Below are 104,165 nucleotides of genomic sequence, written 5' to 3'. Positions count from 1 at the left end.
TGTGCAATCACGCAGGATCAGGAAGCCAGAGAAAACCAAGGTCGGGAGAGGAAGGACATGGCCAAGGCTGTCGGGTCAGAGGGGCTCTTGCCTAAAACTCTCTGGACCATGCGTCTACATTTTTGCCAGAGTCTACATAAGAGTAATTTTTTTTCTTTGAATTCTCGTAAGTTTTGTCTCATTTTTTTTTTTGGAACCGTCAGAGGTTTTACATGTTTTACCACAAAAGCGGGAGCAACACCATCAAGTCCATGGTTAAACTGAGCTTTTTGTAAGACAGAGAAACAGGAAATAGATCGTTCTAAACACACGGAACTCTTCTGCAGATATCTTTTCTGGCATCTTGTTAACAAGAACAATTATGGTGAGCTGGGGATGTGGCTCAAGCGGTATCACGCTGGCCTGGCATGGATGCGGCCCAAGTTCGATCCTCAACACCGCATACAAACAAAGATGTTGTGTCTGTCGAAAACTAAAACATAAATATTTAAAAAATTCTCTCTCTGTCTCTCTCACTCTCTCTTAAAAAAAAAAGAACAATTATGGTGAGGGTCTTTGTAGAAGCTTAATTAAGATGCATTGGCGGAGAAGGGGGCGCCACTACAGGGCAGCAGTGAGGTCCCCCAAGAGGTGACTGGGTCCATAGGACTACAGGACATGACAGGAAGGCACATGGCTACCCATCTATGAAGAGGTGTCAGTGGTCACTCAAGGGAAGGGAGGTTGGGGTCCTTCTGCTGATGGATTGGACACAGCATGGATGTCCTGGTGATGGGTACTTCTATCTCCAGGTGATGCCTGGAGCCTGGTGTACCATGGGCCCTCCAGCTGCGTCTGATCAGGCTGCATGGGGACATGGACTCCTCCCTCGCCTGCATCACTTCATCTGTAAAATGAGGAGGTAAGGGCCAGCTCGTCATGCCCACCGAGGACCTAAGCTGCAGCTGTCCGTCACCTCTGGTTTCAACACTTGCCTGTGTGGTCAGGATGGACCGTGCTGTAACACCACCAGGCTTTGTTCCCTTTGGTTCCTGTGGTGTCACAACAGAGCACCACGTTAAGCAAGTCTGCAGTGTGCTCAGCTGGTGGCTGTGTGATAATGGATAATTCTGGGAGAAATGTCTTACCTTGGGGGATATTTATTCCATTTTCCAAATGAAGTGTGTCTCATGACCACCTTCAAGTCTTGGGATTTATTAGAAGGACTCACAAGACCAATTCACCATGATTTGCTAGAAGGACTCAAAGTCACTGTCCTGGCTAAGGTTCATGCCTGCAGGTGGACAGGAGGGACAGCAAGAGGTGTACCAAGCATGGAGGAGCGAGCTAAGACCTCCAGAGCCCTTCCTCAGGGAGTCACATGGGAAGTGGTTTTCTCATCTAGCCGTGACCTTCAGCAATCCATAAGAAACATTTTCACCCAGGGAAGCCACCCAGGTCTTTAAGCCTGAGACTTTCACCGGGGGCCATGACACAGGTTCCACATTGGCAGATGACCACAGTCCAGTTGGGCAGGTTTCCCACTTTACAACTCTGGGGGATGATCATTCATATTGATAGTCCATGCAACATTCAACATGTATCATGTGATTTTCTTGCAGATTACTGCTAAGTATCTTACCAAAGACGCAGATTTTTCTAATTTATAATTCAGTGTACCATTTGGAATAGTAATGGAGCTGGAAATAATGAGTCAAGTGGTACATATTTAATAATAAATATTAACAAAATGCTTATGTAATTTAAAATGTATATGCTCTAAGGACAAAATGTTTTTGGCTGATCAAGAGAAAATCTGTAGAATACTTTCTAAGTGATGATATTGGTTTCCCTTGGCAGTGGACTTTAGAGAGTTGGTCCTTGAGTAATTTTTATTTCATATATTTACTATGAAACATATATTTATAATAAAAGACTTAAGACCCATAAGCTTGAACCATACTGACTTGAGTGGTTTGCATTATGAGCATGCTACCAAACTTCCAACTAGTGAGGCACCTTGGAGCTTGACCTTGCAAGACCAGGTCATGGTTCCAAGGTGATTTCCAGGAGCTTCCGCACCTTGGCAATTCTCCAGGCCTGGAGCAGGCTTGCTCTGACTTGCCTGTGTAAATCCAAGTTCAGGATTCTCAATTTCATAATTGACTTAGAGGCTTCTTGTCCCTGGACGCCAAGGAGACGCCACTTCCCCCTTTCCTGTGTCCAGCAATGATGGCTGCAAGGCTGACTCTAGGTCTTTGTGGTTTTACCCAGGTTTTACTGAAGATTAACTGAAAGGGCTCTAATGATGAATGCCAACCATGCTTCACACTCATGACCTCCCAGGAATTGGCTTTTGTTAGCTGCAAAAAGAAAACCCCCAGTCTATCAAGCCCCTGCTCGGATCTGCCATTAGTATCTAACAAGTGAATTCAGTTAAATCGCATGTCACCAGGTTTCTTGCAAAGAAAACTTGAAGTTGAATTTTGCAATTGATTCCCCAGGCCCTACCAGAACCCACTGAGAAAGAAAGATAATGGAAATGGATTGTTTCAAGCCCACTTCAGAAGTGTAATTAGGGACGGCCTTGGGCAGCTATGGCTTCTTAGGCATTCGAACAGAGTTTGGAATTTCTTGCCAAATTTGTGAAGTCATTTAAATTTTTTTTGTAAAGAGCTCTTTTGTTCAGATTCTCTGCCTTTTAAGAAGGCAGGCTTAGCTCTCATCAGCCAGGGACTTGGGCTGTCGCTTTCTGACAGTCCTCCCTTGGTCTGTTCTGTTCTTCCACTTACAGCTCCTGGTCTCAGGGGCTCCCAAATAACAGGTGCCAAGAAGGAGCCCCCTCCACCAGGCAGCCAGGGGGGCTGGCGGCAGGTTCAATGAGGGGAGGAGCTGCTGTCTGAATCCATTTTTTTTCCCCAGGGAAAAACACAGAGAAGAAAAATATCTTCATTCAACATAGTGAATGTTCCCCAAGGTACCAATTGACCATCATCTCAGGTTCCACCTGCCAGGTGTGGCCACACCTGACAAAAGGCCATCTTGTCAAAGCCACCCCATGCTGCAAAGTGCAATTGACAACCTCCAGGAGAGGAGGGCAATGCACGTGCTACTCGGATGATAAACAGGTAACACATCAATCCCTGTTTTTACAGCCTTCCAGGGAATTCTGAAGCAGGTCTTGCTTAGGAACCAGAGTGTATGGGGCTGGGGGGGGGGCAGCCTGATACTTAGGCTTTAAAGAACAAAACGAGTTGTGTCATAGTAGATCAATGGGCCCTCCTGAGGGATTCCTGAAGGTGGGGCTGGACCTCAGGAAGGGGGAGGGGCGAGACTCGCCAGCTCTGAAGATCAGACCCCACAAGCGTGGGCACTCAAGGGCCCACCCAGGGGCAACAGCAGCACAACCACTGGAAGGATCAGCCAGTGGCATGGATATTGGGAACATGGGACATCTGATGGTCTGTCAGGCTTGGGTCATGGGAACAAGAGACCTTCCAGAACATTCTCACAGAAGGCTCAGGCCCCACTCTCTCCATTCCGTGCTGCTCCTCTCAAGGGCTTGGGCCTTACAGGCTTTGTCTCCATTCCCAGTGCTTTCTGTTCCCCAGTAAATCTTGTGTGTCTTCAACGGCCACCAAACCTATCTTCCTCCTAAACGGCCCTGGCCTCTGCACGTGCCTCTGTGCATGGCTTCTGGCTACAGAGGAGAGGATGCCTGAGCTCCAGCCCAGCATCTACCTCCCCAGCGCCTCCTCGCCCTGCTCCCCCTTCCAGCCCCTGGGACTGGGAACCTCTGGGGAGAACCCATCCTTCTCAGACATCGGTTTTCATATTTAGCAGTAGCATGCCTCGTACTAAAAATCCTAAACTTGTTACCCCCGCGTCGCTCTCCTCTAAGCTGGATTATTTTTTCCAGTTACATTAACCTGCCTGTTTTGTTCTTTTATGAATCAGCATCAGGGCCAAACAGGGGTTGAAAGGACGACTATCCTAGGAAGAATCCTTGCAGGAGGACAGGAAAGCCCCATCACGAAGGGACTTCGCCACAGAGACAAGGACTTGAATTGGGTCTGCAAACCCCTGTCCCTGTGCCCTGTTGACAAGGTGACCTACAGTCCCCTCTGACAGGACTCAGGGCTTCCCTGGGATAAAAATGTTTGAGTGGTAAAGCCAGAAATGTCCCAGACAATCTGGGACCAGGTGACCATCCCTCTGCATTCAAAGCTGTGGGGACAGCAGGACAGTGGGGTAGAGGAGGGTGGATTCTGCGTGAACCTAAAAGCTGTGTTTAAAGTCCAGTTTTCCTACCACTTAGCAAGTGACTTTGCTTCTCTAAGACTAAAACTGCTGCATCTTCAACATGATATGCCTGCGCTCTTCCTGCTAGGTACCATGGTGAGGAGTAAATGGACCTTGAATAGGCCTGGCCCAGCATCAGCCCTGGGCAGCTTCTCCCTGAGCCTCATGATCAGTGCATCTCATCAGCAGCAGCTGGGGAACAGCAGATGCTGGGATTGGCAAGAAAACTTGGGCTTTCCTTGAGACACAGTAGTGAAGGGGTGTCACAGACACTAGCAATCAAGCTCCAGGTCATTATAATAAATGCAGGAAAAAAATCCATGATGGACAAAATGTCAAAATGTCAAATAAGGACAAGGTGAGGTTCCCTGTGGGTCGTACTGAAGCCCGAGACCGAAGGCACTGTATATGCCTCTGCATGTGTGCTCCATGGATGTCTCAGTGACCAAAGCTTTAACAAAATTGATTTTGATGATTCAAGAGGTCAAGAAAGCAGTTATAATAACATCTGTGTGGGGTATAAGTGAAGTATTTGAATTTAAAAATATTATTACGACTTTTAAGACACCTACTTTTTAATTTTTTTGATTTTTTTTTCAATTAATAGAATGTTCTGTGGAAAACTAACTGTGAAAAAAATCATGGAAATATCTACCCTTCGGATCTGGCTTCTTAAGCTAGCTGGGTGTTCCCAGGTTTGCCCATTCCATAGCACGGGTCTGAATTTCCTTCCTTTCCAGGGCTGGGGGACACCCCGGAATGTGGACGACTACCCTTTCCTTAGCCATTCTTTGGCTGAGGGACCTTGGGAAGGTTTAGTCCATGGTGACCATCACTGCCTTGTGAGCCCCTATTTCTGACTCTGCCTGTGTGAAATGTCCAGCATATGTGAATCCAGAGGGGAAGAAAGCAGACTAGTGAGGGTCAGGAGCTGGGAAAGAGGGAAGGGTGCAGAGGTACTGGCTTCCTGCTGAATGATGATGGGTCCATCATTTGGACTTGAATCCTGATTTGGTTTCATTGGGCTGATTTTTCTTTTCTGAGGCCTCAGGCACCTGCAGGATGAGCTGTTCCCATTGCTGAGTCCTTTGGAAAAACACCTAAGCCGCCCTCTGAACAAGGGCAGCATGTGTGTGGCTGAGGGCAGCATCTTACATCTCCAGATGGTGTTGGTCACTGGTCATCATGTGGCTGTGCTAGGTATGAGCACAGTATGAGCCTTTCTGACCACAGTGATGACCTAGTCATTTAGCACGAGCAGGGTCCACTCATGGGCGAGGCTCGATGTCTGTTCAACTTCAGGGCCAGTGGTACAGGAGGAGGTGGAGATTTCCTCTGCTCCCTGGAGTTGGTTGCCATGGCAACCAATAGACCATCGCTGCAGAGTCCTGGAAGAACTGGGACAGGGGAATCAGTAGGTCTCAGAACACCCCAACTTTCACCGCGCTTCAAGGTCTGACAAGCCTGTTTGCCTCCCTTTGTTTTGCTGTCCTGGGAAAGGAGCCGGGGGCCTGTGCAGGCCTCCCTTCCCTCTGACAGATGAGGAAACTGGGGCTCTGGGGGGCAGGCAGCAGGCGGGGAGCCACTCAGCTGCAATCAGGCAGGTGGACATGCTGGGGACCATCAGAGCCCTCAGGGAGCTTGGGAATGCAGCCCCAGAACACTGCTTGGCTTCCGTGGAGATGGAGAAGAACAGGGAGGCAGGCCAGTCATTGCTACTCCAGTGTGCGAGTGCGCTGGAGAGCAGAGAGAATTCCTGGGGAGGTGTGGGCATGTGCTTTGCTTCTCAATTCACATTGTTTTCTTGTGAACATGAAATAAGAACTTAAGTAACAGCAGGGTGAATGTGCTTATGGCCCTCGCCGAGTTTCTACAACTGAGAACACCTTGTTGTATTCTCTTCCAAGCCTCCTTTTTAATTGCTTGCCATATTCTAATTGTAGGTTGAGGCGGAAGTATAATTAGCACATCAAATGCATCCTTTCATGGGACAAACCATGAGTAAATATTTAAGTCAAGAAAACAAGTCAACTAAATTAAATGTATGAAACTGCAGATGGCTGTGTACCAAGGAGCGCAGGGCCACCTGCTGAGAGCCATAGCTGAGTTGGAATGATGCATGGCATTTTTGCCAGAATGGAGTGGTTGAGAGGTGAAGCCAGGGATGGTTATGTTAAGCTGTGTATACAATTGTATATTAGACCCCTGCTGTCCGCCTCAGGTGCTGGCTACTTGGGAGTTCTCGTGGGGATTCCTGGGGAGTTCTCATTGGTTGGAGAAGTGCCGGATGAGGGATTTCCAGTTGGTATGTGGTGTGTCCCGGGAGAAGGCCATGTGCGTGGCATTCGAGGGAGAACAGAAATAAATTTTGTTCCTTCTTGAGTGGCTCGTGATTTGTGCCCAGCCAGACTGTGGCAGCCACCAAGGCATCCTGACTGAATCTGCAGGACACCTGGGGTCACTAGGGCCATAGGCCAAAGGCTTTAGCTCTTGCTGTGGGTGTTCTCCAAAGTCTGTGGGAAACTGTGGTCCGAGGTGCCCAGCCCTACAGTGTATTTTATAAAACATGAAAATCATTCCTTCCAAAGGAACAACATACGATGTAATGAGCCAGCTGTTCTGCTCCGGGGTCAGGATGTGAGGGTGGTCTGCTGTCATCACTAGGCAGCTCTGCACTGGTCCTGGTCTCTGCCTCTTCTCCCCTGCCTGTTCTCTGTCATACTCACCTGAGCAAGTGAATATCAGCAGCAGGAAATTTATGTTGCTCTACCCTAGAGGCAGGGCTCAAGCAGACTCTGTGTCCTTGCCACCTGTGTCCTTGAGTCCCCTGGGGCCAGAGATTTGGGTGCCTGTTCCCTTGCTAACAAGGGATCTAGAGCGTGGGTGGAACAAGCCTGGTCCTTGAAGAAGCTGGCCGTGCTGCAGCTCAGGATGACCTGCAATTTGTTCCCAAGGCCCCACAGTGACACCCTGAGACAGACATGGGCTGTCAGAGGCTCTGCAGCCTCCACCTGTGCCTACAGGGGCAAGAATCTGGGTGCTTCCAACCGCCTGAGTGACCATAGAAGCACACACAGAAAACTCAGCCCACATCAGCAAGGTCCAGAGCAAACCTGAAGGACCTTTCCAGAGTCCCCTCCCAGCAGGGTCCTACAGGATGAGCCTCGTTCCTCCAGCAAGGAGCTGTAACCACTCGTGTTCAAGTTGCGTGTCAGGCTGCGCTTCAGAGGCTCAAGGTCCAGGACTGTCCTGGACGTGGGTCACTCGGGCACCTCTGGAAGCAGGTGCTCAGCATGAACCACATTGTCAGTGACAGCAGTAGGGTGTACTACACCATCCTGCACAGAAGGGGTGCCACACTCTAGAGAACCAAGTCCCACGTGTCATGGAAGCCTCTTTCTGAGGGTGGCAGCCCCAGGCCTGCTCTATTAACTCCTGCACAGGATCCAGCACGGGTAAGTGAGCCATCAGGTCCAGAGAAACCTCAAGGACAAGGTGTCCTGGGAGTGGAGCCACAGCAGGCCTCAAAGTCACCCTGGGGTGGGGAGCATTGTGAGGCTGGGTGGTTCATGGGGAAGACATGTGCTGTAGTGAGCCAGCGGTTCTACTGCGGGGCCAGGACAACAAGGGCAGCAACCCCAGCACCTGCTGGGCAGCCCTGCTGGGCCCCCATGGCAGTCTGCTATGGTCCTGGTGTGTGAACAGCTCAGGACCCTTTGATTCAGGGCTGACCATGGCTCCTCTCAGCTCTTCTCCCCCTCCAGCCTCCTCCAAGGAGGAAGCCACACCTCACAGCAGGCCAGGGACGCTCAGTGGGTACACCTTGCCCCCGAGGCTGAGGGCAGCAACCCCAGCCTGCCTTGCCCTGGGCAGCACTCTCCTCCTTAATTCTGGGATTCCTGCCAGGAAGGTCTGACAACACCCACCTCCATTCTCAGATGGCACCACTGGACTGAAGTCAGGGGGGTCTTGTAAGGGGGCCATTAAGAGATGACTGTAATTTAAGATCTCCTTGATCAAGTGTGTCAATCATTTGGAAGGTTCTAGGCCAGGGAATGTTTTGGATTGTAAGGGTCTGGCGGAGCGTCGGAGAAAGAGACCACAAGTGACTGGCTTCATGAAAAACACACAAGGGAATTTTTTAATTTAGGATCCAATTCAGCGCGCTGAGACTCTAGGCCCACTCAAGAAGCAAGAGCAGCCCAAAGCCCAGAGCAGGAGTTGAACAATGCTTAAGTACACCTTTTGGGGAGGACTGGGGGGGGGGGCTTTGCATACATCACAGTCTCCTTTAACAAATCACCTTACACCTCGGGAAAATCAAACAATAATTCTTAGACTTGATTAGTACATTTATTGGCGGAAACAGGGCTGGCTGGAGTGATAGGTCTTTCCTAAGGAGGGGGTTACATTTAAACTGATTGGTTTGGACCCTGAATATCTACGTGAGGAATTGCACAGGACTCCAGGCCATAATTCAACTAAATGGCCAGTGGAGCCTTGTCCTAACTGCCTCAGGAATTAACCCATGCTTTGCAGTTTAGAAACTTTACCCTTTCAGGATTAGCTATCAAAATCTAAAGTTGGGGGCTGGGGCTGAGGCTCAGTGGTAGAGCACTCACCTGGCAAATGGGAGGCACTGGGTTGGATCCTCAGCACCACATAAAATTAAATAAATAAAATAAAGGTATTGTTTCTGTCTACTACTTAAAAAAAATTAAAAAATCTAAAATTCAGGAATCCTCATAGACCAAATTTTCAGATCCTCCTAATTCAGGCAGAACTGTGCCCTGTGGCCATGCCCCCCAGCTGCCATCCCCGGATAGTAGCAGAATCACCCCAGGGGCACCTGTCTGGCCTGTTCTCCACCAGCCCCTGCTTCCCTGGCTCTGAGGCCCCCTCGAGAGGGAAATGTGGGAAGTGCATTGCTGATCCCTGGTCTTTGGGCCCTCCAGTCCCAGCCTGGGCTGCTGACCCAGCCCTGTGCCACCAGGCTCTCCTTGAGTTTCACAAGCCTGCCCCACACCTGCCTTGGCATAAGGGAGCCAGCAGATGATGCCTGCTGAGACCTCTCCTGTCTACTCACACCCATTTCCTTATTACAGGAGTCGGGCTAATGTGATTTCCTGAACATCTATCACATTAATCCACTGGCTGTCACCTTGTTTTTTGAGCCAAATGAAAAACATAAACTAATCTTTAATTTATAACAAACTAGTGACACCTGAATTTCATTAAACCACGTGAGACTGAGGACACCTTTGCCTTCATTCCAAATGCATGGGGGCAGGCCCACGGGGCACCATGTTTTCTCAGCAGGTGGGATGCTGGCCAAGCAGCTGTCACCAAGGGAGGAAAGTTGGTCATGCCCTCTAAAATCTCTCATCTACTCCAGCTTTTATTTGAGAAAACTTTTCTCATTTTGGAAAGAAATACCCCAGTAACCTTGGCTCTGGAAATACTGTGACAGCCCTCTGGGAACACCTTCCATCACCAAGTCATCTCTGCCCCTTCTCCTTCCACAAATTATTTCATCCGACTCCGGTAGGTACTAGGAACCATAGTAACACTGCTCACCCACCTGGAGCACAGGTTGTGCATAGCCACTGCCACAGCTGGTCCACCTGCTGGCAGGTTCTGCCTCCTCACACTCAATCCTTGGCAGAGACAAAACAAAACCAAAATGCACTTTTGACTTTCTTTTTTGACTTTTTTTTGACTTTTTGACTTTCCCTAAACAACGATTTATGTAGCACATGCATCGTAGTGAGTATTATAACTAATCTGATGGTTTGAAGTCCACGGGAGGATTTACACAGGTCCTGTGCAAATACATGGCCACTTTACATAAGGAACTTGAGCAGCCACACATTTGGCTTTCTGAGGGATCCAGAACGTGTCTCCTACAGACACCAAGGTGGCGGGGAGGAATGAAGCCTGAGCTCATGTACCCCTGCGTCTGTCATTGTGCATCACACACACTGGCCTGCATGGCCACAGCTGGGAGGAGCATGTCTCTGAAAAACTCTAAGCTACTAGAGCCCCATGTCCCCCCAGGTGCAGGTAGATAGAGGGCCTAGAGGGGACATCACCTTGAAAAGGGGAGAAGCTCATCAGTTCAGCTGTGACAACCACTCCAAGCCCATCTGCCAGGGGATGGGGACTAGAATGTCCCAGGCAGGCACTAAGAGCAGGTGACCAGTGGGGCAGCCGAAGGAAGATGGGGACAAGAACACTGGGCCATTAAGCAGCTGCGGTTGCATGGCCTCCAGCTAGATCCCCAGGGGCATGGCCTGTGTTCCCGCCTGCTGCAGTCACTCAGTGGATCATAGCGTGATGCTGAAGCCAGATTTAAAGTTAGGTAGTCAGTGTAGTTAGGTAAATTGGGTCTAATATCGAGTGAAATCCAAAATGGAGGCCATGCTGGGAATGACTCAGGGAAAACACAGGACAATTCATGGAATGTTAATGAAGTCCCAAAAAGGCCCTATGCCAAAGTCCATCCCAAAGAAGTGATAATGAAGTCCTTCCTGATCAGATTACTTCTTTGGCCCACCTGTGTCCCACCCCTTGGGCCCTCCAACCTACATTCCATCACCAAAACTATAAAAAGGGGAGACAACCGCACTTCCACAGATTCCACCTCTTCGGTCCCCTTCTTCCTCCGGGAGAAGTCTTTTCTGCTGTCCTTTAATAAACTTCTAATTTCTACTCTGACCTTGCCTCGGCGTGCTTCTTTGGTGTTATTCTTCAACATCGGGGAAGCAAGGACTCGTCACCGGCCAACAGTCACCGGTCAACAACACAGGACCTGTATACATATGCACAGGACCACGTGTATACATATGCACAGGACCACCCCTCTGTGTCTGCAGGGCCCCTGAGATGTCAGTGACTGTGAGCTAATCTTATTCTGGGTTCTGAGCACCTTCTCCAGCCATCGCACCTACCATTGTAGTTTCCAATCTGGTGAAGGGAAAAGAAAGACTCCTGTGGGGGTGTGGGTAGCAGAGGGCTCTTGTCATCAAAGACCCTTTGAAACAGCCAGTTATTAAGGCTATGGCAGTCCAGAGGGGGACAGAAGTGTGACTTCAATGCCCCTGCCCAGAGGACCCCTCAAGCCCCTCCTCAGACCTGGGTTCTGTATCATTAATTAGTTGCATAGCTTTGAGACATTTCTCTATGGATTTTAAAAAAATGCATTTGTAAATTAAGGAGCTTGTCACGCTATTTATTTATTTGTTTATTTTATTTTTGGTGGTGCAGGGGATGAACCCAGGGCTTGCTTGCTGCCACTGAACCACATCCCCAGCCCCAGTATCAGACTTCAAGAAAAAGTAGAGCTTTTTTGATTGAAGTCCAGGGTAGGAGCAGGGGCAGTGTCCTTTCTCCACTTTTACATAGTAGCCCTGCCCTTCACAAGATCCTGAGGATTCCTGTAGAGCAGGGTTTGAAAACTTTCTTATTTATCTTTTTTTTTTTTTTGTGGGGGAGATGGTACCAGGGATTGAACTCAGGGGCACTCAACCACTAAGCCACATCCCCATCCTTTTTTATATTTTATTTAGAGATAGGGTCTCACTGAGTTGCTTAGCACCTTGCTTTTGCTGAGGCTGACTTTGAACTCATGATCCTCCTGATTCAGCCTCCCAAGCTACTGGGATTACAGGTGTATACCACCAGGCCCAGCTTTATTGTTTATCTTAAGGTACCTATTTATCCACATTCTATCTCTGCAAATAGCCAATTTTTTTCAAGCCTGGATCCTGTCCTAACTCTGAATTTACTTCATTTGTGTTCATTTAGCTAATTCAGCATTTCATTATACATAGCCTTATTTTCTTCTCTGGTTAATTATATAAGTAAATCTTGTCTCAAGAACCTTTAGAGCAGAAACCTGCTTCTAGAGACAGAATAGGCATTTAGGGTTAGGGTTAGGTTGGGTTAGGGTTAGGGTTAGGGTTAGGGTAGTTAGGGTTAGGGTTGTTAGGGTTAGGGTTAGGGTTGTTAGGGTGAGGGTTGTTAGGGTTAGGGTTGTTAGGGTTAGGGTTGTTAGGGTTAGGGTTAGAGTTGGGGTTGGGGTTGGGGTGGTTAGGGTTAGGGGGTTAGGGTTAGGGGGTTAAAGTTTAGGGTTGGGGTTGGGGTTAGGGTTTGGGGTTTAGGGTTAGGATTAGGGTGAGGGTAGGGTTTAGAGTTTAGGGTTAGGGGTTGGGGTTAGGGTTAGGGTTGGGTTAGGGTTAGGGTTTAGGGTTTTGGGTTAGTGTTGGGGGTTAGGGTTAGGGTTAGGGTTAGCATATATTATGATTTTATTCCTTTTTATTGGTGAATTTACAGTATTACATTGTATGGCTGTCTCATGTTTTATGTGCCTATTCACTCATTAGTTGGTTGACATTTGAATTTTGGTTATTATCAATAAAACTGCATTGAACATTCATGTCAATATTTTATGTGGACACATTCTTCATTTCTCTTGAATAAATACCTATAAGTAGAATTGCTGAGTCATATGTTCAGTTTGTAACTTTTTACAGTAGCTGTCAAATTTTCCAAATTGGGTGTACCATTTTATATCTCTACCAGCAGTATGAAGGGGTTTTCTGTTTCTCTGTATAGCAGCATTTATTATTATTTTTTTTGATTGTAGCTATTATCAGTATACTTAACTATAGGTTTAATTTACATTTTTCTAATGTCTAATAATGTTGAATGTCTTTTCATATGCTTATTTTTCCCTCTGTAAATCTTGTTTGTGAAATGTCTGTTCAAATCTTTTACCTATTTTTTAAATTGAATTATCTCTTACCTATTGAGTTGTAGGTGTTCTTTACATTTATGTGGTGCTGAGGATCGAACCCAGTGCCTTGTGCATGCTAGGCGAGCACTCTACCACTGAGCCACAACCCCAGCCCTGATTATTAGTATTTAAACAGGAGTTGAAAACTATACTTTTTTTTTTCCTGACAAGAATCCTGCTTAGGGGCTGGGGCTGGATCTTCGGCTTATTGGTAGAGTACTTGCCTAGCATGTGCAAGGCACTGGGTTCCATCCTCAGCACTACATAAAATAAATACATAAAATAAAAGGTATTGGCTCCAACTACAACTAAAAAAATAACAAAACAAAACTATTTAAAGAAAAAAAAGAATCCTGCTTAGGTTGATAGCAACACTAAGCAAATTATATGTAGAAATATTCAAATAAAGAAACTATTACACTATAACTTCCCTGAACTCAGGGATGTATAGTTGACATTGCTAAGGGTGTATAGACCATGAATTCCTTTAAGAGTCCACATAGGTCAGCAAGAGTTTAAAAAAAAGAAAGCAAATCCAGAAAAAGGACAATGGGCCATATTTATTTGTACCTTCTCCTGCATAAGAATTCATAAAACTGTGAGACTGTGAGTAAGTGAATGACATTTTAGGAAAATATATTGTGTGGTTTCCAGCTTTGGAAGCAAGTAAGTAAATGGATGAAAATTTGACTAAGTAACATGGTGGAGCTATCTTAGCAAATGTTAAGATTTCTTGTAAGAATTTATTGCTTAATGATAAAGGATGCAGACTTTTCATAAAGAGGATAGAGACCATTGAGAATACTACTAGATCTTTAAGGATATGATTGCATAGAGTAGAACTCTTATCTAGTACTTGTTTTTTGAAACTGTGATGAACTCTCTTTTTTAATTGCCTTTTTCTAGCTAGCACTTGCTGCCATTCCTACTCCTATACCTCAACCAAAATAGCAATCTTATTTTCAAAATCTTTTGCTAGCTTTTTTCTTGCATTTTTTTAGCATATACCATAAAACTCACTATTTTAATGTGTACAGTGAAGTGGTCTTTAATGTATTCACAGTGTGTTATAACCATCACTATTGTAATTCCTAAAAATTTCTCCTACTCCCAGAAGAAACTTCATACCTGGTGTCAATCATTCTAAATTTCTCCATATCCTGGCAACCACTCATCTGCTTTCTTTCTCTATGAATTTACCTTTCCTGGACATTTCATGTAAATGGAATCATATAACATGACCATTTACATCTGACTTCTTTTATATAGCATAATCTTTTTGAAGTTCATTCATACTGTAGCTAGCATATTATCTGAGTTTCATTCCTCTTTATGAGTGAATAATATTCTACTGAATATATGTACCACGTTTTGTTCATCCATTAATTGATGGACAATTGGTTGTATGACTTTTTGATCATTACAAATAATGCTGCTATAAACATTTGTGTACATGTGCTTTGTGCGAACATTTATTTTTAGTTTTTTGGATATATCCATCTAGGAGTTGATGGAGCATACAGTTTCTCTGTATTTAACTATATTAAACTTTTCCACAACGGCTGGCACCAATTTACATTCCCATCAGCAATGCATGAGGGTTCCAGTTTTTTCCGTACTCTCTCTACGCCTATTATTTTCTTCATCTCTTTTTTTTAAAATTATATCCATCTGCATGGGTGCTAAGTAATTATTTTATGATTCTGATATGCATTTCCCTGATGTCTAATGATACTAAATATCTTTTCATGTGTTTATTGGCCATTTTTATATCTTGTTTAGAAACATGTCTAATCAAATACTGTGTCTAAAATTGGTCTTTTTTTCCCCTCTTTCTTCATAAGAGTAAATTTTTGCCTTTTACTGTCTCAGAAATAGCTTTGGATCTTCACTGTTGAGCTTGGACTAGCATCATAAATTCATCCTGGAAAACTCACTCAAGGCCTACCTGCCATTTTTAGATATGATGATAACTGGGCAAGCAGTATTTTCTGTTTTTGATTGGTGGACAGCTTTTCTTTATTTTCCATTAAAAAATGTTTCAAAAGCATATTTTGATGGAGTTATTGTCATGGTTGTAATTTGGATTTGGGAAAATCTTATTGGGAAATTAATTATGATAGAATGATAACGTATCTATGGTTGATACTCTTATTGGTGCTCACTGGAAGTGTTAAAGTAGAATCTAGAAAACTATTTATTGGTTGTTTATAGAAGAAATTAGTGCATAATAAAGAAAGTTAAATTATGTGCTTTTTGAGATTCTTTTCAGCTTTAAGATTCTGAAATTTGTCCCAGTGAATGGTATGAAAAGTATCTTATTGCATCATTATTTTGTACAAACTTTTTTTTGTAAAAAGTTTGATTCTCAGGGTAATGTAGATTTGCCTTGAAAATGTGGAATTACTTCAAAAACAGAACGAAGTATTATGTACTTTATTGTTTTTAAGAGATTTAATTTGTTTTACTTTGTTGCAGTTGAGATAATTTGCTTTCAGTCCTTAAAAAAATGTTTTCTTACAGATTAGCAAGACATCTACAAAAAGAGGCCCAAGCTCAACACAACAATTCTGAATTCACAGAAGAGCAAAAGGTACCATCAAATAATATCTAGATATATTCAATTCCAAATGAAATTGCTCTTGAGTCCATTAAGCAGAAAAATAAACAAAAAACTGTTATATTTAAGTAAAAAAAATCAGATTGATCATGCTTTGCCTAACATTAAGTGAACATTTATACAGATATATAACTTATCACTTAATGAATTTCTTTTCTTAACTATTTAGGCCTTATTTAACTCTAATGGAAGTCATCCACACTTTAGTTGAAAAGCATGGGTAACCCAAAGACTGGAGTTTGTTCCGAGTCACTTGGAAAAACAGAAGGATTGGGAATAAGTTCATTCCACCTCAATGCTTAACTCTGAATTTTCATAACTCTTTATGTATCACCTCTAAAAGCAAAAAAGAAAACACACACAAACCCCCCCAAACCAAAAAACAAATGGAAAAAAAATTAGGTCAAGTCAAAAACTTGGCATACAAACCTGTCAGCTAATAAACATATAAGATTGCAAAATGTTTCACTACTGTTCTTTCTTCCTTGAATTAAAATTTTTGTATGTCAAGTTGATTCCCTGATAGAGATTATGTAAAAGGAGATACTTTAAAGTAACTTATTCTAAAAGAAGAGAAGAAATGGGAGGAAACAACACCCATTTTCTCCTGGCACAGAGTAAGTAGTGTTAAGTCAATTTTTAATCTTGTAGATAGTGAAAAATATGTGTTAGTCTTTTCTTCATTTCTTTTTTTTTGAATAAATTTTATTTTATTTTTATTTATTTATTTATTTATTTATTTATTATTGGTTGTTCAAAACATTACAAAGCTCTTGACATTTCATATTTCATACATTAGATTCAAGTGGGTTATGAACTCCCATTTTTACCCCAAATACAGATTGCAGAATCACATTGGTTACACAGCCACAATTTTACATAATGCCCTATTAGTAACTGTTGTATTCTGCTACCTTTCCTATCCTCTACTATCCCCCTTTTCCTCATCTCTAAAGAAAAGGCAGTGTGAAAACCCTGGTGACCTAATTCAGTCTTATTAATACTTTTCTTTTTTTTGCACAAGGGGAAATGGGAGTAATTTTTTGCATAACTTTTTAATTAAACTTAAGCAAGTTTTTAATCCATAGGCCTGTGTTTATTGATTCTTAGTTACAGGAGTTTGGGGAGAAAAAGCCCCCAGAGGGTTAGCCATATTTCTTGCCCAAATATATTTGTATTTTTAAAATATTTAAAATCTACTTAAAAAATTATGTTACTACAATTTGAAAGGGTGTTTTTCATTTTTCCTTAGTAAGTGCTAATATCCACAATAGATTTAAGAGACTTAGGATGTTAGTCCTGGAAAATAATTATCACAAAGGAAATAGCTGATATGCTTAAGGAAAGGAACAAAGACTATACACTATCCCACTTCTGTAAGATTTGTGAAATCTATCTAGGAACTGATTAGGAAGTGATCAGCTGGCATCATTGAATTAAGACTTAAAATATCTAAATCTTGATGAATAGAATCTTAGATATCCAGGTACATAAATTAATAGTTAATGAAGTATGTTATGAATATGAAGACAATAAAAAATGTAAAAAAGTTTTAATGATCCCATATTTTAGTCACCTATTTGCCTTCAATTAGTTAGATTTCTCCAGCATTTGTTGCTCAGGAGTAGAACCTGTGAGCCACATGGCCTGAGATTAAAGTCTTTTGACCTCCTAAAACATTTTAAAATTACAAAACAAACAGGTTAATATCAAAAAATGAACCTTGTTAAGTGATGAGGAAAAAATTAACTTTTTCTTCATTTTCTTTATTATTCTGAGACTAGAGTTATTGTTGATAATGCTATTGATTCTTTAATTTATAGCTGTCCAGCTTGTCTTTGGTTATAAAGACCCCCAGATCTTGTACTCCAAAAGATCCAGGAGGCTGCAGGACCTAGGGGAGAGAGCTGAGACCTAGAGTCAGAAGACTTAAGTCTTGCATCCTGGCTTTGGCTCTGGGCCTGGTTTTCCTTATATAAGAAATGAGAGATTAGAGAACTCTTAAGTGACTTTAAAAGGTTTTTCCTTCCTAAAACTCCAGTGACCTCTACCTGTGAAGTGGTCTGTACCTCCTCCTTTGCTGGAAGCCTGATTTCTGAGGAACATATTATTTATAATATCTGCCCAGGAGGCATTTCTGGCTGCCAGGTGTAACTGCAGACCATATCTAATTAAATTATATATAATTAAATTATATATAATTAAAATAATATATAATTAAATTATATATAATTAAATCATATCTAGACCTATCACCAAACCAAACTTGATTTAGAATTGGTTGTGGCATATTAGTTTAGAAGAGAATATATACTCATCTCTCTCCCACTTCTCAGCCCTTTGTCTTCTGATTCTCTTCTCTAAAATCTGCAAGGTGCTAGAAAAGGAATAATAATTTATTTAAAGAAGTATAGATCTCTTTTGTAAATTTTTAAAATTGTAGATGGACACTATATCTTTGTTTTATTTATTTTTTTTATGTGGTACTGAGGATCGAGCCCAGTGCCTCACACATGTGAGGCAAGTGTTCAACCACTGAGCTAAAATCCCAGTCCCTATAGATCTCTTATAAATAAAAATTCTTGATTTTAGTAACTGACAGTTAAAATTATCTTGGGATTTATAGCATGTTTTTTCCTACAGAAAACCATAGGCAAAATTGCAACATGCTTGGAATTGCGAAGTGCAGCTTTACAGATAAATGGATTTTTTTAAATGAATTATTCTAAATTGTTCTGATAAGATATTAGACATTCATGCCCAAAGCAATATTATCTCAGAAGGGTTTTATAACAATTGGAATTGATCAGTTGAACTCACACTTAAATGATTTAGTTCATACTTTGTAAACGGTAGAAATAAAAGATATGATTCTAATTTTTTCTGTTTCTATTAGCTTGAATATTCCAAAAATCAGTTTGGAACTTTTCATTTTCTACCTTTAAAACAAGAAATATATTTATTTTAAATATTTTATTCTTGCCATTTAAAAGACATAGGGTGCAGTGAAATCTTTGTAATGAAAAGATATAATATGCATATTTTAAATTTAGTCCACACAGTCCCAGGAAGAATTTAAACTGGAGGACCTGAAGAAGCTAGAACCAAGTAAGTTTTGTTTTATATTTTTTAGTGATATTCCTTTAGGAAGAGAGTTTTATCTGTTGTGAATATTAAGATTGTTTAGCACAGAAAGTGATTGGATTTATTTCTCTTATTTTTTGGTGCTTTTAAAATTCCTACAATATTTGTATTTTTAATTACCATTTGGATTTAATCTTTATTATAGAATATATATGTTGTACTTCATCTAAATATCCAAATTAACCTTTAATTTGTCTTAATGGCTTTAATAAGATTATAATTATTTTGATAAACATTTTCAGTAGAGTCCAGTAGAGAATATAAGGTTACAGTCATTAATGCCCATTCACATTACATGTTATTGAAAACTACAGTCTGAATATTGGGAATGCATTACAAAGTGTATTTTTGTTGTCTCCATTTTTTTCCCTTCTTCAAAATTTTAAAAAGTAAACAATTCCTTCAGTTATCTTGTTGGTTAGGATATTCCCAAATAAAGCCTTTCTGCTATTTCAAATGATTGCTCTCTTAGAACTGTCTGCAGTATGGGCAAAGGCACAGTGTGAATAACTGAATGAATGTAAGTTAATGTAGCCTTTTTTAAAAAACTTTTTTAGTTGTAGACAGATACAATACCTTTATTTTATTTATTTGTTTTTATGTGGTGTTGAGGATCGAATCCAGTACCTCACACATGCAAGGCAAATGCTCTGCCAACTGAACTATAACCCAGCTCCTGTACTCTTTTTTTATTGAGATAAGATTGCACATCTCAGTGCATTTATGTGACTAGGGAATAGTAGATTTTATTTATCCAACTAAGTAAGATTTTTAAGTAGGGAATCATAAAATCAAAGCATTTTCAAACAGAAAGGAGTCTCAGACTTGTGATCACATTCTCTATTGAGGAAAGAAATGAAATTATTTGTTTGTCCTGTTTCACTTCAATCTCCAGTAACTGAGCAGGGCCTAAATCTCAGAACATTTGTCAGTGTATCTCAGTTCACACTAGTGCAATCCTTTTAATGTAAACATGCTTTGAGTAAGAGATAAAATATTAATTTAAGAACTAAAGAGAGCCTTGCACAGTGGCGCATGCCTGTAATCACAGCCGCTCGGGAGGCTGAGGCAGAAGGATATCAAATTCAAAGCCAACCCTAGCAAAGCAAGGCACTAAGCAACTTAGTGAGACCCTGTCTCTAAATAAAATACAAAATAGGGCTGGGATGTGGCTCAGTGGTTAAGTGCCCCTGAGTTTAATCCCAGTACCCCCTGCCAAAAAAGAACTAAATAGAATGTTCCAATAAATTCCACAAACTGCCAATATCTAATTCATTATAGCAATTCTAACAAAGACATATATTATTGAGATAGCTGAAATGTGATTGTATTGCAGATCCAGGATAGAAAAAGGATTCTCAGAGTATACTGAAGGGGATCTGATTTTCTGTTGTTTGGGTTGGAAAAGAGAAGTTAACAACAACAACAGACAACAACAAAGGAATGCATAGCAGATTTGTTGTGATTCTGGTGGCTTTTCCACAGTTTTAGATGATCATATTTCATTTCTTCAGAACACCATTCTTCTGAATATGGCAAGAATTCTGTCATTTTAATAGTTTTGGTTTCTTTATGTAATCCAGATCATAAAGTTTTGTTTTATTTGTGGTTCTGGGGATCAAACCCATGACCTCACACATGCTAGGCAAGTATTTCACCACTGAGCTACATCTCCAGCCCTAGATCATAAGAGTTGGAGATGTTATAAGAGACACAACTTATATTCAGAAATAGTTCTTATGCCTATATCCAATGTATATAAGGATACTAATCAATGTAATATTTCTCACAAATTTTGGGTTTTTTTTGTACCTAAAACTTTATTTCTCAAAAGCATTAATAAATACTTTGTATAAGATTGAGATATAATTTATATAAAGCACAATTCACCAATTTAACGTATCATTCAATTTTTTTAGTAAATTGGAAGAGTTATGCAGACATCACCACAATCAATTTTAGGACATTTTCATCACCACAAGAAGAAACCCTATTCCCATGAGCAGTCATTCACTTCTTGCCATCCCCCTAAAATCCCTTCCAATTCCCAGCCCTATGAAACCATTAGTTTGATTTCTGTCTATAAATTGTCCTATTGTAGACATTTTATTTAAATGGACTCATATGATATATGATCTTTTATGACTGACTACATATAAGATTATTTTGAGAAAAACACATTGATGGCTTTAAATAAAAGATTGCAACAGTTGTTTATATGGTGGTTCTACTGAAAATTATGTTTGTGTGTGAGTGTGTGTGTGTGTGTGTGTGTGTGTGTGTGTGTGTGTGAGAGAGAGAGAGAGAGAGAGAGAGAGAGAGAGAGAGAGAGAGAGAGAGAGATGATGCAGGGGATTGAACTAAGGGCTTTGGGCATGTTAGACAAGTGCTTTACCATAAACTATGTCACCAGCCCTCAGTTTTTTATGATAAAAATTATTAGGATTTTGGCTTCTTATTCAGTCACTATTTCCTATTAGTTGTTTGTTTCCAAACAAAATTTAAGAATCTTATAGATACACAGAGTGGCCGTAAAGACTGTGGATGTTTATTTCATATATGTATTATCTCTTCTCTTCCTCTGAGCATACTCAAGTACTTCTATTGCCTCACAAGATCTTTCATTAATTGCCTTTTTTTTTTTAGAATAGCATCTATATGCTAAGCACTCGAATCCTCTCAGTAACATTCTGCTAAGGACAACACCGACACTAGCTTGTAAATCCCAGCAATGAGTTTTAGGGTCACCTGGATTGGTTCTTTCACTATGCTCTTAGTAATACCTGTAGTGGTGCTGTACTACATCATTCCTAAGTACAGCTCTCCAGTTCAAATTCCTAAGAAATTATTGACCCATGTATTAGTCGAAGATCAGGTTAAAATCTATTACTTTTTTGGCTTTTTAAAAAAGATTTGGAATAGAAATGGAAAGAGCATTTTGGAGATTCACTTTATTATACTTTATATAATGTTTTTCATTTGTACTTTTCCCTTCTTGATAGTTATCTTTTTAGATGATTTTAATTTGCTGTTGCTTCTCAAAGAAACATAAGTGAGTATTCTGTATTTCAGTAGGGTAGACTCTGTAATTTGGAATTTATCCAAGCAGGGCACTTGTTGTGAGTTAATTATTGAGTTGGAATTAAATATTTTCTACAAATTGGTATTTAGTAATATTTCAGATTAAGTATACTTATTCAAGCTTTCTTTTTAAAACGTTAAGCCTCTTCTAAGGAAAATAGTGAATTCTAACTTTTAATATGTTGAACTTAACTGGTTTCCTTTCTTTTAAAAAAAAGTTTTTTTTTTTTTAAATTTAATGCGTGTGTGTGGTGCTGGGGATCGAACCCAGGGCATTTCCCATATAAGGCAAATCCTCTACCACTGAGCTACATCACTAGCTCTTGGCTGGTTTATTAGGCTGATGTATTCTTTACTTGAACATTTTGAAATCTTTTAAATTCTGCTGAAAATACTAAAACTATGATTGTGAAAGTCTGAGACATTTTTTTCTTATGTTAATTGCAGTAATGTACTGCTGCTTACTCAAGCATATCTCCCCACCACCACCCTGCAAAATTCCCTTCTGTTAAGCCACCCTTCAAGGCTTCACAGAAATCCCACCTCTCCCTGAAAGCTTTCTCTGCTTTCTCTATAGAGGCATAATTAAACTCTGCCTCCTCTCCTGTATAGAATCATTTTAACTATCCATTGTCAGATTCTCACATGTGTTATTTTCACTTGTATTTGTTTTAGTCCTCAAAGAGATTATGAATGGACTCTTCCCCCACCCCAGAGCCTATTGAATGCTTTAAGTGTAGTATGAACTTGGTAAGATTGTGTTGAGTTAAATAGATTTGAATGTTTTGAAGGAATCTTTTCCTATAATTTAAAAAATAACCTTTCAAAATTGAGGCAGCTGCCCATTTTCCTACCACAAAAATGAAACACGTCAGTCACCAAAAGCAAAATGCATTTTGATATTTGCCTGTGTGTCATCTTTTGAGGGTTAGCTTCAGGAGGTTGGTAGGTCTGTGCTCCAAGAGAAAAGCTGGGAGTGCTGAATTTTCCATGGTGGAGTAGCATCAGATGTCTGCCATGTAGTGATCCAAAGTGTGTAAGTCCTACCAAATCAGCCAATGAATCTCCAACCCATGACATGCTTCATACTTACGATAATGTCTTGTAAAATTCAAGCTCCTCTTCAATTCCTCCTAAGACATCATTGCTAGTATTGGTAGAAAGAAAACTCTATGTAAAGTTTAAGCTATTTTAAAAGAACAATAGAATCTGTTATTCCATAGTTGTTGAAAATGTAAACCTATAATACAGTTATAGAAAGTAAAACAGAATTTGTTTTAAAGCTATTTAAATTTTTTCTAAAGCTATTCACATAAATTAAATGTTTCATAGTACTTTAACTTGTAAAAATAATATAACAAAGCTATTATTCTAAAGCAAATACATCCTCTTCAGAGCTTTGATACTAAAGAAATGAAAATACTATTTAATTATTCTGTTACAATACAAATGCAAGATAACCACTGAGCCACATCCCCAGCCCTATTTTGTATTTTATTTAGAGACAGAGTCTCACTGAGTTGCTTATGCCTCACTTTTGCTGAGGCTGGCTTTGAATTCTTAATCCTCCTAAGCCTCTGGGATTACAGGTGTGCACTACCACACTCAGCCAAGATATTCTTAATAACCAAGATATTTTTCAACTTTTTTGTTTGTTTTTGACGTACTGGGCATTGAACCCAGGGGTGCTCTACCACTGAGCTATATTTCCAGTCCTTTGTATTTTTATTTTTTAAAACATTTTTAGTTGTAGATGGACACAATACCTTTATTTTATTTATTCATTTCATGTAGTGCTAAGGATTGAACCCATTGCCACATGTGCAAGGCAAGCACTCTACCACTGAACTACAACCCCAGCCCTTTTATTGTTTTATTTTTATTTTGAGACAGGGTCTCCATACATTGCTTAGGAAGATGAACTTCTAGTCCTCCTGACTCAGGCTTTTGGTACCTGGGATTACAGACACATGCCACCATAACAGGATCAGCTTTTAAAAATTATTGTTATATACATTTTTAATGGTTGATTTTTTTGCTCATTTCATTAAACTCTTATTACAATATGATCATTTCTGTGTGTTTGTTTCTGGTATGAGTGAGACATGATCTTTTTGTTACCTGCTCCCCATTCTTGGTATCTATTCCATTGTTGTGTAAGTGATCAATATTTATTAATATTACTTATTAATATTGAGTTGATTTAATAGTTTAGTAACAATGATCATGCAGAAGTATAGAAAAGATGTTCCTGTATTAAAAATAAACAGTACTTCTTAGTGAGATAAGAAATATTAGGATTCTAGTCAACTAGATCAAAAAGGTCATGGAGAGAGTGAATGTCCATTTTATATTTTCCCTTGCCATTTTGTATACATTTATTTAGGCTGTAATTCTCTCAATAGCCTGTAAAGGAAGTAGCATTCTCATTTAAGAACTGGGGAGATTAGAGTATTTATGTAAATGTTCAAGTTATTGTTGTAATTGTAGGGCTAGGTTTTGGTTTAAACCTTCTACTTTGATCTCCTGCTGCTTCCCCTTTGCTTGTCAGACTTAAGTTCCCACAGTCCTTTCTGTGCCTTGAATAAGGCAAACTGTTTCCTACTTGGAACCTTTGTTGTTGCTCCAGCCTGTTCTTTAATACCTGGGAAGCCTTATGCTAGAGCCACTTATGGATGATTCCTCTCATCTCAGGTCTTGGCTCAAATGTCTTCTTACAGTTTAGTTTTGAAAGGCACCCTGTCTACCTTAGCTACTCTACCAGGTTCTCTCTGCTTTTACACAGCATCCTGCTTGTATCCTTCATACCACTAATCACATCTTACATTATCTTGTTTATTTGTTGGCATATTTATTGTCTACTTTTCCTTAGTAAGGTCTAAGGTCCAAATATGAGTTCTTGATTACTGTGTATCTTTAGCACCTAAAACAGTGATTGGAACATTGTGAGTACTCCGTATGCATTTGTTGAGAAGAAGAAAGAGATAAAGGATGAAGAAGAGCTAAAGGGAGAGAGAATAAGAGTGAGTAATGAGAATCTGGGTACAAGTTTCCAACTTCTTTCTCACTGTATGATTGACTCCTATTGGAATAAGTTATGTAATTACAACCTGTTCTTTTTGAATTTCCTTATTTAGGAACCCAATATGCCATACTCCTTTTAACTGAAATCTGCAAGACTCCAAAATTAAAGTCTGAGTAATTAGAGTAAAAACCATGGGTTGCCCAATTAATAATGCTAAATATTCACCTTGAAATAATTGCAGGTAGTCACTAGGAACCCATAAATTGGGAAATGAAACAATAAATTTCATAAAATACTTTTCCAGATACAGATAGAATTGTAGAACATCTGTCTGTAGGCTTACATGCCAGAAAGTAATCAACCAGGACACAAGAGGTGATAGCATTATGTTGTTTGATGACTTCCCTGAGGAGAAAGTCTGCTGTGTGTGTGTGTGTGTGTGTACACATGTGTAAATATATATATATATATATATATATATATATATACACAAACATATATATATATATATATGCATGTATATATGTGTGCACACATATACAATAAATTTCATCATAAAAGGAATATTGGAATTATAACCTTGCTGCTACAAACCTTACCAGTGTCATAAGTATTGAGGGAAATCTATTTAGGATAAAGAATAAGATGTGATTATCTATTTCTCTTTAATTAGTCATCTTCAGTATCAATCTTTTAATTAAAATACTTCAGGAGAAGAGGTATTCTCTTTCACTGGTACCCCATATCACCTAGGACCTTGTACATTGGAGAACTAATTTATGGTTCATTTTCTATGAGGGCTCTGAGACTTTCCTTGGAGATCTTACAGTACTCTGAAAATACTGGTACCTGCAGTCCACTATGGACATTTTTATTTTGCTAAGACACTCAGTAGTCAATTGCAGAGTCTTAAAATGATAGTGAAGCTCGGAATTTAAAATACATATATTAATGTGTGCTTAATACACTATAAAATATGATTAAAAGTATCAATTTAAGATATAACATATAAGACTAACTAATATATAAGACTTACATAACATGTAAGACTAAGATATAAGACTAATGTTTGTCTATGTCTTTATTCTAGTCCTAAAAAATATTCTCACATATAATAAAGAATTTCCATTTGATGTTCAGCCTAGCCCATTAAGGTAAATAAATAAGCATCCATATTTTGTCTTCTGATTTTATTATCTATTTTATGCCTGTTTTTCAAATATTTCTGTATTTTTTTCCCTATCAAATTTGGTATTGGTGATATGACTGGTAGCAATGAGATGATTGACATTGACATTTATATCAACATCAACCTAATAATCAGCATCTTATCTGGGAAGTTAGTGGCTATGAGGGTTAGCTGGTGTATTAAGTGGAGTAGCTCACTAATTTTTCTGTCCTTTTTTATATAGGAGAATTTTAGCCCCTGGTGAGGAAGAGCATTTGGAATTTGAAGAAGATGAAGAAGAAGGTGGTGCTGGAGCAGGGTCTCCTAATTCTTTTCCTGCTAGAGTGCCTGGTGGGTACAAAAAATGTACATTATATAATTCAAGGTCAGGTGTTTGGAACTTACTTTTGTACTTGTTAGTGGCGGGTAAAACATCTCCAGGTTTGCCAATCTTAAGCAAATTATCATGGCCATTCTGTTAGCAGTAGCTATCGGTTTATTGTGAAAGTATCTTACTATTTGTGTCAGGGATCCTCAAAACATCCCATGTTTAGTGATTGGCTAGGAATACCCACAGGATTCAGCATATAGCTGTACTCACAGTTGTATTCTGAGTCATTACAACAAGAAAACACAAGAACAAAATCAGCAAAGGGTAAAGGCACACAGGCAAATTCCAGAGGAAACCAAACTTCTAAGAGTCCTCTCCCAGCAGAGTCAAATATGTATTTGATTCTCTCAACATTCTTTCACACCTGTGAAATGAAAAAATATTGTCTATTGGGGAAGCACTGTAGAGATTCAGTGCACAAGACACTTATTGGGGTTAGCGTGAACCAAAACTACAGACTCCAGGAAGAAAGCAAGTGTTCAGCACAAACCATATTGTTTGCATGGACGGTTTAGGCACAGTGATCTTCTTAACAGGGCATGATGGGAATCCTGCTGAAATCCAGGTTCCCAGATGCTAGCCATAGACCAACATTGTAAGTAGGCTTTCTAGAGTAACTGTTTGCTATGTTAATTCTTTTCTTTATATATCTAGCTGTTCTTTAAATAATCATATATGATTGTGAAACCTGGACCTGGAGGAATAGATACTAAACAGTTGCCCTTAACAGGGAAATAAAGAATACATAGCAAGTCCTTTTTATTTTTGGAAGATCTTGACAAGGTTGTAAAATACCCTAGTCAAGCACCCTGATTAAATTATTTGCCTCTTCTACTTCTATACTTTCTTCTGTTCTTATAAAGTGCACAGTTTTTACTTCTGATGAATTAGTTCATTTTTGGAAGTGTAGAAATAGCACTGTACTATTGTGATGCATTTTTTTAAAAGACTCTATGCTTTATGGTATAATTAAATATAATATACATATCATCCAGAAAACTTCATAATTAAAGTCATATTCCAGTAATTTAAATACTCTTTGGTAGAAGACGTTTGAAATATAAACAGTATAGGCTTAGACCAATAAGATACCTGCGCTTTTGAGTCTAACATCTGCCAATCAGTAGTTAAGTGACTGTACTTAATTCTTTATAAAAGGAGATGTTGACAATGTCTAATTCATAGGGTTACAATGAAAATTAGGCACCACATACAAATCATTTGGCATTATACTTTTCATTTGCTGGGGTAGTGGTGGCTACTGTATTTTCATTATCACCTATAAATGATGCTAACAGTCCTACACCATAGGATTTTTAGAAAAATTACAATCACTATAAAATGTTATTGTTAGTGTTTCTTTGGTACAAGGTAATTATTTCCAATCTGCTTGTCTTTATGAATAAAGAGCTATATTTTACTTGTTATATTTGTAGGAAATTCAAGATTGCTGAGATGATGAGGTAAATAAATTTGCTAAAATTTTTCTGCATTTTTTATTTCCTTTTCAAACCACATGCTGTAATTGAAATAGATTCCAGTTCTATAAATTTCTGGGTTTGGTTATTTGTTCACTAGTTATACTTCTGTAGCAAACAAGATCCTTAAAGCAGATGATGTAAGTCATGAAATGGACAGGTCTTTATGGGGTTCAGGTTGCTGAGTTGAAAAGAAACTCTGTAAATTAAGTCTATTTGCTATGAAAGATTAAGCCCAAAGTAATTAGATTTTTTTATTCTGATATAGCATTTTGGTATTTTATTTCAGAGATACAGAAAGCTCACTAAACCTTTCTATTCCATGAATTATTTTCCTCAAAGTAAGAAAGAGTACATATAGTTCAATTGGCTATATTTGATTTTTGATCATATTTTCCAGGGCCTGTGTCATTATAAAATTGAAAATGTCATTGAAGGACAATTTTACCTTTAACTTAATTGTAGAATGGGAAAAAAATTGTTATACTGTGGACATCCAAGATTTTATTTGTGATAAGGCTGTTGTGTCTACATTATCATGGCAGGGTGCTTCTAAGAATTATAACATTTTTATTACCTTTATTTTATGTAATTTATATAATTGTAAGTTTGTTGTACTTTTTTTTTTTTTTGGTACTGAGGATTTAACACAGGGGTACTTTACCAGTGAGCCACATCCTCAGCCCTTTTTATTTTTTATTTTGAGACAGGATTTCACTTAGTTGCTTAGGGCCTCACTTAGTTGCTGAGATTAGTCTTAAACTTGGGATCCTCCTGCCTCAGCCTCCCAAGTCACCTGAATTCCAGGCTTGTGCTATAGCATCTAGCTTATTGTGATCTTTTTAAAAAAAGATTTATTAAGGTGTCCCTTACATATACAAAAGGCATCTTTTTTAATGTACAGCTTTATAAGTTTTGACAAACACACATGGTAAACACTACTACTCTTAAGCTAATGAGATAAAGTATAATATATGAATATGGTATGATCAAGAGTAGTTAATTCCCATTTAAAATCAAAAATGGATTTTTATCCAACCTTTCTTGAAAAGAATAAAAAATTGTTGAACCTTTCTTTGACATTATTATCATTTTCAAAGCCTTCAATTCTCATAAGACAGTAACTTTTTTGTACTGCTTTAAACACTAACTGGCTTAAGTCCAAATAGTAGTTTAATTTTCTTAAGGTAATCTCAGTAGATTTCATTTAAATAGAGGATAAAAATTTATAACCTATTATTTATTACCTGAAAATTTATTTATCATGTTGAATATTAAAGCTTCTAAATGATAAACCAAAGTAATACAAATTTAAAAAAAAATAGCTCGCCAGGATTATATGCTTATAATCCTAGCTACTTGAGAAATTGAGGCAGGAGGATTGCAAGTTTGAGGCCAGTGGGGGCAACTTAGAGAGACTTTGTCTCAAAATAGAAAGAACTAGGGATGTAGCTAAGTGGTAGAGTGCTTGCCTCACCTGTGTGAAGCCCTACATTCATTTCCTAGTACCACATGCACAAATAGCCATGTCACAATTTTAGACAAAATTTAAAAAAACGTTTCTGAGTGACCTAAACATAAGCCTAGCAATCTCAACATTATTCTAGATTTGTATTGGTTATTCATCTTTTATATAATCTTAGATATGTACAAAAAATGTTTTTTTGAAACTCAAAATGAAGAGTGAATCTTACTTCTTTAATATCAAACCTGTACTTGTTTCTTTCCTGCATAAATATTCAATTCTGAGTTGAACTTGAGAGTTAAGCAAATATGTATTTCATTTTCAGCTAAAGTGCAGTTTTTTTCTTACCCATGCATATAGGAAGTTGAAAACTGCAACAAAATATTCATTGCTGTTCCATGAATATTAGGGCATCCTTATTTCACAGAATTTCAGAATATATTTAGGGTTAAACAGTAAATACCACCAAAGTGTGCAGATAGACTCTGGCTCTCCAAGCACATCCTTTCTCTCAAAGTCTCAAATTCTCAGACTGAGCCAAACAGTCAGAGCCAGAGTCCCTCATCCAGTCATGTACTTATATTGAAAGGAAAGGAAAATACCATTCAATGTTATCTGGTAGTTCTCCTAGCTGTTTTTCAATAGTTTTAAGGCTTGTTAATATTCTATTACTCTCAAGCAGTTTTGAAAGATTTCTTTTTTATAATTTGTTTCTACATGTTTGTTTGTAGTACTGGGGATTGAAGTCAGGGATGCTCTACCACCTAGCTACTTCCCCAGCTCTTTGATTTTTTTTTTTTTATTTTGAAACAGGGTTTTGCTAAGTTGCCCACGCTGGCCTCTCTTGCCTTAACTTGCCAAGTTGTTGGGATTACAGGCATGCAGCACTATGTCTGGCTCAGTTTGTTTTGTTTTGTTTGTTTTGTTTTTTAATCCATGAATCTTGTCACTTGAAGTCAAAAGGTTTTCTCCAGAGCTTTGCAGAAATTGGTTCAGAGGAAATGTCTATTGAGTAGGCTCTTCATCAAGGCTCTAAGCAACATCTGGCCTGCTTTTTCTTTCTTTTTTTTTAAAGAGAGAGTGAGAGAGGAGAGAGAGAGAAGTTTAATATTTATTTTTCAGTTATTGGCGGACACAACATCTTTGTTTGTATGTGGTGCTGAGGATCAAACCCGGGCTGCAGGCATGCCAGGCGAGCGCGCTACCGCTTGAGCCACATCCCCAGCCCCAGGCCTGCTTTTTCTTGAAAGTCCTCTGGCCACTCAAATTTTTAACCCAACACCTGTAGTAACTCTTCCTTGCATGCTAAATGGCATCTGTGTATGAAGCATATACCCACTGATTCATCTTAGGTTTTGTGAGAGTATTTATTATTTTTTTCCAGATATGATGGTGACACTTAAGAATTCAGCCATTATCCAAATCACATATTTCTGAACACAGAAAAATACATATTTCTAGTACCAGTCAATAAAGAAAATAAAAACAAGAATATACTCATATAACCTATATACAAACAACTTTAATAAAGTATAATTTTTGACAGACCTAGAAATATTATTGTTTGAATGCTAATGACCCCTAAGATTTTTATCAAACTTTTAATATAATTTCAAAGTGAATAAACTTCTTATGATTTTACTCTTTATCTTGAAAGGTTGGAGCAGTTCCTCAACTACTAATCAGTTACCAACCAAAAGAAATTGTGCATGTGTTTTCATATTTTCACACAATTTGTATGTGTGTACAAATTGCAGATGTGCAGTACAAATTGCAAAATTTTTCTCTTGCTAGATTTTTAAGACCCATTTCATGTTTTGTGCCATTTACAAAATGTTATGACCAAATAATGATTTGACAATACCATTATTTTAAATTATGTTAAAATTATCCCAAAATAATAGAAAATATTATTTTTTATATATCCTTTTTATTGGATTTTAAAATTACAAAGAAATGTGCACTTAAAAAATGTGTGTGACAGACTTTGAATTGGTAGTATCAAACATCTGAATTTAATTGCAAGTATGATAAATCTAAAACAAAGAAGACATAAATATATAATCACACACATATGATAATGCTTAGTTTACATTTTAGATATCAGGTCCATCTCTGTCCTAAAAGTATGGACAACAAATTTTGTACTCCTTATTCATGACATTTAATTCACCAAACACCAAGGCAAAATGAAGACTGACTCACCTCTTATTGAAGTAAATGCCTGTGACAAACATTTGTACAATATCATGTAAAAAGCAAATTCAAATCAGTGTTTTAAAAAAAATATAATCTTTGGCAATTTTCCTCTTTTAATGTTCTTACCTAGACAATAATGTACTATTTTGGAACAAAGACTGTCATGCCATTTCCAATTTTGGACTAGAAATTGTCCTTATGGTATGATATGAGATATAAACAATAGAAATTTTTAAAAAGCAAAAATAAAAAGTTGAAAGAAAAGAATGACTTCCTCTTCTGCATGTGAGGACAGGGCCTTAAGGATCCCACTGACCTTCATATCCATGTCACTCCAGACTCATCCTCGGGTTGGTGGTCCTTTTATTGTCTGATTCTCCATGATCTCTATGGCTACACAGAGACTATTGAATGTGAGGCCATCCTACTTGATACTTAGACCTTCATTTTTCTCAGCACCCTCTTGGAACAAAGAAGTTATGGGCGGGGGGGGGGTGAGGGGCTTCAGATGTTCTCCCATTGTTTTTCTGTACCTGTTGCAGGTACAGTGGTGTTTCATTGCTCGGTCTGTGTCAGTGCTGTTGGGTGCCCAGCAGAGGCAGAGGCCTTACTTGCACAATTCCCTTTCCTCTCCACAGTGGCAGTTGCTGTAACATTCTTGGCTAGGTCAGATGCTTTTACACAGTTTTTAAAACATTCTTAAGCAAACTTGTCTATGTTTAATAAACAGCCATTTGGGGGATCCATAGCTACCTTCATAAATTGTTTTCCACAGATGAAGCACAATGAAATAGAGCAACTTAAGTTTTTACCCAAGTACCACCTGTTAATAAACAGTTTCCATCAACAAGATGGACTTTTTGGTATCCCCTATTACAGTAGTGTGGTAAAATGGTTCCAAACCTTCCAATTCGTTGTCATTATTTTATCAGAGTTGTCTTTAGGTTTAGGCTTAGAATCTTCCTCTCACAGAAAATCACACTGAATTCAGTAATTCCTTCCAACTCTTTTTGACACCAGTGAGAGCATGCTTGCTCTGGTTGGTGCATAAGAGGTGGTTGGGGGCAGATAAGTCAGAAAAAGACGTGCTTTCTGTGTTCAGTACAACTTGGGGCTCACCAGCTACCAATGGCTTCCTTTGTCTTGCAGTAAAAACTGAAAATGGAATTAACCAAATGAACACAGTCCTGCTGCTCACTGCTATATGAGTGTTAAAGACCTATCATATTGCTATCTGGGCTACTCAGTCTCTGTCCATTCCTGTGAATGTGCACTGCTCAGTGTACAAAGTTCAAATGTTACTATTTTTTAATCAATCCCTTATTTGGGAGTTCTTAGTGACAGCTCAATAACATCCCTGAGATGTTATTGAAAACTTGGTTTGGACAGCTGTAGCCATTTAGAGTTTTCCATATTTAAAAGTATGAGGCACAAATAGTGGCCTCACAAAAATGTCTATATTCTATTCCTGGGAACCTGTGACTGTTATGTTTACATGGCAAAAGGAACTTTGCAGAAGCTTGAGATAGGGAGGTTCTCCTGCAGTTCCTTTTAAGGCTTTAGGGACAATTAAAATAAAAATGTTAAAATGAGACATGATGGTTAAAAGCATGGAATCTGTAGCCAAACTGCTGTGTGATTATGGATAATTTGTTTTTCTATGCCTCACTTTTCACCTCTGAAAAATAGAACTAAACTATTGTTGTGAGGATTAGATGAGAGGAGTAGGATAGTATGTGGCACAACACAAATACTCACAAGTGTTAGCTATTTCTTATTTACATAGCAGTTCCATGTGGAAGAACATTTCTTCTGATCTTTGCTCTAGATATGAGAGCAGATGATCTAGCTGGAATAGCACAGTTTACACTGGATTGTGTGTAGTGATTTCTTTCTTATCCTTGTTAGTCTTCGAATTTTATGAATGTAGTTGACTTGTTCTCATATTACACTATGTAATTGGATATGTTAATTCTTCACTTAGAAATCTTCCTTTTAATGCATTGGCTCAATTTACAACTATCATGGTTCTATCTTTGATGCAAAAACATGCACCCTTTTCCATCTACCTGGGAGCTATAGATGGTATGGTATTATTCTAGTATTTGATCTTCTTTTATGTTTATTATTTCTTCACTCATTGATATAGATTCTCTAGCCATTTGTTTACTAGAGCATGATAACCTCTAGAACTGGAAATTCATTCATTCATTCAATAAAATATTTCTTCAACAAAGATCTGTTTATTCCTTGTGCATACCACAAAAGGAACAGTTCCCACACCTTTCAGGATGCTTATTGTGTAGTCAGCAAGACAGAGCCAAAAGCACATGATTATGATTAGAGATGTGCACCAATGTCGTAGGTTGGCAAAAAAGAAGGGCTGAGGGAGTTCAATAAATCTGGCCAGATTTACGACTCACTGAGTATGTAGGAGTTGACCATGTAGAGAGAGCACATCATAGAGCATTCTGAAACACCTTAAATAGGCACCTTTCTATGTAATCTATGATCTTAATTACAGTCAGCTTCCTTCATTATGGAACACAATGTTTGACATTCTACCTTGAATTAAACAAGAAATTCAGACTTGAAATCACTGCCTCCATATTAAATTATCTGAAGCATAATGATTACATTAAACCTTACTGTGTAGTCTCAGGCAAAAAGATTGTTGGTAAGGAATGTAGCATCAGCCCTACCATTTCAACTAAAAGATCTAGATAATGACAGCTTATAAAATTGACTCACCCCAAAGTAACAACAAGTTTAATATCAACTTGGCAAAAAATAATCTTAACATCAAAAAGACTTTTTGAAAGTTGTAAAGCAATCATCTTTTGAATGTCAAAACAGGTAGTAAAGAGGTAATACATAAAAGAGGTAACATTCTTGGGGGTTTTGGGGGGTGGGGTGGGGTGGGTTCTTTTTTGTCTTTTTTAGAACTGGGGTTCGATTCCAGGATTTTGCAAATGCAAGGCAGACACTTTGCCACTGAGCTACATCCCAACCCAACATTCTTAATGTATAAAGAAAAATTTTAATTGTAATAACCAAAGCAGAATACATGAGAGGAACAGACAATATGAGCAAGCGCGTGAGCGTGCACACACACACACACACACACACACATTTTAAAAATACCCGTTAAACATATAAAAAGATACTCAACTTTATTTTTAATAAAAACATAAATTAAAGCTACTGTTGGAGAGTCTTAGGGGAAATAGATACTTATTAATCACTGGTGGGAATAGAAAAATGGTACAGTTCCTTTGGAGGGGAATTGAGCATTCTCTAACAACATATAAGTACATATTTTTTCCTTAGCAATCCCATTCCTGAGAATTTATTCTGAAGATGCACCCCCAAAATACAGGAAAAAGAGGGGAAAACATATGCATATACACAAGATTCTCTGTTTAGGTGTTTTTTATAATGATAAAAAAATAGAAATAATGTAACTGCCAAATGAAGATTGACTGAATAAACATAGGATGCTGTGGAAAATAATTCAGAAAATCTCCCTGAACTAATGAGTGATTTTTCAAATTATTGTTAGCAGAATTTATCAAGGTAGTTCACATTAGCAGATTAAGGGGAAAGATTTCATAAAGTTGTCAACAATGCAGAAAAAGTTTTCAGTTAAATTTGAAATACAGCCTTGATTTTAAACAATTCTTTGCAAAGAACAGAAAAACATCCTTAACTTGATAAAACATGGCTACATGACATTTACAGCCCAAATCATTTAATGATGAATTTGAACAAAACAAGATTATCTATTACTTCTTTTCATCAGCATTGTTTTGGAAGCCCTAGCTACTGCACTAGGACAAGAAAATGAAATATAAAAGGGGGGATGTTCTTTATTTGCATATTTATGAATATATAGAGAATATATGCAAAAACCTATTCATAACTCATTAATAAGATAATGCAGTTCCTGGATATAAAATCTGTACAGACAAATCAATTCTATCTCAAACAAGTAATAGTTGCTTAGAAAATGAACTATTATAATATTTATAGTAGTATTAAATAATATCAAGGACCTTATTATAAATTCAACAAAAGAAATATAAGAATTTTATGTAGAAAATAAACCTTTGTTGAAAAAATAAAAGAATATCAAAAGAAAATGAAACTGGAGCCATCTTGAAATTAGAGAAAAAGATGGAAGAGTGACTTAATAATTGTTATGGTTTGTGAGATGTTGAATTATACATTCTCTTTTACTTTTTTCATTTCTCTCAATTGAATTGTTTATGAGAATGCATTTTATAAAAACAGTGAAGTCATTATTCTTTTTTTCATTTGTTCATAATAGTTATTCTTGACATTAGATTTATTTGGACTAATTATAAATGCATGGAATATAATTTGCTCCAGTTCAGTCCCTTCACCCTCCTCATCCTCCCTCCCACTGTTCCCTTTCATCCACTTTACTGATCTATTTATTTACATTTTTTAAAATTAGTATCTTATAGATATTCAAAATGATGAGTTTCATTATAGTGTATTCACATATGTGCATTGGAAAGTTAGTTTGGGTTCATTCCACAGTTTTTCCCTACCCACTCCCCATTCCCTTCTTTTTCTTTTATTGATTTTATTTTTTTTAATACACGACAATGGACAATTCTTATTACACATATAGAGCACAATTTTTTTATCTTTGTATGAAGTATGTTCACGCCAATTCACGTTATTCATGTACTTGTTTTTTTTTGCATTACAATTCTTATTACACATATATACCACAATTTTTCGTATCTCTCTATATAAAGTAGGTTGACACCCAATTTGTGTCTTCAGACATGTTCTTTGGATAATGATGTCCATCACATTTATTAGGAGGCTAATCCCCTGCCTCCTTCCTTTCCCTCACTCCCCTCTTCCCTATCTAGAATCCATCTATTCATCCCATGCTCCTCCTCCCTACCCTATTATGAGTCAGCCTTCTTATATCAGAGAAAACATTTGGCATTTGTTTTGGGGGGATTGACTAACTTCACTTAGCATTATCTTCTCCAATGCCATCCATTTACCTGCAAATGCCATGATTTTATTCTCTTTTAAAAACGTTCATAGTGTATATATGCCACATTTTTTAAAATCCATTCATCCACTTAAGGGCATGTAGGTTGGCTCCACAGTTTAGCTATTGTGAATTGTGCTGCTATAAACATTGATGTGGCTATGTCCCTGTAGTATGTTGTTTTTAAGTCCTTTGGGTATAGTCCAAGGAGAGGAATAGCTTGGTCAAATGGTGGTTCCATTCCCAGATTTTCAAAGAATCTCCATACTGCTTTCCAGATTGGCTGCACCAATTTGCAGTCCCACCAGCAATGTATGAGTGTGCCTTTTTCCCCACATCCTCTCCAAAACTTATTGTTGTTTGTCTTCATAATAGCTGCCATTCTGACTGGAGTTGTATCTTAGTTTTGATTTGCATTTCTCTGATTGCTAGAGATGTTGAAAATTTTTTCATATATTTGTTGATTGATTGTATATCCTCTTCTGAGAAGTGTTTGTTCAAGTCCTTGGCCCATTTTTTGATTGGGTTACTTGTTTTTTCAGTGCTTAGCTTTTGAGTTCTTTATATACCCTAGAGATTAGTGCTCTATCTGATGTGTGAGGGGTAAAAATTTTCTCCCAGGATGTAGGCTCTCTGTTCACCTCACGGATTGTTTTCTTTTGCTGACAAAAAAACTCTTTTAGTTTGAATCCATCCCATTTATTGATTCCTGGTTTTAATTCTTGTGCCATAGGGGTCTTATTAAGGAAGTTGTGGTCTAACCCACATGATGAAGTTTAGGGCCTACTTTTTTCTTCTATTAGACGAAGAGTCTCTGGCTTAATTCCTAGGTCCTTGATCCATTTTGAGTTAAGTTTTGTGTATGGTGAGAGTTATGAGTTTAATTTCATTTTGTTGCATATGGATTTCCAGTTTTCCCAGCACCATTTGTTGAAAATGCTATCTTTTCTCCAGTGCATGTTTTTGGCACCTTTGTCTAAAATAAGATGATTGTAATTTTGTGGGTTAGTCTCTGTGTCCTCTATTCTGTACCATTGGCCTACCAGTCTGTTTTAGTGCTGAAACCATGCTGTTTTTGTTACTATTTCTGTGTAGTATAGTTTAAGGTCTCATATAGCAATACTCCCTGCTTCACTCTTCCTGCTAAGGATTTCTTTAGCTATTCTTGGTCTCTTATTTTTCCAGATGAATTTCATGATTGCTTTTTCTATTTCTATGAGGAATGCCATTGAGATTTTGATTGGAATTGCATTAAATCTATATAGCACTTTTGGTAGTATGGTCATTTTGATAATATTAATTCTGCCTATCCAAGAGCAAGGTCGATCTTTCCAGAAATAGTAAATAAATTCAGCAAAGGAGCAGGATATAAATCAATACCCATAAATCAAAGGCATTTCTGTATATCAGTGACAAAGCCTCTGAGAAGGAAATGAGGAAACTACTCCATTCACAATAACCTCAAAAAAATGATACTTGAGAATCAATGAAAGAAGTCAAAGATCTATACAATGAAAACTACAGAACCCTAAAGAGAGAAATCAAAGAAGATCTTAGAAGATGGAAAGATCTACACATTCCCTTCTTAAAAGGAGAAAGGGAGGAGGAGGGAGAGAGAGAGGGGGAAGGTGGGCAGGGTCAGATCAGAATATGATAGCCCAAAGGGTGAGGTTTTGGCCTGCTGAGAACTTCTAACTAAAGGAGATTGGAATCCCAAAAGCAACCTCAGCAGCAAAGCCTCTGCTCTCCTCCTGCCCTCCTGTCCATTCACCCTTCTCTCCCAAAGCCAGTCATAAAACCTAGAAAGCGCTCTCTCTTTTTCTTTCTCTTTCATTCCCTCCCTGCTATTCCCTTACTGTCCCCCTACCCTCCCTTACCCCTCCCTTACAAACCCTCATTCCAGACAGGACCTGCCTTAGGTCCAGAAGGAAAGAAAGCTATACAGAGAGGCCAAGAAGAATCTGACCAGACAGGGCTTGCTGGGACCCTGGCAGCCTTTTACCATTACCCCCTTTTCCAGTCATTTCTACATGGCCATACATTCTTCATGGAACATAAACAAAAAAACAGGAGTTTTCCCTGGATCTGTAGGTCTTTATTTCTGAAGGCTTTTAGGTCAAATAAAATTCTATTAAATAATTGTTATGATTTTTAAAATGTAAAGATATATACTAGTTCATAAATTAGAAGAAGCAGTTTATAAAGATAGACTCTTTCTGAAACTCATCTGAATTTTTATTGCAGTTCCTGGACCTTTTATACAGCTGTAGAATTAAGATACTGTATTAGTGGTAAGAGGATAAACAGTCCGGTAAGACAGAATAGAAAACTCAGAAAGTGATTGCCACATGATTTATGATTGAGGTGGGACTGCAGATCAGTGGTGGAAAATGTCAGTCTTTTTAATGAGTAGTGCTGAGACAATTGAGTATTTATGTGAAATTGAATAAAATTAAAGCTCCTACTATACACCGTAGTCAATAATTCTATGTGACATATAGAATTAAGTGTGAATGGCAAAACTATGCTTTCAAGATAATACCTTTATGATTTTGGAGTGGGGTAAGTTTTCTTAAATATGACATAAAAAGCACTGATTGTAAAGGAAGATATTAAGAAATTTGAATATTACTAGCAGTAAGTATTTATCATAATCAGAAGACACCATGGCAGAGAAAAGTCATTCTTAACATTCAAAACTAACACTTGGTGTTAGAAGTTAGCAATGGTTGCTATCTTTTGGAAGAGTGAATTGGATAGGGTGGGGGGAAGGACACTCCCAGGAGGCTGATCATATCTTTCCTAGATCTGATACTAGTTATACAGGTGTATTCACTTTGTGGAAGTTCAGCAAACTGTACTAACAATTTGTGCATTTTAAAATGTATATGCTCTACTTCAACAAAAAGTCTTTATAAAGGAAAACTACTAAGAAGCTATTTGTAAAACATTTGTCCAGCAAAATAATAGAGACCTCCTACAGCTCAATAAGATAGACATCTCAATAGAAAATCGAGCAAAATAATTGAACACACTTCAGAAAAGAGGAAATCATACAATTGATTTATTCTAAAAGGTGCTCAACCTTATTAATCTTCAGAGGAATGCAAATTAAAATGATTGATCTCTTTATACCAAAATTGGCTAACATGAAGAATCTGAGAAAACAGTACCTAGTGAGGATGTGGAGCAATGGGAACACTACTGCACTTGGGCTAGGAATAAAAGTTGGCACAACCACCTTGGGAAATGGATTGTCATTACATAGTAGGTATGGAGGTAACATGCCAGGTGACTTAGTGATTCCCCTGTTTCAGAAATGGGTGCTTATGGGCACTAGAAGATGTTAGAAGAGTATTTATAATAGCCTGTTAACTATATCCAAACACTTGAAGTAATTCAAATGTCTATCAACACAAGAATGTGTACATAAACTGTAGCATATTTATACAGCCATGTACTACATAATAGAATGAACTTTTCTGCAGAAAAATTCATATATGATATACATACATATGAATATGTATGTATATATATAAATATAAATGTATACATATTCACATTTTTCATAAAATTTCAGAAGTGTTTCTTAACTTTCTGAAGTTCATCCCAGATGTCCAGGTACAAGCCCCTCTTCTAAAAGTACCCTCATTTGTCAATCAAAGAAGATGCATAAAAGGTATTATGTATATATTTAATGATATCAGCCTGAGCCCATTTAGGTTTGTTAATGCAACAGTGGAATGCAGCCTCCAGGCCTTCCTATTATTGCATTTGTCTGTATTGTCTTCATATTTGTTTAAATTAGAAAGTAATACATTTTTAACAGCACTGTTGAGGTACAATTTGCATTTCATAACATTTCCCTTCTGTAAGTATAAAATTCATCGATTTTTGACACCTCTATAGAGTTTTGCATCTGCCATCACTATACAAGTTCAGAACATTCCCATCATCTCCCAAAATTTCCTCAAGCCACATTTGCCATCAATCAAATGTGTATTTTCAAATGTAGTGTGTTGATTACTTCATGTATTTCAAATAACTCATCATTAAAAGTAGCATAACACATTGTTGAATAGAAACTTGAAAAACATCAACCAAAATCTTTTGTTAAGTGTATTTTGAGGTTCTGTATACATACTTGATTAAAATCAGCTTATTTGCATCTGTTCTCTATTGGTAGTTTCAAAAAAGGGAACATACTGAACAGTTGATTTCTTCCTTCATATGTTCTTGGTGGGTGAATGTTGTCATGTTGTTCTGGGTGGGTTTTAGTTTTAAAAATTTTAGTTGGTTTTGGAAAAAATGTTCAGTTATACAAATGGCCATTTTATATGTCAGTCTGTATAGTACTAATTTCTGAGGGAATAAATCATACAAAATAGAATGAAGAATAGAAGTTAGACTATATAGTTAAATTAAAACATAAATATCAAATTGTAAATTATTTTCTTTATTAGGAGTAACTAAAGAGAAGAATGTATTGATCAACTGTGATATTAAATGTCTCAGACTTTAGAACAGTATAACAAGTATTTTAAAAGCTTTTCTTGTCTTTGTTCTACCACTTCATATTAAGATGCTGAATATAATATAGAAGTACATATTGAATATAAATATTATGTGAGCATATTATACTATTAGGTATCATTGGGCTTCCTCAAGTGATGTTTTTAACATACTTTTATTATACATACTATATACTATTATTATAGAAATTATTATTTCTGCTTAAAGGTGATTGTATGGTTGGGAAATGCAGATATATTATGTGTAAATTTAAATATTTTTCTAAAAATGTATAACATCAGATGTTCATGAATTTTGGAAATAAAAATACATAATGCCTAGCTAGTTCCTAAGAGGTAGGCTATATCTTCTGTTTGTGAAAGTATTTACTCTGCATTATTGGTGGAGCTAACTTTTATTGAGGTTTCTCTGTTGCCAGGTACTTTATTACCAAGGTTGCCATCAGAACCGGGAATGACATTACTCACTATCAGGATTGAGAAAATTGGTCTGAAAGACGCTGGACAGTGCATCGATCCCTATATTACAGTTAGTGTAAAGGGTAAATAACTGGCAAATTGCATTATGTTTTTTCTCATATGGGACAAAGTTTTTGACAGGGGATGATCTTGTATATGTGACAACTTACTTTAATGCATTCTATAATGAGGCAAAATCCTAGAAGAGATCATAACAGAACATAGTTCGAAAGACTTACAAAAAATATTTCCTACTTATACACTCACTTTTGCTTTTGAGTTTGTATAGATTTTTGCTCTTCAGATTCCATCTAACGTGCAGACTAAACATACACATTGTCCTTAAAAGCAGCTACAGCCTTCAGGATGTAGATTAACAATAGCACCCCTCACCTTCTCCTACCCAGTCTATATTCATTTCTCTCCACAAAGCCCAATGTCCTGTTTTCCCATCTCTCCTGCTTCAACCCCTTCTTCTTCCTGTGCTACTGAGGTATCTACTTAGGTGAGTCCTACAGAGGCAGATGAAAATCAGGGGACAGGGAAGTAGGGTGCGTCCATAACATCCATGCCCTGAAAGCAATCCCGTGGGATGATGATGTGATTAAGGAATAAATTATACCATTTTACAGAAATAACTATAGTTAGTACAAACGGCTTATTTTAATCTATAGTTTTGCACCAAAGGAACAGATTGGTGCTGAAATTAAATGGAGGAACTTTTATCAATTGACCACAAAGAAAAACATTTATTTAAAGAACAGAATCCACAGCACTAATACTGGTACACTTTTAAATTCCGATGTTACCAGTTATCAAATATATAGTATACTGGAAAATATTTACATTGTTTGATAGGCCATTTGTAAAACTGCATACTCATTCAGAAAGTATACTTAAAACACAAAAATATTTAATGATGTTGTAAATGTTAAATTACCTTTGCATATGTTAAACTGAAATATTTTTATGTAAATATTTTTTAATTATTAAATGTACTAAATTGTTTTTGAGCTTTTTGAGACACATAAATGAATAACACATAAACACTGAGGAGTTATTAAATGAGTCCATGTTGCATTTGACTAAACTGAGATTTTAAAAACCAGAAAATTAAAACTATATATAACGTACCATCTGGTTGTTGTAAATTCAGGGTATGTTGTAAACAGTATAACCAGAATTTAGATAATATATATGAAAAATTATTCATTAACAAAAGGGTTTTTGTTGGCTGTTCTCATCCATTTTTGGTTCTTAACAGGGAAATTATGATAAGGTTAGGTTTAAAGGCTTTTCTAAATAAGTCATACTTGATCAAAGTTAGAAATTGGTGGCAGAGCTCCATTGTGGCAAATTAAATACTCCAGATTTTTTTTTGCATAGAAAAATATAGTGGGCTATTCCCTAAGAAAAACATGTTTGTTCTTTTTACCACTTCACTATGAAGATCAAGTTTTGTCCACTTGGCCATGTAAAGGCTTCCTTGTCCCCTTCATGAGGTCTCCTATCCAGTCTATATTCATTTCTCTCCACATACCCCATGAACTTCAACAACTGTCACATACTTGCTCACACCAAATAGGAATCTCTTAACCTGAGAATCTCCTCTCAGCTCTTTCCATGCCTCTTTAGGAACTGTAACCTTTGCAGTTTCTATATTTTCCGTCTGTATATGTGAATGCTCATAAGCAGAAACTTTTCTCCAGATCTGAATGGCATAGATTTAACTCCTGTGCAAGATACTCCTGTGGCTTCAAGAAAAGAAGATACATATGTTCATTTTAATGTGGACATTGAGCTCCAGAAGCATATTGAAAAATTAACCAAAGGTTTGTAATTATCAGTTACTGACTTCTTAAGGACACAGTACTTATCTGGGTTTGTGTTCATAGTGTACTTAACACAAGATCTTATGTCACATAGTTATGAATATTGACTTAAAGTCAAATCAATTTTTTTAAAATATGAGAATTAGCAGTTGCATTATCTAGTTGTGTAATAATGTGGTAAAATATTATTTGATAGGGAAGTTTTTCTCATAATACAGAGTTAAGGAAGCAGGTTCTCTAATAATTACCTTAAGTCCTTTTAGGAACCTAATGATTACTTTCTAACAGTTAAATTATTTTTTTTCTTTCAATAAGATGCATTGGGTAAAAAGATAGTATAACTGGCAGTTAGTTTGTAAGAATATGGAAAGGACAATCTGGGCGTGGTTGTTTCAGGAGGGAGAGAAATGATATAAGGTAGAATTTTTTTTAAAGGAACTCTTAAATTTCTATTCTATCTAATATAGGTGCTTATTGAAACAATTTTTATAGGTACTGCTGATACTTAAGTAACTTCTGTTTTTTTGTGGTATTTAATATTTTATATTCTTTGGTAGTTTATGATTCTACCTGTGTACATAACTTACATTCTTGCTATACAATTTTGTTGTACTTTGTAGAATTAAATGATATGGAGAAATGTCACTCAGACATGCTAGTACCAGAGCTTGGAGTGACAGCCACAGTGAGTTATCAACAGTTGTGTCATCAGACTGTTTGACACGTTACTTTGTAAAATCATAGGCTTCTGGTGACACATAAGAAATGTGTGGTCTCTGGCTTATGTTGTTTGTTTTAATTCCTTAGGTGCAGCTATCTTCTTTGAATTCAAACACTACAAGCTTACAAAAAGGTTTACCAGCACCAAATGTTTTGCTTTCATGGAGATGGATGAGATTAAACCTGGGCCAACTGTAATAGAACTGTAAGTGATATACATATAGGATTCATACTGTTCTAATGGTTACTAGTTCATGTTTCTTCTTAGTCCCTCTTATCGAGAATGTAACATTGGAGTAGATCAATCATCAAAGTATTTTAAATCTATTGTGGTTACAGATACAAGAAACCCACTGACTTTAAAAGAAATTGCAGTTATTGACCAAGAAACCACTTTATCTTCATCTACATCAAACTTTGCACAAGGAATGATTCTGACATGAGTAATGTCTAATTTCTGTGAATTTTACCACTCAGTAGAAACCATCAAAGCTCTGTGTAGCATATTCATCCTTCAGGAGGCAGGAAGTGAGCCGTACCTATAGGCCAGTGAGTCCATTGCAAAGCTGTACCACAGAACTAAAGTCCAGCACCTCATTGTTATGACTCCTTTGGATACAGGTTTATTGTAGATTTTGAAACTTGTTTTTACTTTCCTATTAATTGTGCAATTAATAGTCTATTTCCTAATTTACCACTGTTCCTACCCTGCTTCCTGGAACAATACTGCTGTGGTAGGTATGCTCATCTTCAAACTTAATACAGCAATAAGAATGTGCTAGGATTTACACATTTGCTCACTTTTGCTCCAATATGGTCTTTTGATTTGAATTAACTTCAAACTTTTGAATTGAAGTGGGTAGGATAGTACCAGATTGCTTTGAAAGGAAATTGGATTAGTTATGGTCTGTCTTATAGGCTGTTCCTTAGAGCTGGCCTAAATTCACCCTCATCTGATAGTTCTACTTAGAAATAGTGTGCCTTGATCAGATCAATATCCTATATGGGAGTGTTCCCCAGATTGTAGCTGTGATTTTTTTTTCCAGATGACCAGATTGTTTTTCTGAAAGTGAGCACATTTTTAGTCATGTTGATTAGTTGTTCTACATCACATTGCTATTGTTTCTAGGGTTAACATTAATGATTCTAGGGTTAACATTAAAACCATCTCTCTCAGAATAATTACAAATTTTGGGGTGGGTTTACGTCTTCTAAATCATGTCATCTAAGAAATTGAGTCAGATGCTAATGAGATACTTTAGGAACAACTGCTGTTTTTCTGACAACTGATTGTGAAACCTTAAAACCTGCATACCTTGTCTTTATAAAGTGATGAGTATGTGTTGAGAGCCACAGCCAAAGGGGCCCCAGCAAACTTCCAGCTGCCAGCAAGCTTCAGACTGCCAGCTGATGATTGGCTCACAGTGGCCCCAGCAACATCTAGCTGATTGGCTCCTCTGCGGTGATGTTCATTGGGCTGTTTCCCTGCCCTTCAGACTGCCAGCTGATGATTGGCTCACAGCGGCCCCAGCAACATCTAGCTGATTGGCTCCTCCAGGGAGCTGCTCATTGGGTGACTTCTTTGGCTCTTCCCACGCAACCCAGCCAATCGGCCTCAAGAGCAGGAGGATTGTGGGAGGCTGAGAGGCTGGTGTGGGGGTGAGAGGCTTGTGGAAGCCGGTGGTGGCAGTTGGGCTCTGAGGGTTTTTTCCCTGAGGAGCTGTTTTGTTTGGCGTTTGTAGTTGTAAAAATAAAGTTAGTTTCTTTTTGACAAGTGGCTCCTGATTTGTGCCAAGCCAGACTTTGGCAAGTATGAAAAATCTGGAAAGATATTTTATTTTTTTTAATATAGGTAGATATGACTGCCATTTATTTCCTATTTAGATATATTGACATTCATATAAAAATATGCAGGTCATTAGCCTATTATAATTTCACTATTTACATTACTTTTAACTTGATGAGACATAAATAAAACTTTCATAGTACACAAGGTGCATATTTGATACACAGAACATAAAGATTTGTGAGGAGCTTTTTTGTGGGTTACATGTAGAACCCACGTATTTTAATATTCACTATTTTAAATGAACAATGCATGAAGGGAATGCAATACTTGGCCTATTTTTAAACTAGTGTAAACCCTAATCATACCATCCATTTGCTTTTTAAAACAAATAACAGTTGTTTTAGCCCTTGCACTTCAAGAGATCTATTCTTTAATTTTTCAGTTGTCTGTTAGGTCAGTTTTGTTTACTAGACTCATAAAACTATATGAGCCTGAAAGAATTATCAACCAAATTTAATCTTTTCTTTAATCTGGATTGGGTTAATTTCACAAGTGCAAAAATAGTTCAGTCTACAGTAGTTCTAGGAAATGAAGAATTTGCCTTAATAAAATGTTCACTCAACTGAAACTCTGAGTAGTCAAAATTTCCAGACTGTAAACTTCTCAAGAGAAGGGCCTCATCTTCTCCATGTCATGTAAACTTTCCAAGGTGCTTGGCAGCAGTCTGTACCCTGTGGAGTACTCAGTACCTTTTTGTTTGATGTTACTGATGTTTGATGTTGCTCCCTTAAAATCTGCTATTAAAATGTAGCAAAACGGATACATTGTTCTTTCTGTTCTCTCATACTATAAAACATGTATATCAAAGTGATAATTTTAAAAAAAAAACAAACCTTTTTTTTTTTTTTTGGTTGTAGATGGACACAGTACCTTTATATTTATATGTGGTGCTGAGGATCAAACCCAGTGCCTCACATGCAACCCCAGCCCCTCAAAGTGATGATTTATATGAAGAAACATTTAGTATCCTTCACATAAGAATGCTTTTTTTAACCTCTATTTATTTATGTGGTGCTGAGGATTAAACCCAGGGCCTTGCCTGTGCTAGGCAAGTACTCTACCACTGAGCCACAACCCCAGCTTCCACCAAAGAATGGGGTTATATGAAAAAAAAAAGAGGATGCTTTGTATGAATGTCTTTCATCAGCATTAAACAAACTTAAATTGAACATTGTCATCAGCTTAGCTTTAATTCAGACCTGAATGATCAAACCTCCCCCCCCCAAAAAAAAGGTGATTTTATCTTGAAGCAGTTAACACAAAGCAATCTGTATCTCACAAATTAGTTGTTTAAATTTACTTTCTAGTGTGGGAGGAGATGAGTTACTGGACAATAATTACAACTATAGCAATAATACTTTCAGGTTGAAACACTACTGCTTCACAAATGAAATGATTTTAGTAACTAAATTCAAACACAACTTGCTGGAGAGGACTTCTAAAACTTTTGAGATACAAAAGTATACTTGAATCAAGGGACAGTATTCTCTACACAACCTGTATATGGGCAGCTACCTTGGGCTTTGCTACAGAAGTGGTACAATCAATCAGATGGATGTAAGGAGAGGCAACTATGGGTGGGTTCAGAACTGCTCAGATAAACTACGTAGAATGCATTATAACTTACTAATAGAATAAATACAAAAAAGGCTTTAGAGGGAAAACTACTGTTGCTTTGAATAAAATAATAAATCTGCCTTTTCTTGAAAATCTATCTTCCTAGCTGACATCACCTTTATTTAAATGCTATTTTAAAATTAGAAGTTAAGTAACTTCAGCATTGCCTTGTGTCCTGTAGAGGTTGAAAGATACATTCAAAATGTGTTTGTGACTTAAATTTTATTTTACATGGTTAAAAATGGCATAAGCTATTATATGGTTTTCCTCTTACACACAGCTGCTGCTTCTAATATTAAATGGAGGTTATGTAGATAGAATTTGAGTCCTTTAGGAAGAATTCATTTTTATTCTGAGTTATCTTCAGTAGTTTAGAGATTTTGTTTCACAGAGATTTTGTTTCACACTGAAGCTTTTGCCCCTATTTTGAGAATACTTAGGGGACATAAAAAAACAATGATATGTTATGTTCTAGGTTTCAACAATCCTATTACTTTCTAGAATTTAAAAGAATGGAAGAATATGGTCTAGCAGTAAACAAAAGTATCAGGCTTTTATAATTTTATTTAAATCTTAAACCTCTTAAAATGTACTGTTAAAATTGCTGTAATTAAAATTACAGTTCTGGAGAGCTAGTTCTTAGAAACATTGTTTTAAAGACAGTAGTTACAGATCCAGGACTTGCTTTAATTGTTTTTTAAATAAAATATGTTTGAGTATCTATCAAAAAAAAAGAATTTAATTCAGCCCGTAGTTGCTGAGTAAAGACATTATAAGCCTTAGAGTTTCATTCATTCTTAGAGGATTATACTTTTCTAATTTTTTTATCATATTCCTTGAAAATCAGTGGGAAGGTATGGGAAAGAGAAGAGTGTGTTGTGTACATTTTTAAAAAGAAATTTCCTTATTTTTTATAGACACAACATACCACCTTATATTTTACTGTTACAATGCAATAATGGCAAAAGCAGTAGCTCTTGCTACTAATGTAAACTCATTCTCAGAAAAGCATTCTCACATGGACAGTGGTTAGAAAAAAGTACATGAATGTGCTGCAAAAATAGAGCCACAAGACTTCTCACAAGTAAAAGAAATCCTCTGTAGAAGTCCACAGTTGACCAAGGTCCAGCCTCCTTAACAGTGAGCAACAGGGAATATGCTGCCAAGTCACTATCTTCAGTTCTGAGAGTGCGTTTACATGCTTCCCCAATGGCACAAAATCTCATGACGATCCAATGAATCAACAGACACTTGGGAAATATTAATAAACAATTTTTATGAACTATTACAACAAAGAACTTCAGCAAGAAGGAAAATGATGTTTATGATCTTTGAGTAAACATTTTTAGCCCAACAGTCTCTGCGACCAGATATTGAAAGAGAAAAAATATCAAGCTTATAAAACACCATTTCTCTGTTATCAACTGGAATACACTAATAATAGGATAATGGAAATACATGTTCTTAAAGCATTTCCACAGGAAATGTCCATAATTATGACATTCTAAATCATTTAGCAATTGTATATGCTACATTAACTAAAACAAAGGTATTCCTTATTGCACATTTTTAAATTGGAAGGATACTCTAGCTTAAGTGGGGGATATTTAGGGGGAAAATATTTTGGCTCAAAATGTATACTGCACCAAGGCAGCTTCATTCTGAAAACATAAACCATTTAAAATAAACTTTTATATTTTGAAGCCAATAATCCTTTAACTCTGACTAAGTGTCAGAGGTTAATTTTATGGGCCCTGTTTTTAAGGCCTGTGAACAGCCCTCACTACTCTTGAGAATTAGGTGGAGTTTCATCTTTAAAGCCTGAAGGCATTAAGTCTTTTGCAGCAGGTGGTGGCCCATAGTCTTGGGGACCATGAGTTGGAGGTGGTAATGGGGCACCAGGAATGAAGTACTCTCTTGGGCCAAATGAGCCTAAAGGTCTAAATGGTGCTGGTGCAGGTCCTGGAAAAAAATCACGAGGGTCAAAAGGCAAATCCCATTTTCCAGGTGTAACACCTGGTGCATATTCTCTGAAGCCTATTGGTGGACGCATACCAGGACCTGGAAAATAAAAAGGAAGTTATGTAAATACCAGAAATTTCTGAACTAGGGTGATTTCAAGTATGTTAATATAGTCTTTAATTTCTCCCAAGCCTAGAACATCAGCTGGTGAACATCCTGACTTGCCAGATGAGGCAAACTGAGATGGAACAAGTTTAGGTTATAGCCTTTGACCAACCAGCCATGAAGCAACATATTAAGGATTTAACATGGCTCTACCTAGCTCCAGGCTTGTCTTTTTTCTTTCCCTACTATATAATTGCAGAATTATTTCTATCTCACAAGAGCTCCATTTATATTTGGAAGTATTACCATGACAAGATGATAGATTATGAAATAAGAACTTTACTACATCAAAGAAATTTTGATAAAAGGAAATCTCACTATCTATTACTGTATCCATTAAAAATTCATGAAGTATTTCAGCATGGACTTTACACATGCCATCAGAATCAAGGTGCACGCATGCCCTCCTGGAAAAGGCCTTCCACAGCCACCTAATTAAACCAGGAACATTTATTAGGTAATTGTTAAATCCTCTTTAACACTTCCCTCTGACTTTTTTCAAGGTAAGGAGGGTTTGACTTTTCCTTTTCTATATTCTATAACCTACTGCTTATGCTTCCATTATGGGTGATTACAAACTTTATGTTATAGGATTTTCATATCTGTGACAAAATTTTAAGTTATGGCATGCGTCTCATCCACCTTTCCATCTATTGCAGTGCATATCAACAGATTTTCAACAAACATCTGCAGAAGTAATATTTCTGGCTTTTCTGTATATAGCCCCTTATCCTTGTCTATGAGAGATAGCTATTGTCTATCTCAGTATAAGATTATGTAGTGTCCCATATGTCCCAGAAAACTGGAGGAAAAGTTAAAATGTACTCAGCTTTATCCTTTCATTGTTAAGACCTGAGATAGCAACCAACTGTTTTAGCAAGCAATAGAAGTGGAAGATGAATGTGATTTATAAGTCAATCACTACTGTTCAGATCATCATACCAAATGGTGGAGGAATTGGCCGAGGCCCAAAAGGCCCACCGAGCTGAAGTGGCGGTCCATACCAAATGGGAGGTGGTGGAGGCCGTCCCATCGGGGGTCCCATGAAGGGTACCCCTGAGAAAGGAAGGGGCCCTTTCATAGCCATATGAACCTGTAATTTAAGATTTGAAAGCAGTTAAAAGTTTTAAAATTCCTATGTATTAAGACAAAGTACCAATACCTATAAAAGCTAAAACCCAAAACCTGTCCAGAGAACACCATCAGTGCAACAAAACTCTACCCACCCCTCCTGTGTATTCCCACTGACAGCTTACAGAAGTTGGAAGGATGCCACAAGAGGGAGCAGTTTGTTACTGATTATATCTGCACAGGAAAGGGAAAGGCAAGAGGACTGGCAGGGGTTATTAACAGAGGTGATTTCTGACCAGTATGTCATGCTGTATTCACTACAATCTATTTCAAAGGGTGTCCCCCCATCCCCATCACTTCCCTTTCATCACAATAGCTCATTACTTCCATATTAAGAATGAACAGAATAAAATGAAAAATCCATTCTCTACTCATGTAATAATAGCTACTATTCTACTATATCTTCAGTAAGTCTTTCATATATTATTCAACCTCTGAGATCTTTAAGTAGACTGTCTTGTTTTAAATAAGAGGGAACAAAAGCAAATGGGATATCATAATTTGTTGAAGGCCACACTGCATATTAAAGAACTCAATCCCAGGTTTGCCTCCAAGCCATGCTTTTCCCACCTCTATTCCTCTCTAACAATGGGTCTTTGCTCTCTTTTAAATCTTCTACTACAAAGGGGTTTGGGGTCTTATCTAAGCTGCCCTTAGACTTCTCCAGAGATGTATATTCCTGGAATATATGTACACTGGAACTTGAGAAGTATTTTCCATCACAGTGCTATATACACAAATTAGGAAGACAAGCCTTTAATATTTACTTTCATTTACTGTACACCATTTGAGATATTGATTTATCATTTCCTATGAGTAGTGGGTTTGAAACTAAACAATTAAAAATTTATTTTATTATAGAGCTGCAGAAGACCTACTAGATATAATAGCAACACAGTTACAAGAGAATACACTTATGTGAACAAATGAGACCATTTCTTGGGACTGGCTCAAGAGGTCATTTCAGATGATCATTGTTTCACAGAAAATCTGATACCAATCTAATTCAAATCACTCAAAATAGGGTTTGCACAAATGGAGGAATTCTTAAATAACATTCTTCCAAACAAAAATAAAAATGATGAATTATATAATTTATAATGAATTTACTTTGCCTTAGAACATTCAACACAAAACACCATATAAAGTTAGAGTGATAACTTTTCACATTCTGTAGTTCATTATAGTTGTACACACTTAAGCAACATTCCCAAGTTAAAGAGAAAAGTAAGCTCAATATTGCATGCAGTTTAAAGCAAACAAGATCAGTGTCATGTTCTGAATATCCTTCCCATAAATGCACAGAATAAAACCCAATTCAGTTCTCAACCTCTAAGTACTTACTCCAACTGGATGCTCAGTCAAAGAAGTAAGGGTGGAGACTGAGGGGGTCTCAGGTTCTTGGGGAACAGTTTGCTTTTTAAAAAACAAATGGGATAGTACAAATAGAACACAAAGAAGGATAAAGCAAAGAGCAAGTACTGTAGGAAAGCTACATGTTCCTGCATGACCACATGATTCACAGTAACTACAGAACTTACCTTGCCCTCATTCGTCACCTTAGCTGGAGAAGAACTTTTGGAGCTGCTGTTCATGTGAGCTGGACCACATCCTGAGTCTGTTAGAGATCAAAGAATGGATTCAGACTATTCTAACATGAAAAGAATAAAAATCCTCCATCCACAATTACAGATTCTTTGAAATTACTTGGTCCCTTTACCAGAGGCAACGGGTTTCCCAGATGCCTCAGAAGACCAGTACGAGGTAAAGGTCCATCCATTGACCTTGGGAAAGAAAGATCAGAGCCTTTGTATGTATTTTTCAGAAGAAATAAACCACTGGTGGACAGGTCAGGGTTCAACAATAACTAGAAAGCAACATGAAAAATGGGTTGCCCAGGGGTTGGTGTCATAGCTCAGTTGTAGAGTGTTTGCCTAGCATGTGTGAGGCACTGGGTTTGATTCTCAGCACACATTTAAAAAATAAATAAAGATATCATGTCCATCTACAATTAAAAATATTTTTTAAATGGGTTGCCCAATACATAAATCACAATTTATGAAGAGACTTAAGTAAAATAAAGAACTGCCTTGGGTTGATAGAACAGGAGATTAATAAGTACTGGTCCTAAACTTTAAGCTATAGACTTAAAGTATGTGTAGGCTGGCTTTTCTTTAGTCTGTATAACCTGACTTCCAATCTTACCAAGACTACAGTCCTATTTAGAATTTGAAATAAGATTCAGTATTTCATGTTGGAAATATGTATGCTACATAAAGTTTAAGGCTACTTTTATAATATTTGGGAAAGGAACACCATAGAGATTTAATTTAAAGATAAAGGTTTACACTTCGCAGTGTAAAATTTAAAAGAAAAAAACAATACAGGGACCTCCAGGAAAAAAAAAATGTTTTCTATTCTAGAACAGATTTTCCAGAAAACATTCACTAAGATAAAGTAAGAAATTATGTTCTATATATTGTACAGGCCCAAATTCAATGTTTTCATTAGAATATTCAAAAGGGGAAAAAAAAACCTTGAAGCAGTTTACTATAAAGCAACATGTGAATGCTCACCAAATCCGTTTCTAGGCATATCTTTTTGATTAAGAGTAGCAGAAGGAGGTCTCCCAGCTGGCTCTGCTGTCAGTGGAGGGGAACATTCTCCACCACTCATGGGGGATGGACCAAAAGAGCCATTATGGCTCAGTGGACCTAAAGACCTTACTACTTTAAGGCAGCCTTCTCCCTGACACCAACCCTCACCTCCTGCTTTAGCAAATCATTCAGATTATTTCATAACCATTACACACAGAAATAAAAAGTAATTTACATACATTCTGCACCAAGAAATAAAATAGCTCCTTTTACAAAGTGCCCCCTACCTCTCTGAGGAGGATTTTGTAAATCTGGTCTTCCCAGCATAGGTTTTACAATCCCGGGTTCATCTTGACGCACTGCGATCTTTTGGGTCATTTCCAATAGTCTTGAATATTGAGAAAGAATGGACTGAATTATGAAACAGCAATCTATTCCTTCATAGATAATATCTAGCATAACCTTAAAACACTATAAAACATATAGGAAGATACCAAAATCACATACTTCTGTCTCAAATTAGCAACTTCCCTTTTCTCTTCAGCTATAGCTCTTTCTGCAGAACGAGCTTTGAGCTATTAAAGAGAAAATATTCAAATTCAGTATCAGTAGGCTATGCACAAAATAAAGAAAAGGGGGAAAAAATCTTACCCAATTATCATGAGCTTTCTTCTCATGCATAGCAATCTGAAAAAGACAATACATTAAAAAATATGTTTTTAGGGACTCATTATAATAGCCTATAGTTGTCTGTATTAGATATCAAGAAATTCTGCAACTACAGGACAGTATTAATTACTACCTGGTTTTTAAACGAGTGCTTGGTTTTCTGTAATGCTTCTTCCATCTCTTCAATTCTCCGCCTAAGAATTACAACAATTGAATAACATTTGAAACATTTCTGACCATTTTCCCTTTATTCCATCAGCTATACTTTTAAAGACTTTATCATACATAAGAAAAACATTTCTATAGTTATATGAATCCAGTGTGATCAAAACTAATACTACAGGCCAGGTGCAATGCCACATGCCAGTAATCCCAATGATTGGGAAGCTGAGGCAGGAGGATCACAAGTTCGAGGTCAGTCTCAGCAATTAAGTGGGAACCTATGCAACTGAGACCCTGTCTCAAAGTAAAAAAAAAAAAAAAGGTCTAAGGATGTAGCTTAGTAGTAAAGCACCAAAAATAAATAAATAAATAAATAAAATAAAATAAAGACCCAATACTAATAACTTCTTTATCATTTAATTGCTAGAGATTCTGAATGATAAATTATAATTTCCTTAACTGTTCATCAGTGTGTTCTCAAGTAATTCTGCTAGAAATATCTTCCTCCTTAAAACTTTTTTTCTTTTTTTCAAATTTTATCCATAAAAGATTTCCAAGGTCTATCAAATGCCACACTTTTGTGGGTCTTGATACATCACACAGCAAACTGATTTCTTAAAGAATTACTACAACATACAAAACCCCCAGAACTGTTTGCATTGACCAAGTTCCCTATGGTCTTGCCCATTGGGTATAAGTAAATTTTTGTTAACATTTTTCATTTGTAAAGTTAAAATTTATTTTTTCTCCTGTGTGAATTGAATGTATTCATATCCTCTCGTTATTTATACTTCCATGCTATTTTCTTCTATCTACATAATGTAAAAAAAGATTAAAAAAGAAAGCCACCACTAGTTTATTAGACATTGACACCCTCCTTTAGAAACTGAACTCACTTGTAATTTTTAACTTCCTGTACAGCGGAAACCACCTTTTCATCTGCAGCTGACAGCTGCTGCTCTTTTTCTAGTCTCTCATATTCTTCTTGGCTCACTTTCCTAAAATAAAGCCAGTTATCAAATCAAAAGTTTCTCTCTGTGAATATCACTTCCCACAATTCTATAAAATGCTTAGGCACATAAAATAGGAATTCAAACCTGCAATTTCGTAAATCAAACTCTGGCAAATCACTTACATTTTCTAATTTTTCCTCTTAATTCTCTATTTACCAGTAAATAAAATAAATGTGAAAACAACATGTGCCCCAAGGGCAAGTCTCCTGTGTGTAAGATAATAAAAACTCACTTTACTTCAATGTGGAAGATCAGGACTGATAAACCAAACATAATTAAACATATTAGGATAAAGCAAGGGATAATTCTTTTCTCGTTTCTGCCATGGGTAGGACACTAAGTATATCTTTGTCATGGAGGAACTCTTTTCTCAATCCAAGACTGGTACCATAATAAAGATATAGTCAATCAAAGAAAAAATCTTCTAGAATATGTCTTTTAGCTATGCAATTAGCCACAGAACATTTTTCACACTTTAGATATATATTTCAAAAGAATTGCAATTAAGCAAAAAGACAAATCTGAGTTTTGATAATGTCTGTCAACCAGAAAAAGAAGCCAAACTGACCCACGATCAGAGTATTATCTACTGACAAGTTTTAACTCTGATCATGAAACTCAAGATGTTCATCTACTGAGACAAAGGTAGCCACATTTAATGATTTTAAAAATACTATTTTCTGCTATCCTTGTACTACTTTAGCCATAGTTCCAATTCAAAAGATAATTAACTTGAAACTTAATTTTCCATAAATCAGAAGAACTATAGTAAAAAAGAATTATTGATACCAAATAGAAAAAGGGGATTATATATTCTTATATAGCTTCTCATTTAATTCTTCAGCAAGTATTTTATGAGTGGCTATAATATACTAGTTACCTTGTAAGATGCTAAAGAATAAAAGAGCTCACTGTTTCAGGTATAAATGACGCCTAAAGGAATATAATAATTTTCCCCACTGGCTTAAGAAGGAATATGGAGAAAACTGAATCTTGAAGGACAGAGAGAATTTTGTTTCCAATTACCAAAGAGTTAGTCTGAGAGCACTAAGAACAATCAAAACATCTTTATAAGAATATAAAATTGTGTTTGAAAGGATACAAGCTAAAAAGGCAGTGAAGATATATGTATGTGGCCAAGATCCATTAGAAAAAGGAATCTCAGAATTACAAGTAAAGCTGGCACTTTAAGGTACTTTTCTCCTAGGTTTACCCACATATTGAAGATAACACAAAGATATAATGAGTCTGAACTAAGCCTTCATCAAATTCCTGGGCTTAGAGGAAAAAAGAAGTGTTTGGGGCTACAAATAAAGGGACCCTTAATAAAAGCCCTAGCCTTTGAGTTTAGATTAGAAAGTACTGCACACTTAAGTGATGAACAGGCAAAAAATCCAAAAGGAACAATACTGAAACATTGAAAAGACAAGTCATTTTTGAATTATCTTAATTGCTGACTAAGTTTGAAGTGACAATCTTACTCAAGTAACCTCAACACTTTTCTATAAGAAGATAACTTCATCTTAGTCCTCAAATTTCATGTATAATTATCACAACAATGTTAGCCAATCAAAACTGACCAGGCACTCCATAAGACAAAATTCTGTGAGAAAAAATCCCACAGAAAAGGAAACCACCTAATGGGGTTAACCGCACATGTTTTAAAATCACTGTGCTTTATATAGTCAAAAAAGTAAAGTCAAGATTATGAATTTCAGGTCTGGGAATATAGTTTAGTTGGTAGAGTGCTGTCTTGCATGCACAAGGCTCTGAGTTCAAACCCCAGCACCACAAAAGAGGAAAAAAAAGATTATGAATTTTGTCAAAGGATTAGAAACTATAAAACCAAGAAATAGTTGGGTGTGGTGACCTACATACAGTTGAAGATACTTGGAGGCAGAGGCAGAATGATGAGATTAAAGATAGCTTGGAAAGCAGTAAGACACTAGTCCCTTATGAGAAAGAGCAAGGAGTCTGGGGAGGTAGCTCAATAGTAGAGCACATGGCTCAAGGTCCTGGGTTTGAGCTGTAGTACTGAAATAGGACTGGGGTTGTGGCTCAGTGGTGAAGCACGTGCCCCACATGTGTGGGGCACTGGGATCAGTCCTCAACACCACATAAAATAAATAAAATATTGTGTCGGGCTGGGGATGTGGCTCAAGCAGTAAGGTGCTCGTCTGGCATGTGTGCAGCCCGGGTTCAATCCTCAGCACCACATACAAACAAAGATGTTGTGTCCGCCAAAAACTAAAAAATAAATATTAAAATTATCTTTCTCTCTCTCTTAAAAAAATCCTATAAAAAATAAAATAAAATATTATGTCCATCTACAACTAAAATAATATTTTAAACCCTGAACTTTTTAAAATCCTAAACTCAATGAATGATTTTAACATCAGATTTGGGAAGTAAAATAAATCCTACCGCTTTTAAGACAGGTCAGAAGAAAATATCCAGAAGAAGTAAATCCAGAATGTAGGAGGCAGGGGAAATCAAATTCTAATATGCATTATTATAATCAGAAGAGAGAATGAGGTAAAATCAACATTTAGAAAAAGACTCGAAAATTCAAGAAATGTTTAATGGTCCCAAGCAACATAACTGCAAGAGGAAAAAGTGGGTGGGGTGGGGAAAACTACACCTAGGCACTTCCCAATACAACTGTTAAAAAAAGAGAGAAATGACTACAGGAACTAGGGGAGGGAGATAAGACCAAACAACAATGATAATGGACTCCTTAAATTAAAACAGATGGTAATTAATTGGATATTTTCAAATTGCTAAAACTAAGTAACAGTCAAAATTCAGTAGCCAAAAGAAAGATCCTTTAAAAATGGAAACTGGTTTTAACTCTAATCATGAAGTTCATGTCAACCTAATACAGATTATAAAGGTAGCAATATTTAGTGGATAAAATACTATTCTCTGTTTATCCTTGTACTACTTTGATACACTAATCAAATCTATCATTAAAGGACAATGTTCAAATAGAATGAAAATAATTTCAAATAAGAAACCAACAGTGTAGAATGCAGAACTACAGAAACTTTAAATATGTGTATAAATTGAATGAATGTCTTGTGGAGTTCACAGTATATGAAGTACTAACATATGATGCCACAACAGTTATCTGATTCAGGAGCTACTTAAAGCCCATAAAAACAAGTAATAAACCTATTAATCTCTATCAGGTTTTTATTAAATCCAGAATATATACCAAGGCCTTTAAATTATGAGAAGATGAATAAAATTATAATTATAATTCCATTATAATTTATGATTACATCAAGCTTATACAGGTGATGAGGAAAATAATTAAAAATATTTAAACTATTAAAAAGATACAAGGAAGAAAAAAAGAACAGGTCATCAAATAGAAAGCAAATTCTTCATAAACCACAGGCACATATTGACATGGACAGACTTATATTTTAGAAAGTCCACTCAAGTGGCTATAGAGAAAATTACTAAGAATTTGAAATAAATTATATAAAAATATAAATAATGGAGAATGAAGACAGATGACCTAGGTTAGAAACAGAAAAGATGACACAGGCATGAACTAACATAGTACCTGGGAATGAGAAAAAAAGAGTACAAACCACAGATGATGACTGAATGAATTTTGGAGGAGTTGAGGAAAATAGTGCTACAATTTAACTGCATTACAAAGAAAATTAATTGCCATTTAGGTCATTCATATTACTTGTAGGGACAGAGAAAACAAGTGTTCTTTTGAAAAAAAAAGTGATAAAATGAGAAATGTTTCTTTGAAACAGGCCAGGCATTTAGAACTGGCCTGAACAAAAATTTGAGATTCTAAAAAGGTCGCTTGGAGATCACAGAATTTTAGAAAAGTTAATGGAAAGGTTTCAATATTTAATGCATTAATTAGGCAACAGAAGTCAAAATACCTAAAAATAGTTAAGTCTATAAGAAGGTCTGTATATATATATATATATATATATATATATATATATATATATATATATACATATATATCTTGTTAATAAATCAGGTGCAAACAAATAAAATCTGACACACAAAAAAACTATTTTTAGAGAATTCAAGTATTTTTGTGGATTAAAAATTTCAAATGAACTTCCAAAAAATAACTAGCTCCACACTGAGAAGATTAATATATAAATATATACTACAAACAAGTACTTCTGTAATCGTAACTCCTAAAATCCTTTCCACAGTTCAATTTTTAGTGTGAACATCTGAGATACTCAAGTCCAAAACTTGTACCATCAATAAGTAAATATTATTCCTTTTTGAAGTTTTTATTCTACTAAAACATGTCATTCCAAAACACTCAGTATTTTTAAAGGTCCAGAGTTAGAGATACAAGTTCAAAATATTAGAATTACATAACTAATCACAATGAAAGGAAATTAAAATAAATAGTGGGATCATAGAAAGGGTCTAGATCTTTGAGAGGTATTTCCACATCAGTGACTGTTAATACCAGTTTACCACTTCTTGCCTTCATATGAATTTGACAATTGATTACGATGTCCTCACAGCCTTAGTTTATGGTTCCAACTACCTCAGGACTCTTAAGACTGATGATGGAAAGAAAAATGCAACTTATAGGAAACAAAACACAAAGGAAAAAAGACAAATCTCTACTAGATAAAATTATCTGTTAGTTCACACAATGATAACAATAACAAACAATGGAAATCTTACTTTTTTAGTGCCATCTCATTTTGCTGGTAGAGTTCATTTAAAATCTCCACTTTCTGCCTAAGAGTTTTGCATTCCTCTTCCAGTCCAACTTTAGAAGACCGTAGTGAATTGCAGTCACTTTCTAATTTCTTTATTTGGTCTGTAAAGAATAAAACAGCTTATCTCTATATGTGTACAAGGACTTAAGAACTTGTTTGAGGGAGTAGTGCCAAGAAAAGTAAAAAGCATGAAAGCAAGAAGCCATTCTTTATCTTTCCAATAAATTTTTAAGTCTTTCCAACATGGCAATTTCTTCTCAAGAAGAACCCACCTTCTAGATTACATTTTGTGGACATCGAGGCTCTTAGCTTAAGTTGTAAAAGTTTTAGATCCTCTTCAACTACTGATATTGTAGTTTTTGTCTAAAAATTGCAGAAAAGAGAGGTATTCTTAAAAGTGAGGCACAGGAAGAATTCACAGGTACTATGGGACTCTTACAAAGAACTATACCTGAGAGACATCCATCATCTGCTTAATTTGATCTTTGATCTTCTCGTTCCGATCACCTAAAAAACAAAAGACTTTAGCTTTTTCTTTCCTTACTTTTAACTCTATATTCTCCTAACTTCCCTAAACTAAAGAATGATTGTGTTCAAACACTGGAAGAAAAAAATCAATTAAATAATTATACTGATTAGACTAATGACTTTTAAGAGAATTGCAAGCTTAGATTTAAAAAAAAAAGAGAGAGAGGTGAATTTCAGACTGGGGTTGTGGCTCAGTGGTAGAGTGCTCACCTAGCATGTGTGAGGCACTGAGTTTGATCCTCAGCATAAAAATAAATAAAAGTACTGTGTCTGTCTTAAAAAAAAGGTGAATTTCTAGTTTGCACAACTAAAATGTTATCTATGCTATTCTTGTAAGATAAAAGCTTTTCTTCTCTCTCAGATCTATCTTCACCTGGGCAATAAGTGTCTTGTTTAGAAAGATTCAATCCTCTATTTTCTCCCTGAATCTACTACCAGGTGTGGTTTGAAATACTTGCTATGTAAGCAATATCCAACTTGGGAGAAAACATCTGGAAATATTTTCCTCATCAGTAAACACTGTTACACTCCCTCTCTAGCTTTCTGATAGTCTCTAGCCTCTGTTCTCACAGCCTTAGTTTATGGTTCCAACTGCCTCCGGACTGACTGTGGACCTTAAAACCACAGAGCCATAGAGATGATGAGTATCAAAATCAAGTATCATCTGCATAAGTTAAGAAATAAATTTCTCTTACTGTACAATGTTCAATACTTAGAGGTATAGGATATGACTATTGTAGCTGCAGTGTACTTACTAGTTTTCAATAGGATAGAAAAAGTCAGTGTTCTTCACATGCCTATTGCTACATTATACCCCAACAACCCACCTCTGCCAATGCAACAGACATATCTATAGATCCAGTGATATGTGTCTACAACCCTGAAGCTTAAGAAAAAATTAAGCCAGCTGAAAAGTGGCATCTGTATACTTAATTAAAGACAGGAAAGCAAAAAAGGATTCAACCTCCCTGAGACTGATCTTACCTGCTAACTCTCCATTGGTTAATTCATCTGACTCATCTCGACTTTGATCCTCAGATTCAGATTCACATTGAAACCGATTCAACTGTGTAATGTGATTAGTCAAAGCCTAGAAAAGAAGCAAAAGGTTGGAAGACTCTGGATTTTAATTCAGAAGATTTCAGGAGAATTCATGAGATGAAACATGTATTTGGAGTATAAACTTACATTAATAGTATCATCTTTTTGACTAAGAACTACTTGTAAATCTTTCTGGGTCTTCTCAAATGATTTCATTTGTTCACTGAGCTCAGCGTGTGATGTACTCCAGTCTTTTACTTCCTGCTGCAACTGAAAAGTCAAAACACATGAATTCCCATGGGTTAGGGAGGGGTTTCTGCACTGGATATATCAGGACTACAAGACTTAGACAAAGAAATAGAGAGCCATACTCCTCGGTGGCCTGCCTCAATCGAGGGGGTTGAGACCTTGGTTAAGGAAGAGGGCAGAGTGGCCCCAACTCTCACAGCTGCAGTAAGAACATCAGAGCTATCAGGAAGTTGAGCCTGTTTATTGCATTCCCCAGAAAATTGCTGCCAATTCAAATAATTTATCTCCAGCAGGAATGGCTGGGCACATATGACTGTCTCCTAAATTTAGATTCCTTATCATGTAATCTTCCCTTGGCCGGTGAATCAGTAACTATTCAAAAGAGGATCATAAAATACTTAATTTTCTGGTTTAAAAAGTTTCTTTGAGGCTATGCAAGTTAATAACTGATTGACATTTGATAAGAAAAGCAATAATCCAAAAATCCAAAACAGATGGAGACCATATATATGCACTCAATTTGGGGAGCATTGTTTAAACTTTGCATATCTAGAAAAGGTCCTACATGAAAATTCCTTACCTCAGAAACAGATCCAAGAAAGATACAAGATAATGATATTCACTTCTCTAGTTTACATTATGTATGACATCAAATTTTCTTTACCTGCTCTTTCTCCTTCTTAAGCATGGTATTTTCTTTCTGAAGCTGACAGCATTTCAACTTCACCTTCTCTTCACGAAGCTTAGCTTCAGTAAGGAGAATTTGAAGCTAATGAAAAACACTACAGTTAGTGAATTAATTCCAAAGAAGAAACAAAGTTATACTTTCCCAAACAAGACATCATATAGTTCTCATTTTTTGCACATTTTAGCACACCTCAAATTTTTGGTCCGCAACAAAACTAAGATGTAGTACTAATATCCGTTAGCAATAGTTGGCAGCTTTACCTCTGAAAGTTCAGAAGTATTTACTGAAATGACATCTTTAAGCTTCTCTATAGATTTCTTATTTTCCATTATCTGCCAGGTGAAAACAGAACACAAAATATGCATTAGGATTTCAGTAGAAATACTGATATATATGTGTGTGTGTGTGTGTGTGTGTGTGTGTGTGTGTGTGTGTGTACGTACACATACATATATATACTAAAAAAGATAAACACAACAAAATTTTTGTCAAGCCATCCCATTACATTTCAGGTAAATGCAGGGGATCCAGCTTTGGACTAAGCAAAAAATCAAAAACTGAAAGAGATGAGGGAAAAATGAAGTCATAAATATTTCATGGCATCCACAACCTTACTGTTTATGAGATAACCAGAAAAAAAGTTCAAAGTATAGAAAATCATAATGCAATAAGTAAATAAAATGTTTTAAAGCATAGAAAATTAACTAATTAATTACTGTTTCAAGTAAACCAGTTAAAATTAGTAATTTTTTTTCTAGTGATAGAGAAAAAAATTTCCCAAGATCATTTTTAAAATTTTCTTATCATAAGTAAAAAATGATAAAATTTAAGGAAGAATAGACTAATCTCACATACAGAAGAATTCCAAAAAAATTATAAAGATACTTGCTCCTTAAGGAAGTGGACATAAATCTGCAATCTTTGTTTGCAATGCCTGGGATTGAATCCTGGGCCTCATGCATGCTAGGCAAGTGCTCTACCATGAGCTGCATCCTGAGCTTGTAACTCTTCATACTTTAACTGTGGGCTGTGCATGGTAACTTCCAAAGAATACAATATGAAAAGGATTGGAAAGAATTTTTACAGTGGAGAAATCTGATAAATACTACCTCAGCTAGGTGATCAAGCTTACTTGGGGGTAGGATATTTCAGAACACACTCTCTACCATCTTTTGCAACTTTTATGTAATTACAGAAACTTATAGAAATTGAAAATGAAATATGTAAGTAAAAATTTTTTAAGTTGTTGTATCAGTACTTAAAAGTTCCACAAAATGGGCAGAAGTGGGTTCAACTTCCTTGACTCCTAATCTTACTTTAGTTAACAGCTGGACTAAGTTCAACTTAACCAATTTTACAAAATATTTCAAAAGCCAAATTGCAGTAATACTTAGCAGCAAAACTCTTACCAAGTCCTGATTCTTAGCTTTCTGTTCTCTCTCAGATTCTAACATAACATGAAGACTTTTAGCTCCCTCATCCAGAAGTTCTTTAGCTTTTTCAAGAAGCTTCATTTTATCCTGGAAAAAAAAGGTGTCAAGATTACTCACTCATTACATTTACTTTTGAGTTTAGAATGTAATTCCCCCCAAAGAAGGGATTTTTACCTTATAATTAGTTGCTTCATCAGAAAGAATCATATTTTGTTTCATGGTCTCTTGGACCTGTTTCTTTGATTCCTTCATCTATGTAAATAAAGCATTCAGAATTAAGATACACAAATTATAGTGCTACCATACAAGTTACTTCCAGACAAGTGACCCTTTCTCCAGAAGAAAGCAGTACTTAATACATATGACTGTTTAGAATTTGGATGATTTGTAGGAAATAATGAAACAAAAATTTTAAAATATGATTTTTAAATTAAAACAGGTAGGAATGATTCAAGCTAGAACCAAGGGAGAAAGAAAGAAAAAAATAATTATACCTTCTGTTCATAATTTGACAATTTCTGCATTAGTTCTTCATTTTCTTTCATGAAATTGTTCACCTTTTTGGAAATTTGCTGTTCATTGACTAAAAGGGGGAAATACACAAGATTATTACAATCACTAAATGAAATTCAATTACTCAATCTACTAAAAGCAAAGACATGTTATGTGGTACTATGAGGAAATACTTCTTAGCATAACTATTATGCTTTTAAAAAGCAATCTATGCTTATTAGCAATAAGAGTATAAAAATTATTAGAATTTAAGAAAAATATAAGAACAATGATATTTTGCTGGGTGCAGTGGTGCACACCTGTAATCCCAGTGGCTCAGGAGGCTGAGCTAGAAGGATTCCAAGTTCAAAGCCAGCCTCAGCAAGAGCGAGATACTAAGCAACTAAGTGAGACTTGGTCTCTAAATATAGGGGGTTGGCGATGTGGCTCAGTAGAGTGCCCCAGAGTTCAATCCCAGGAACCCCTCTCATCCAAAATGATATTTCAATTTAAGCTTATTTCACAGATGGGAAATACAGTAAAGTGTTGTAGCTTGATATTCCCCCTTCTCAAAACACTTTCTTTTCCAAAAATGGAATCATTTAATTCTTTGCAAAGAAAAACAGAAATGAAAACATACTGATTCACATTACCATTCTTCAAATTATCTACTCAATTACTTAATGCATGATTAAATCATTAGCATAGAAATACTCTTCAAATGTAATACATCTGCATTACATCAATATTCAAAGTTAATCTTCCCCAAATTAAAACTTATCATTATCTCCCTATCCACAATTTGTTCCTCCTCTTTATCTCCTATCTCAGAGTTGGAACCATCATCATCTACTCTATTATCCATGCTAGCAACCTAGGAATAGTAAAATTTTCAGGAGGTAAAAAAGATAATAGACATTAAAAGTCACTGAATCTACTTCTAACATACATAAAACACACATCAAACACCAATACAAAGGGTTATTACAAGTTTAAGAAACCTAAAAATTTACCTTGATATACTCTATCTTTTACCTAGAAGAGAGAAAAAAGATTAAATTTGATGTCAAACATCTGCTCAATAGAAACAGCATTCCTAAAACAACAGTCAGAATCATAACCAAGTGAGAATTTAATAACATTCTGGTTCAGGATAATAATTTATAGGATTAAAAATAAGTAAAGGTTAACAAGCCTTTTAAATTTAATTGGTAGTGATATTTCATAAATAGCCTCTGACATAAAAACACTAAGATATGTACCTTATTTCACAGCAAAGATGTGTGTATGTGTGTGTGTGTGTGTGTGTGTGTGTGTGTGTGTGTGTATACTCAAAATCATTTACTTGACAATTCTAAATAACCAGGATAAAGCCTAGAAACAATGACTATTCAAAAGAAATCTGAGGAAACAATATTAAATGCATAATCTTTGTACTAAGATATGCCACTTTCACTCACCAGAAAACATCTTAGAACTCCAATTTAAATTTGGCTATTGGCTGAATTTAGAAACTAAGAGGCTACATCATCTTATTTCTGCAAACCACTAAATATATAGCAAGAAATCTGAAAGGAAAGACTGCTTGAAGAAAATGCACAAGCAATAAGAAAAATGACAATTAACATATTCTGGAAAGGACAAAAACAATCGTTTCCAAAAAACAGCAATAAACTACCTGATAATAAAACCTAAGCAGAAATTTTTTTAAAACATCACTAAATTTCTTTGTAACTTAGCATATTACTTGTCCTTTCAAATGTTATAAATGGTGATGGGATATTCAGATGTGTCCACGGATCATCCAGGGGATCTTCGTAACAGGAAATTGCATTCAGAAAACTCCAACACAGAAAAAATGAACATTTCTTTAATGTCATAGCCTTGCTAACCTTTTACTCAAAATGACAACAGAGGAAAATGGGAAGTAGCATAAAAGCAGTCATCTAAGGTAGGGAGACTAAAGTTTTAAAGTCAAATGCTGAAACTGAGGAGCAACAAGCTAGGAACCACATCCCACATAACCTAGTGAAAAGAGAAACAGGTACCAGGGTTCTTGAAATGAAAGAAACAAGAGAGAGAAATATAAAATGTTTTCATGTTTTTCCCTTCTCTTTATCCTTCTATTTCCTTTTTACTTTTAGCTGAGAAAAAGTTCAATGAGATTAGAAAATTCCTCACAGGAATCCAGGCAAACAATTCTTCTATTTAAGAAGAGAATACTTTTTAAGAGATTTTACACTCAATTGTACAAGGAGAGGAAACTTATCTTAACAATGATATGTCTGAAATAATTAAGAAATCAGAAAAAGAACACTCAGATTTGAAAAGATTTGTATCCAATGTTTTTGGCCTCTTTAACTGTTAGGCTTTTCATATGCAAAGTCCATTTACCTAAAATAATTTTCTTCCAATTATGTTAAATAACTATGAAACAGAATGACCTACAGTACAAACATAAGTATGTATAAGCGCATATATATATATGTGTGTGTGTGTATATATATATATATATATATACACACACACACACACACACACACTTATACATATATGTACACACATACACAGAGATAGACTAATTCTGCTCAGGAAAAAAAAAACCTTAATGAACAAAACATTTAATGGATTTTTGGACAACACATAATCTATACTTCCAAATAAAAAGGTATTTTCTGTACATATGATCAAATCATAAAATCTGGGAAAAATTTATATAAAAGACTGGAAAAATTATATCATCTCCTTTTTCTCATTTTACTGTATTTCTTTGCAGCATTTCCCCCTGTTTGTATGTTTATATTAACATACAGTTCATCAACATTTAAATCTTAGTTTCTGCTTTTTTTCCCACTTCACATTTAATTGTGAGCATTTTCTGTAGCTCAAAGCTTTGAAATAAATAAATCTGCCTACTATTCCACTAATCGAACATACAATAACCCCTAAATGAATTATGTTGTGCTAAGTCTTCAATCTAATACACTGTTCCATTGAAAAACATTACCAAAATCTTCAAAGCATAGTTATTTCTTTAAGATAGATTACTAGACATATATGCTACATAAAAGGATATTTATCTAACCTATCCCATCTTTTATCCCACTTTTAAGACTTCTGATACATATGAAACTACTGGTCAGGATGGCTGTAAGAATTACCAGTTCTATCAACTGCACCCACACTAAATTATTTTATAATGTTAGTTTGACTTAAACCACTATTTTGTGTTTTAGCAATTGAAAAAGAAAAAAAGGGGGGGCAGTGACTATATAAAATAATCTTTGTGCTTATGTGCTAAGGTATAAGTAAGTTAATTTACTCACAAGAGCAGTTCTCCTCCAAGAGAAAATGACAAAGGATACAATCCCAAAGAAAACAGTGAATACTACAGGCTTCCATGGTAGTCCATAAAAATCAGGCCCAGGTTGAGTATCAGGCAATGTAGTAAACAGCTTAAACAGACAAATTAGAAGAAATGGGAAACCTTAAATTCATAACAAAACAGTCACAAAGAATCATGGCAATTCTAAACCAACTTCCTCATCAGAAATCCACCTCCTCAATATTTTCCAATAGCTTCTTCAAGAGAGAGGATACTGGCAGTCTCATATTTTTTGTTTGCTTCCAGTGTTTTCAAGTATAATGAATCTAAATACTTTTTAAAAATATTTATTTATGTATCTTTAGTTTTAGGGTGGACACATTGTTTTGTTTTTATATGGTGCTGAGGATCGAACCCAGTGCCTCATGTATGCTAGGCAAGCGCTCTACTGAACCACAACCCCAGCCCGAATCTAAATACTTTAAATTGAGCATACATTTCCAGTTTGTAACAGGCCCTATATCATCACATTGTCTAACACCTGGCTAGAATCCCTCTGGATCATTCTTTTCTCTTAGATAACCTGGTTTTTATAATTTAAAATATTCATTTAAGACAAAACTTAAATATATGAAAGAACTAATTAATTTTATGGCAACAAATAAAAACAATGACGATATATGTATAAGATTTTAAATCTTACTTCCATTCCACTCTTATATACAGATACGTGACATGTAATTTCAGACAACTCTTGAAAACTGGCTTAGATAAACTTCTCTGAATTTAACATCCTTCTATAAAATTCAGAGCCTAATTTTAAATGGTTGCTCAAAGGCAGTGCAGTAAACACCTGCCTACTCTTCCCTGTTTTCACCGCCCTCTACACGTAATAGGAGATAACTGCCACTTGGGCCCAATTCCCCAGCAGTCTCCTTAGGGAAAAGACCTGTAGTAACATTAGCTGTTTGGATTGTTGGCTGCATTTCAGAACATACCATGAGGTTGTCACCTCTATTCCGTCAAAAAAAAAGTGCAAGTGGGGAAAGCTCAAGTACACTCTCACCGGCCTCGCTTAACCATACAGTCACGTCCTGCCTGCCTTGGGCCTGACACACTCCATTTCTCCGTCGCCACGACAGTCAGTGCACCCACTCTGCCAGAACTCAGCCACCCGACAGGGGTCCCAGGAGCTCTGGGTCCCCCAGGGAAACAGTGACAGAAGGCACAGTGGCAGGTACTGAGTCCATGGTGTAGGGACAGCTGAGTGGAAGCGACGCTTCCCTGCAGAACAGCACAGGACCCTCTCTTTCACCGTTTCCTACTTCAGTAGGACCCAGCGCAGGGGGCAGGTACTGGGAGTGAACTTTGCCTTCCTCCACCACAGGCGCTTTCCGCCCAAGGCACGTGAAACCCGTCATCAGAGAAAGCCCCTGGGTGGACTGCAGTGAGCAGACAGAGGATGCTGAGGGGCGTGGCGGGGAGCGGGAAGAACCAACTGCGGAGCCCGGCGGGGGACAGCGCCAGTAGAGCCAAGCGGAAGAGTCCAAATGAAAGGACTCCAGAAGGAAAGAGGCTCACCTGTCCCCGGAACTAGGAGAGGACCGGCGATTTAGAAGGCCCTGGAGGAAGCCAGGGAACTAGCAGAAGGGGATTATAGGCAGAGACTAGGAAAAAGGAGAAAGTCAGGCCTCCCAGCCCCTCCCAGAGCAAAACCCTTTTGTCAACGTGTTGAGACACCAGGTACCTACCTGGCCCAAAAGTGCAGACAGAAGAGGAGAAGCTTCTCCTGCTCCCTTCTAAAAGACTACTGCTGGGCTTTCCTTCCCTGCTCACTCTAGTCCTGTTACTTTCTCCAATTGTGGATGACACTCTTTTTAAAAAAGCCTAACCCTAAGGAATCATGTCATTATCACCCCACGCCGGTGGCTTCATTTCTGGATGCCACATTTTAGGGTTGCATGACTTGTGGAAAAGAACAGAATCATGAATAGCCCGAAAAGCACGTGCTAAAAATTGAAGAAACTGGGGACATTTAACTTGGGGAGGAAATGAACATCTGTGGATCTTTAAAAATCTGTCGTCAAGTTGAATATAGTCAATTCAAAAGAACAAGAATAAGCAGGAAAGCACTGAAAAAGAAGAGCAATGAAGGGTACAGGGAGGGCAGACTATATAATTAATTCATGTACCCTCGTCCAAGCCCAGGAATACATAGAGATTGTGGGACAGAATAGAGAATCCAGAAACAGAACCAACTGGACATTTGGGGTACAATAAAAGTTAGTTTGGGGAAAGTAGACTTTCTAATAAGTAGCGTTACCACATGGAATATTATAAAATTGGATTTTTCTCTACTTATTCAAAAGATAAACTACAAATGGATAAGAAACATGAATGTAAAAATAGAAAATAAACAAGTACTAGAAAATATTAAGTGAAATTTTCTATGTATTATGAGTGGGCAAAACCTGCCTCATTGAAAAAATCTTTCCTGGCTGTATCTAAACCTGCTACACACACACACACACACACACACACACACACACACACACACACACGCAGTTTGACAATGACAAACTGAGAAAAAATATTTGCAACATATTATTGTCCAAAGAATCATGTTCCTGAAATATAAAGAACATTATAAATAAAATGGCCAGCAAACCTATACAAAAATGGGCTGAAGAAATAAACAGATCTCAGGAAAAGAAATGCAAATAGCTATAACATATGGAAACATGCTCTGCTTAGCTCATAATGAACAAAATACAAATTAAACCACACCAAGACACCATTTCTCACTTGCATTGGCAAGATCCAAACGTTTGACAACATACTCAGTAGGTGAGAGAATGTGGGGGAATACAAATTCTCAGACACTGCTAATAAGTATACAAAATGATACAACCCTTATGAATGAGATTTGGCAACATCTCCCAAAACTGCTTATATATTTACCTATTAACTCAACAATCCCACTTTTTTTTTAACTTTTTCAGTGCTGGGGAAGGGTATCTTGGGCAAGTGCTCTACGGCTGAGCTATAGTCCACCAGCCCTAATTTCTAAAGATACTGGGAATACAACAACAAATGTTTAAAACTTGTATGTACAAAACTATGTTATTCAAGCATTAATTATAACAATACAAGATGGTCACAAAAGGCTGAAACAACCGTCATCAATGAAAGTTGTTGAATAAACCAAAGAAGAAAATAATTTTAAATACTGCTAAGAGCTGGTTTCCGGAATACATTTTTTAAAAATGAAGTAGAGAAAAATATTTATAGAATACTATTTGTATCTTAGAAAATGAAAAAAGATGAATATATTATTTCTTATAGCTTTGAGGTAAAACTGACATGCAATAAATTACATGTATTTAAAGTGTGCAATTTGATGAATTTTAACATGAAATTATAAAATCACCATTATAATCAAGATAATATACACATCCTTTACTTCCAAAAATATTCTCATTCTCTAGGTAATTTTGCCCTTTGTCACCCCTCTTTCTTGCCCCCCACGTTCCCATTCCTCCAGCAAAATGTCTTATCTTAATAGATTGCTTTGTATTCCTCAAGTTTTATGTGTATGGGATAATATATTGCATTTTCTATGGCTTCTCTTATTCAGCATAATTTGAGATTCATCTACATCAGTTTATCTATCATCTATTTTTATTGCTGAGTAGCATTTCATTACATGTACATACCACAATTTGTCTATCATCTATTGATAGACATTTGGATTTTTTTCCAGTTTGGGGCTTTTACAAATAAAATAGCCAAGAACACTGATATAAAATTCCTCCTATTGCTATATAACTTATCTTTTCTTTGGAAAAGAATGGTTGGATATGACTGGTGTATGTTTACCTTTTTAAGAAGGTGATTCTAGCACTTTATATCCCCACCAGATGTGTACCCATCCAGTTCCTCCATCTCTTCTCCAACCACTCAGCACAATTGTCTTTAATATTAGATATTTAATAAGTGTGTAGTGGTAACTCTTATGCTTCAAAATTGCATTTCCCTGATAATTATGTCAAGCATTTTTAATGTATTTACTATCTGTTTATCTTCTTTGATGAAGTGTTATTTTACAGGACTATATTTTTTTCTAATGCGTTCTAAGAGTTCTTCATATATCCTTGATGCAAGTCTTGATAAATGCTTTACAGTAATTTCCTCCCAGCTTGTGTTTTGTCTATTTCATTGACTTCAAAGTGTATTTTGAATTACAGAGGTTTTAGTTTGATGAATCCCACATTGTCAAATCCTTTTTAATGCTTTTGTTGTCAAATTTAAGAAATCTTTGCCAAACCTAAGTTCAACAAAAATTTTTCTCTTATTTTTTTTCCTAGAGGTTTTGTAGTTTTGAGTTTAATATTTAAGTCTGTGAGTTAATTCAGGTGTCTAATGCAAGGCATGGATCAATATTTTGCATATAAATATGCAGTAATTTCAGTACCATTTGCTGAAAAAACTTTCCATTCTCTACTTGTCTTTCCATCTTTGTCAATGACTGTTGCCATATATATTGTGTATCTATCTCTGAATTCTTGGCTCTGTTTCAATATGTTTTGTCTGCAATCCTGATTACTGTAGCTTTAGAATATTTTTTTTCCTCTTTGTATGGTACTAGGGATTGAACACAGGACCTTGCATATGCTAGGCAAGTCCTCTACCACTGAGCTACATCCCCAGCCCTAGATTAAGTCTTGAAGCCACGTTGCAATCAGCTTGTCATTTTCTACAAAACTCTGCAGGGATTTTGATTGGAATAATGTTGACTCTGGTGATTAAACTGGGATGAATGGACACCTTAGTCTTCTGACTCATAAATTAGGTATATCTCTCCATTTAGGTTCTCTTTAAATTCTATCAGCAATATTTTATAGTTTTTAATATATACATTTTAGTTTTTGCCACGTTTATGTTTAAATACTTCATATTTTTATTCTATTGTACATGGAAATCTTTAAAATTTCAATTTCTAATTATTCATTGTTAATATATAGAAAATATAATTGCTTTTAGATGTAAATTTTATCTGTCAACCTTACAATAGCTTTTTTCTAGATCATACCAGATTGTATCTATATATATTCATGTTATCTGAAAAGAAAGAGAATTTTATTTCTTCCTTTCCAATCTGAGTGCATTTTATTTCTTTTTCTTGCCTTAGTATACTAGCTATTTCCTTACTGCACCCCAGTACAATGCTGAATAGATGTAATGAGAGTAGACATCTCTGTTTGGTTTCTGATCTTGGGGAAAAGTATTCAATCATCAACCATTAAGTATGAGGTTAGCTGCATTTTTTCAGAGGATGTTTTAAGCTCCCTTCTATTCCTAGTTTTTTGTTTGTTTTTCTACATCAATAATCAATGCTGAGGGGCTGGGGTTGATACTCAGTGGTAGAGCACTTGCCTAGCATGGGTTCAAATCTCAGCACCGCATAGAAATAAGTGAATAAAATAAAAGTTAATCAACATCTAAAAATTTTTTTTAAATAATAATCAGGGCTGATTTTTTTTTTTACATGTCGATGCGATTTATTGTCACCTACTTGTACATGCACACAAAATAACAATATAATTTGGCCAATATTACTCCCCAACATTTCCCCCCTCTGCTATATTTTTTAAATGCTTGTTTTGTATCTCTCGAGCTAAACACAAAGATTGTGCTTTTAGGTACATCAATGTGGTAAATTTCATTGATTTTCAAATGTTAAATAAATTTTGGATTCTTGATATAAATCCCCATCATCCGTCTAGTTTTTGTCTATGATGTATTTTCCTTTTACATATTGTTGTATTTGACTTAAATTTTTGTTTAGAATTTCTGTACAGATTCATTGGAGATCCCATGAGAGGTATGTGGTTTTCTTTTCTTATTATATCTTTGTCTTGGTTTGGTGTAGTGATAACACTGGATTCATAGGAGAACTATTTCCTTGCTTTAATATTCTACAAGGGTTTAGTATTATTACTACTATTAGGAATTAGTATCATTTCTTCCTTACAGGTTTAATTGGATCACCAATAAAGCTATCTTGGTCTTATATTTTTTTCTTTGAAGAAAGGTTTTTACCTATACCTTCAATTTCTTTAATAGTCAACAAGGTTTATTAAATTGTCTGTTTTTCTTGAGTGAACTTTTGCAATTTGTGGCTTAAATAAAATTTCTTCATTTCATCTAAATTGTCAAGTTAATTAACATAAACTGTTCATAATATCCCCATTATCAGTCTAGTATCTGTGAAATCTGTAGTGATATCCCTTCTCTGATTGCGAATATTGGTAACCCGTGTCTCCTCTTTTATTTCCCTCACTAGATGTTGATCAATTTTATTCATCTTAAAGAACTAGCTTTGGGTTTCATTGATTTTCTTTTATTTTCCTTTTTTTAAAATTTTACTGACTTATGGTCTTTATTATATCTTTTTTTCTTGCTTACTTGGAGATTAACTTATTTTTCCTTTTCTAGTTTCTCATAGTAGGAACTAAGTCAATGACTGGAGACTTATTTTTTAATAAAGCTATCTTGGGCCTGGTAGTGCTATAAGTTTTCCAATAACACTTTAGTGACATTGCACAAATGGATATGTTGTTTTCAGTTTTATTCAACTCAAAATATGAATTTCTTCTCTGATTTATTTGACTAAAAAATTATTTAGCAGTGGGGGCTAAGGTTGTAGCTCAGTGGTAAAGTGCTTGCCTCAACACCACATAAAAATAAATGTACTGTGTTGTTCATTTATACCAAATATATATATATATATATATATATATATATATATATATATGATAGATAGATACAGATATACATATAGGTATAGATAGATAGCAGATAGCAGCCTGGCACTTAAGTTTTCAAATATTTGAGAATTTTCCAGATTTTTCCATTATTGATTTCTCATTATTGTGTTCAGAGAATAAGCTTTGCCTGACTTTGAATACTTTTATATTTACTGATAATTTTTTTAAGATCCAGAATATAGTTTATCTTGGTAAATGTTCCATGTGTACTAAGCTCCTTGGGGGTTTTCTATAAATGTCAATTAATTTCAAATGGATGGATTGATTATGTCATTCACACTTTCTACAACCTTACTTTTATTTTTCGTTTTCTGCCAATTGCTGAGGAGAGGATATTGAAATCTCTAAATGTAATCTATAGGATTCATCATTTTCCTCATAATTCTATCAATTTTGATACTTCATGTATTTTGAAGGTCTAATATTAAAAGTACAAGCATTTAGGTTTATTATATAATCTTGACTGATTCGTTTATCATTAGGAAATAACTTTCTTTAGTCCTGATGATATATTTTGCCCCACAACCTCTTTTGGTTTAATGTAGCTACTCCAGATTTCCTTTGACTAGTGTTTAACATGAGATACCTTTTTCAATCATTTTAATTTTGACTTCTTTGTGTCTTTCTATTTACAGTGTTATTCCCTTAGACATCTATTTGGGTCTTGCTTCTTTAGGCAATATGACAATCTCTGTTTTTAACTGATGTATTTAGATACTTTCCACTTAATAGGATTACTGCCGTGCATAGGTGTAAGCTTAATATAATCTTCTATTTGTTCCTTCTGTTCTTTGTTCTTTTTCTTTTCTTTCTGTCTTCTTTTGCAGAAATACCACTATCGGTATTTTTAGTGATTCCTCTATTGGCTTATTAAGCTATAACTCTGTTTTCTAATCTTAGTGCTTCAGGGTTTAGAATATACATCTCTAATTTGTCACAATCTACCTTCAGATGATACTATATTACTTCACATATTCAATAAGAACATTACAATAGTTACTACCCTTCTGAGATTTATACTGTTGTCATGTATTTTACTTTACATGTTTTCTAAGTCCCATACTACACTGATATTTGTCTTTAAACAGTCAATGACTTTTTAAAATGTTCAAATAAGAAAAATTATTTTAAATATTTATGCACACAGTCACCATTTTCAGTGTTCTTTACTCCTTTATTCCATTATTTCCATCTGCTGTCTTGGTGCAAGTGTAGGTGAATTCTTTCAGCTTGTATGTCAGTACAAGTCTTCATTTTAGAAAGATATTTCACTGGGCATGATATTATCGGCCAACATTATTACTCTTCAAATATATTAAAGGTATCACTCCACTATATTCTCTTATGCCTAATTTCTGACAAGAAATCTGATGTCATCCTTAGTTCTTCTCTACATAAATGTCTTCTCTAACTACTAAGATTGCTCTTTATCACTGGTTTTGAGCAATTTATTTATGATATAATATACCTTGATATAGCTTTATTCATGCTTTTTGTACTGTAGTCCCATTTAATATCTTGGATCTGCAGATGTACAGTTTTCACAAATTTTTGGCCATCATTTCTTAAAATATTTTTCTGAATACCTCTCATAGCTCAACTTGAAACTGTCCCACAGCTCACTGATGCTCTGGTTCACTTTTCTTTAACAGAAGAAATTTTCCCTGTTTCATTTGGGGTACTTCTCCTGCTATGTCCTCAAGTTCACTAACAATTTCATCACAATGCTTATTCTGGCATTAATCCCATCCACTGTGTTTATCATATATTTTCAACTCTAGAAGTCTGATTTTCTTAAAATATATCTTCTATATCTCTTTTTACCTTTTTAACACACGAAATATAGTAGTAATGACTTTTTTAAAAATGCCATTACCTCATTCTAACATCTCCGATAGTTCTCAGTTGGCTTTGATTGGATGATTCTTCTCCTCATCATTGTGGATTGTATTTTTCTTGCTTCTTTGCATGCCTGGTAAGCTTTGATTCAATGCCATACATTACGAATTACTATTCTTAATATTTCGTATACAATTAAATTACTGGAAACAATTTGATTCTCTTGGGTCTGAATATTTGTTAGGTATGACATAAATTGTAATAGTCAGTCCGAGGTAACACCCTTCTGATTATTCTACCCAACTTCCTTAGATAGTTTTTTCCAGGTGCTATTCTGTTCCCTGTGTTAAGACCTGTTCCTTCTAATCACTTAAGATGGTTTCTCTGACTTGCTAAGCAGTTTCATCACACTTATGTGCAGATCAATACCCTGCTGAACACTCAGAGAGCCTTTCACAGATTTCCAGAATTGTCTCTCAATGTAGCAACCTTCTTTTGGTACTCCACCCTGTGAATTCTAGTCACTTTGGTTTTCCTGGAATCTCAGCACCATCTCTCAATACATGGTATCCTCTGGTTCTGCCTGACTTCCCCTTCTTTGTCATGGCTTGGGAATCTCTTAACATAGTAAAAGCTGGGGCAACTAAAGAGCTCATAACATTTGTTCTTTATGTTTCCAGAATCATTCTTTGTTGCTTGATCTTCAATGTTACTGGATCTTAAAATTTTATATGTTTGTGGGTTTTTTTTCATATTTATTTTAGTTGTTTCAGTTGGGAAGGTGAAGCCAGTACCTATATAAAGCTATCATAGCTAGATGTAAAAATCATTTGCTTTTCTTTTTCTTTTTATGGTGCTGGGGATTGAACACATGGCCTCCTGTGTGGTAGGCAAGTGCTCTACCACTGAGCTGCATATCCCTTTTCTCATTTGCTTATTTTTTTAATAGCAGAATGCATAATGAAATAAATTTTAAAAGTTAACTATAAAAGAGAGTAATATCAGGGTAGACAGAACTGGGACAAAAGCTAGAGTTCTTTCAAAATCAGGCAGGAGAATCACAAGTTCAAAGCTAGCCTCAGCAACTTAGCAAGTCCCTACGCAACTTAGTGAGAACTATCTCTAAATAAAAAATAAAGAGCCTAGGTATGTGGCTCAGTGGATAGGAGCCCTGGGTTCAATCACCAGTACCAGAAAACAGAAACAACTTATTTTCACAAATTAACTTTGGCTCTTCTAAATATTTAAATAATTGTAAAATAAATAAAAAAATCTTTAAAAATTAACACCTAAATATTGAAAGCAAAAATGAAACAACCTGTGATATCATGTTGGTGACAAACCACAGAAATGAATTATTTCAAACATACCTTAGTGGGATATAGCTTAAAGACAAGAGAATTTCATTTCATTTCAGGAATACATTTCTGAAAGTATTTTAAACAACATAAATATAGTCGTGTGTTGCTTAATAATGGGAATAAATTCTGAAAAACACATCTTAGGCAATTTCAGTGTGTAAACATCATTGAGTATACTTATACAAACCTAGAAAATATAGCCATTTCCACACGTAGGTATTCATATATGGTATATCATCGCTTTGGGGATAAAAACCTATAAGATATTATTATACTGAATTCTGTAGACAATTGTAACATTGTAAATGTTTATATATCTAAACATATCAAAACACAAAAAAGATTAAAAATACTAGGTGTCAAGAATTTTCTAGCTCCATTATTATGCACTAATGACCAAAATGTCATTAAGTGGCACAAGACTGTAAACAATTATATTTATGTCATTGAAAACTGGAACTCCAACCTCAGAGAAAGAAAACACAAATCTAAGATAGATGAAGTGAAGTAAAATCTCTCTAACATCCTGAATTTTCATGGGAATTATCTAAATGACATGATCAAAAATCCCCACATATTTCTGAGCTTTGTTCACTAAAATGGCTTACAAATGACAGTCAATTTGAGCAATAAGCAATCCTAGTACTTGGAATGTAGCCTCTAAATATCATTTCCTATTGAAAGAAACCAAAGTTCTTTTAGAGAAATAGTTCCTTCAAGGTCTGGATAGGAAATGTTTAAGATGAACTTGGAACATCTCATAGTTCAAAAGCAAGGGAAACAGGTAACAATGACCACTAGGTGGTGGCAAAGGGTCCCAGGAGCCAAGATAAAGAGGCTTCTACAAGGCAAAAGGGGGAGAAATTGAGCATCAGATAAGAACAATTACTATTCCTAACTGGATTAAACACACCAAATATTTTTAAATGCATGACATCATATTGACTCTTAAATAAAAGTTAAAAAGATTTCAAAAGCCCCTTTGGCTATCATTTGATAATGCTAGAATAATACCTTACTATTCTGAAAAGTGTTTAAATGAAGAAAAGGAATCAAATGTTTATCTCCTGCCTTAACTATACAAACCGAATATCTGTGTAAAGAATAATCAATCATAGCCAGGTGCTGTGGCACACACTTGCAATCCCAGTAGCTTGGGAGGCTGAGGAGGGAAGATAGCAAGTTCAAAGTCAGCCTCAGCAAAAGTGAATTGCTAAAGCAACTCAGTGAGACCCTGTATATAAATAAAATACAAAATAGGGCTGAGGATATGGCTCACTAGCCAAGTGCCCCTGAGTTTAATCCCCAGTACCAAAAAAAAGAAAGAATAATCAATCATAAATTTTTATTTGTATAGGCATCCCAGCCTTTAAATGAAGAAAGAAAAATCCCAGCAATTCAGACCATTGCTATTTTGCAACCTGTAATATATTAGCAAATCTCACCAAGGTCACTGTTGACTAGTAGTCAACATCAAAGGAGAGGACATGCAGATGTCAATGCAATATTTCCTATTAAATTTTCATAAGAAACAGAATTGAACCTAAACATGACTACCAATTTCCAAGAAATATAAAGCAACAGAGAGAGACTGAGGTTGTTAGCTCAGCACTTGCCTAGAATGCATGGAGCCCGAGGTTCAATCCCCAGCACCACCAAAAAAAAAAAAAGGCAATAGAGAAAACAGGTTAAATTGTTGTACCAGGGGGATGTCATTTATTCACCAAAACTACAATATATCCTAGAAGTCCCACAAACATATTTTTTTCAATTATTGCAAAAAGTTACAACAAAAGGAGAAATCAATAGAGAGTAACTTATATGAGACTTGTTCTCCCACTGAAAGCAACCAGAAAGTTGGAATATATATATTGGTACCAGGGATTGAACTCAGGAGCACTTGATCACTGAGCCACATCCCCAGTCTCAGCCCCATTTTGTATTTTATTTAGAGACAGGGTCTCACTGAGTTACTTAGCACCTCACTTGTGGCTTTGAACTTGTGATCCTCCTGTCTCAGCCTCCCGAGCCACTAGGATTAAGGCATGTGCCATCATGCCCAGTCAAAAAAGATTTTTAAAGAGCTATTTTTCAGATAGAAAGCCACAAGGAACATGCAACTGTCACCCCTAAGAGCAGGAGAACAAATAGGTGAGCATTCTACCTGGAGGCACCCTCTAGACCTCAGTTTGAAAAGGGGAACACAAATGGGGCACAACAGTCTCACTGAGGAGAGAGAGACCAGAGTTCCAGGAGATTAAGCAGCCAAAAATATGTAGAGAAAACTACCAGAAACATGGGAGCCACAAAGAAAACGAGTTCTAGAAATCTGCATGGAGGCGGTCTTCAGTTTGGGGCTACATTCTAAGCAGTACCTGTGAGGGCCAAGAACAACTATAAGCTAACCAATCCCACAGTTGGCACTGAGCTGGGAGAAGTCTGGATTCCAGCTAGCCAGAGAGAGTTGACGTACAAAAACAGTATGGTCAACAAGCTCATGAAGAAGTATTTGATCCTGGCATCATGGCACATATCTGTAATCCCAGCAATCAATCCCAGGTTGAGGCAGGAAGATCCCAAGTGTGAGGCTGGCAACTTATCAAGGGCCTAAGGAAGTTAGTGAGACCCTATCTCAAAAGAAAAAAAAAGTTCACTCAATATCATTAATTATCAGGAAATAAACTCACAAAAAAATACCCACTAGAATGGCCCAAGTGCTAGTGAAGATGAAGTCAAGTGGAAGTCTCCTAAATTGCTGGTGGAAGGATAAAATGATTGTGGTCATTTTTTAGCATGGCTTGACAGTATCACATAAGACAAAAACATACATTAAACGTAGGAGGCAATTGCACTCCTAGATATGAGTCCACTTATAGTGGCAGATATATGAAACAGTACTGTAGGAAAAATGAATCTATAGTTTAAAAAAAAAGTTATCAATGGTTGCCTGGAACAGGTGGTGAAGGCACTCACTGGGAAGGATCCCAAGGAAACCCCTTTTCTAGTGAAAAAAAAAACTGTTCTATATCTTTATTATGGTAGTTTTTACATGGGTATCTACATTTGTTAAAACTCAGAGTGTGCTTGCTTTGGCAGCACATATACTAAAATTGGAACAATACAGAAAAAATCAGCATAGTCCCCGAGCAAGGATGACACCCACATTTGTGAAGTATTCCATAGTTTTGTGGAACCAACCCTTCAGCAGATGAATGGATAAAGAAACCGTGGTACATATATGAAATGGAATATTACTTATAGCATTAAAAGAGAAAAAAATTATGGCATCTGCGGGTGAATGGGAATATCAGGTTAAGGGAAGTAAGCCAATCCCCAAAACCAAAAGCTGTATGTTCTCTCTGAAAGTGGATGCTGACCCATAATGGGGGTGAGGTGGGTGGTAAGGGGCATGGAAAGAATGGAGGAACTTTGGGCAAAGGGGAGGTAGGACAGGTGAGGGGGCAGAGGGATAGGAAAGATGGTGGAATGAGATGAACCACATTACCCGAGGTACATGTAGGACTACACGTGTTGTGTACAACTAGGAAAAGTTTTGTTCCATTTATATACAATGAATTGAAATGCATTCTGCTATCATGTATAACCAATTAGAACAAATTTAAAAAACTCACTGATATTGGCTATCAAGGAATTACTGTTAAGTTGTGTGATGGCCCGTGGGTTCATTATACTATTCTCTATGCTTTTCTTTAAAGCTTTTCTAATTAAATTTATTTTTTAACTAGTACATAGAAACAAACATTATAATTATTGAAGTAGGTAACATGACATTTTGATGCATGTATACACTATGTAACATTTAAATCAGTTAAATATATCTACCTCCTCAAACATCATTTCTTTATGGTAAAACTTTCACAATCTTTTTTTCTAGTATTCTAAAATATACAGTATGTTATGGTTACCTATAGTCCCCTACTATTCTCTCTGCTCTTATTTGAAAGTTTCCATGATAAAAATACTAAAAATAATTTTTAAATTAAGATATAACTTCAAATATTTAAAGGATTTCTATGTAGAAAAGAATTCAATTTTATAGAGGAAATCATGTGGAGGAAAATTTGGAGTCAATACAAGGATGAACTAGACAACAGAAGAACATATAGCCTTGTAAGAGAGTGACTCATGCTAGGAAATACTGGTGTACAGGCCTCATAACTATTCGTCAGGGCCACAGTAAAGAAAATAACAGCAATGAGTGAGAAACTAGACTAACAGCCTTCCAAGGTTTCTTCTAACACTAAGATTCTGCTAAGATTCCATTGATCAATGAATCTGATTGGTGCACATCTCCCAAACACATCAGAGCCTATTACTCTCCAGTCCTATCAGATATCATACTACTTGTTTAAGATTTTACATTGACTTGTTCATAATTTTTGCATATATTTGTTAAGTCCTTTTCTTAAGGCTTTCAAAAATCACAATCATACCTTACACCTGTTAGACTCTTTTAGTCCTCGCACAATGTCCTGTACATACTGGGCCATCAAAATGCCTTTTTGAAATCTCCTTTCAAATCAGTCTCCTAACATTGTGCCTCTTCTTTGCCACTCACGTCTATGTCTTACCTATCACCGTACAATCACTGACCATACCTGCACCACATTCATGTCCCCTGACCTAGACCTAGAGGAGGGCTCTGTGCATACCTAAAAAATATGAATAAAGAAATCCTTCCCATATCATGAGGCTGTTAACTTTCCAAGTGATGCTGATTCATTCTGATAATCAAATTATGACTGTAGAAGACTGCTTTAATCACTGGAAATATAATTATTCTAACTGCCTGGCTCGTACATACCCCTTACCCAGGTGGCTGCCACCATCATGAACAAACATGGAGCCAACTGAAAAATGATTTGTTTCTCCCCACAACATCTTTTCCACCCTGGTGGTCTTTCCTCCCCAGGTATTCATTGTCTTTATATCACCTTCTGACTGTCTACATGAGAATTAGGGCATGTGTAGGGGTAAAACCCTTCAAAATGCCAGACACCTCACCAGACATTTTACCTTGTCAAATCATTTAATTCTTATGATTGCAGTAAGCATTATCTACATTTTTCAGATGAGGAAAACTTTTTTCAAAAGTTTAGTTATTTGCCCAAACGTCTAAATGATAACCTTGGGATTTGAAACCAGATCTACCTGGCTTCAAAATCTACACATTTTACAAGGAAAACAACAACATCATCTTTCTTACACAAGCCTTGAAATAACACAACCTACAGGAAACAACTTCAGTTGAGGAGGATTACTGTCACAATGGCCCTAGGACCATCTTATCCTCCAACCTCTAAAAGCTTTCTCATTCCTATAATTAAACTCTAAAAGTCCAATATCAACAAATACCAATAGGGGGGAGGTAAGTCCTAAAATGCTTAGATAAGCTTCTAGACAGATTAAATGTCTTGTTTGGATCATGATTTTCTTTAGAAAGATCAGCCTTAAGTGACTCTTTCTAAGAAACAGATCTAACCTAATTCCTTTCATTCTTAAAACTTTCTAAGGATCCCCACTATTAATGGTCTAATGCTACTTTGGCTCATGACTTCCTTTAAGATTTGCTGGCCTCTCCAAAAGGCCCATCCCCCTCCAACTTCACACTTTACAACACCAACTATTCACATTCTCCTGCCCTCCCCAAATATCCTTTCTTCATGTTTCCATTTCTCTGAACACATTTCTTCTGACTGCCAGCTTCCCCCACCACCCCAGCCTGTCTAATCAACAACAAACCACATGTCAGACTCCTGTTTGCCTTCTGCCTGTGCTTCAAACACATCTCAACCACTTTCTGACCTTACTGATCACCCTTCCAACCATAATAAATGCATTTATGGACAATAATGTTCTACCATCGAATAAATACCTCTCTTTCTGCCATTATCATACTGTGTTTCAAGTGAATGCTGTTATCTCCCTGCCAGAATGAAAGGTTCTGAGGGGAAGAACCAAGTTTTTACAGGTGTGTAAATGTCCAGCCTTGGTAGACAGCAAATCTTCCTCATGTGCTAAACCAAGTAGCCATTAAAGCCACACCCCTATGGCTTTTGTTTCAGGAGCTATCTACTCAAAGGGTCAAGAGTCATTTTCATAAAGACATTTTAAGTTTTTCACTTCATGACCAGAAGCCACTTAAAAACTAATAAATAATCAACATTCTAATTGAAGAAACTATGTCAAACTTACCATCTTAGACAAATAAAGCAAGAATGAATATAACAAGAAAAGTATGTTGTCCAAAAGGGTGGCATCTGCTGGCTCTTCGACCTTTATCTCTAGTTGGTTTTCTGTATCAGCAGCATCAACAGGAGTACCTTCTGTTATAAGTAGCTCTAAAATTGAAAGGGGAAATTGCTATTTTATTTTATGCTATAGAATAAGAATTGTCTCTCTTCAGTTTCAATATTCATTGAGTGTTTCACTAAATATATGAGTCACAGTGCCTGGAATATGTGGCTCTCCTAAAGACAATTAACACAACAGAGAAGAAAACTTCAAAATCCTAATTAGAGCTGTCAAACCCTTCAATTATAAAATGAACAATCTCCAGTCTACTCTCCACTACTTCCATGGCCATACAACTGCTACCAGAACAATATTTACTCAAGGAAAATTTTTAAAACCAGAGACATATAGACAGGGTCACATTCAAAAAACATGGATTTAGTGCTGGTGAAACTTTGTGTTTAAAATTTTAGGAAAGCTGAAAGAGAGGGAGTCTTGGTTTGCAGATTTGCAGGTGGAATGGGCCAAGGCTTAACACAGTATCTGGCACCTGGCAGAGATACTCAACAATTATTTATTGAATGGACAGATGACAACTATTTAAAAAGAACACAGTATTACCAAGACAGACTAAAGGGAATTGGGTACAGACCTGCATTGAGGCTCTGTGAATGAGGTAGAATTCCAGTTAGACCTGAGAGCTTGTAGGGGTGGAATTTCAGTATGAGTTACATGAGCCTGGGGTATGTTTGATTAAACAGCAGGAGTCCAGCATGCAGTTATTAAGAAGTTGGACCAGTTGCCTCTCAGGTCTTTCTCAACCCTGAGATTCTATTCACTACTATTTTTTTAAGCTTTTGCCTAATTTTTTTTTTTAGTTTTTGATGGACCTTTATTTTATTTATTTGTATGCAGTGCTGAGAATCAAACTCAGTGCCTCATATGTTAGACAAGCGCTCTACCACTGAGCTACAACCCCAGGCCCTCCATTCACTATTGGTCTATGAATTTGACTGCTGGTGAAGTCTGCCCCATTGGCTCAGCATCTCAGCACCTGAGACACATTAAATGACATTTGGGAAGATTTTACCTATTAAAGGTCATTGACATCATTTTGTGGTGGAACTTAAAAGGCCAGGGAAATAATTCATTCTTAATTTTGTAAGTCAAGTTTTCCCTATTCTTGAAAGTTTTGGAGCATGAAAATAACAAATCGTAATGGTGCGTGATTCATTTTCATAACCTTATAGAGTTAAAGACAGTTCAGAAGTCAGTAGTGTTCATATATGGATGCAATGTCTTCTGGAAAATGGGAGAACTCATATGTTATTCCTTCTCAAATTAACTGAATCCCCCCTTGCTATGAGTTCTCCTACACTCTGTGTGTGCAGATGGTGGGGAGGGGAGGTTCAGATCAGTGCTGCCAAGCCATGCACTGGTGCAGGATAATGCTTATAGCTATGCTTACAGACCAGAACCTTTAAAAACACAAAATACAGTAATTATGGCTTCATAGCACCATACTGGATGGATTAAAATAAACAATTAGTCATCATCTAATTTACTGATAAAATGAGAGTGAGCAACACTAAAGTAGAATGCTGTTGATGCCATTATTGGGGATTTTTTTGAAAAATTGTTTCTCATCTCCCACTGGATACTGTGCACTATGATGAAGTATTTGTAAGTGTCAATCTAAAATCGATTGCAGTTCTGTACTGTTTGCTGTAAGTATATAGTATAAAGATCTGGACCATTGACTGCATTTGAAAAAGTTTAATTACAATGTCCAGGAAGCAAGTCAAAACAGGACTTGAGCTATATTATATTCCATTTAGAAGAAAAGGGAAGAAAAACACAGAATTTATGAGACTATGAACAGTGATTATTCAAGCTAACTTGTACTAGGCCAGACTTTCCTGGAAGGCCTGCTAAACACAGATTGTGGGTCCCACCCCTAGAGTTTCTGGTGCTGTTGGTCTGGTTGAAAACTACAGTTTTAGAGCATAAGGCCTTTGAAGAAAAATATTTTAGTTGTAAATGGTTTACACAAGCTAGTCATACCTAAACATTTGCTTTTAGGTGAGTTACAGTCTCTGGCCTATTTTTGATTTCTAGTCATCTTTATTCTTGCTTTTCTCTCACTTAAGATATATTTTTTTTTGAACTCACATGTACCTATATCACTCTCTGCTCTATTTCGTACCTTTGGCAACAAATATCCTTGAAAGCCTTCATTATGGTAATGCCTCTACTTTGTAGAGAAAAATTGGCAAGCTTTACCTGGGTCTACTTTCTCAGTATTTGGGATCTGAGACACTTCTGAAACACCCATGTCCTCAGTCACAGGTTGATTCAAGAGGCTGGGCTCTTCAGGATGGTTCATATTAAAATGATGACGCAGGAGGTTTGGCTCTTCATGAAGATTTCTATTAAGACGATTTGTGTTCTCTTTAGGAAAATCATCTTCATGGGGTGGCTGCATCTCTACAAGGGAGAAGAATGCATTGAGCCAGATGGATGACACTATCTACCCCCACTTAAGCCCAATGATCAGCACTCCCCCTCAGCACACAGTTCCAGATACCTCAACACTGCCCTCCATGTCCTGGCATGAGCCCATGAGAACAACTGGGCAAGGATATGGGAGGGTTAATTGTTTTCATCCCATTTAAAGGATGACTGAACTATACAGTCAAATTTATAAAGAAGCCTCATCTGCCAGAGGACTTTCCTCCTTTCCCATTTCCATATCACCTCGTTCCTTGTCCATCATGTCTACCCTTTTGGCTGTGGTTTCAGTTTTCTTTAAAATCTTCCAAATTATACTCATTTCTTGTTTGTTTTCTTTGGTTTCTAGATAAGGATTGATTTCTTTTTTCAAAAGTTTATAAGCATCAGTCTTCTCCTGTTCGTTTGAGACCTGAGAAATGTTGCTGGTTTTGTTTTTTTCACTTTCTGGCACTTTCAATTTATCTGGTAGTATTTCTTCAAAAAGTTCAAGTGAAGTTTGTTCACCCTGAGCATTATCTGTTTGACTATCTGCATGAGGATGGTTCTTCTGAGCCAAAAATTGTTCCTCAAGATCCACAGTGTTTTCTGAGAATGCACTTTCAATTTGTTGTGAGTTTGCTACTACTGGTTTAGGTTCAGGTTCAACATCCTGGGAGACTTCAGGAAATTGTCCCACTTTTTCTATAGCTTTCTCAGAATCTTCATTTGCAGAATCATACAATTCCCAAAATCCTAGAAGTTCTTTTACGTTATAATTATCAAAATCATCTCCTCCAACATCAAAACAAACAAAATCTTTCTCCTGTAAGGAAAAGAAAACCATTAATGTGTCAATAACAAAGTATCACAAAAGCAAACTCATCCACGCTCCCAAATTCAGGATTGGTTCTAAAGAATCTTTGAGGTCAACCAGATTACCCTCCTCCAACCCCCACTGCCTAACTCCATCTATGGCTGAGTAAATCTGTCTTTTTCTAGACTACAGTGTTAGAAAGTCTATTCTTTCTTTCTTTCTTTTTTTAACATGGGTCACATTCTTTAAAAAGCATAATGAGTAAAAATGGTGACAATTTGGTCTCCAACTGCCTGACTCTTGGGTCTCTCTCAATTTGCTCTGAACATAAGTAGGGAAAGGCAAGGTATCACTTATAGGATCCTCCAGCTCTTAATATCTACACCTATGTTTCAGAAATTGAACTCTTAATCATTTGCTCAGTAGAAGCTGGAAGATCCTGCAGCATTGAGAAAAATGAATCAGTTTTAAAGTATCTTACTGAGATACAAGTACATTGGATGGAATAAAGAATGATATTAAGGAGGCTCCTCACATTATTATTACCACAAGAACAAACTGAAAACAAGATTCAACAAGGTATACACCTTTCTCTTCATCAGGGTTTCACAGTCACTAAGATCTCTCTCAGGATTATGTGTATATTATCTAGTCTTCCTTCTTGCTACTAGTAAGCAAATTGATATAAAAGGAGCCATAGTATGAATGGACATGTTTTTAAAAAATTTCCATTCCTAATTAAATCTTCATAATATTCTGCGGGGGTTCCGGGGGTGGGGGAGGCAGTTCAATGTAGTAGGGATGAGTGATTTCCTCTCCTCATCACATGCATTTCTAAGCCATGAGGGATGCATGTAATGGGAAATACAATGAGAAGGCAGAGTTCAAAACAAATGAGTTCTCTGTAATCAGTGAACTGCTGTCACAGCTTAAATCCCAAGAACTCTCTTTACCAACAATGAAGTACAACAAGCAACAGAAGTGATTTTATGGCCCCTGAGATTATAAAGAAATTTTAGGAACAGCAACAACAAACAGGATGACTTTATCCATTCAGTCCATCTAATCTAAGAACTGTCCTAGCCTAGCAGTTTGCATATTCTACAGCCACTACAAAGAGCTGCCCAAAGATGTTTCAGTGTTGGTGGGCATCAATTACTATACAATTTAAAACTCTAGAAAATAATCAGCTGAAGCGAGAATTCTAGAACACGAAATCCTTTCAGTCACAAAATCAATTTAAGTCAGAGCACCATACAGGAATGTTGTATAAAGGAAGCAGTTGGGGCCTTAAAAGATCTGAGACTGAACATCACCTGAAACGCTCAGGTCCCCTTTTCCAAATCTATAACATGACTATGATCCCATATATGACTAAGAATAAGAAAACCTTTGTAAGTACATATTTCTAGCCTAGTATAAAAGTTAGAGTTTATTAATTTAACCTAAATATACTTAAAATGTCTAATAACTATCCAATGAGTTTTGCCTGTAAAATGAAATTATTTGCCTCTTAGAATATCTGTTTCAATATATTAGACAACTCTCAGATTATAATATAATCACCCTTGAATGCCTTTCAAACTTTTTTTTTTTACAGGTAGTCTGATTTCAAATGAAAATCTGACACACAAATGTTAGATTGCCCCCAAAACACATTATAAAACATTCAGAAGCAGTTAACTGAATATAACTGATGGATTTATAAGCCAGTTTACAACTGAGAACAAAAAAGAAATCCATAACTTACATCTGTTGGAATTTGTAGCTCTTCTTTAGTATATTCACGAACTACCTTGATGAAATCTTTTGGAAAGTATCCAAACATACGGCCAACCTATAGTGCAAAAGAGACAAATATCAAATAAATTCTGTACAAGGAATATAAATAAGAGATTTCTCAGAAGTGGCAGGAAATATACACATAATAGATAGGTATATGGTATAACCAAGAAAGAAAGTTGCTATAACAATTACACTGAGATTATTATTCCAAATAAAAATTAAGTACAGAACTATTAAAAAGCAACATTTCCAACCACTGAAGTTTTCTTTTTTACATTTAGCTTAATTCTCAACACAGAGCATATAAAGTTAAGACTTCTGAAGTAAATAAAAGATCTGCATAGAAGATTATTGGATACTATATGGTTAAAACAATGTAAATCAAAGCTGGTTATAAATGCAATTCCAAATAACCTCTAGCAAGAATTTACCTGTACATTTTGTAGCATTGCTCATAAACCAATATTTATGTCTTTCTTAACCAATACACAACAGTCATAAAAATTAATAAGTAAAAACAATACAAAAATCTCTAAAATGTATTACCACTATAGCAGATGTATTGATAGTATATGCTTTCCTAGCTTTGTCCAAATCTACTTTTACAAGTACTTGGGGAGTGCTGAGGGCCATTGTCAAGTAGGAATGAAGCTTCAAAATTTCCTTGCCAGCGTACCCCATGTTAAATGGATTTCACTGTTGACATTGCATGTAAGGTGACCTTGCTCAAGGACCAAGGCAGATCCGGGTTTAGAGCTGATCAGGTTTGAGGAAGTATCCCACTCCTTAGGGTGTTCCCGGTTTAAGACAAAAGGAGTTTTAGGGAAGTTGGAGGTTGAAGATTATTGCTGCTGGGAGTAGGGCGTGCCTGCAGCCTGAGTTCCCGCTGAGTTCTCCTGGAGAAAAAGTTTTTAGGAGGTGAATTGTTTGGGAGATTGGATTGCCCCCGAACCCGTGTGGAGGCGGTGTGAGTCGGGAATAAAGAATTTCTGTTTGAATCTACAAGGCTGTGAGTGCCTTCTGATTCTGTGCCCAGCCAAGACTGCGGCATTATGGTGGCCCGTACGTGGGATGTCTGAAGCTTGGGGGTAAGTGAATTTGCTCGCTCCTGAAAGAGAGCAAAAAAATGGGTGACCATTTCAAAAAACAATGTGTTCTTGTTTTGATTTATTTTGTTTTCATTTCAAGTGGCCTGTTCCTAGAACTTTCTCAGGCAAACTAAGGAAAATGGTTGACTCAAGGTTTGAAGTTGTTCGCCTCCGAGGAAGAAAAATTGTTAGAGGAAGGAGGTACCCCAGTAAGACCAAGAAAAACTATGGCATATGTTGATACAATACAAAAAATGTAGCCCATGGCTTTATAAAGATGAGTTATTAAGTATATCAATGGGACCATTATGGTATCCTGTAGAAGGATTTTTCTTCAACAAGAAAGAGATGACTAGTTCTGTTCACTATACTTGTCTTGGTTTTTACAGACAGCTGATTCATTTACAAAGCTAAAATGTTAAAATATCAACCACTAAATATGAAATCAAGTACTCTTTACTTATTAAGTTCCATAAGGTAATATATTTAAACATTATGTGTGTTTTCATAAATTGGCAAATGGAAAAATGTTTAATATTGCTTTGGTCTGTGTCTTTGCTGAAACAAGGTTACTAAGTGTTAAGATTCTATCATGTGTAATTTATATACAGAGAGTATAAGAAGTTTCAGCTGGGTTTCAATTACAGTATAACAGTACCTTAAAAAACATGAAAGTATTTCATCTTATTAAAGTGGAGTAATTTTATAAGGGTTGTTTTAGAATGTGAATTTATAAAAAGGGTTAATGGTTAAAAAAGAGGTATAAAAAGATTCAAGATGTGGAAATATATTTTAATATAAAAGGTTAAAGGAAAAATAAATGTTTCTAGTTGAGATAATCTCTGTGTGGTAAAGTGAAAATTTGTAAAATGCCATTTAAAAAGATTTTGAGGAAACTAGATTTAATTTAAAAGCTTGAGAAAGGTAGAAAGAAAAAAAAGGTATTTGTACATGGCAGATTGAGACAAAGCTTCTTAATGGAGTAAAAAAGAGCCTTTGGTTGAAGGGCAGCCATGTAAACTAATATTAAGTGATTTAAACAAAATCTAAGCCTCGTTTAAAAGAGTGAAGCTGTAGGTGGTGAAAAAGTACATTTAATAGTACAGTATAGATGATAAATGAAATGCTTTAAATGGTTAAATTGAAGGAAGATTGCTTTACTCATCAAACTATTAAAATGTACTTATTAAACTAAAAAGAGGGAGATGAGATAATCTTTGTTTGGTAAAGTAAAAAGTCGTAAAATGTCTAAGTACATTGCAAAAAGCTTTAAAAGGTTAAATTGAAGGTGGTTAAGATGCCTTCATGATGGAGGAAAAAAAATATAACCCATGAAAATGGGAAGATAATAAAAGATTTAGATAAAGAAGATTAAAAATTTGAAGTGGAAAACTTCAAAAACAGAAGTACAAAAAGGTTAAAAAAAAGAGAGAAGATGTAGAAAGATAAAGATATAGGAAGATAAAAAGATGTAGAAAGACAAGAATTTTATACCCACAAAATAGGAAATGAAAGAAAACTAGGAGAGAAGAAAGCAACTAAGGGTAAATATAAAAACCTTAGAAGAAAACTAGAAGATAGAAATAAGATGGAAAATGGTTAAAAATGTCAAGTAAAGGTATTTCAGATAGAAAATACAAAGGGCTAAGACAACTATGGTTTCAAACCACATCTAAAAATTAAAAGGACTAAAGTAATTCTAAAAACTAAGGCAAAATGCTTTTGAAAGACTTAAATTTAAAAGGATCTTAAAGGGGTATATATCCCCCAAAGATAAACTTAAAATAACCCTTTTTTTACTCTAAACTTTTTAAATTTGGATTCATCAGGACTTAATGCTGCGGAAAGACATATGTATCCAAAAAATGTACATAAGCCTAAGGTACTTTGGAAAGATATTCTAACAGGACATTGGAAAGCTCCTGACCCAGTGTTTGTCTGGAGTCGGGGTTCTGTTTTTGTGTTTCCACAGGGAGAACAGCAGCCGATTTAGATTCCAGAGACACTAACTAAAACAATTTCTACAGACCAAAAAGAAGATAATTTGACTCAAATCCATAACAGCTGATATCCAGAGCTCCAGCTTGGCTATTCTTACATCTGCGACAGTGATTAACCACGGTGCCTTTTTTCAATATCTATTTTATTATTGCATTTTTCCCACATCATAAAATTCTATTTTATTTTTTGAGCTCATACAAACCTAGGTTAATGTTTTTCTGATCAGCTTGGTTTTTTGAGTGTGTTTTATTTTTTGACTGTGGAGTTTTTAAACATTGCAATGGAGATTTTTACCTAGGTAAAGCTACAAGGCTGTTATTATTGTCTTATGTGTTGTATGTTATGAGTGCACTGTTTTGTGTTGCATGTCAGTATGTGTGTATGTCCATATTTTTATATGAGGAGTGCTCATGAAAAAATGGATCCGAATTTTCTTTTTTTTTTATTCACATGATTTAAGTGGTTTAATCTAAATTAGGTAAACAGCTGTTAATGATTGTTTTCAAAGGTGGTTAACAGATCTGTTTGCTTACTATTGTTTTTAAAGGTGATTAACAGATCTGTTTGTTTACTTTCACTTTTCCTTTTCATTATATTTAATAATTCTGTTCAGGATAATGTCTCTTTAACATCATTGCCAGAATTCCCATCTCCATCCCAGTGCCAGTGAAGACTAAGAAAACCAAACTACAGCTTCTATGATAGCTATCACAGTAAACTGTATAAACTGACGCATCAATGAATATAATTCAACAAGTAATGCTCAATCAAGGACTAGATTTACTTTGGGAGGAAATGAACATATTGATAGACTCCTCCGATTTGAACTGCTTGCAGAACTTGCTTGGACTATATATGAGTTGCATGCATTGTGAACTATCATCTGGTGCAGCGAATTGTGGTACTGCTGGCATATCCTTGCTGATGGTGTCACTAGTGATGCAATTTCCTTGCCAGCGCCCCCTATGTTAATTGTGGTAATGCTGGCATCTTTGCTGATGGTGTCACCAGTGACACAATTTTTCCAAAGGAGCCGACAATTGGCTTGGTGTCGTGGCATTTCTGTATCCTCCTCCCTTCTACTAGTGATGGTCTAAAATTTGGGGGCCAACAGAGGTGAGGCAAGAACCTCACCCCCCCACTGGCACCAAGGTTAAATTTGGGGGCCAACAGAGGTGAGACAAGAACCTCACCCACCCACACTGGTGCTTAGGCCTATCCACAAGCATGGCTGAATGCTGGACCGGTAGTCAGTGACGGGTTGATCTGGTTGCAGTGGATTCAACCCAAGACAGGAAACTGACGTCTAAAGGTCAGTTCTCCCATGACGGGTAAGAACCATATGTTGAATTGGACAACCTACCTGGCACGGTCCTTTAGCCACATTGCTTGTTGTTTAATTAATCAGAAGGGGGGAGAAAATTAATGCTGCAGTCTTGGCTGGGCACAGAATCAGGAGGCACTCACAGCCTTGTAGATTCAAACAGCTATTCTTTATTCCCGACTCACACCGCCTCCACACAGGTTCGGGGGCAATCCAATCTCCCAAACAATTCACCTCCTAAAAACTTTTTCTCCAGGAGAACTCAGCGGGAACTCAGGCTGCAGGCACGCCCTACTCCCAGCAGCAATAATCTTCAACCTCCAACTTCCCTAAAACTCCTTTTGTCTTAAACTGGGAACACCCTTAGGAGTGGGATACTTCCTCAAACCTGATCAGCTCTAAACCCGGATCTGCCTTGGTCCTTGAGCAAGGTCACCTTACATGCAATGTCAACAGTGAAATCCATTTAACATGGGGTACGCTGGCAAGGAAATTTTGAAGCTTCATTCCTACTTGACAATGGCCCTCAGCAGGGGAGAAAATAATATTACAATATAATGCATATGAAACCACATATCAAGCTTCAGTTTCACCCAAAATAAATCCTCTGCAGAAAAGAACCCCATTTATTTTCAGCACCAACAGTTAAATTATATGAAGTTACATAAAGTATACAAAAGGTATATAAAGTTCCCCTTGAGGAAGACACTCCTATTTCTAACTACTGACTAAAAGCAACAGAAGATTCTTGCCAATAATTAAAGGAAACTGATAGGCAAATCAAATGCCCAAAAAAGAAAATTAAAAAAGGCATCTTATCACTACCTCTAAAATATCCCCATTCATGAATGTTCTTGTTATATCTAGAAACCATCTGAGAGCCAGTATTAGTGGTAGAATACTGCCATGAAGATTAGATAAGACGGAGCAATTAAAAGTTTCATCACTGCAGATAAAGTCTGAGACTCTAGAAAACCAACAACAGTGCAGAATGAAAACTAAAAACTCAAAAGGAGAATCATTTTGAAAACTAAAGAGTTTTTAATTTCTTAAGTATAACACTTATGACATGAGAGGCGAGTCTGAGGGGAAATACACTTTTCCCTTCTGATGAAAATTCTATTAAGGTTAAATTTGGAAAAGGGAAAGACACCAGAGATGTATGGAGAAAGGGAACACATTTATCTCTTCTTAATCTGTGTCAAATGAGACCATAGATTATATAAAGCTCCATAATTACACACTGGGTGGTATCCCATTTCTTGTGATATGAAAAAAATGATGCAGAATCATGGAGGCTCATGACTGGAAATAATTTTTATATCTAATTTTGCTTCCATACATCATCCCTGCTAAGGTGCTGTTGATTTGATTTGTGGGTGGGGAGCCAAGAACTGCCTCAAGAGAACAAATTCTGCATAAGCTACTATCAGAACAAATGTACTTAAGTGCCACTGCCCTGAAAGGAAATATTCAAAAGGAAGATGGATTAGACAGGGGTCCTTTCCTAACTGAGTTTTTCATTTTATAGGGAGCTAAGATAAAACACAACCTGACTGAAGGCAAAGAAGACAAATGAATGCCAGAGGAGCAATGCAAACAAGGTGCCACCCAAACACTCATCAGTCGGCAAAGATCCTTTCTGGTCAGGTGCTGAAAGCAGGGCTCCTCAGGAAGACAGGATGAGTGCTGCCACCCAGAATGGCAAGAGTCCTAGGGATGAACAGAGTTAACAGGCTACAATGTGAGAGGAGAAAATGCAAATCAAGCCCATTTATCCAAAAGCTCAAAGAAGGAAAGAAAGACGACTACTACATGAAAAATGCCACTTAGGTACATGGAAAAACAGTTCCAAGTTTAAAGGTTACCAATCCTATTTGGTATACTTGAAAGAAACAATAGATGGTTCTTTATATGGAGTACTGCAACTGGGACTCTGTCTAAATATAAAGTTTGTACCTAGAGGCACCATGTTTCAAGATCATTCCCTAAGAGTCAGAAATGGCAACAAAATGAAACTAGTTTTCCATAGGGATTACTCTTATTTTCTGTCTTATTTTCTGCTGTGTGGTGTTTTATTTAGGGTGAGAACTTTCAAGGATGCAACCCGGAATGTCTCTAAACTGGAACATTCCTACAGTCATCAAAACCCTTGCTACTATTTTACGTAAACAATCCACATATCACATTTTTTTAAATGAAAAGGACAATACTCATAAGCCACTAGGAGGACACTCCTAGTGAATCTCCCCATTTAAAATATCAAAGCATGATATAAACAATGTCATGTCTTTCATCAGAAGATCCATACAACTGGCTGGAAGTAGAACCCCTGGGGGAACCTTCAGGCATAGAATATAGGAAAAGCAGAAAATGGATGACCCAGAAGTTGCAAAAAAGAAAAAAAGGGGGGGGAAAAAGCACACAATGGACATAATATTCTGCTTTTTTAGAGTAAAAACAGCACAATTGATATTAAAAAATCAACTTTAAATATGCATGCCTGAGTTACTATCTCAGACTTAATTTACAGGATTAACTCTAATGTCCATGAATCCTTCCCTTTTGAAACAGCAAAGCTAAGAATTGTCATGTTTTCACCATGACGACCTTTATGATGTGTAGAGCCTTCTGGAACTTGATGTGAGGGGTAGCAACCACAACCAGTTCAGTTCTGTTTCAGAAAGTCTCCTGACTTTCTATGCTGTGCCAGGCCTTAGGTGTATTAGGAGCACAGGGCCTGGCAAAGAGGTCAGGTTAACTCTACAAAGACCCCAAGAAATCAGTCATTTAAATCTACACTGCTACCCATCAAAAGTAAGAATATAACACCTGTCAAACTTTTACTTACACTTCCGGCCCAAAGTTCTGGTGATACCTCTGCAAGTTTATAGTAGACAAATACAGGGTCACCTTTTTTAAAATTTACAAAACGACAATCTGGTCCTGTGAAATCTTCAACAGCTTCACCTCGATACATTAACACTGTATATAAACATTGAAAAAAGAAAAAAACAAACATTAGGATTTGATTTTTCACAGTCCATATTGACTCATCAGGAAATATGAATCCCACTATGAACAAAAATCAAGTTTTTCCAGTACTCTCTGGAATCACTTTTAATTCACCTGCTCAAAGTATCTAAAATCCTTAGAGATTTTATTGCTATAAAATACAATATTCCCTGCAATTAGACGAGGGAAAAGGAAGCTTCTCTATTTTTCTCTGTGCTGAGAAATAAAAAGCAAAGTGGCTACCACCAACCATAGCTGGTTTCAGTGAAACTCTTGGTTCTTGCAGGCCTCCTCAATTTTTTTCTGTTTCATAATCATAGAAAGCTTCATTTTGCAAATATGTAAATCCAAGTGTAGACATGGACAGGCTTAAGTATGGCTTCATGCAGAGGTAATAGGGAAGAGGTTAGAATATCCAGGAACCCCCAAGGGGTTAATTAACTTGAACTAACTGCTAAAAGACATTACCTTTAAGTGGCTGCAAGTGCTACCATGCAGCCGTAAACACTGTCAATTTCATTTGCAGCAGAGTTGCTGTCTCTGGGTTCAGGATCTGGGTAAATAACCAGGAAATATGTTTTCTCTGAGCAAATATTGTTGACTATATCCAACATTAAGATTGTTTCAAAACATCCTCATTAGTATTTTTTTTTAATAAACAAAATCAAAAGTGGGTATCCTATCTGACAAGGAACAAGTTTAACCACGAGAAAAGGTCAGGCAATACCTTCATGCTTAAAATGCAGGACTAGGATCACAATTGATCTAGAAACTGGTAGAAGCAACATTTTTCTTTTGGTTGACCAAATAGACAGTTTCTGATTTAAGATGAAATGGACAATAGATGTATGTAAAAAGCACAAAGAAATGGAAATAACACTTTTTCTAAAAGCCAATTAGCAGTAAAATACACGAGAATGTTTGTTTTATAAAAATATATGTCTGAGGAACAAACACAGATTTGGAGAGGGTAACTTGTTTTTTTGAAGCTAAAATAGGACTATTTTCAGAACTGTCAGCATCCTAATTCATATGTAATTAAGAGGCCAAGTTGAAGGTGAGAGACACTTTAAGGTGGGGAATTTTCATCACAAGTGGAAATGGCAATGTTTCTCTTGTTCCCCCTTAGGTCATAGAGGATTTATAAATCAGTAATATATTAGGTGACAACATAATGCATACTATGGAGCACCTATTTAGTTCTTTTTTTTTTTGGAGCACTTATTTGGAAGGCACACAAGGACACCTTACATACACACCTCACTACTTCCTACAATGCAACACAGACCCACCTGTTGTTTTTGGTCACATCTGTTTGGACACAGGCCATTTCTCAAGTTATGTTACCCCACTGAACCTAACCAACACCATATCTTAGTACTGACGAAGCATCAGTGATGAAATTGTCCAGGTATCCCACGTAGGATAGCGCTCAATAGCAAAGAATAGCAAAAATGAAAGAAAATATCATGGCAGCTGCTTTGCTTCTCCGAGTGTTTATTTATTCCAGCCTTAGGGTTACCTCTAGGAACTTCTTAACATATATTGGAGACATCTTTTTTCTTTATTGGAGTGGAACAAACAATTCAAATTACAAAATTTGGTTTTGGTAACACCAATTTAGACATAAAGAGCTCAATGGTAAACTTCTTGGCCTTTTTAGCATGAATATTTTAAAATATGTACTGCTTACAATTTATGGACAACACGGTCATCAAGTTGCAAGGTTACTAGAAACCAAGCGGGAGTCCATAAGAAGTATTCTGGGCCAGTAAATATATAGAGGAAAGAGGTTCCAACAACACTAGTGACTGAGTCTAAAACTGAATTGGCTTATAAAAATCTTGGAGTATTTATTATTGTTATTGCAACAAACCTCTTCATCTGAATCTGAATGGCTACATCCTCCCCACTGCCCACCTCCAATCCAGGAATTCTGTCCGCTTCCTGCGCACAGAAGAGGCTGCAGTTCCCAGGTGGCTGGTGCAGATCCTTGGCCTCTTTCAAAAGCAAAATATTATTGGCCCACCTGCTACCCTACCTCAAATATGAAGGGAGGCTTCTATGCACAGAAATGACAGGATTGAAGCAGAGTCGGGGCCGAGACCTCAGAACACATTGCGTGCCTGGACTCGGTGCTCTTCCCAAGCCTAAACTCTAGTCCCTGTTAAAAGGCAAAACCAGCCTTTTAACGATGCAAAAGGACGAAGGGGCCAGTGAGCCTTTCCCAAGGAGCCCCACCATCAACCTGCCGCAGGAATTAGGGCCACCGAGCCCTGGAGAGCATCTGCCCTGATACTGCACCGGCCCAGGTCCCTGTAGAGGGGGCAGAAAAGCGCTCTGCTACAGCGTGGGCACAACCCCATCACCTACTGAGATCCTAGGCGAATCCTGGAAGGGAATAAACTGAGAGCTGTCCCTGGGGAATCGTGTTTCCCACCCCCCCCCCCGTCTCAGTCAGTAGAGAAAAATAAAACGCTGGCATCAAGTGGGAGTCGAAGCCCCCCACAACCCGAGCGGGCTGGCTGGGGCGCCAGCAGAGCCAGAGGGGACACAAGCAGGGTCCCGAGGCTCTGTCACTCCTGCTCCCCACCCGTCATCCTGCGACCCCCTCACCCAGCCCTCGGGGCTGGGGACCGGGAGATCGGAGCCCCATGCGGCCCCAAAGAGCCACAGTGGAGACCCTGGGTTGCCCGCCCGCCTGCGCACTCACTGCTGCATTTGTCGTCTGCACAGAGTTTGTGTTTCGACCAGCGCTGGCCGGTGTTCGGGTCCGGTTGGCCTGGCACTCGCCAGTTCGGCCGCAGCACGAACAGCCAGAAGAGCACCATGAACAGCCAGAAGACCAGCACCTGCGCCACAGCCATGTTGTGGTCACCTGGGTGAGCCGGTGAAGTAGGCTTCGGCGGGTGTCTGTGGGCGCGTAGGAGGTAGGGCTCAGGGGGCGTGTGGGTAGCCAAGCGCAGAGGGGTGGCACCCGGGAAGGCTTAAGCCTTTCCCGGGTGACACTTCAGCAGGGATATCTGGGGGTTGATCCACAGACTCTACTGGAGAATGCACAGAGCTGGAGCTCCGTCCTTCTCTAGTCCAGACCTTCTCCTCGACTGAAGACCTTCTCCTCTAGTTGCTGCCTTGGCAACTAGGACTCTCCTTCTCGTCCAATCACCTGCCTTTGCTTCTGTGCCCTCACAAGCGACCCTCCACATGATTCTAGTCATCACCCACCCATCCCCCCCCCTGCCAACTGGTCCTTTCTGGCTTTCCTCAACGTCTCATTTCTGGTTCATCCTGAACTAGCCCACTCCACCATCACTCCCATCCCCCATTCCTGGTCTGGTACCTCCTTTTCTGAACTACCAAATCCCACCCCTGACTTGTCACAGCTAGTCTATGGTTCCAGGCTCCCTCCCCTTCAAACTCCTAGAGGTTCCTTGAAGCCCCACCCCAAGATCCCTCTGATTAGGAAAGGGGAAGGTGAATGGAACTGTGAGTGAGGGTGTAAACTGGAGACAGTGGCCTGCTTTCTTTTAAGGCGGGGACAGGTGGGGGCAGAGAGATGGACATTAGTCTTCAGGCTAAGATCTTGAGATTCTTATCTTTATCCGTAAGGGAAGAAATTATTTAATTCAAAAGCATATTTTTAACTCTCATTTTGTGCTACCATTCATGCCAGATGCTGGACAAAGCCCTAGCATGGTGTGGGAATGGGTGAAAATCAAAAGACAAGATATCTGATCCTGGTCCAAAAAAGTCCACAACTTAGTGGGAACCAACTGACAAAACCGATTGTCAGAGAAGAAAGCTAGTAGCTAACATTTCTTGAATGCTTTCTTTATGTCCAGTTGTTATTCTGAAGGTTTTATACATATCAATTCATTTAATTTTCATAACAATAGTACCTTACAGTAGTAGTAGGTCCTATTCCAATCCTTATTTTAGAGTAAATTGAGGCAGTCACACATCCAGTGAGCAATGGAGCTAAGTATCAAGCCCAAGGAGTAGACTCCTTTTCATCACAACCTATCAACTAACAAGCAATTGTACTTTCTGACAAGAGGAGCAAAATCTGATTTAAATCATAATATAGCTGAATTACTGATATGTACAGTTAAGGGGGGAAAGGCACAAGCTAGCCAGCCCAAGGAAGAGTGTCTGCAATGCTCCCATCCTGGGTGGAGCCATTCTCGTTTGTCTGTGACCAAGGGCTTGTTACTATAGTCTCTGCTAAAGTTATTCATCAACCTCCAACAATGAACCCATCAGTTGTTTCTCCAAATTAACTGAATCTTTAAAACTTAGAGAAAAGAATGTAGTCCACCATGTTCATAATGTTAAATAAAGAAAACGATGGGAAAAAAAGGTGTGCACAAACATTTGTCTACAGGGCCATGAGAGGTCCCCGTTGGTCCAGTGTACTTCTGCGCTTTCTGGAGAACCAGTGGATCATACAGAGAAACTGTCTATCTGAGTCATTCTTCATTTCTTTTCTACCATGTATTTATTATGTTATAAAATGTATCTAGTAGGCATCTCTAACAACATGTTGAAAACTGAACTCATTTTTCTCTCAAAATCTGCTTTCAGTCTTCCCTATCTCAGAAATAAGAATGACAATTTAATTCCCATTATCCAGGTGCTCAAAGCCCAAAACTTACAAACCACCTTTGATCTCTTTTCTCTCACATTCCAACTCCAGTCCATTAGACAATATATATTTTTTTTTAATCGTGGTATTTGGGATGACCATTTTTTAATTTTTTTTTTACATTTTTGTTTAAATTATCTTAAATTACCTATCACTGTTATCTTTATGAAAGGGGTAAAAACTATTAAGTTATTTATATTGTCCATTACAGATTTCCCAGAGTCTATTTGATCACCTATCTTACTCTCCATATTTCAAGAACATTTAGGTAATTTCCTAAAGCCACCAACAAGCTGGTAACATAGTCACAGACTTTCTGACAGCTAAGTTGGGGGTCTCACTATGTTCCTACTGGGTTATTTGCACTCGTTTGTTTTAGGCTTTCTAATGGTGGTGTTTGGTTGGTTTTTTTTTTCTTTTTTTTTTTATTGGTTGTTCACAACATTACAAAGCTCTTGACATATCATACTTCGAAAAATAGTTTCAAGTGAGTTATGAACTCCCATTTTTACCCCAAATACAGGTTGCAGAATCACATAGGTTACACATTCACATTTTTACATAATGCCATACTAGTGACTGATGTATTCTGCTACCTTTCCTATCCTCTATTATCCCCCTCCCCCCCATATTTTCTTTCTATCCCATCTACTGTAATTCATTTCTCTCCTTATTTTTCTTCCAATTCCCCTCACAACCTCTTTTATGTAGTTTTTTATAACAATGAGATTCTCTTTCCATTTCCATGCAATTCCACTTTTCTCTCTCTTTCCCTCCCATCTCGTGCCTCTGTTTAATGTCAATCTTTTCTTCCTGCTCTTCCTCCCTACTCTATTCTTAGTTGCTCTCATTATATCAAAGAAGACATTTGGTATTTGTTTTTTAGGGATTGGCTAGCTTCACTGAGCATAATCTGCTCTAATGCCATCCATTTCCCTGCAAATTCCATGATTTTGTCATTTTTTAGTGCTGTGTAATACTCCATAGTGTATAAATGTCACATTTTTTTAATCCATTCATCCATTGAAGGGCATCTGGGTTGGTTCCACAGTCTAGCTATTGTGAATTGTGCTGCTATGAACATCGATGTGGCAGTATCCCTGTAGTACGCTCTTTTAAGGTCTTCAGGGAATAGACCAAGAAGGGCAATAACTGGGTCAAATGGTGGTTCCATTCCTAGCTTTCCCAGGAATCTCCATACTGCTTTCCAAATTGGCCGAACCAATTTGCAATCCCACCAGCAATGTATAAGAGTACCCTTTTCCCCACATCCTCGCCAGCACTTGTTATTATTTGACTTCATAATGGCTGCCAATCTTACTGGAGTGAGATGGTATCTTAGGGTAGTTTTGATTTGCATTTCTCTGACTGCTAGAGATGGTGAGCATTTTTTCATGTATCTGTTGATTGATTGTATGTCCTCCTCTGAGAAGTGTCTGTTCAGGTCCTTGGCCCATTTGTTGATTGGGTTATTTGTTGTCTTATTGTCTAATTTTTTGAGTTCTTTGTAAACTCTGGATATTAAGGCTCTATCTGAAGTGTGGGGGGTAAAAATTTGTTCCCATGATGGAGGCTCCCGATTTACTTCTCTTATTGTTTCTCTTGCTGTGAAAAAACTATTTAGTTTAAGTAAGTCCCATTTGTTGATTCTTGCTATTAACTCTTGTGCTATGGGTGTCCTGTTAAGGAATTTGGAGCCTGATCCCACAATATGTAGATCGTAGCCAACTTTCTCTTCTATCATACGCAGAGTCTCTGATTTGATATCAAGGTCCTTGATCCATTTTGAGTTAATTTTTGTGCATGGTGAGAGGAGGGGATTCAGTTTCATTTTGTTGCATATGGATTTCCAGTTTTCCCAACACCATTTGTTGAAAATGCTATCCTTCCTCCATTGCATGCTTTTAGCCCCTTTATCGAATATAAGATAGTTGTAACTTTGTGGATTAGTCTCTGTATCCTCTATTCTGTACCATTGGTCTACCCGCCTGTTTTGGTACCAGTACCATGCTGTTTTTGTTACTATTGCTCTGTAGTATAGTTTGAAATCTGGTATTGCTATACCACCTGATTCACACTTCCTGCTTAGAATTGCTTTTGCTATTCTGGGTCTTTTATTTTTCCATATGAATTTCATGATTGCTTTATCTATTTCTACAAGCAATGCCATTGGAATTTTGATTGGCATTGCATTAAACCTATAGAGGACTTTTGGTAATATCGCCATTTTTATGATGTTAGTTCTGCCTATCCATGAACAGGGTATATCTTTCCATCTTCTAAGATCTTCTTCTACTTCTCTTTTTAGGGATCTGTAGTTTTCATTGTATAAATCTTTCACCTCTTCTGTTAGGTTGATTCCCAAGTATTTTATTTTTTTTGAGGATATTGTGAATGGAGTGGTTTTCCTTATTTCCATTTCAGAGGTTTTGTTGCTGATATACAGAAATGCCTTTGATTTGTGCGTGTTGATTTTATATCCTGCCACTTTGCTGAATTCATTTATTAGTTCTAGTAGTTTTTTTGTAGACCATTTTGGGTCTTCTAGGTATAGAATCATGTCATCTGCAAATAGTGATAATTTAAGTTCTTCCTTTCCAATTTTTATGCCTTTAATTTCTTTCGTTTGTCTAATTGCTCTGGCCAGTGTTTCGAGAACTATATTGAATAGAAGTGGTGATAGAGGGCATCCCTGTCTTGTTCCTGATTTTAAGGGGAATGCCTTCAATTTTTCTCCATTCAGAATGATGCTAGCCTGGGGCTTAGTGTAAATAGCTTTTACAATATCAAGGTAAGTTCCTGTTATCCCTAGTTTTTCTAATGTTTTG

At 36.7% G+C, this 104,165-nt stretch overlaps 2 protein-coding genes and 1 non-coding gene across 6 annotated transcripts; 2 read left to right on the top strand and 1 right to left on the bottom strand.

Annotated features, from left to right (window-relative positions):
• Positions 1-23,020: 23,020 nt before the first annotated feature.
• Positions 23,021-44,457, top strand: LOC144372746 (axin interactor, dorsalization-associated protein-like). Its single transcript, XM_078036011.1, has 6 exons — positions 23,021-23,027; positions 26,039-26,102; positions 26,361-26,467; positions 41,642-41,764; positions 43,391-43,513; positions 44,321-44,457. Exons 1-6 carry the CDS (start codon positions 23,021-23,023, stop codon positions 44,440-44,442), a joined length of 546 nt encoding a protein of 181 aa, XP_077892137.1. The 3' UTR covers positions 44,443-44,457.
• A 4,498-nt stretch (positions 44,458-48,955) lies between these two features.
• Positions 48,956-97,242, bottom strand: LOC144372743 (transport and Golgi organization protein 1 homolog). Of its 4 annotated transcripts, XM_078036006.1 has the most exons (26): positions 97,161-97,241; positions 96,529-96,662; positions 89,230-89,316; positions 86,930-87,488; positions 86,456-86,659; positions 84,134-84,279; positions 67,889-68,017; positions 65,576-65,597; positions 64,565-64,653; positions 64,245-64,322; positions 64,047-64,157; positions 62,898-62,969; positions 62,614-62,718; positions 61,848-61,970; positions 61,644-61,749; positions 60,583-60,638; positions 60,404-60,494; positions 60,094-60,232; positions 55,282-55,383; positions 54,357-54,417; positions 54,206-54,241; positions 54,062-54,129; positions 53,842-53,942; positions 52,499-52,575; positions 50,769-50,919; positions 48,956-49,760 (listed from the first exon to the last, which is right to left on the bottom strand). In XM_078036006.1, exons 2-26 carry the CDS (start codon positions 96,655-96,657, stop codon positions 49,483-49,485), a joined length of 3,120 nt encoding a protein of 1,039 aa, XP_077892132.1. In that variant the 5' UTR covers positions 96,658-96,662; positions 97,161-97,241; the 3' UTR covers positions 48,956-49,482. The 4 variants fall into 4 exon arrangements, with proteins under 4 accessions (XP_077892132.1, XP_077892133.1, XP_077892134.1 ...); XM_078036007.1 differs by lacking the exon at positions 55,282-55,383 and having other exon boundaries at positions 97,161-97,242; XM_078036008.1 differs by lacking the exon at positions 67,889-68,017 and having other exon boundaries at positions 97,161-97,240.
• LOC144372749 (U6 spliceosomal RNA) lies at positions 80,998-81,104 on the top strand. The gene has a single exon (XR_013432644.1). It is a non-coding gene; the product is annotated as a U6 spliceosomal RNA (small nuclear RNA).
• Positions 97,243-104,165: the final 6,923 nt, after the last annotated feature.

Source organism: Ictidomys tridecemlineatus, unplaced genomic scaffold (genome assembly GCF_052094955.1).
Source record: "Ictidomys tridecemlineatus isolate mIctTri1 unplaced genomic scaffold, mIctTri1.hap1 Scaffold_155, whole genome shotgun sequence".
In the NCBI taxonomy this organism is placed as follows: Eukaryota; Metazoa; Chordata; class Mammalia; order Rodentia; family Sciuridae; genus Ictidomys; species Ictidomys tridecemlineatus.
Note: the sequence above shows the minus strand (reverse complement) of the source record. Positions and strands in the feature narration are given on the sequence as shown.

What these genes read in the sequence shown, in the direction of transcription:
- LOC144372746 (XM_078036011.1), top strand. An exon ending in GTTCAGCCTAGCCCATTAAG is followed by an intron (nt 26,103 to 26,360) that starts GTAAATAAATAA and finishes TTTTTTATATAG; the next exon opens with GAGAATTTTAGCCCCTGGTG. An exon ending in TATTACAGTTAGTGTAAAGG is followed by an intron (nt 41,765 to 43,390) that starts GTAAATAACTGG and finishes ACTTTTCTCCAG; the next exon opens with ATCTGAATGGCATAGATTTA.
- LOC144372743 (XM_078036006.1), bottom strand. Translation starts at nt 96,657, where the DNA reads ATGTATCGAGGTGAAGCTGTTGAAGATTTCACAGGACCAGATTGTCGT. An exon ending in AAGCTAAGAATCAGGACTTG is followed by an intron (nt 62,970 to 64,046) that starts GTAAGAGTTTTG and finishes TTCACCTGGCAG; the next exon opens with ATAATGGAAAATAAGAAATC. An exon ending in AATGAGATGGCACTAAAAAA is followed by an intron (nt 55,384 to 60,093) that starts GTAAGATTTCCA and finishes GCTTTATTTTAG; the next exon opens with GAAAGTGAGCCAAGAAGAAT.